This window comes from Polypterus senegalus, chromosome 10, assembly GCF_016835505.1.
Source record: "Polypterus senegalus isolate Bchr_013 chromosome 10, ASM1683550v1, whole genome shotgun sequence".
In the NCBI taxonomy this organism is placed as follows: domain Eukaryota; kingdom Metazoa; phylum Chordata; class Cladistia; order Polypteriformes; family Polypteridae; genus Polypterus; species Polypterus senegalus.
Genome location: NC_053163.1, coordinates 131,045,897 through 131,190,075, shown reverse-complemented (window position 1 = coordinate 131,190,075; position 144,179 = coordinate 131,045,897). Strand labels below are relative to the sequence as shown.

Below are 144,179 nucleotides of genomic sequence, written 5' to 3'. Positions count from 1 at the left end.
GAAACTGAAGGTATGCATGTATCAACTATGGGGATCATGGAAATGCTGATACAGAGAACTGGTGCATACTATTCTTCTTCCAGCGCGGACTTTACCCACCACATTGTGTAAAACTAATCTCATCTGAGTAGAGCTTAAAAATTGCAGATGTTCTCTGGTGTTCTTCTTCTTGTTCTTTTGGCTGCTCCCATTAGGGATCACCACAGAGGATCATGTTTTTCTCTATCTTCTTGTCCTCTGCATCTTGCTTCATTGCACCCACCACCTGCATGTCCTCTCTCACCACATGCATTCTCTTAGGCCTTCCTCTTTTCCTGCTACATGGCAGCTCCAGCCTTAGTAGCCTACTCCCAATATATCTGGCATCTCTCCTCTGCAGGTGTCCAAACCAAAGCAATCTCGCCTTTCTGACTTGTCTCCCAACTGTCCAAACCTGAGCTGACCCTCTAAATGTACTAATTTCTAATACTGTCCATCCTTGTCACACCTAATTCAAATCTTAACATCTTTAACTCTTCCACCTCTACTTTTGTCTTGAACCCATATAATATAGCTGGTCTTACTACCATCTTGAAGACCTTCCCTTTCACTCTTGCTGGTATCGATAGATAGATAGATAGATAGATAGATAGATAGATAGATAGATAGATAGATAGATAGATAGATAGATAGATAGATACTTTATTAATCCCAAGGGGGAAATTCACATAATCCAGCAGCAGCATACTGATACACAAAAAAAAAATACTAAATTAAAGAATAATAAAAATGCAGGTAAAAATAGACAATAACTTTGAATAGAGTTGGAGTGGAGTGGAGCAGGACAGTGACAGCAGTCTATCGCTGAAGCTGTTCCTCTGTCTGAGATAATCCTGTTCAGTGGATGCCGTGGATTCTCCATGATTAACAGGAGCCTGCTCAGCGCCCGTCACTCTGCCACGGATGTCAAACTGTCCAGCTTCATTCCTACAATAGAGCCTATCTGTCACAAATCACTCCTGACACTCTTCTTCACCCACTCCACCCTGTCTGCACTCTCTTCTTCACTTCTCGTTTACACTCCCTGTTACTCTGTACTGTTGATCCCAAATATTTAAACTCATCCACTTTGCCAACTCTACTCACTGCATCCTCTCCATTACTCTACCTCCCTCTCATTCACACACATGTATTCTGTCTTGTTCCTATTGACCTTCATTCCTCTCCTCTCTAGAGCATATCTCCACCTCTCCAGGGTCTCCTCAACCTGCTCTCTACTCTTGCTACAGAGAACCATGTGATCAGCAAACATCATAGTCCATGGGGACTCCTGTCTAATCTCATCAGTCAACCTGACCATCACCATTGCAAATAAGAAATGGCTCAGAACTGATCTCTGATGTCATCTCACCTCTACTTTGAATGCATCCGTCACTCCTACTGCAGATCACTGTGACACTTAACTCATACATATTCTGTACCCCTCTTACATACTACTCTGCCACTCCCGACTTCCTCATACAGTACCACAACTTCTCTCTAGGCACCCTTTCATATGTTTTCTCTAAGTCTACAAAGACACAATGCAACTCCTTTTGGCCTTCTCTATACTTCTCCGTCAATACCATCAGAGCAAACATTGCATCTGTAGGGCTCTTTCCTGGCATGAAACCATACTGTTGTTTACTTAATCTCCCTTCTTAACCTAACTTCCACTACTCTTTCTCATAACTTCATTCTGTGGCTCGTCAATTTTATCCCTCTGTAGTTACCACAGTTCTGCTCATTTCCCTTATTCTTAAAAATCAGTACCAGTACACTTCTCCACTCTTCAGGTATCCTCTCACTTTCCAAGATTTCATTAAACAGTCTGGTTAAAAACTCTGCTGCCATATCTCCTAAACATCTCCATGCTTCCCCAGGTACTGTATGTCATCTGGACCAACAGCCTTCACATTCTTCATCCTCTTCATAGCTATCCTTACCTCCTCGTTGCTAATCTGTTGCACTCCTGATTTGCCCCGTCATCCAACCTTCTCTCTCTCAGTCTCTTCTTTCATTAGCCTCTCAAAGTACTTTTTCTATCTGCTTCACACACTCTCCTGGCATGGGAGTATGTTTCCATCTTTTTCCTTTATCACCTGTTTCCGATAGGAGTCGCTAGCTCTCCCATAGTGATACAGCAGTAAAAATCACATAAGAGAAAATAACTCAGCTTTCTTTAATGACGATTTACGCGGTATAATAGACGAAACAAAGCCATGACAACACTTTGTGTAGTGTTTATCATTTTTCATCGTTGCGCTGAAAGGATTTTAAGGACGGATGGCGTAATCTTCCATCCGTCCATTGGCTTTGAAGTGTTTGGCTGTTGTCCAAGTCTTTTTATACTGTCTTCTCGACGTGCAGGCCCTTACTTTAGGTTCCAAACAAGGCCAGGAGAGGATTCAGTTTCATCTCTAACATAGTTCAATGCCCATTTTTGTAGTTCTACCTTTCTCTCTTCAAATGCTTGGCTAGCAGTTCTAAATGCTGAGAGCCCCTGTGTGCTAACTTTGGCCTGGCCTGTACATGTGAGTGGATTTTTGTACAGAGAACAGTGACATTAAACTAATTATTCTGATTACATCACCCTAACCTGCTGCACATCTTTTCTAGCTCGTCCCTCTGTCTAGCCAATTGGTACAAGTCCTTTTTCCCTCCTTAGTATCCAACCTCTTACAGAACTCATCATACGCCTTTTCTTTAGCCTTTGCCACCCCTCTCTTCACCTTATGCCTTATGTCCTTGTACTCCTGTCTACTTTCTGTATATCTCACTATCCTACTTCTTCTTTGCCAGCCTCTTCCTCTGTATATACTTTGCTGTACTTCCACCATTTGATCCTTGGCTCTGCCCTCACTCTCCTCTTCTTCTTGATATCCAACATCATCCTACAGACCACCATCCTATGCTGCCTAATTATGCTTTCCCTTGCCACCACTTTGCAGTCTCCAATCTCCTTCAGAGCCTACTGCATATGATATAATTTACCTGTGTGCATCTTCCTCCACTCTTATACATCATCCTGTCTTCCTCCCTGTTCTTAAAATATGTAAAATATGTATTCACCACAGCCATGTTTATCCTTATCACAAAATCTGCTACCATCTAACCTTCTGCATTCATCTTCTTGACACCATACCTACCCATCACCTCCTCATCTCCTCTGTTCTCTTCACCAACATGTCCATTGAAATCCACTCCAATCACCACTCTCTGTCCCTTGGGTACACTCTCCACCGCTTCATTTAACTCACCCCAGAAATCTTCTTTCTCCTCCATTGCACACCCAACCTGTGGGGCATATGCACTAACAACATTCATCATCACACCTTCAGTTTCCAGCTTCATAATCATCACTCTGTCCGGCACTCTTTTCACCTCCAAAACACTCTTGACATACTGTTCCTTCAGGATAAATCTACTTCATTTCTCCTCCTATCCACACCATGATAGAACAATTTGAACCCACCTAAAATAAACCTGGCCTCACTTCCCTTCCATTTAGTCTCCTGAATGCACAATATATCAACCTGCCTTCTTTCCATCATATCAGCCTTCTCCCCTTACCAGTTATATTGCCAACATTTAAAGTTCCTACCCTCAATTCATCTCTCTTTACCTTCTTCTTCTTTCTCTGCCTCCAAACACGCCTTCCCCCTCTTCTTCTCCTTCTTTGGCCAACAGTAGCCAATTTCTGCCAGAACCCTGTTGACTAATAGTACCAGGACTCAACTGATCCGGTATGGAAATCTGTATTGTTCATCAATAATTTTCTTGAGTGATCTAAAGCCCTATTGGGATGGAATCAGTTTTACACCAGGTGGAGTAAGGCAATTATTACAGAGGGAAAGTTCAGCTAATATCACCCATTAAGCTGTCTGTTCACAGTGTTCAGAAACAGTCTCTTCCTGGCTGACTGAAGGAGCTCTTCATATAGCTTATCTTGTAAGAAGATTACCTCTGAGCCAGATATTGTGGGTTCAGTGTCAGCCAACAGCAGTTATCTCAACACATAACTTCACACTAAAATGTTTTATGGCATGAGTGTAAGGCAATTCAGGTGTTATTACACAAAAAGTAATAAAATCAAACAGAGTCCTAATCAAAAAATGCATCAGAAAAGAGCAAAGAAAGGAATCAAGACCAAGGAACCAAAATGCTAAGTTAAATTTGTCAATCCAAATATAAACTTAGAACACCAGAAAACATTGGACCAAACCAGGAAATCACAAACCAATAATGAATGGAGGTCTATAGAAAAGCAAGACTAGAAATGCTCAAGCGAAGCTAATATAGTGGATTCCCTTTTTATCTCTCCTGCTCCTCCATCACACAAAGGGTGCATAGTAAAAATTGCCATGCAATAGATCCAGACAGGAAGGAAGGACAAAGGAGTGGAGCCTCAGTCCATTTCTAACATTGAAAAGTACCTATTTCCTAATTTCAAGTCATGACCATGACACCATGACCTCTTTGCTACCCTTCAGTGAGATCTTGACCCAGTCTAACTATGCTAAGAAGCAACACAGCCATGGAATTCCACCCTAGTGTCAATCAGTCCAAGACCAGGAATCAGATCCATGTCAGTGTTGGAGTGGATTAGTAAGAGCAGCATGCTTGAACTCTGCCTTATTGACCCAGGTGTCCATACAAAGAAGATAAACTGCTGTCCGTCCCCCATATGTTGTGACTTAGCTACTGGGTGGTACAGTTCTTGCCTCCTTTCAGGCCTTCCTAAACTCACCCTTGAATGTACAACCTGTACCATGCCATTTTACAAGATTTACAACTCCTTGGGAAACATGTCTTTCCATAATGATATGTATAATACTGGTTCACCTTTTCCTTTTGCCATTTCTGTACTCTCTCTCTCTCTCTCTCTCTCTCTCTCTCTCTCTCTCTCTCTTCTGGAGGTCTTGTGTGAGAATTTGCTTCTTGCATTTGTCCTTTGTTACCTTAGCAGTGTCTTTGTCAGTGTTTATGGCAATACTTGGTTCCTTGGGACCAACATCAGTTATGCAGTATTGTGTACAAAGGAAGAGCAATTCCTTGAATTGGGTTAGGGTAAGCTAGCTTCGTCTGGACATTTCCAGTTAACGTAAACTGCCCAGTCTTTGAGATCTGGTAGGGCAAGTGGTGTATTGGTGGAAAACCCATGCAGACATAAAATGAACGCAAAGCCTCCATGCAGGTAATGTGTGGGCTAAGATTAAATGTACAATTCAGACTCTGCTACAACTAACAGAACCCAATACTCTGTAAAGCTGACATTGTGAGCTGAAACCTGAAATCTTCATGTAATACTGTAAAAACAATCACGCTTAACAATGCAATGAGTTAATTTTCCTTAATTTTAAATTACCAGCTGGCTCTTTGCTGAACCCAGATCATTTAAGTGCCACAGGTATTACTCTGATAAACATCCTTTACTACATATGAGGCTAGCATCCAAGTGCTGACTGAACTCAGTGCTAACAATAACGTATTGTAAACATGACTGAGTATAATTATGAGGCCTTTGAGGATCTTCTTGGCAAGGAGTGCTGCATTCATTTCAACTAGAATATACTGATGAGGAGTTTGTCAGCTGGAGGCAGACAAATATACATGGAGTTAGAACTGATGTATTTGCCCTGAAGAAAATTGGCAAGAAATGTACCCAAACTACTCTGTCATTGCAATTAATTTCCATTAGACAGACAAAGGAAAATAGAGGAAAATCCTAGAAGAGATACAGACGTAAGAGTGAGCAGCAACAGGAAGCACAGTTTATTTGGCAATGTAGCACCTTTTGTGTTTATTACATATGTTGTCTAACGTTATATTTCATGTATGATTTTGTGTTAGCTGCTTGTTTGTATTCTGCTAGTGTCGCTACTCAGTGGGAGAGATGCATGTAATAATCTTATTTTATAACATACACATGGCAATACATTTAAACCTGAACTTGATTCCATGGCAAGGAGTAAAATGTTTTCAACCATTAGTGAAAACATTATGTAGGAAAATTAAACACTGTAAATTGCTGTTTTTACAATAATTAAGATAATGTATGCATGATGTTCTGTCTTTATTACCCTTTGTAAATTGTCAGTTCACACACAGCAGTATCATTAACCACATCTCTCCATGTAGGAGGTCATGTGAACTGTTAATTCCTGTTTAGAGTATTACAGCATCACTAGAGGACTGATTGCCATGGATTTTCACAAATAATGCATGAGGAATTGTAATTTTTTACCTTTCTTAAGTGAAATACTTAAGCAATTCTCCCGTAATTAGACCACAATAAGAAACATATTCATCCAACAGTGAAGTCAGAATGTCTTTCTAGGCAAAGTAATTAAAATGAAGCAGACATTTCAACTGATCCAAAGAACTTAAAGTATACTTATAGTATATAATATGTGTGAAAACATAAGAACATGAGACATTTGAGCATTCAGTCTATCAGGCTCGTTTATCTGATAATAGCTAAAGTGTCCCAATATCTCATCCAAATTCTCCTTAAAGGCAGTGGCGTAGCTAGGGGGGCAAGGGGGGACATCTGTCCCCGGGCGCAGCATCCAGGGGGCGCCAAATTGATGTTACGAAATTTTAGAATGAAATGTTTTCCATTCTTAAATGCACTAAAAAGTAAATAAAAAACATTTGCATACTCAGTCCATCACTCCATCAGTATGAGGATATCTTTTTCCTATGTTTTTTGTCTCTTTCTGATTTCGAAGCATGTATTAGTTATATATACCCAACAGACAATAATTTATCCCCTCCACTACTCTAACAATCTTGACTCCCACCCAGAAACATTTTTGACGTTATTAAACAGGTCACGCGACTGACATGAGGCATTAGTGTATCATTGTCTGCCATTTCTGTGTGCCAAGTGATTTGTGTTTATGTGTTTGATAGAAAATTGATTGGGCTGTGGTGAAGTATTCTAGTAGATGGCTGCAAAAGTCTAGACGTTTCCCCATCATATTTTCGTACGAATAGATTGTAAGTGATGCAGTTTTTATACATATATAATTATTTTATTACATATATATTATATTATTATATATATTATTGTTTTTATTTAAGAAAAACAAATATTTTCTTACTAAACTAATGACGGATTTAGATTTTAAAGAACACGAGGCGGCGTCATCATTTTCGGAGACTTATATGAAATTTTTTTCTTTAAACACTATTATTTTAAATACATTTTTTAAAATTTTATTTCCCTTCCCCATTGCATTTTGGCAAACAGGAGGGGGTGCGAAATCTTCAGTTGTCCCCGGGCCCTGAAAACCCTAGCTATGCCTCTGCTTAAAGGATGTCAACATTTCTGTTTTACTATATAACTTGGTGGTTTGTTCCAGATTCCCAGAGGTCTTGTATAAAGAAGTGCTTCCTGACTTCAGTCCTAAATGCTCTTCTCCTTAATTTCCACTGATGTCCTCGAGTACATAATTCACTGTTAATTTGAAAGAACTCTGCTGGGTCTACTTTATCAAAGGCTTTGAGAATTTTGCAGATCTGGATTAGGCCCCTGCACAGTCTCCTCTTTTCAAGACTAAACAGGTTTAATTCTCAGAGTCTGTCAGAGTATGACATGTCCTTATGTCATGGGATGCAGTTGGTTGCCCTTCTCTGCACAGTGCTACAAAGTGCTGCTGTCTTTCTTATAGCAGAACTAGCAGAATACCTGCGCTTCGCAGCGGAGAAGTAGTGTGTTAAAGAAGTAATGAAAAAGAAAAGGAAACATTTTAATAATACCGTAACATGATTGACACACACACACATATATATATATATATATATATATATATATAAACCCGGAAGGAATTAGGAACTATGGATTGATGGGACAGAAACACCTCCGGGTCAGGGGCTATAAAAGGACGGTGCCTCAGTCCAGACACTGAGCTGAGTTGGGAGGCAGGGTGGCTAAGCGTCTGGGAGAGGAGGATTGTTTATTATTGTGGTTTATTGTTATTGGAGAATTGTGGAGAGGCGTGCTTTGTGCACATTATTGATATAATAAATATCATTATTGGACTTTTACCTAGTGTCTGACGTGGTGTCTGAGGGTGCAAGGGTGCGAGAACCCTTTATTCTATTACAATATATATATATATATATACACACACACACACACATAAACATATATATACATATACAGTACATCCACATATATATATATATATATATATTGTAATAGAATAAAGGGTTCTCGCACCCTTGCACCCTCAGACACCACGTCAGACACTAGGTAAAAGTCCAATAATGATATTTATTATATCAATAATGTGCACAAAGCACGCTCCTCTCCACAATTCTCCAATAACAATAAACCACAATAATAAACAATCCTCCTCTCCCAGACGCTTAGCCACCCTGCCTCCCAACTCAGCTCAGTGTCTGGACTGAGGCACCGTCCTTTTATAGCCCCTGACCCGGAGGTGTTTCTGTCCCATCAATCCATAGTTCCTAATTCCTTCCGGGTCAGGGTAAATAGTCCCTTTCTTCAATCCGGGAGCACGTCATTCCTTCCTGTCACATGACCGTGACGTAATCCCGGGTTATAGGGCACAAAAGAGACCATAAGCCCCCCCACAGCGACTCCTGGTGGCCCCCAAGGTATCCAGCAGGGCTGTGTATAAATACTACAAAGTCCATGAGACCCTGCTGGACCTCAGGGTACTATCCTGCTGTCGAAAGGGCTCCTCCTGGCGGCCTGGGGGTGAGGACCGGCATGAGAAGCCAGCAGTCCTCCACAATTCCCCCCCCTTAGCGACGACTTCTGGGGCGGAGCGTCCGGCCCCGCGAGGGATGTCCTCCTCCAGGAGGACGCGTCATCCGGGCTTTGACTGCATTGCCCCTGTCCTCGAGCGAACCTTGGGGGGACGGTGTACCTCCTGTCTCCCCGGGGAAATTGGCGCCACTCGTGACCTGGTCGCCGGCAATTGTAGCACTGACGAAGTCCTCCTGGTAGCCTCTCTTCCCGAGACCTGAAACATCTCGGGAACTCGGTCAGCTCCACCCTTTCCCCCGCCAAGGAGGGTTTTCTGGCCGCCTCGCTGCTCTCCGCCCTTTTTCCCACCTTGTCAGGAGACCCACGGTGTATTTCGGGGATCTCCTGCTTACTCTGGGGTCGGCGCACAGCTTGAGTCTCTCTATTGGGAAAAGAGAGCCTCTTTGCTGTTTGCACGCCCGTTGACTTTAAAGAAACCAGAGGCGGCATCTTCAGCACCGCATCGCTCCAAGAGACAGCACTTTTCAGCTGCTCTGGTACAATCGGTGCTTCCACCGCCCCTTCTGTCATCACCCCACATTCGTTTGTAGGGCTCGTAGTGACTTGGCACCCGCTACTAATTAACCGCGGTCCCGTGTCACTCTGTGTCCCCTTATTCTGTACGGTACCGGTAAAACTCACCTGTACCGCCAAATCAATCATAATGGGAGACTCCTGACCAAATCGCCGTAGGAATTCATCCACCCTCCTTAAAGGCGCTTCGGGTGCCGCTCCCAGATCCCCAGCGATCTTCTTTATTGTCTCCACCACCTGTAAAAATTTGTGCACGGGCTGAAGCAACTTTTCCAGCTCGTGCACGTCCAAAAAGTTACTTAATTCACCCGGAGGCATGCTCGAGCCATCATTAGCCTTACCCTCCGGGTGGGAGCCAATAAACACGGCCGCTCCTGGCACGTGCTCAGACAGGTCCCGCAAGGGAGCCTGGGATTTGGAGTTCTTTTCGGACGAGGACCGGGCCGCCATCTTTGGCTGACTGCGATCTGCCTGTATTAATTTGTCAGTAGATCGACCAGCCATTTCCCGGCCCTCCTTACCTTCTCGTGGTTTGAGCGGTGCTTCGCTCACCTCCCCTTTCCCCTTCGGAAAAATCAAGTCCGTCTTTTCCTGGGTGAAGCCACAAGCAGCTGAACACGGACCTTCTCCTTCCCATAATCTTCCGGGGTTGGTCACGTGTCCTTCGCCGGCACCCGTAATCGGAAGTCCTTAGGATTACTCGGCTGCCTGAGCGAGAGCGCGCATCGCCTTCAGGTTTGTCCTCTGCCTCCCGCAGAGCCTTCGGATGGACATCTGGGAGGTATGTACATGGGACATCATGTGTTACATTAAAAAGATTGTACAGTACATTCCCTGCACATACCTCGTCGGAGACGTCCTCTTCCGGAAATCTCTCCCGAAACGCGTAGCTGCTCCATGGCTCATCTTGAGCGTAGGCAATGCCGAGCTTTAGACCTCCGCTGTGGCTGGCGCTCTGCTTTGTCTTCTTCTTCCCCATTACGGACTTGAAAATAGGGTTAGTGGTGATTTTTCCTGTGTGTGTCGTGACGTTGTCTTCCCGGGGTATTCTGCCCACAATAAAAATTTTTTAAATACAGGTCCTCTGCCAAACTGACGGCCAGAGAATCCTGCCGAAGCTACGCCAGTTGTAATAGAATAAAGGGTTCTCGCACCCTTGCACCCTCAGACACCACGTCAGACACTAGGTAAAAGTCCAATAATGATATTTATTATATCAATAATGTGCACAAAGCACGCTCCTCTCCACAATTCTCCAATAACAATAAACCACAATAATAAACAATCCTCCTCTCCCAGACGCTTAGCCACCCTGCCTCCCAACTCAGCTCAGTGTCTGGACTGAGGCACCGTCCTTTTATAGCCCCTGACCCAGAGGTGTTTCTGTCCCATCAATCCATAGTTCCTAATTCCTTCCGGGTCAGGGTAAATAGTCCCTTTCTTCAACCTGGGAGCACGTCATTCCTTCCTGTCACATGACCGTGACGTACTCCCGGGTTATTTGGCACAAAAGAGCCCATAAGCCCCCCCACAGCGACTCCTGGTGGCCCCCAAGGCTATGTATAAATACTACAAAGTCCATGAGGCCCTGCTGGACCTCGTGGTACTATCCTGCTGTCGGAAGGGCTCCTCCTGGCGGCCTGGGGGTGAGGACCGGCATGAGAAGCCGTCAGTCCTCCACAATATATATATATATATATATATATATATATATATATATATATATATATATATATATATACAGTATATGTGCACAAAACCACGCTTTTATCAAGGCTTCCATCGGGTAGTCTTTTGAAATGAAATTTTCCTCCAATCAGTCGTAGCAAGGCGCTTCTTCCGACTGTTACATTTTTGTAGCTCTGATGTGTGCATCAATGTAATCGGTGTACCAGGAAATCATGCATTGCCAGAAGTTCCCTTTGCTTGGAATGCAAAGTGTGATTAAATGCGTTATTTTTTAACGCGTTATGGAGCACATGCATTGAAGCTTCTCAGCTGTGCTTGTGCTAAGAAAAGGAAACATTTTAAAAATAACGTAACACGATTGTCAATGTAACCTTCTGTAAGTAGAGCCTGGAGGATTCAGTGTGGAGAAACTGTAGAGACAGCGTGTGTATTAACTTGTGGATTTTTCTGTGAGTATTTGGTGGCAGCGTCACAAAGTCGCTTCCGTAACACTGAGTTAGCTGCGGAGCTCAGCTCAGAGCGAAATGAGGTGAATGGGAGGGGAGATGATGACGTGACTCCCCCCCGCCTTAACTGTCAATCCCCCCACAAACACAGTCTCTCGGAATTTGCATAAGCACACCCCTTCACCAGTAATTCTAACTTAGTTACAAAGTGATCAAAACTCTCGTTTATATCCTGCGTCCTCTCATTAAACTTGTATCCCGCATTACCCGTGGGCATGACAAACGCCAGCGGCAGCCTGTCTATGAACTTAATTTAAACGTTAGGTTTACACCGTGCTTTGTTTCCGAAGTAGCAGCACTCATGAATATGGTTGTATATGTAACTCGCTCGCTTATTATTGTTTCGCTGCCTTCTCAATTATATAATGCATGTTTTCTTCAGGGCTTTTTGGAGCTTTTCCTTGTTTTCTACGTAATGCGTTGACAGTCAGTTCACGTGATAACGTGGGAGACGTGATGATGTCACGCGAAACTCCGCCCCCACGGCTTTCGAGCTCAACTCCATTACAGTATATGGAGAAAAATAGCTTCCAATTATGACCATTACGCGTAGAATTTCAAAATGAAACCTGCCCAACTTTTGTAAGGAAGCTGTAAGGAATGAGCCTGCCAAATTTCAGCCTTCTACCTACACGGGAAGTTGGAGAATTAGTGATGAGTCAGTGAGTCAGTGAGTGAGTCAGTAAGTGAGTGAATGAGTGAGTCAGTGAGGGCTTTGCCTTTTATTAGTATAGATGAGCAGAACTGCACACACTACTCCAGATGTGGTTTCACTAGTTCATTATATAGACTAAGCAGAACCTTTATTTATATTCAAACATTTTTATGAAATGACATAAAATTTTGTTTGCCTTTTTATAAGCTTTTGTGCATTGTTTAGATGATGAGAGTATTGTGCTAATATAAATCCTTAAATCCTTTTCAGAGGTTGCTTCCTTTAGGCTACCATCTTGTAATTAAAATTGATGTTCCTTTTGTCCACGTATATCACTTTGCACTTTTTGCTGTGTGGTACATGGCCGACCGTACATCCCGGCCAATACCCCCAGGCTGCCAGGTGGAGCCCTCCCTGCAGCATGGAGGAGCCCTGAATACCAGCAGGGAATTATGGACAATTGAGTTTTTATCCACAGCCCTGCTGGATACCACGGGGGCCACTAGAAGGCGCTGCAGGGAGGAGTAGCGACTATTTGTCCTACACCCTGGAAGTACGTCCAAGTCACATGGACAAGAGGAATGACGTAGTTCCGGGTTGAAGAAAAGGACTTTTTATCTGACCTGGAAGTGATAAGGAATCATGGTCTGAAGGATGGGAAACACTTCCGGGTCAGGAAATATAAAAGGACTCTGGAAACTCCCAGACAACGAGCTGAGTTGGGAGGCAGGGTGGCTAAGCATCTGGGAGTGGAGGGTTGTGATTTGGATTATTGTGATTGGTTTATTGAGAATTGTGGAGAGGAGTGTGCTTTGTGCACTTTATAATTATAATAAATAATAATTATTGGACTTTTACCTGGTGTCTGACGAGTGGTCTGAGGGTTCAAGGGAGCGAGAGAACCCCCTAATCTGTCACAGCTGTTACACTGCATTCATGTTGGCCCAGTTATGGGGCTTGTCCACGTCTTCCTGAATTGATTTTGCTGCCTGCTCATTCAGTGTCTGCAGTTCCTCAAATTTTAGTATCACCTGTGAATTTAAAAAGTTTACATGCAATACTGAAATCTATAAATCAGATAAACTAACAATCTCAGGACAGACCCCTGAGGGACTCCACTAATGACCTAGTCAGTAAGGTAAAGGGTGAAATAACAGTACTAAAATTCTTAATAAAGTCAATATAGTAATTAGCTACTTTTGTGGATAGGGAGTTCCAGAGATGGCAAAAGGGTGTGAGGCCTCCAAATGCTTCACAAAAGGCTTCAGTGACCAAGCCTCCTTTGCATGCCTGAAAAAGGGGATCACCCTAATAGGGTTAATCTCAGCTCCAGTGGTCTGCCTTAGGCATCGCTTCAAATATAAAGGTAAATGTTTTAAAATTAGGCAAAAAACCCCACAAGGAGAAGGATGACCATAAACCTTTCAGCTTGTATGAACAGGGCAAACAAAGTATCTTTATAAATAAATGACTTATTTTTCAAAAATATAAATGTACAATGCAAAGCTCCTCACAGCAAAAAGAGGCACAAAAGTTTTTAGCAAGCAAGTTGAAATATGAAAGCCAAAAAGAAATCAAATAACAAAACAGAAAACGGCTAAGGTAAAAAAACAGAAAATCCAGAGAAAAGCTAATACTGACAGTAAAACTCCAAACTACTACAATACTTTACTGCTGGGTCCCACTTTTGACTGGAATAAACTGGCAGAAGGAGGAATCAGCAGTCATTACATCAGGGTGGCCCTGCCTCCTTGGGCTCCAGCCGCAAAAAGCAGAGAATGGAGACATATTTTACACAAATAATAAATGTTGATAAACTAGCAGAAATAACCTATAAACATGAAATATAACTCAAAATTCACAAAAACGGCAATAAAACCTAAAAACACCTAATCGAAATGGATACATAGCACCAGACTGTAATGCAGCAAGTCATTCTCCTGGCAGTGTGTATCCATAGAATTTAATGAAGACCCATAGAGACAGATTGACTAAAGTTGAATGTATTCTCAAACCCTCTTTGTTAGATATGTGTTGTTAAGTAACAGCTGGCAAAACAGACAAGTTCCAAAGGTTTAAGAAGTTTAATAAAGCAAAGACCAGGAGAGAAAAATGCATTATAGGGGAAAAATTAGAGGACAGTCAATAAAAAGGGTAGTATGTACTTAACTATCAAAAAGCACTAAAAAAACAAAAAAACAAAAACCATGAAAAAGTGCTGCCAAAAGGCTCAACAGTAGATAAGTATAATTTCCATTATTAATGCCTAAGTCTAAAGTAGATTTCAAAAATTTTTAACAAATTTAAATGCCTGCATGTCCAATGTTGTATCCCACCATCTTAAATAGGTGCTTCACTGCTACTCTGACAGTAGGGACTCCTGATCATTATCTAAGTAAAATACCTTAACAACAAGTAAATTAAAAGAAAGAAGATACCAACATCTCTAATAAACAGTTATGGTGTAGTCGAAAGACGTGACCACCTAATTAGAACCAAATGAACTATGATCTATGAAAATCATAAGCATAAAATAAATAAAATAAGAAAGAATCCAAATCATAACAGAGCCCGCATCCTTCAGCGTTATCTCTGGAAGTGTCCATCAGGCATGCCCTGAAATTGGGCCTGAAAACAAAAAAAAACAAACGAGGGGCATGGAAGTCACTACAACATGCCCAGGATGCTGTCATCAGGACAACAACCGTGTCAATCAACTAAATATTCAACATGTGATCTACGCCATTGACATTCCAAAATACACTGACACTCAAATCTTTCATCATCAACCTGAAAATGTAGGGGAATACAGGGAGTGGTAGGAGACCTGGGTGCTGGGTATATGAAAAGACTATAAAGAATGAACTTCAACCTACAAACTTGAAATTTTGGATGAACTTTAAAATGAGCTGGAAGATCCAACTTAGAAGACACTTGACTGACTTGTTTCCTAATCACATAGGGACCAGTGAAATACAATGCCACTTTATAGGAAGGACCGCTCAGGAGAGCAACACCTTCTACCTGACTTGAAACTCAGGAACACATCTTTGTCTTCAGTCTCCAAACCGTCTGTCAGAGGTTTTCACTGTTATAAGCTAACACGATACATATAAACCTTGCAAAATACTCAATCACATGAATGGCTAACTAAGTAGCAGGATAGATCAATAGGATTCAAAAGAAGACATTCTCAATGCTGAATAAAAAAATGTTACAACAAAATTCAACAATGGCCAATACATGTTTCCAGTTCATTTCATCAATTCTCCATGTACCAAAGTTACCTTTCAAGATCCCAGTTGATAATTTCAGTCTGAAGATTGGATTCCGGATAACAACCACATGTAAGGTTTATGTCACAGCATATTCAATTACAAAAGGAAGGAATGAAAGTTTTGTAAATGTATTACTTCTTCAATAAAAACATGTTTTGGGAAATGTCTTAGAATGAAACGTATGCACTTACAAAATCTGTCTACAGATGTGTGGTACAATTGAGAAAAGGCAGTATATCTGTTATAAAATCCATAGATGTGACTAAGAGAGGGGTGGCTTGTAATAACCCTATAGGCAATGCTGGAGAATGTTTTGCTCTTCTGTAAGTTTCAGAAGCAAGAACACAGGCACTCACCACAGTGTACATGTACTTATATATTGGAATGCCTGACACATTATATTCCAAATCGTAACCTTAGATCTTCAAATGAGTGTCTCCTTATAATTCCAAAAGCTAAACTTAAAAGAAGTGGTGAGGCGGGCAGCCTTCTGCTGTTATGCACCTAAAATCTGGAATAGCTGACCGCTAGAAAGTAATCAGGCTAATACGGTGGAGAACTTTAAAACACTGCTGAAAACACATTACTTTAACATGGCCTTCTCATAACTTCACTTTAACTTAATCCTGATACTCTGTATGTTCAATTCATCACAATAACTATTCATAGTGGCTCTAAAATCCGTACTGACCCCAACTCTCTCTTCTGAAAGCCAGAAGTCTACCTGACCATCATCACATCAAGTTCTTCCGTGAGAACCCTAAATACAAAGAGGACTGTTTGACTTATGTTAGGTAGATTGCCCAGAGGGGACTGGGCGGTCTCGTGGTCTGGAACCCCTACAGATTTTATTTTTTCTCCAGCATTTGGAGTTTTTTTTTGTTTTTTCTGTCCACCCTGGCCATCGGACCTTACTTATTCTATGTTAATTAATGTTGACTTATGTTTATTGTGTCTTCTATTTTTCCATTCATTTTGTAAAGCACTTTGAGCTACATTTTTTTGTATGAATATGTGCTATATAAATAAATGTTGATTGATTGATTGGTTGATGTGTTCATCAAAAGTATTGTCACGCATGTACGTCGGTGGATCACCCACCAGGCTCATCTGAGGTATGTAATACCACTCTGGGATGAGAGGAGGTGCTGGTGTTAATCATGTCCTCTTCTGTTCCCTCCACAGGGCAGATTAACATTTAGTTATTTGGCTGATGTCTTTATCTAAAGTGACCTACAACTTTTGAAACTGGAAACATTTCTTTTTCCAATTGGAGCGCAGGTGGGTGAAGTGACTTACTTAAGGTCACATGGTGTGAGTGACAGGATTTGAAGTCCAAAGCCTTTTACCACTGCACCACACTGCCTGTCTAATTAAATGGGGATGACTGGGTTGATGTTCCAGCATTTGTTTCTTGGACTTGTCTTTCTTCCCTCAACTGCAGTATCTGTTTAGAACTTCTAAGGTTTGAGTTATCCTGGGATGCCTGATCATAGTAGTTGAATGACTCCCTCACCAAAACTTTCCTACTTCATTAAAGGAGGGATGTAGAATTTGCCAGATGGCACTTTACTTTTGGAGTAGAGCCTATGTTTGAACCAATTTGATTGTGTCAATGTCCTTATCTTGTTGCTCGTAAAAATCTTTGGAATAGATAGATAGATGTCACCACTCTTCCAATGTCAGTTCATGATTACCTATATCATAATTGTGCTTCACTTGTGTTTTAATTTCCTGGGGAGGTGCACACAATGATGGATGGTGCCAGTATCCACGAATTTCTGGGATAATATGTATACTGGATGCATTCACTTGGACTATAAACTGAAAAGAAATATCTACATTCCTAAAACTGAAGCTGTTGTAAAGAATGACTTGAAGTGTTTCAGTACCTTCTGAGGCTCTGAATTCTTCATAAACCTTTTTTTTGATTTCCTAGTCAGTGAGTTAAATGGTGAAATAACAGCCATTAAATTCTTAATAAAGTGATGGTTATTAGTTAATAAATCTTATGAATCGTCCTTCGAATCTCTGAACTCCTTTTACAATTTTGTTGCATTTCTAATTGACAATTTCTGAGACTGTGGATTGGTCTATTGCTAATCATTTACGTGATATCTCATATCCAAGAAATAAAACTCTGTCTTGGTGAAATTCACATTTCACAATAGGCAATTGTGCCTTAACCACAAAAGATTCCAGATTCCTGTGAAAGATTCATATATTGTCTATACTGTATATACTAACAGTTGTACAGTATTCCTAAATTTCCCTGAAAATGCAATTCACTAGTGACTGAATAACCGTGGAGTGCTGACTAATCCATATGGCCTTACACAATATTCATACTGATCACTGATGGCATTGAATGCAGTTTTCCAGTCATCTCCAACTTTAATTTGTAGTAAACTGCACGCACTACTTGGATCCAGCTTGGTGAATGTTGTGGATCCCGTGACTTGATTTAGAATTGATGAGATACAGTGAAATGGGTAATTATTCTTTAAAGTAACTTTATTCAGTTCCTGGTACTCTATGTAGAGTCTCAGCCTACCATCCTTCTTCTCCACGTTAAAGAAGCCAACACCAGCTGGACTGACAAGGCAGTGTTATGAATCCATTCTGCAAAACCTCTTTTATGTAAATCTCCATGGCCTCAACTATCAGGTTCTGATAAAGCATTCATTTTCTGCTTTTAAAGAGGAGCTCCAGGCAACATGCATATTGTGCAATTCTGTTATTTATCTATGTTGAGCTAATTCCATAGACTTCTGTGTAAACATATTAGAGAACTCGATTTAATCACTAGGTAGAACATCTGTTGAATTATACAGATAAGCTATGGGGAACATTTTTTAAACAATTACTTTTGCTTAAACACACTTCTTCTATCAATAGTTTTTAGTTAATTATGTTGCAGCCAAGAGTAGCATAGGGTTAATTGAGGGACAGGGGATTTTTCAATGACTAAACTGCAGGAGTCCAGTGTGCCCCTTAACCGGCATTGTGATATGCTCTGAAACTACCAAACCTGTTGGTTTTCCGTCAATCAGTTTAATCTTTGACTAACACTTTAGTGGTGTTTGGGGCACATAAGTTCCTTTATCAGCTCGGAATTACTAGTGCTGTAATGTTAGCATTGTTCACTGCAGTAAACATTTGCAGTAAATGTATAAAGAGGGTCTGACTACAAGTGCAAAGCCTACCAACACTCACACAGAATCGTCACTTCAGTGTTCCTCAGGTTTCAGGCTGTTTGCTACCACATGTATCACCTAAATAAACAACCACAATTTTACTTTTATTTTTCCTTGCCTTTCTTGAAGCCTTAAGCCTTAATTACATACAGCACTATAGGCTCTACCACAGTTTTAGTCTCCGGTGGTCAGAAAAAAAAATCGGAGGCTTCTTCTTTTATGCAGCTGGGCCAGTCCCCAGCTGCAACTTCAGGTGGCCGTGCTTTCTTAAAGACTCATTGAGGAGACAGGGTGGATAACTTAAACTTAAAATAAAACATCAAATATTAACAAAACAAAAAATGGCAAATAATTAATAAATACAATCTGAATAAAAACATATGACATAAAACCATAATTAAAAACAAAATATACAAAATGTTCAAAAGACAAGTAACATATTAAATAGACAAAACAGCACACTTGAGCCCCAGATGAGCCCCTGGTGAGAACATGCTGGTGGCTCTTCATCTTAGTAAAGTTGGTTGATCTCTGATCCTGAATGGTCTCTGATGGATGGAAAGATAGAGAGACTCTTGGTCTCTGATCATGTAGTCTTTGAATGGGTCGAATGACAGAGACTGGCTTCTTTATTAGCCTGAAATGATGCCCGTCTTGTGCTGCCCTGATATACCTCTTGGGCCAATTGGGGTCACCGTGCGATTAGCAGTCCCACCTCTTCACTGGGATAGGTCACACTTGTTTTTTGTCCTTGCATATTTCCAACTTGTATGACGAGGTCTGTTTATACTGATTCTGATGTGGTATTGTTGGAGTGGATCAAGCATCATCTGTCTGACCTGGTATGTGATAAGTGCAGCAGGTCTCTCCTGGTCCCTTGGCTGTTTGTTCAAATCTAATGAACAATAAACGAAAGTATGCATACTGTCAGATGGCTGCTTCCTTCTTTGACCAGTCAATTCAAATCCATCTTTTAAAGGAATACACCACTCAAGAACGATATTCTGTATATATTGCTTACTCCATGTCTTTTGAAGATATGACTAAAATATGTGTAATCTCAACTTTTGGAGAACAAAGATAAAAATTAATACAAGCTAATGGTAACCAATGCTGCAGCATGGCAAACAATTTGAAAAGTGTTTATAAAAAAATAAGAAAAACCCTCATGTTACCCATATTGCAGTTTTCAAGCTGATGATCTGCCTCTCGCCCTCATTCAGTCCTCTCTTTAACTGACAAACTCAGTCCCCAGTGACTTGTATTTCCTGTCTATGGTATGGGATGATTTTTCTGGAATAATTTATTTAACATCCATCCATCCATCCATTTTCCAGCCCGCTGAATATCACACACACAGGGTCACGGGGGTCTGCTGGAGCCAATCCCAGCCAACACAGGGCACAAGGCAGGAACCAATCCCGGGCAGGGTGCCAACCCACCGCAGGTTATTTAACAGTATTTTTGTAAAAAATGTATGTTGTGAACAAACGACTGGATAATTGAAATTTTGATTAAGCGATGCCAGTAACATGAGATTTTTAGCAGGGTAGCAGCCAAATCCTCTCCAGGAGGAGCTTTTCTGCTCTGAGTTAAGTGCAAAAGGTACTCTCCTCCCACACAACAGTTTTGGTCCATTTCTGTTTTGGTTTAAAGTTCTTACAAGCTTTTATTGAGCCTGAAGACTCGTGGATGTCAAGTTCTATCAGTCCTGGCCCCGAGGCTGCAACAGCTTCATAATCAGTCAGATATTCAAACGATCTTGTAGTTTTATTGGTTGTTGTTGTTTTCTTTTACTGTATTCAGGAAAATATAGTAGAGCAAAATTTTAATTCAGAGGTCAAGTCAAGTCAAGTTGGGGAGCATGCACTAGTACAGCACGTTGCTGCACCCACCATACGACGAAACAGCTCAGAATTCTGGTTGGCAGTAGGGCAACAATGAGGATCCTGTGAGCCGGATCACCCCCGGGGAATCGTGCCACATGGCAGTAGTGCCGTAACTGACGCTACCTCACAATGCAGGTAATGCACCTCATTTGTGGATCACCAAACATTTTTTTTATGAACATTTTTATATTGTTTGCTTATTGTACAGCATTGTCTTCCTCCCACCAGTCAAGTGTTTGCCATCTACTCCTCTCCTGACTCAACAATCCCTGGAGGTCTAATTGAGTCCCGTCTTTAAGGCCCCTCTTGGGTTCTACTTCTGGAGTGAGAGGCAACTCCATACTTGCTCCAGGACACCTTCTAATGTCCCCTGAAGTCTGTGTGTTCCTGAGTAATCTGTTAGCTTTGCAGGGCTGGTTCTCCTTGGGAGTAAGTTCTCTGCTTGTTCTTTCAGTGGTGCTGCACGGTCCTCTGCCTGCCACCTTGATGTCCTCTCTTAACTGTAGCTTTTAAATCTACCGTGGCACATTACATGCATTCTGGACATACTGCCCTAGGCCACATCCATGTTGTCACCCTGGCACGACTGCTTGCACTGCCATTACCATGGCCTGTCTGTGACTTGCTCCATTTCCTGCTGGCAATTCCAGCCTTATTTGGGTGCCTCACTACAGTTTAATCAGAGTCTTGTTAGCAGATATTCGGGATAACAAACCATGTGGTCAGTTGAGAACTGAGGGGGGGAACATAAATGCTCCTGGTAACAGCAATCCTAGAGAAATGAAGGAAAGCCACAGTTCTTCTGACCTACAACACCTGGCCACTCTCTATGAAGCCATGAAGCAACACATAGTTGCTTTCATCTCCAACCTTAGGGGTTTTACCTGTTTAACAACCACCATGTGCTGCCATATTCTGGACCAATAAAGCATTTTCTCCTGTGGTTTCAGGCTCATTTCTTACTCATGTAATCTATTGTAAATGGCAGGTTTTCATTAAAATTGGAGTGCTACATCTGTGGGCAGTGCGACAGGCATGGATGGAGTGGCATCCTGCCTGGGTTTCGTGGTGTTTCCTTGCTTGGATGGGAGATCATTATAACAGATGATCAGTGGGAGGCTGCCTCATATTCCTCCAGTACCCTGGGTGGTAGCATTCCTCTCATGGTGCTCCCATTTGGACACTCACAGGGCTGCTGGGGAACTGTAATTTCAGTGGGTGACCCTGCTGGGCTCCTTTGATGCTGTCGATGAGGCTCCCCTGTTCTTAGACCAAGAAGTGCTTCTCAGGTGCAATGCAGTGATATAAAAGGTTCAGGGACAGAGTCAAGAGTGGAGTAGGGTGATGCTCACCTGGAGTGAAGGCAAAGGAACTGTTTGTTAGAAGAAAAACCTGTGAAAAGGTATTTTTCTTAACCACAGTCCATCTTCACATTTTTAATTCTTAGATACAGGTGGACATTATCAGATGAAACATCCTAGCAATATCTTAATCCTCATGGCCCAGGAAACAAGATCCATGCTGGAAACAGCCCGGTATGCAGAGAAGAAGAAGGCTGTGAATGTGTGAAAAGCACATATGGACATACGAGTCAATACTTTGTGCATCCCACCACTGCTTATCATAGGTGACATGACCCCCTCACACACATTTGACAATGTATAGATTTGTTGCTGCTTTCAGAGACATATTTTGAATGAGAACAAAGGGAGCTGATTGACAGGTACAGTAAAACAACCTTCTTTCCCACTGACCTGTTATGCTGTATGCCTGTCATGACCTACTCTTCTATTGTTTTACTTAAAAAAAAATTGTAAATTAAAAAAGGTCAGGCTCCTTCAGAACATTATTACTCCTATTGAGAACACATTTCATCTCTGTTTCACTAAAGTGTCCTTGGCGTGAAATGAAAACATCACCCAAAGTTAAACCAGATGCTCTCATGTGGGAGAGCCTCATAGAAAGTGGAAAACAAGAGAGGAATTTAAATGCAGGAAAGTGAGTCACCAGCATACCACCCTGCACCTCGCCCCCCAAGGCCATGGCTCGCTTTTTTTAATGTTGAGCTTGCTGCCTGACTTTAACACAGATAAGGCGCACACACACACACACACACACACGCATGTGCACACACACACCTGCTAGTGTGTCCAAGGTCTGTAGCAGGGTAGCAGCCAAATCCTCTCCAGGAGGAGCTTTTCTGCTCTGAGTTAAGTGCAAAAGGTACTCTCCTCCCACACAACAGTTTTGGTCCATTTCTGTTTTGGTTTAAAGTTCTTACAAGCTTTTATTGAGCCTGAAGACTCGTGGATGTCAAGTTCTATCAGTCCTGGCCCCGAGGCTGCAACAGCTTCATAATCAGTCAGATATTCAAACGATCTTGTAGTTTTATTGGTTGCTGTTTTTTTCTTTTACTGTATTCAGGAAAATATAATAGAGCAAAATTTTAATTCATAGGTCAAGTCAAGTCAAGTTGGGGAGCATGCACTAGTACAGCACGTTGCTGCACCCACCATACGACGAAACAGCTCACGATTCTGGTTGGCAACAGAGGCAGGTAGACATGCGGTCCAGTCCCACCCTCCAGAAATGACCCTCTATCTGCCACAGCCAGGTGTTACCTGGGCGACCCCTTGGCCTGGTCCAGACGCTTGGGTCTCCAACAATGAGGATCCTGTGAGTCGGATCACCCCCGGGGAATCGTGCCACATGGCAGTAGTGCCGTAACTGACACTCCCTCACAATGCAGGTAATGCGTCTCATTCGGGACTCCATGAGCAACCTCTCATTCGACACAAAGTCAAACCAACGGTACCCAAGGATTCTCTGAACCGAAGGAGTCCAGTCTTCATCTCAGGTCAATGGGTAGCGTTTATTTCTTTCAACCATTTAGCAAGACAGGAAGCACCAGGACTCTAAAGACTTCGACCTTAGTCCTTTTGCATAGATATCAAGAGCACCACACACCCCTTTCCAGCGACCTCATGACCCCCCCTATGCTCTCCCAATCCGTCTACTGACTTCATAGGAAGACATGAACGTCACTGCCAAGGTAAGTAAACCTCTCGACGAGGTCGACATTCTCTCTGCAGTCAGACACACTGCTGATGGCTGTGCCCAAGAGGTCATTAAAGGCCTGGACCTTAGTTTTTATCCAGGACACTTGCAAGCCCAGACACTCAGACTCCTCACTCAGTCTCTCGAGAGCCCTGATCAGAGCCTCCACTGATTCTGTGAAGATCACAGCATCGTCAGCAAAGTCCAGATCAGTGAGTCTTTCTTCACCAACAGATGCCCCAGCTGCTGGACCCCATGACCTTGTCCATACAAGCAGTGAACAGAGTAGGAGCAAAAACACACCGCTGACGAACTCCATAATCAACTGGGAAAAATACAGTTATTCATAAATAATATATAAATACTGGTATGCAAATACTTACAATTAATGCCTTTTTTGTCATTTTTGTTTTTAATTAAATTCTGTAAAATTCTGATGTTTAACAAAGAGCAGAGCAGAGAAAGATGAACGCAAAAATGGAGCAGTAATGATATTTTCCCCTTTGTGCTCATTAGTAAGTCATACCTTAAATGACCACAACTTTTAAAACTGGGGGGAGAATCTAAAAAAGTCAAATGAAAAAAATTAATCAAGTGTGTTTATTTCTTTTGCTAGAGACACCACTACAACACACATATTGTCATACAGATCTGAAGCAAGTTCAGTCATTTGTTCCTTTAAATCTTTTACTTCCCCCTGCGATTCCCTTATGTCCCCAAAACAACGGTCCCTTCTTGGGGTCAGTCATCCTGAGATCCGAGATTTTGCATGGACAGGAAAGGCTACTCAGTAAAAAATTGTATGAGGAAAGATCAGGAATATAAACATGGTCCAAAACAAGACAAAGGTCGACACCAGGAAACAAAAGGCCAGAAACACTAACCCAAAATCAAAGTCGACAAATCGAAGCTGAACTTAATGCCAGGAGTTACAAAAAGAAATGCACGGAATCGCTAAACTTTTAACAAATTTTGGATAAGCTAAGAATGCATACAGTGACCTTTATGCAGTCGCAAAGATTATGTCATCAGCCCCACGTTCCTGGTGAAATGTGGGATGCTTTGTCATGGCCACAACCACACAAAAAATGCCAAAATGGCGGTGTCCAATGCAAAACAAAATTGCAACAAAAATAACATGAAAAAGTTGACATCTTTTTGTGTTTCTCAGCACAAAATAAATTGCAGAACCAAATTCCTTGGGTCAGAAAACAGACCCCCCCCCCAATCATTAGCACTTAAAGGAAGCTCATAAAAAAATTAACTAAACAGTGATTGACTGTTTTTATGAATACCTATTTATTCCTTGCCACTATTTTAGGCTGCCCAGGACACTTGCTTCTTTTAGCTTTTTAATGTTTTAATAGGGTGGCGCAGTGGGTAGTGCTGCTGCCTCGCAGTAAGGAGACCCGGGTTCGCTTCCCAGGTCCTCCCTGCATGGAGTTTGCATGTTCTCCCTGTGTCTGCGTGGGTTTCCTCCAGTTTCTGTCCACAGACATGCAAGTTAGGTGCATTGGCGATTCTAAATTGTCCCTAGAGTGTGCTTGGTGTGTGTGTGTGCCCTGCGGTGGGCTGGCACCCTGCCCGGGGTTTGTTTCCTGCCTTGCACCCTGTGTTGGCTGGGATTGGCTCCAGTAGACCCCCGTGACCCTGTAGTTAGGATCTAGCGGGATGGATCTTTTAATATTAGCCACTTTTATATACATACTAGCCATGTGCTCCAACTACGTTGCGCTTGTTAAAGTTGTCTGTGAAGAGCTCCCTGTTTAAATGTGGCTACCAGTCGTGAACTGGGCCCTTCGTCGCACAGCATTATGATTTTTTATAAGGGAAACAAAATTACAAAAGAAAACCCTTGGATATTGATTTGATAGGAACGGCCTACTCAGAATCACTGTCCGAATAGTAATTATGTGGTAGTGTTGGAGCATTTCTGCTTCTGTCCGTTCACAGTCTGTCTCGTTTTCACGACGCTGTCGTTTCCTCTCATGATGTCTTCTCAACCTTTCTCTAATCTCGCAGGTTGCTTTGTGGCAATCCAAAGAGTAAGGCAATATACACGGAGCAATGGTTTTAAAAGGGGGGGACATAGGTATCCAGGCTCTTTAAAGCATAAACAGGGATCACTTCACTGACATGTGAGCAAGCCACGGTACAACTGTGAGACGCGCAGCACTCGCCGGCTACAACGTAACAATAATAATTTCCAGAACGTGCTGTTACGTTGTCATTCATTTTATCCACTGTCTTTCTTTCATTCATATGTTACAGGGTTACGTACCTTTTATCTTCGCCAATCTCATTCTCTAACCAGGCCTCAGGAGCTAACCAGCGTAACACTGTCCACCACCCCTTTCGTTATTCCGGCACATTGTTGATATCCGTGAGTAACAACAACGTACTAAACTGGAAGGTGGTCTACGCATGTGTGGAATTCGCGGACAAACAAAGATCAAGATCTAAATGAAGATCTCTTTAGTTAATTTAAAGCACAACAATTTGTTTAGTTTGAATGTCTGTGTTTTGAGGTGTGACTGCCGTACTACAATCGTCAGTAGTATCAGCCTGGAGGAGATTCTTAATACAATGCCTATGTTTTAGCTGTCGCTCTACTGCCATCTAGTGCTTCTTCTTCTAATTCATTCGCGGACAAACAAAGATCAAGATCCAAATGAAGATTATATATATAGAGATTTTAATCCTGAAATTTGTTTCATGTTTGGAATTGAATTTACTAAGTACATTTTTACAACTGTCTTGTTTTTATTTATTTCTATAGCACCTTGAATCTAGTCATGTGATCATTGTGCTGTTGACATCATAAATGACAATATAGATATGGTGACAGTCACACAATGCCTTATCCCTTGATGAATACAAATCTCTTTGACCTTCTGAGCAATATTATATCTGCCTTTAAAGAGGGCTATCCTATTCCTTGCTTGAATAATGGTGGTGACTGGTAAACAAAATGCCAAAAAATACTATCAAAAGATTGTTACTATCTGTCCTGTCTTTTGCCAAAACCTAATAATAATTACCCAAAAATCAACGTCAAAGCCTACACAACAGTCTCACAGTCTCTCAGAGATTCTTTTGATGTGTCTGGGTGTGCACGGTGCTGACCTTTAATCCCATCTGGCTGATGATGTCAGTGGTGTGCACCCCCAAATGATGTTGCCTAGCAACAATGTGGCAATCTCTTACGTTAAACTCAAGATAGCAACAGAAAGAGATGCAAGAAAATTGTGATTGCCTGAAGACTATACTCCAGCAGTGGCATCAGTTGGGGGGCTTCCAGTGCTTTAACCCCTGATCTCAGGTGTTTAATCCTGGTATTTGAGAGACCTTCTCCTCTACCCCGTCCCATGTACTTAGGCGGCCAGCCTTGATCTTCAAAAGCCCAGTCCACCTTACCCCGTGTCATGTTCTGACATGTATGGATGACTGCGCAAAGACTTTACAGAGACCCCCCGCTGCTCCGACCCACTAATAAATCTAACATTAATGTATGGCTAACAGTATTAAAAGAAGCGGTGGGTGTTTGCCACTAAAGAGTGCTAAAGCTAGGGACACCCCTGTACTCCAGAAAGAAAATAATAACAGAATTGAAATCTGTGAATTGTGAGGGACGGCTGGCGTTTCAGTCCAGTCGGGATGCCCCTCAACAGAAGAAAGCAGCCTTTTCAGGGCACTACATCCCCTGGAACGCTAGATGGCAGCTCCCCTGGATGGAAATGGTTCCTCTGATTCTCACAGGGCAGCATGGGACAAGGAGTCCGTCTCTTCAGCCCTGTTGGGTGCTGAGGATACTGCCAGGGGGAGCTCACCAAGAAGCTGGGCATTATTACGATTACGCCAACCCAGAAGTACTTCGGGGTCACGAAGATGGAAGCCAGCAGTACTTCCAGGACACTTGATGAAGGACAATGTGGTGTTGACCCAGAGAAGAAATACTTGCGGGTCATGGACTTTAAAAAGGACGATGTGAAACCCAGCAGATCAAGCCGGAGTTGGGTGGTAGAGGAACGGAGCTGCTGGGAGTGGAGGATTGTGATTATTGTTATTGATTTATTGAGAATTGTGGAAACGTGCGGTGCTTTGTGCACTTTATAGAAGAAAAACAATTAAAGAATCTTCTTGGTGTTTTAAACGTGTGTCTTGGACGTCTGTCTGGTGGGTTCAACGGGGCAACAGCGCCTCTAGCATCCACAGAATATAAAAAGCTACATGTACACATAAAAAGAGAAACATACGCTTGATGAAAATACTATATATACAAAATAAACAGTAAGCACCAATCATAACAAGTGGTAATTAGCTTAAAACCAAGTAGGCCCTAATGGTTGGATTTTCTGTTCCAGTAATCACTTTTCTATTTTGACTTCCTTTTGGTTTCTATCTAATCAGTTTTGGCTAATTTGGCTTGAGCGGCATTCTGACCTTTGTTTGTCTTGACAGACTTTTATTCTGTGTTAGTTAGTGTTCCCTAATTCTATTTTCTTATTTATTTTGTCTTTTTTCTCTTTCTTCATCATGTAAAGCACTTTGAGCTACGTCATTTGTATGAAAATGTACTATAGAAATAAATGTTGTTTGCTGCTTAATCATCTGCCAGTTTTTCGGTGCTCATAATAATCCATAACAGATATTTACCTGTTTGTTGTACTTCATTTGCACTGTAAAGTGTCAGTCAAGTTGAGCCATTCTTCTGAAGTCCAGAATAGTTTTTTATCTGCCCATCTTCTAACCCTACTTATCCAGAGGACGGTCGCAGGGAAGCTGGAGCGTATCCCAACAAGCATCAGGCTCAGGGTAGAAACCAACCACGGACCAGCCAGTCCATCAAAGTTAACTTACAACATCTGTATTGACACACAAAAGCCAACATTTTAAAGAGAAGCACAAGTAATTTTAACAAATACTAAAATAATAACCTGTCCCACTGCTTTAAATAACCCAACCCTGCCACATTCAAAATTGAAAACTACAACAAAGAAAATAATGGAGCCCATGAAGGTCCAATACACTTATATTTATGTTCTTCATGAAAATCTAATTTTCTTTGATTAAATAAGTAGCATGCAACAATTTCTCTGCGGGTGCATACTTCTTATCTGAATAATGACAAGTCCCGAAGCCAGCCGTTGACTATGATGTCACCATGTTCTTCTTGAGACAACATCAGGTCAGCAGGGCTTCTAGCAACAGAACAGGGGGCAACCAAACAACAAAAGTATAGGAGTATTTTCAGGACCATATGGAAAAAATAAGATGAAAATAAAACATGAACCAGAATTCCTGTTGTTAATGTAAATATGGTGGGGCAAAGTCAAGCATGTCTTCACTCAGCTAGTCTGCTTTATGTGCAAAGTGGTAAAAATCAAGTTTTCAAAGTCATTTGAGTTTAACATGCCCCTTTGTCCACCTAAATAATCAGACTGCAATTCAGAACTAAGAATGTAATAATATATAAACCATAAAAGCCATTCCTGTTTTGGGGGTCGTCTCATTGTTGCCCCTCAGTTGTTTAATTTCATTAACACCAAAGCAGCTGAAACTGATTAAGAAACCCCTCTGCTACTTAACTGACCAGATCAACAGCCCAGAAGTTTCATTGACTTGATGCTATACTCTCATTAAAAAGTGTTCCTTTAATTTTTTTTGAGTAGTATATATATTATACAGTATATACTACTAGAATATATTACTATACATTATATATATACAGTATATATAGTATATAATATACTATATACAGTGGTGTGAAAAACTATTTGCCCCCTTCCTGATTTCTTATTCTTTTGCATGTTTGTCACACAAAATGTTTCTGATCATCAAACACATTTAACCATTAGTCAAATATAACACAAGTAAACACAAAATGCAGTTTTAAATGATGGTTTTATTATTTAGGAGAAAAAAATCCAAACCTACATGGCCCTGTGTGAAAAAGTAATTGCCCCCTGAACCTAATAACTGGTTGGGCCACCCTTAGCAGCAATAACTGCAATCAAGCGTTTGCGATAACTTGCAATGAGTCTTTTACAGCGCTCTGGAGGAATTTTGGCCCACTCATCTTTGCAGAATTGTTGTAATTCAGCTTTATTTGAGGGTTTTCTAGCATGAACCGCCTTTTTAAGGTCATGCCATAGCATCTCAATTGGATTCAGGTCAGGATTTTGACTAGGCCACCCCAAAGTCTTCATTTTGGTTTTCTTCAGCCATTCAGAGGTGGATTTGCTGGTGTGTTTTGGGTCATTGTCCTGTTGCAGCACCCAAGATTGCTTCAGCTTGAGTTGACGAACAGATGGCCGTACAGTCTCCTTCAGGATTTTTTGGTAGACAGTAGAATTCATGGTTCCATCTATCACAGCAAGCCTTCCAGGTCCTGAAGCAGCAAAACAACCCCAGACCATCACACTACCACCACCATATTTTACTGTTGGTATGATGTTCTTTTTCTGAAATGCTGTGTTCCTTTTACGCCAGATGTAACGGGACATTTGCCTTCCAAAAGTTCAACTTTTGTCTCATCAGTCCACAAGGTATTTTCCCAAAAGTCTTGGCAATCATTGAGATGTTTCTTAGCAAAATTGAGACGAGCCCTAATGTTCTTTTTGCTTAACAGTGGTTTGCGTCTTGGAAATCTGCCATGCAGGCCGTTTTTGCCCAGTCTTTCTTATGGTGGAGTCATGAACACTGACCTTAATTGAGGCAAGTGAGGCCTGCAGTTCTTTAGACGTTGTCCTGGGGTCTTTTGTGACCTCTCGGACGAGTCGCCTCTGCGCTCTTGGGGTAATTTTGGTCGGCCGGCCACTCCTGGGAAGGTTCACCACTGTTCCATGTTTTTGCCATTTGTGGATAATGGCTCTCACTGTGGTTCGCTGGAGTCCCAAAGCTTTAGAAATGGCTTTATAACCTTTACCAGACTGATAGATCTCAATTACTTCTGTTCTCATTTGTTCCTGAATTTCTTTGGATCTTGGCATGATGTCTAGCTTTTGAGGTGCTTTTGGTCTACTTCTCTGTGTCAGGCAGCTCCTATTTAAGTGATTTCTTGATTGAAACAGGTGTGGCAGTAATCAGGCCTGGGGTGGCTACGGAAATTGAACTCAGGTGTGATACACCACAGTTAGGTGATTTTTTAACAAGGGGGCAATTACTTTTTCACACAGGGCCATGTAGGTTTGGATTTTTTTTCTCCCTAAATAATAAAAACCATCTTTTAAAAACTGCATTTTGTGTTTACTTGTGTTATATTTGACTAATGGTTAAATGTGTTTGATGATCAGAAACATTTTGTGTGACAAACATGCAAAAGAATAAGAAATCAGGAAGGGGGCAAATAGTTTTTCACACCACTGTATATATTACATACAGCATATAATATACTTCGCTCGCCAACCCCCAGGCCTGCACTACACACTAGCTTTTTTGTGGTTCTGTTCCTTGCGTATGGAGATGCGGACGTACAATTTAAACAGACTTTTATCTTCATGGGAATTGTTGCATATGTATCAATGCAACATATTACTGCCCGTGATTGAATTTCATTTCTTTCTCTCTATTACATAAAACGACTTTGAATGTTTGGCTCTGAGATTTGTGAATTGTCTTTGCAAAAGCTATTCTAACTGGAAACTGTTAACGTTTTAATGGGAATGGCATATGAAGATCTCCTTTGTTGTTTAATGTTATCCGCAGAAGATGTATTACATTGCCTTTCTTTGATACATCCTTCTTTCTACAGTAATTTGTGCGTTGTAAGACCGGATGCTGTTAACGGTTGTAGATATTCTTTGGGATATTGTAAGTTGTTGTTTCAGCATAGTCTATTGATACACATTTTACCAATGTGCCATGTAACCGATCGACATTTTTGGCGTTAATTCATTTGGCTTCCTCGTTTCTCGGTGCTAGGATTGTGCGTGTGTCCATTTTTTATGTTGATAACCTTTCATGATGAAATTCTTCAATAAGATTTGGACATAATAGGTTTTCTTTTATTGGGAACTTAGTGAGGAAAATGTTAAGATGTATAAGAGCTGAGAGCGCAGGATATGTGTCTGACAAAAGCATTCACATGAATGAGAGGTGAGAGGACCATGGTCTTGTTTGAAAAATGTTTGAGAGGAGGGCGGGACTTGAAAAAATTTCAAGGCAAAAGTCATCTTGTTTCCAAAAAGTCTTGTCACGTCGAAGGATTTTTTATATACTGTAATAGAGAGATATTCTAGCCGAACAAACTTTAAAAATCAATAAACAAACAGGTATCACTAGCTAAGCGGAGGCAAGGTACACTCCAAAACGTGGCAAGAGGTACATCAACTCAAACAGAAACTGGCGCACAAGTGAGGAGGACCTCGCCCAGCTCCCCACTCCTGATGTCACACTTCCTCCTCCCCTCAGCCCGCAGCCTCTGTCTCAGATTAGCACGAATTAATTGCTCCCGCAAACAAACTGTGATACTTAGCGTGATGAGAGAGGTCGCAAAATCAACTGGAATGTCCAAGCACATTATAGAAAAAAATCCCGATCTAAATCTGTTAAGCAGTTCTCTCTGAAAGCGGACAAACATACAGACAGATGTTGGATTTTACTGTATATATATAGAGAGATATATACAGTATACATGCACACTATCATCTGAACAAACACCAGAATGAATTTAAAGAAAGAAAACATATGCAGGCATATTCCTTTTGGTATAATGGACCCCCAATTGCATTTCTTCACACACTTCTGTTGAATTACTTCTTGGCAAAAGGTCCTTAGTGTTAGTGTGTCAGAGAAAGAATGTTGTTCATAATAACACTCAGTTTTAATTCTCACCTTCACTATGACCTCCACTTGGCCCAGAGTCTGCCCTCTTGTATCTTGTTAATTCTAGGGGCCTCTCTTAATGCTGTTGTTACCAGCCCAGTACACCACAGTGTTCAAAATTGCACTGGTCATCACAGAGCTGTAGACAATGTGAAGGATGTCACTTCCTACATTAAAGGAACACAGTCTCCTAAGGAAAAACAGCCTGCTCTGCACTTTATTATATAGTTCCTCTACATTTCTTGACCCGTCCGACCAGTCATTACTATGGACCCCCAAGTACTTGTAGGAGTGAGCCACCTCTACATCCACTCCCTGAAAGTTAATAACTAATTCCTTGGTTTTACTGACATTCAGATGCAGACAAATTCTCTTTACACCAAGAAACAAACATTTCCACCCGACTCCTGTACTCTTTTCTCATCCCGTTTATCAATACACCCCATAAGAGCAGAATTCACCTGAGAATTTCTGAATAACATGACCTGGTGTTATATTTATAGTCTGAGGTGTACACAATCAAGAGAAAAGGAGACAGGCCTGTTCCTTGTGGTGCTCCAGTGTTGCTCACACAGTCCTTGAGCGTCACAAACTGTGGTCTGCCTGACAGATAGTCCTTTATCAGGACACCATAGACTCACCCATCTGCACATTTACCCCTAACAGAGATGGTATTGAAGGCAGAGAAGAAATCAAAAAACACAGTCCTCTAAAGTGTAGCTTTGTCCAGGTGAGAACAAGCCTTTTGGAGCAGACAGATAATTGCATCCTCCACTCCAGTGTTTGTCCAGTAGTCCGACTGTCTCAAAATGCGTATTAATTGGTATTATTTATTACCACTGTTATGCTTAATGAGTTTTTTCTGTACTGTATACTGCACTGTTGTTAATCTAACTTTACTGTAAAGTATAAATATATCCAAAACTTCTTAATTCAATTCAGCACAGAACATAATGCATTAATGAGCACTGCACAGCATTCTAGTCCCACACATACTCGTACACATCCACGCTCACTAGGGGGCAAAATGGATTCACCAATACACCTTTGGGGGTGTCAGAAGAAAACTGAAGTGCCCGGAGAAAAACACAAGAAAAGGATTTTGATTGATTACAATTAGGCATTGAAGATGTTGCTTCCTAAACATTATTGGATATATCTTATGGATTTTGGGCCGCTGATCTATCACGTACCGCTTTATTACAATCACAGATTTTCGTCTTTTCCTCTTGTACTGTATGTGGTGATCTAAAAGTAGTGACACTACTATACTAGGACTGAAGTTCGGACACGTCAATTCCTGTGAATTGAACAGCCAAGCTAAACAGTCTCATTAAATTAAAGAACTGGCCACTCCATAAGCATGTGGGTCCAGGGCAGAAAAGTGTGGCACAGAAACCACTTGTCAGCCCAACAAAGGTATTTAACTTCCTATAATTTATTTTTTTTTTTGTGAATACAATGAACAAGGAAGGTGAAGAATTTCAATACTTGAGATGCTTCCTAGAATAACTGATGCCAAGATTAAAGAAGGCATTTTTGTTGGTCCACAAAGCAGACATGTCATCAATAATAAGCAGATAGAAGATCTTTCTAGTGGGGCCATTGGAAACTGCAAGGAAGAAATTCAAGGATGTTGCTGAGAATTTTCTTGTCAACTACAGAATACCAGACTATGCTCAGACGGATAATAATATGCCTCAAGCAAACCAAACCATGTAGGGACATGTCATTAAAGATTCAATTTCTGTATTCACACTTGGACTTTTTTCCTGCTAATTAAATTAGATTAGATCAACTTTATTAATTCCATTGGGGAATTCAGACGCATACAGCAGGAGAGCATAACAAACATGGGTACATATTCACTGAACAAATAATACAATCAATCAAGCAGATATTTCAAAATGAACTGGTGGGCTGAGCTGGTGGCTAAAGGTGCTCTTAAAGAGTGCTTCCTGGAGGGGATGGAGGGGATTTTTCATGATGGCATCCAGTTTTGCCATCATCCTGTTTACCACAGCAGCTTTTAGTGTGTCCAGGGTTAGCCTTGTGGTGCAGCAGCCTTTCCTGCTCAGTTTCTTCAAGCATTGTCCTACTTTTGAGCTCAGGTTGCTTCCCCAGGAGACTGGCCAGCACAATATAAACTGGACTAACATTGCCTTTACCATCACAATGAAATGACATACTGTATGCACTACAGGCACATCATTCACAATAAAAAAAAACTGCTGAAAACCTCTACAAAAAAAGTAATTAATATTCATCAGCTTATAAAATGATGTAAACCCATAGGAATTAGAACCACAATCAGACCCACAATATTCTCAAAACCTTCCATGAAGTTACAAACAAACCTTAAATAATATCTTCTGATCTGCAGTGCTCTTTTGCCTTAGCTGAGACCAGTATTCATGACTGTGCTGAGCCACCATGTTGTCAGACCAGTCCAGTTTGTTTGTTCATGTGGACCCTCAGCTCTGCACCATTTCCACGTCCTTCTGCTGGATGGTTGGTGCAGTGATGAACATTATGAAAGGTTTCACAGGGACATTGCAATGATGGAAAAGTGGTGTCAGAGCAAGTGGAATCCATCACTGTCTGGACATGAAAACGAGAAGCATCAGGTTCCAAGTAGAAATAAAAATCATCAGGGAAAGATTCAATCTGTGAATTTTGCAATCGAGCTCCAGCCTCACAGGGCCACAACATTTTGGACAAAAATCTTTGCATACCCATCTGACAGTCTCGGTGTCACAATCACTTCGAACCCATCAACAGCCGTGTTTGGTGGACTCCTAGATGGACTTAAAGTGGAGAAAGACAAACAAACTGTAGTCGTCTTTACTACACTACTAACATGCAGACCGATCCTGCTCAGCTGGAAGAATCCCACCCCACCACTTTTATGTCAGCGTGTAACTCACTTTTAATACTATTTGGAAAAAATCTAATTCTCACTTAGAGGATCTGTTCAAAACATTTTTAAAATATGGCAGGATCTAATCAATAACATTTTAGAATCAGCTTCCATTTCGGGGTAAAGGATATTCGTCCCTTCTTGTCTCTTTTATAGAGTAACTTTGGTTGCTGACACTCCTCTTTTCGTCTGGGGGGGGGGTTGAATTTTGCTTTGACTTGATTGTATGGAATGTTACCTCCTTCTAATTAAAATCAATAAAAGAAATTTAATAAAATAAAAATCATCTGTAAAACGTTTTATCTCAGTTGAAATAATATAATATGTCAGCAGCATTAAGTGGTTAAACACTCTAAATCCTATACAAGTTCATTTCATGTTTTTCAAAATTCTTTTCTGATGCAGCCAATCTGAAATTTTAAACATTTTACAGGATTACAAGATTAAATCCTCCACTTTTTTCTTTTACTTACAGCTCAGGTTGTCCTCAAAACATGCAGCATGTCTCTCTCTATCATCCCCTGTCTTATCTCGTTCTTTTTTCAATTTTGTTTCAACAACATTCTTTCAATGAAACCTGTCTCAGCTTTCTATGCAGCAGTAAAAAGTCTCTCGCTATTTCAGTTGAGTGTGATTTAGATCTGCACCCTCCGTCTCCCTTGATTCAATCTTTCAAAAAATCAAAAACTGCTCGACAAGTTGGAATCACCAGTTTATTTAATGTAACATTGTCTGTAGGATGCGTAATGAGTTTAGCCGCTGACCCAATTTGTAATTTATACTCTCTTAAACTGCCTGGTTTCTTTTATAATATATTTTATTCTTGTCAAATCTTTGTGGACCTCCATCTCCACCTCTCTTTGGTTTGCTTTGGAAGTTTTTAATTTCTTGTTCTTCAGAGCTTCTTACATCTCGATTTTTTAATTTCAATCCTTTTCATCCATTAATAAAAAAAATGGATTTCAGTGAGTTCTTTAGCTGCTATGATCCTCCAACCATCTTGTTGAAAAAAACAAAGTCAAAGTCTAATAAATACCTGGAGGAACTTATTTTATAACTAATTTAGAACTTTCAGCTGCTCATATTCATTTCTCTTTTCCATCCACTATGTCATCTTTAAAAAAGCGGAATTGCACTTATTAAAAATCACTACTTTTGCTCTCATTGGGACATGTAGAGCAAGCCACTAGAACAGCATTTTTTTCAAACATTTCCGAAAGGTGGGCTGGGAAGTTTATTCTCTTTTTGATGTTGCACTTTTCTTATCTGGTTCTTACCCATTTTTTGCTCTTTAAAACTAATAAAAAATTGTTTACCTCAAGAAAGTGACTCACTCAAGGTTGGAGAGTGAGTCATGTGTGAGGACAGCATCGGCAGCCTTCATGGCTACAGCCTCAACGTCACATTGCCTGCTCAAGAATTATTAATAGTATTGTACTGGCATGACATGTCATTTTCTACAGATCAGGGTCATGTTGGGGTCTTTGGTGCTATGAGAGCTGGTACAGGACACAAGGAAGAAGCAAATCTGGTATCAATTTTATTAATACTTGTCTTAATTTCCATTGTTTTCTGTAAAGTGTTTGTCTTCTAATCAGTTCATTTAACTTATTTGTTTTAGTATTTACGTAATTTTTATTCTTTGTTTGTTTACTGATTTATTATTGATATTTTTTGATTTTATTGCATAGCATATTGGTTTACACTTACAGTGTTTTAAAATTGTGCTTTATAAATACATTTTGATTTGATTTGATTTGTATTTGAAATCCTGGGCATGGCGCCGGTGTATTATAGGGAAGAAAATCAAACGCCAGGGCCAATTAAGTGTCACCGATTCACCTGCATGTCTTTGCACTATGGGGGTAACCCACGCAGACACAGGGAGAACATGCAAACTCACACAAACCCTGGCCTCCTTACTTCAAAGCAGCAGTGCTACCACTGTGTCACCAAGCCATCCAGTGTAGCACCGTAAGGAGAAAAAAAGTCTTTTACAAAAAAATGAAATACAGGAATAGCTGCTCTAACATGCACAGTATGAGAAAAAACGATAAGCTCTTCAGCGCCATTTGAGCATTAAGAGAGATGGAGACAGAGTTAAAATGAGAGCTATGCAGTGCAAGATCTGAAAAATTCAATGACAGTTCACACACGGCTGTGTAACGAAATATGGTAAAACAGAAAGGATTGATTTGTGCAACTTCTTTAAAAGGCAGCTTTCACTCCTAATATACATTGCAATATAATATAATATATTGTGGCAGTAGGGGGCACTAGCGCTCCCTTGAACCCCCAGGTACAACTCCAGACTCTTTATTATTTTGCACAGTGCACCAAGCACCTTCCACACTACTCATAAACTCGCTACTATAAACACAATAATCTCTTAATCAATCCTCCAACTCCCAGACACTTAGCCACCCTTCCTCCCAGCTCAGCTCAGTGTCTGGACTGAGGCATTGTCCTTTTATAGCCCCTGACCCGGAGGTGTTCCTGTCCCAGCAGTCCACAGTTCCCTATTCCTTCCGGGTCATGGCAATCAGTTCTTTACTTTAACCCGGGAGCACAACATTTCTTCCCGTCACGTGACCGTGACGTACTCCCGGGTCATACGGCATCACAGAGCCCATAAGCCCCCCCACAGCGACTCCTGGTGGTCCCCAAGGTATCCAGCAGGGCTGTGTATAAACACTACAAAGTCCATAAAGCCCTGCTGGACATCGGGGCACAATCCTGCTGTCGGGAGAGCTCCTTCTGGCAGCCTGGGGGTGAGGACCGGCACGGGAAGCCAGCAGTCCTCCACAATATACATACAGCCAAAAAGAAGCCATTGAAGCATACAATCATCTTACAGCCCATTTTATGAGGCATTTCCCTTGGTACAGTGTTGACGTCACATCTCGGCCAAAGGGGCTTCTGGCTCTTTGAAACTCCGACAGACTTTATTATCCACACTTTCCTCTTCCTTCTGTATGGATCAGTACATCAGTGCCTCTTTTTAGGCCAATTGCACCTTCTTCTCTCAGATTGGAACAGTGCACGTCTTCCAATCACTAACCTTAGTTTGCAGTCCTTAGATCATTACCGCTGCCACACTTAAATAATTTGTTTGCTTTCTTTAGTTAGCAAAAATATGAATATATGCTAAACAAAAATCACACTCACAAATCACAGTATCACATAAGTATTTTCAACTCTGGTTGCTTTTGAACCCTCAGCCCCTTCTGATATTTAGTGAGCAGTTCTACGAATGTTAGATTTCAATCTGGGTTGCTCCCCTGGCTACCCTGGTCCAACTGCCATTTATATGTCTGCTTTGTTCATTTTTTCATATCTTTTCTTATTTTAATACTGTTGGCCATTTAGTTTCTGCATATCTGTTGTCATATGCATACGCAAAGGGGGCATCTTAAGGGCTCTGGTGATGATAATTCCCCGTCGCTCCAGGGGTAGGCGCTCTGCGCTAACAGCTTTTGTTTTTCTCTCTCTGCAGACTGGACGATTGACGGCTTTACCAACACTGATGTCACTTCCGGGGTCCGCCCACCTGGACATGCCTCTTCCTGCTGGAAATACCTAAAGCCAGAATGAGTTGCCATTTTTTTTTTAAATCTATATATATAATTCACTAAGGCAAGACAACCATGGAAAGCATGCCGGAAGGGGCGTGGATTCACTAAGCCGCCAACAAGTGAGACACCTATGGCGCACGCAGGATGGAGCCACGCCCACCAACTCCAAGACCATTGGATACGACGACAACTCACAGAGCCACGCCCACCAACTCGGACGCGACGACACAGAAAAACCGTCATCATTTATATTCGTCTGTCATAGAGGTCACATGCAGCTCCGACCCACGTTGACTGTTCATAGAGGCATGTTTCTCGCGGAGGTGAATCGCCATATGCAGCGTGTAAAACTGTTTGCAAGGGGTATCCCATGGGATCCTTAAAACAATCCTTTACAACTGAGGTTAAAACACAATGAAGTGAGCAGTCTTTAAAAAATGAGTTTTCGGTTACGACGCACAATCGCGTGCACCATAGCAAACTGTTTTACACGCTACATACAGCAATTCGCATCCGCGACAAACATGCGTCTTCTTAGATACTCCTGCACTTTGTACACACCCCCCTCCCACCTCGTTACTACCATGGTCAGGTGTCTTGGTGGATTATATTTAGAAAGGCAGCCAAAACCGCACAGAGCAATGAAAAGTCTACGTGAGTCACAGGTGCATCTGGACTGTGCAAAGACGACAACGACTCGAGTGACAAGTTGGAGGTGGGCACATGAGCAGGCAGTGTATACTGAACAAGAAATCAGCAGACTAGCATGACGGAGGGAGCGGAGTGGACGTCCTTCTCCTCTCCTTCCGTTCCTCCCTGAGCGCCGCACGGACGATTGTGTGTTGGTTCGTTCCGTGCATTGGTTAAAACCCAATGAAGGAGGCAGTCTTTAAAAACAAATAGGCCCTGTGCCTCTGTTTCATTACCGTCTCACCTGCTTCACCAATGCAGGCCCCGCAACAGGCGATCCGCCGGGCAGCCAACCGGGTAACCAGTCTTTGGGTTCAGGGGGGATTATGGTTACAAAGCTGAAACTTAAAGGAATTGACGGAAGGGCAGCACCAGGTGTGGAGCCTTTCGCTTCATTTGACTCAACACAGGAAACCTCACCCGGCCCGGACACGGACAGGATTGACAGATTGATGGCTCTTTCTCGATTCTGTCGGTGGTGGTGCATGGCAGTTCTTAGTTGGTGGAGCGATTTGGCTGGTTATTTCCGAAAACGAACGAGACTCCCACCTACTAAATAGTTACACGACCCAACAGCGGTCGGTGTCCAAATTCTTAGAGGGACAAGTGGCTTTCAGCCACGTGAGATTGAGCATTAACAGGTCTGTGATGCACTTGTATGTCCGGTACTGCACGCGCGCTACACTAAATGGATCAACGTGTGTCTACTCGGCGAGGGGAGGCGTGGGTAAGCCGTTGAACCCCATTCGTGATGGAGACCGTGGCTTCCAAATGTTCCCCACGAACGAGAAATTCCCAGTGCGTGCGGGTCATACGCTCGCACTGATTACGTCCCTGCCCTTTGTAAAGCCTCCCATGGTCGGGTGACTTGGTGGATTATATATAAAAAAAAGTAGCCGGAACCACAAAGAACAATGAAAAATCAACGTGGAAACCGACTGAGGCGGTGTTTGGAAAATTAACAGTCAACGTGACTTACAGGTGCGTGTGGACTGTACACAGACGAAAGCGACTCAGGTAGGGAGTTGGGGGCGGGCACATAAGCGGGCAGTGCGTACTAAACGAGCGCCGTTCAACCCCTTCCTTCACTTTGGAAGGAGAAAGCGCGACAGCGCGATGGCGCTCCTCCGCTTTTCAGTCACGGACAATTGTGTGTTGGTTCGTAGCGTGCATTGTTGCAATGTTACTTTTCTTGGTGGTTTATTAAATTACGGATTTTTCAAATGTTTATTTTTTCCTCTGAGCTTAAAAATTATTTAAAAAGCGGCCTGATTATGCGGCATATGCTACGCTGCGGGTTGGCTAGTTTATTTTAATTAGTAACATTGCATACAGTCAAGTTCAACTTATAGAACACATTACTTACTAGTCATTTGTTGCGTAAGAAAAAATTAACATAACATATCAGAATTCAATTCCTACCCAAGAGAAAGAGGGGGCCGCCAACAACACGGGCAAAACTAGTAAGGAAAACGAAAAAAAAAAGAAAGATGCCATTTTTTAGTCAGTCATGACTAGACTTTCGTCTGAGAAGACGTATTTAACGCTTGCTGTAAAACACTTTTTTTTTTCTTTTTTCAAGCAGTTATATGGGGTTTGCCTTTGGGTGCCCCAACACTTTATGCTATTCTTGTCTTGTTTCTTACACTGTGTATCTTGTTTAATGTTCTTCGTGCTTTGTGGGTGGTCCCCCAAGAGGCCACTCTATAAAGGTGGTGATACCCCACAGTCCCTTGCAGTTCATGGTGAATGTGCTCTTCGTGTGGTGAGTTCTCTTGAGTTTATTTTGTGCTTTTTGTGATTTCTGAATATTTAAAAATCTGTGATTTTTTTTCTTGACTTTGCCCCTTGGATTTTGGCTTTGAACTTTGCTTGCTTCTGGGGCTGCCTTTAGTTGGCATTGCCTTAATGCCTTTGTACTCTTTGGGCCTTATTTTTTTCCACAGAGTATTTCTGTGAAAATAAATATTAATATTTTATGAAGATTCTACTTGGCCCTGTTTGTTACTAGCTGGGGTTTGACGGTAATTTCTCTCTCTAGTTGGTTCTTGTTTGTGACCTTTGTTTTTTGAAACTCTTTAGTTCTCAACAGAGGAGTCTGTCTACAAAGCAGAAGGCCCTCAGTCCCCTTCTCCTAATATTACATTTATCACTTTATCTACCTTAAGACACATCGTTTTCAAACGTGAAATACCTGACATTTTTTATATTTCTTAATTTCCCTATAGGATGCTCCATTGCACTCAGATTTATAAGTTTAGCACAAATGTTATTGCGCACAGTCAATTCTCTCTTACCCTTGAGCCCCTCTTTTAACAATTTAAACTCATTGTGGTGGCTTCTCTCTGGATTCCTTGTCCCAACCCAGTGGTTTATAAACAGAGTCATCCTTACTTGTGACATTCTTCGTGGCTCTGTAGATTTCTCTGAAGCAGCTTGTGTATTTAGTGTTTAGAGGCAGGAAATGTGTCAGAGGACAGCGGAACGGTCTGATTACAGTACAGACAGATGAGACGCGCTGGACGCGCTGAACATAAACACATATGGTGACTTTGTAAATCAGCACAGGAACAGTTCACCTTGCACAACCTGGACAATAGTCTACCAGGAGAGACTTTGCACCCAAGAGCGGTCATCTTCTTTTCAGTCTCAATGGGCATTTCAAACTCTGTCGCTTTCAAGTCTACAAACACTGATGTCTGCACAACTGCTGTATTTCATGTGCCTTGTGGTTTGCTTTGAGTGCTACTAGCTGGGATGGCAATTTCTTTCATAATAAATATATCATAATTCTCCCACGCGGGGTCAGCTAATTTCTCTTCACCAGTTATTGTATATCATCATGGATGTGTTGGAAATCAAAAGCATAATCACAGCCATTTATTGAACGACTAGAAGGCATTTAAAGTCAAATCAGCTGAAGTTTCTTTTCTAATGAAATAACACTGGGCTGGAGAGGTTTGAAATCCCACTAAATTCAGTGGCAAAATCTGCTATGCTAATAAATTTGAAAGGGACAAAAGGGTAGAACAAGTACATAAAATAAAATAAAACTTACATGTAACTGCAGTCATATATATATATACTGTGAAGGACAGCCGGGTCCCATGCCTGGCAGGGATGCCCCTGCTACTTATGTTCCGGGGGAGCCGCCATGGGCAGTCCAATACCTCCCCCGGGACGCTTGGTGGCAGCCTCCCTGGCCGACGGTGACTCCCCAACCGCCCGCAGGGCTCCATGGGAGATGGAGTCCTCCACAGCTTAGTTGGGGTCCGGCGTGGCCGCTAGGGGGAGCTGCCTGCTTCCCACAGCCCGGATAGACGAGCTTTCAGCCCCGCCCGGAAGTTCAATTAGGACCAGGTGGTTAATCACCTGGAACGCTTCCGGGTGGGCTATAAAAGGGCCCAACAACCACCACTCGGGGAGCCAGGGTTGGGAGGAGGAGGACTAAGCTTGCAGAGGAGTGGTGGAAGAGAAGGTGAAGGAGAATTGTGGTTTTGTTTGGTGCTTTGGATTGTGTTTGGGCTGTGTGGCACGGGGAAGACGTGTCACACAACTGAAGAAAAATAAAAGCCTGTGTGTTTTGTACACGTTGCCTCTGCGTGGTCTGTGCCGGGTCGGGCGCTATATAGCGCTTGTTTACAATACGATATAATACCGAATACAATTTACTGGCATTGTACATCCTCAGTTGCCCTAAGTTTTCTTAACCATAACCTGTTGAAGAGCACTGCATAAACCACCTTAAGAAACTTTCACATCGTATCCTGTGTTCGCTCATTCCTCTCCTTTTTCAATGCTGAGAAACTTGTCCATGTTTTTAAGAGCCTCTGTTCCCATTTTCTTATGAAACATTGTAAAATATGATACAACAACAACAACATTTATTTCTATAGCACATTTTCGTACAAATAATGTATCTCAAAGTGCTTTACATGATGAAGAAAGAGAAAAGAGACAAAGTAAGAATTAAAATTAGGGAACACTAATTAACATAGAGGGCAGCACGGTGGCACAGTGGTAGCGCTGCTGCCTCGCAGTTAGGAGACCCGGCATGGAGTTTGCATGTTCTCCCAGTGTCTGCGTGAGTTTCCTCCCACAGTCCAAAGACAAGTAGGTTAGGTGGATTGCCGATTCTAAATTGGCCCTAGTGTGTGGTTGTATTTGTGTGTGTCCTGCGGTGGGTTGGCACCCTGCCTGGGATTGGTTCCTGCCTTGTGCCCTGTGTGGGCTGGGATTGGCTCCAGCAGACCCCCGTGACCCTGTGTTCGGATTCAGTGGGTTGGATAATTAACATAAAATAAAAGTAAGGTCCGATGGCCAGGGGGGACAGAAAAAAACAAAAAAAAACTCCAGACGGCTGGAGAGAAAAAATAAAATCTGCAGGGGTTCTGAGGCCACGAGACCACCCAGTCCCCTCTAGGCATTCTACCTAACATAGATGATCAGCCCTCATTGTATTCAGGGTTCTCATGGAAGGACTTGATGAGGATGGTCACATGGACTTCTGACCTTTAATCTATTAATGTAGGGACATCACGGTGCTTTGAACGGGTGGTGGTGGTGCAGATCACCACCACAGAAACCGGAAAAAGAACAGAAGAGAGAGTAAGGTCTAGTATGGAACTTGGAGCCACCAGGAATAGTACTGATAATTAATTAAACATACTGAGCATCAGGATGAGAAAGCCATGTTAAAGTAATGTGTTTTCAGCAGTGTTTTAAAGTGCTCCACTGTATCAGCCTGGCGAATTCCTATTGGCAGGCTATTCCAGATTTTAGGTGCATAACAGCAGAGGGCCGCCTCACCATTTCTTTTAAGTTTAGCTCTTGGAATTCTAAGTAGACACTCGTTTGAAGATCTAAGGTTACGATTTGGAATATAAGGTGTCAGACACTCCGAGCGAGATTATTTAAGGCTTTGTAATCCATAAGCAGTATTTTAAAATCGATTCTGAATGACGCAGGTAACCAGTGTAGTGACATCAAAACTGGAGACATGAGTTACACATACAAAAGAATGGAATACTATACCCATTGTAAGAAACAGCCCGGCCACAGACAGACACGACAACGCAGTGTCCACAACACAAACATTTTTTTACAATAATATTTACATGTATTTACATAGTCCAGTCCTTGGTTCTCCTGGCCGCCTCCACCCCTGTCTTGCAAGCTCCGTCCTTCTTCCACCCGACTGCAGCTCCTTGATTGGATTGGACTTCCGGCAGCACTCCCCAGTGTGGCAGAAGTGCTGCCCTTGCACCCGGAAGCACTCTGGGCATAAACCATCCCTGGTATGTCAGAACTTCCTGGTGTTCCGGAAGTGTTGTCCCCCAGGGATCAAGGACCGGCCGGGTACCCAGGGAAAAGAAGTGCCACTCTCCTGGATTCTCCTTCCTCCAGGCATCCCGGCGGGGCAGGTGTTTCTGGCCGTCTATCACACCATCAGTGATATTTGTATACGTTACTTACCCCATATAGTTTAAAGGGACAGCTGAGAGACATTTTTATCTCATGTGTTCATGCAGAATGGAGAGAAAAAAGTTTATGATATAATAGAAGCTAATAGTGAGTAATGCTGTACAATAGCAAATGAAGTTTAAAAACCATCCATGAAAAAAGAATGAAAAAATATTTCAGGTTACTCCTCTTACATAATCCACATGTCATTTATCCAGTCATTTGCTCAATGAGTGCAAGACGCATGCTTTTTCTAAATTTCTGTTGTCAAATAGCACACATCACATCATAATCATGAAACTAAAGCCTCATGGGACTGACGATTTGAACTGAAGACCCACCTCTTCCCTCATTTGTTGGGCAAGATTTCAAAAGGCACTGAAACAATGCAATTGTCTTGCAGTTCTTTAGTGGGGTCTTCAGTTATTGTACACCCATATTCTGAGGAGTTTGGAGATATTTCTCTCGGCACATCACAATGTCAACATCACATCTGGGTACTTACTTATGTATACTTCCCTTAATTATGTATTTACTCTCTATCAGTGTGCATTTTTAATTTTTGGTATACTATTTATTCCTTCTTATTCTTATTTTAATTGAATCACTTTTTCTTGGCATGTAGCTACTTCTTTGAAATGTAAAGCACTTTGAGCTCCAACCTTTGCATGAAAATGTGCTATAAAAATAAATGTTGTTGTTGTGTCGCTGAAGCCTCTCGCTCTTGAAAACACTGACAGATTTTTATACCGGCATTTCCACTGACCAGTATTATGTATGGACTTGTACCAGTTTAACACATTTGGTGAGCTATTTGCAGGTTCTACTGACCAATGCTATTCATGGCTTATCCTTCTTTTGTAGGCCATTCAGCCACTTTTTGTCAGATTGGAAGAGTGCACCTCTTCCAATCACTTTTGCATTTATTTGCTTAAGCAGATGCTTTTATCCAAGGTGACTTACAAAGGAGATCAACATAATCGAGCAAACATCAGACGGTGGACTGTTTGGGATGCAAGTATAACAGGACAAGGGCACAAAATTGATCACCACAAGCGAAGAGCTCAGAACAGAAATACAAGCAAGTTACAGTTCCTAGATTATAAAACCCAACAACTGCTAGACAGAAATTCATCAAACCAACAAGTCTTCAGACACTTTTTGAACACATTAAGAGAGTCAGCAGTTAAAATGGAGGTGGGCAAGTCATTCCACCAACCAGGAGCTACACATAAAAAGAATCTGGACTGAGGTTTGATTCCACACAGAGGTGACGTCACCAGACACCACTCAGCAGTTGACCTATGTGTTTGAGAAGAAGCTTGAGACCTGATAAGTGTCTCCATATACTGTATATAGGTGCAGACCCAGTGACTACTCTGTAGGCAAACATCAAGAACTGGAACTTAGCACGTGCCACTCAGTGGCTTTATTAGGGTGTAAAGCTTCTGGGGCTTTAGCTCCTGATTTCAGACATGCATGCCCAATATCTCTGAGAGTTCTCCCCCTACCTGTTCAGTACATGTATGCCTATAGCCTCAGATCTTCTAGAGGGCAGCCCTGGTTTCTCCCATTTACTGGTCAGCAACAGTGTGAAAACTCCAAGGGGTAAGGATGTCAAGGAAGCTGTGGCTAAGCTCCTAATAAGTGCTGAAGCTAGAGACGCCACAGCAGAGCCAGGCGTGTCAAGACCAAAGCCTGGAATGGAGTTGTTCTGCATATTCTGTTGTCTGATCTTGCAGATATTCTACAGAGTAAATCTGCAAGACCGGGAAACCATAACAACCATGGTCCATGAAGGATAGCTGGTCATTAATCACCACCCCAAGGTTCTGTACCAACCTGGTGGGCAATAGTTAGCCAAACTGATTTGAGGTGAGATGCCGAATAGACAGACAAGATGGGATAACAAGAATGATCCATTTTGCCACATTGAGCTGGAGATGGTGTTCCTTCATCCATTTTACAACACCAGTAAGACATGCAGAGATTCTAGCTGATACCATGTGGACCTCTGGAGGGAACAACAGGTACCGCTATATATAATCAGCATAGCACTGATAAGAGAAACATGGGACCTGATTAGAGGGGCAATTGAGGAGGTGTATAGAGAGAAATGGAGAGGGTCCAACACCATTCTTTGGGGCACCCCAGTGCTTGCCTGGTGTACCCTTGAAATCGCTCACATGTTCAAGTGTTCAAACCACCTAAGGGGGTCCCGGTGATGCCAGGGTCGGAGAGGGTGGCAAGAAGGAGCTGGTAGTTGACTGTGTCAAAGGCAGAGGAGAGTAACCTTCACGTACATTTCTTACATTGAAACAGCTGCATGAAAATATTTTGTACCTGCTTGAGATAACAAAAGTATGGAGGTTCTGGAAGCCGGACCGGACGCAGACAGGCGGACATGTTAATGTCACCCAACACACGTTTATTCATATTTATTTACAAGTTTAAGTGCACACAAACCCCAAAAGTCCCCAAAGTCCTGGCCAACAACAATGCCTCTTTCCTTCTTCAGGCCGCTTCTTGCCTCCTCCAGAGGACTCGTCCACTACACTCCCGACTCTCGCCATCGTATGAAGGGAGGCGGCCCCATTTATACACACTTGCGCCCCCGTGTGACGGAAGTGCCAGCTGTGTACCCCGAAGCACTCCGGGTGTCCCCAGTCTTCTTCCCCCCGGCCCTTCCGGGTGTGGCGGAAGTGCCGAGGTCCAGGGCTTCAAAGGCACTGGGGCGCCCCTTGGCGGTGACCACGGGCCCTTACAGAGTTGAGCTTCTAAGCTCTGTACCCGTGGCCCCCAAAGGAACCAGGGCGGTCGCCCCCACATGGTCTGGGGAAGGCGTAAGCCCTCCTCCGGTCTTCCTAGGCATCCTGGCTGGGTCGCCTCCCCAGCCATCTTCGACAACGTATACTTAAAATAAGTGTTTTAAACAAAAATCATACTCAGAAATCACAGTACTGCATAGTTATCTTTCATCTCTGGTTACAAGCTGCTTATCAGGGATTTGACATAGTGATGAGGATACATCAGAACATCTCAAGTGTCTTCTAGATTTGTATGATAGACAGTTTGATGGGTTGGCAGAGGAAACAACATCTCAGTGTCATCAGCATTTTCAAGAATAATGGGGTCTTTGTGTTTGGTCTGAATCAGCATGCTCACATTTGGCATAGAGACAGGGAGGAACATGTTATCATCCTCATTTGGCCTCAGCATTCACTGTTTAATCATGTCAAGTGGTACCAGTGAAAGGTTGTTTTTCTTTTTTCTCCATTACTGGCTTCTCTAAAAGAACATAAATAACTTGAACTAAAGGAGTGTCTTCATTAGGTATTTGTGAAACCTGAAGTTCAGACAGGGACTACCGATGGCAAATAAATAATTAAAAATGGGAGAAGAAGACATGCATTTTGATTTGGTTTCTTTTCCTTTTCTAGAGTGGTGGCTCTGAATCTAGGGGTCTGTGTCTGCAATCGCAAGGCTGCCAGTTCAAATCCCATAAAACCCAGAAGTGATTCCATTCCATTGGGCCCTTGAGCAAGGTCCTTAGCAAGCAATATCTCCATTCTGGGTATGACGTTAGCCTGCATCCAGCAATGCATGCAGGTCCTCCAACTTACCGGGAAAATTTGGGGGTTGGTGGCAGGGTTGGCACTCCAGCCACTGTAAAAAAACGTCACAGTTTCATTCGAACTAGCGTGGTGCTGAGGTGCACAGCTGCACTCTGGTCTTAATTGGGATCCTGCGGTGGTCCGTCATGTGGAGGGTGCGACAATATGCTGTATTAGTACAAGCTCCCAATCTCTATCTCCTCTGTTTTTCCTAATGAAGTCTGTGAGATCAGATCATACATAACGAATCACTACCTTCCACATGTCCTGAAGATCTATAGAAACAGGCTTCATGCAGAAAGCGGACAGTCAGTGCACTGCAATACTATAAGTGCTACCCTGCAGGTGCCAACAGGTCATGTATCAGTCAGCAGACCAGGAAAGCTTTGTGATTCACCTGTTAACCTGACTTATATTGCCAACACATCATGTAAAAGCGGGAAATGATTTCCTGCAATGTGTCACACTGAGCGACAGAAGCACCGTCTGTCTGTCTCTCTTTTTCTGTGACACCTCAGCGTCTTGTCTTCATGCTAAGTTTATATGTGTAGTCATGGAGAGGTCTGCCCTGAAGGTATGGTCGCAACCTGGCTAGGATTCCCATTTATGGATGGGAGTGTCACAGAACCATAATAGGCAGTCAAGTAGCTGAAAGAAATTAATCTGTGCTGGAAAAAGTTGGTCATGTTTGTGATACTGATGTGTCTGAGTGTAGGGTAGGCCTGGTCACTGATGTCTGACAGGACAGCAATATGCTAGCCTGATGGTGTGCTGCTTGAATGTAATATCAGTGCACAGAGAGCCCGAGTTCTTTCATATATCAGAATAACAAAGTACTCAGCACCTTTGGCAACTACAGTGGATTCAGACGGTGTTCAGACTCCTTTGGTTTATGCACACTTTATTGTGTTGACTTAATTTTAAATGGATACATTTGCCAATTTTGTCTATCAATCCACTCTCATTAACCCATAATAATAAACCGACATGTTTTCAGAAAGGTTTGCAAATTTATTCAAAATCATAAACTGGAACCTCAGTTATATAAGTATTCACACCCTTAATTCAGTACTTTGCAGAAGCCCCTGTGGTACCAAATATGGCTTTTGGGTCAGTTTATTTCATTCTTCCTGGCAGATCCTCTCAAGCACTCTTCTGTTGGATAAGCGGTGGTGGTGTACTGCAATTTTCAGGCCTTTCCAGAAATGTTCTATAGGGTTTAAGTCTGGGCCCTGACTGGGCCACCAGAAGGACAGTTAGAGACCTGTCCTGAAGCCACTCCAGCATTGTCTTGGATGTTTGCTTTGGGTCATTGTCATGTCTCAAAGGTGCTCTGAGGTCATTTGTACTCTAGAGAAGGACCTATCTGTATTTGACTGCATTCATCCTTTCCTCAATGATGACCAGTCTACCTGTGCACCCCATAATATGACACTGCCACCACCATTCTCCACTGTATGGATGGTATTAGGAAGGTGATGAGCAGTGCCTGGTGTTTGGAAGACATAGTATTTGGAGTCTTGGCCAGGAAGTTCAGTTTTTGGCTCATCAGACCAAAAGAATTTTTGACTTTGTGCTCAGTTCTTTAAAGTATCATATCGGTTTTACTCAAGAGTGACTTGAATCTTGCCACTCTGCCATAAACACCTAATTGATGAAGTGCTGGCTGTACTTCCAACAGGCTCTCCAATCTCAGCAGACGACTTGTGAAGCTGTGTTAGAGTAACCTTTGCAATCTTGGTCACCTCCCTAACCAAGGATCCTCTTGCCCATAAAAGTCTACATTTTCATATTTATACAGACATACCAGTTTCTGTACACTATTCTCACACATTAAACTCCTTTGTAGAAACAGGTTAGCTTGAAATCAGGAATGAATGGAGTAAAGATGTCTTTTTCCAGAGTGTATAGATCCCTACTGAATAGTTGGGATGGGCAGTCTAACTGGAGTTTCTCTTTGCTTTTTGATGGGAGCTGGGGTTCAGACACATGACATGGCTAAGTAGTGTTCTAAGTGGATGACCCCTGAGAAAAATATCAACTCCAGAAGTGATTGATCAGGAGGGGTAGGACAAGCACCTTCCTGGCAAATGAAAAAAGAGGTGTTAGATAAGGAACAGGAGGTAACACAAAGCAATGTGGTTTGATAATTTTGCTGGGCAATTGCTTTAGACACCCCACCTCCCAGACGTGGTACCCTAGCCTGTATGCAGTGTTTATCAAACACTCTTAATTATAGCTCAAGTGTCACTTCTCTCTCCACAAGATCTCTTTGAGTGCAGTTTCAGGGTCTCTTGTCTGATTAGACTGGTCAGTCACAAGTAAAATTACATCTAGAGATGTCTCCATGAAGCACCATCTAAACACTTGGTCTGTGATGATAACTCAATAGTTGGTAACTTTGATGGACAAAACTTTGTACCAACTGTCATTCAAAAGATTGGACTTATGTGCACCCAGAAAACCAATGGCAAAATGGCAACTCCTTCATTTATAGCCCGTTCCAAGTACCAGATCTATACTCTCTATATGCTCTCCCTGATCGTGGCCTGGCCAAAACTCTACTCCATATTGCCTAGGAAGCAATCTCTTTTACTCCGATGGACAACCTTGTGCTGGACTATAAGAGTGGAAGACTTTCTGTAAAGGAGTTGGACAAGGGGGCCACAAGTTCTAAGCTTGCATAAAGTAAAGTAGGGTGTCTGAGCAAGAGATAGGAGTGGTCTGGTCACCGACTACCTGATTAGATGTAGATTGTATACAGTGTGAGAATCCTCAGAGAAACCACACTCAACCAGAAGCTGTGACTAAGGTGAAGAAGAAGAAGAGCTCCTCAGCAAAGAAAAAAAAAGCATGCTGAACATCTTCCATGTCTGCCAGAGAAAGTCGACCCAGAAGGATTGGAACTTAGCTGAAGGCAACAGCAGCCAAATCATATGCACACCAGCTTTGATTCTGAGGACTATTGATTGTACCTTAGCAGTTAGGATAAAGCCAGCTAATGTATTCTGGTCACTGGTATTAGTGTAACTGAAAACGAATTGCCTTTGTGATGGATGTACTTTTAGCTGTTATATGTTTCTCTTCCTAAATTCAGTAGGAAAGATCAGCTCAGCTTCACACACATACAGGACTAGCCACACACACACACACACACACACACACACACATACATATAATAAACAGAGGAGACTAACTTCGTGCAAATCAACACCACCATCATGGTGCACACCCTGGAAATGCAATAAGTAGCTAAAGAACTTATCTATCTTGACCACATTAATTGAAAGATCAGAATTCAAAAATTAAGTTCTGTAATAGAGAAGAAGTTCAACTAAGCTAGCGTAAACGTATATTTTGTGCTGTTTGTTGTTGTTCTTTGTTTAAATTTCCAAGCTTGGGTCACAGAGTTGCACGACGTAGAGGAGGGTGAGAGCAGGTTTCCAATGACTTCCAATGACAAACTTTAATGAACATCTGGGTCATATGGTAATAGCTTGAAACAGTGAGGCTCACTTGCAGCAACACCCTCTGGTGGCACCCAGACACCCCAACAGGGCTGCCCTTCTGAACTACACATCCCAGACTGTCATATCTCAGCCAGGTTTCCTTCACTGGTTGGGATTCAATTTCATGCTTAATGTCTCTTTTGTTCATTTTAGATTTAATTGATGTACTTAATGTTAATTCTTTATTTTTGGTTTTGTCTATATTTCTGTGTAGACTGTGTTATGTAGCATGTGCTTTAGGGGTGGTTCCCCAAGAGGCGGGCCACTTGCCAATAACGACCAGGAACTGCCGACCACCCTATAAATTGGAGGGCCTTCCATTGATCTTGGCAGTTTATTTTGAATGCTCTAGGAAGAGGAGTTCTTACTTGTATTGTGCTGTGCTTATTTGTGATTTCCCAGATTTCGGAACCTCTGCTCTGTTTTTGATGTTGCCTTGGAATTCTGTGTTTGCTGTCGATTGCCTGCCTTCTTAAGCAATTCATTTTGTGCTCCTAGGAGCTTCCTGTACTTCAAAGCATTTTTCTTAAAAATAAATCTTTTATTTTATAAAGATCCATCAAGACCCCGTTTGTTTCTAGTCAGAGTTTTAGCGTTAATCCCCCCTGAAGGGCATGTTTTGGAAGTTTTAATGTGACTTATGTGCTTTTGGGACTCCCTGTTTATGCCACCACAGGAACACTGCCATCTCTCATATTGGAGGCTATATTGTCCTTTTTAAGTATTTGCATCCATTAACTTTGCACTGCAGTTGGAATAAGAAGCTCCATTCATATGATCCTTCCATTATGGCAAATCAACCTCCATCCAAGTCAGGATACTACTTTTTCTGTTATAAATTTCACACTGCCTATCTATCTATCTATCTATCTATCTATCTATCTATCTATCTATCTATCTATCTATCTATCTATCTATCTATCTATCTATCTATCTATCTATCTGTCTACTTCAGTATATTATGTTCTCCCACAGCACTTTTTTGTTTTCGTATGGGCTCCACCATTTTGAGACACTTTGTATATATAATTTCTATGACATTGCTAGGAGAAGACAGCCGAAATGTGCTGCGCATGGCATCATCAGATCAAAGCTATAAAGGTACACTTGCTGCTCATCACAATTTGTGAATATAACTTAAAAAACTGAGTGTTATGTTCTTTCAATCTAAAACTAATTCCCGGTGACAGACTCCTTTACGTTGTTTTGATGATGATCTTCAATGATCTTATTTTTTAAATTAGTTTGCATCAGAATATCTGGATTTGACTTTCTTGTTTTGAATTTTGTCCATAAGCATTATTTCACATTCTGAGCTTTACTTGAATCTTGCTCTCCCGGTTTTGACCTTAGCTCATTTTATATACTGATGACTGTCTTCTGATTCCTTTTCTCTTTCCCTAGGCAGCCAGTTTAGTTTTCATCCATTTTCTTGATCTGAATTTTAAGCCTGTGACTGAAGGAGGTGATGAAATTTTTCATAAAGTGAGATAATAAATGGAACTATAATTCTGAAACTGCACTTTTCAATAATAAGACATCAGTTCTTTAATGCTCTGTGAATTTCAAAATACATTTTTTATTTTAATGAATGAATTTATTTTCTGAAGTTTATTCCTGCTTTTTTCAATGTGTATTGAAAAAACAACAAAATTTATTAATAAACTGTACTGCACATTCAGTCTGTTAGAGAGCAATCCAGCATAATATTGTTTAAAACATTGTCAAAGATAATATTTTATTAAATGTAATAAAGTACAAAAATAGAACATAAACTGATACACATACAAAATTAGTCTCACAGAGGTAAACAATAGTATTTACAAGTAAGTACAATGTTTTAGCGTATGATACTCTTTAATATTTCATTCATATTCAATATAAAGGCAAACTTATTTTTTCTTTATTGATTGTCAACAGAAGTTTATTCTCAATGTATTTCACTTCTTACTCTAATACATGGTTGTTAACCTTTTATTTGTAAATTCAGTTGTCAGGTATGGGAATTTAGCTACACCCAAAACAAAAAGCTTTAGCTATATATATATATATATATATATATATATATATACTGGGGCTCCCCTGCTCACTTCGCCCACCCCTGTGTTTGGTTTACTGAATATACAGTTTAAAGAGATTGTTATTTTCATGGGAATTGTTACATATGCATTATTTTCACTTTTACTTTAAAACATTTGTAAAAACAATACTTGTTCTTTATTTACGGCCCAGGGCGTGGTTACATCACTTTCTCGCAGGACGTATAACACTGCTCGCGTTGTGAAGGGGGTGCAGCTGAATGCACGCTAAGGAGATGCCGTCGGATCATCTGCTGTCTTTCTGCTGTTGGCAAGTTGCCTGTTCTGCTTATCTCGCTGCCCGATCATTTCAAAGCCTGTATAGCAGATGTCCTTTTCCCACTTTGTGTCTCTGCTGCTCACGTTGTAAGGGCAGGGGAGGGGACGGAGGGGAGGGTTTGGTTAGGTGGCTGAAAGCACACTAAGGAGAAGTGGTTGGATCATCTGCTGGCTTTCTGCTGCCGGTGAGCTGCGTTTTTTGCTTGTCGCTTGTCGTTGTTTTAAGAGCTGGGAGCACATGGTGTGTGTCTGCCAACAGCAATCCAACAACTGCTAGGTTAAATGTCCGCGGACATGTTTTAAATGATGGCTCACTGTCTTGTCTCGCATTACATTGTAAAAACATTACTTGTCCTTTATTCTGGCTCCAGGCATGGTTAAATCTGTTTTTCACAGGACGTATAACGCTGCTCACGTTGTGAAGGGGTGGGGGAGGTTGGCAGCTGAACGCACGCTAAGAAGATGCTGTTGGATCATCTGCTGTTTTTCTGTTGCTGCTGCTGCTGTCGCTCTGTCTGTCGATCATTTTAAAGCTTGGACAGCTTCTGTCCTTTTTGCAACTTTGTGTCTCTGCTACTCGAATTGAGAAGAGGGGGGTTAGGGTGGCTGAACGCACGCAAGGAGAACCGGTCGGATCATCTGCTGGCTTTCTACTGCTGGCGAGCTGCATGTTTTGCTTGTTGCTTGTCAATGTTTTAAGAGTTGGGAGCAAGTTAAAGTGTCTCTCGCTGGACTTCAAATTGTCTTCCGAGAAGATCACGTCTCGTTTCCCTAGTCTGCCTCCCCAAGATTTTTTTTTATAACAGAGAGATATTACATGGGGAAATCAGTTTACATATCAATTAGCTTAGCCAATGTGACATCTAAAATAGGAACTCTGTAATTAAATGATTGTTCCAAATGAGAAGCAAAGCTTTATTATCAATCATCCATCCATCCATCCATCCATCCACCCCTTTTCTAAACCCATTATCCATTTTAGGGTCTCACCTGTCCAGCACATATTCCTGCAGCTCAAGGCACAACGCCAGACCGTCACAGAGCCCTCAGTCTCTCTCACACCAGGCCAGGCCAGTTTAAAGTTTCCATTAAAGTAATGCACACATCTTTAGCATATGGGCAGAGAGCCATGGAGGCACAAGGAGAACTCAAACATTCCACTCAAGGTTTGAGCAGGCTGTGATTTAAGCTGAAGACACTGAGCTGGGAGGCAGCCATGCAACTGCACCACTCTGGCTACCTTTTACTAATAAACGCTGTCATTTTTATTATAAATGTATCCTTTTTGGCCTTTTAATAGTGCTATTCTATGAATGTTACCATATAAATCAAAGATTATTTGAGAAACTACTTTAATATTCATTCTCAATTTTAAAATGACATTGCTGATTTGTTTTAATCGATTTTTGTGTTTCCACAATATTTTGCAACATTTAATGTCACTATGGTTCAAATCCAATGACAACATTGAGTTTACAGTAGTTTCACTGTATGGGAGATCCAAAAATCTCCAAAAATCGTTTTTAGATTGCTATTAACTTTCAATAAAAAGCATCAAAACACTTTTGACAAAACTCTACAAAACTATTAACTAACAAATTTTAAACTGCTGAGCAAAATATGTTTACAAAATATAATATAATGGAACCTAAAATAACATTGTTAATATTTTTCAGCTGCAAATCCCTCAAATTCCAAGGAATATCAGGATGTAATCTTGTATTTATTGCAGTGCTAGTGGCGTGTAACAGACGATCATACAGTCTAATTTGATTCAGTTTTGAAGAGTAAGGGATTACATTTTTTTTGTTTTTGTGTGGCATGAAAATCGGCTAACTATAAAATACAGCAAGATGTTCTAGCCAGGACAGTTTAAGGAATGAGATGCCAGGTAGTAGGCATTAGCATTACCTCATGGCATGCATCGACCTTCACAATATTTCTTTCATTCTTCTCACCTGATTTTATACTCATGTAGCACTCCTGGTTTAAAATTGCATGTATATGGGATACAGCAGTAACTAATATTACCAATGTGACACCTCATATAAATTAAACATTAGGTAATTGATTAAACTAATAATTTTGAGACTTAAAACTCCCTAGTTTGTATGTGTTTTTTCAACACAAAGTAAACTCATATGAAATAGTGATTTAAAACAGGGTTTTCCAGTCTGTCCACCTAGATGTATAATCTACATTGTCCTAAAGTCTTCTTAAGAATTTTCTCCACTTCTTTTCTTTCCCTTACCATCTCATGCCAGCCCTTCTGATTCTCGCTCATTGAACTCATTATGTTAAAGACGTGAGACCTGTCCTCTGTCACACATGTGTGTCAGAGGGTCACCAGCCGGGTATGAGAGGGGGCACTGCCACTAACTGTGCTGCCTTCTTTTGACTCCTCAGTGCTGAGAAACTGCCCATTGAGGGCAACTGACTCCGCCTCTTCCTGTCCCAGGACCTTTAAAGCCCAGCCACCTGGACAGAAGTGTCAGTTGTTGACCAGAAAACAGAAGAGATGGAGCTCCTGCTAGCCAAGAGAAAGCCTCTAAAGAAGCCTTGATAGGTAGTGACCTTGTATGTTAGAACACCACAGGGAAACATTGTACTCACACCTTTGAGCGATGTTTATTTTCCAGTTTTTCAAGTTAAAGGGAAATGCCAGGCTGGTGCCCCAACATTTATGTTGTCTTTTGAGCAAGCACACCTCACTATTTCTGAACTAAACTTAGAATGGTTAGAATGTGTGCCTCAGGACATTTATCCTACCAAAGGGATTTACTTAGGCTTGTTGTGACCCTGTTTCAATGTTTTCAGCCTCAAATAAGCAGGTTTATTAGGCAAGATTGTGGACACAGCTTTAAAATTGGACTTTCCATAATGTAAAAATTGACAGGGACAACTACAATAAAAATTATTCAATTTTCACTAAATCTCTCACTGATAAAATTGTCCATGATTATTATCCTCTTAATCATCCTTCAGTTACCCCCATTATCTTTGGGGCCATTTTTTGATTGATAGTTCAGCAGACCAATTCATTTACTTTTAGCCCTACTTTGGCTCCTAAGCCATTTCATCCACTACCTAATTATTTTTTTATTATAAAAAGAAGAATTAAACCGTCTGAGCTTTGCTGTAAATTATCAAGTGAGGGACAAAATCTTGAAGAATTTCCCATTTTCTATTGGGAAAGACTCCAGAAATAGTTGAGAGCCTTGGAATCCAAGAATGAATCCAAAGATGAAAGGATTTTGTTTCAATTGCACTGCATAGCACACATTTTATAATATAATATAATATAATATAATATAATGTAATATAATATAATATAATATAATATAATATAATATAATATAATATAATATAATATAATATAATATAATATAATATAATATAATATAATATAATATAATATAATACAATGCAAGCAGCCATGCTATATGCATTTCAGAACAGGTAATCCACCTGAAGCTAAGCATGTTTGGTCCTGGTCAGTACTTGGATGGGAGACCAACCAATAAAATCTTGCAGGGCTGCTGGGAGAAGTGTTGGCAAGGCCACCTGGGGGATCCCAGTGCAGTGACAGACACACAGTGCTATAAAAACTGGCGCTTTGGTCCTTTGGATGTCCTGACTCTCTGCAGTTATAAAAGATCTCTGTACATCTTTTGAAAAGAGTAAGGTGTTTCCCAATGTCCTGAATAAATTGCACACTGCTTTGAGTAGGTTAGGTTAGAAAGGTACTACATGAATGTCATTAATTATTATTATATACAGTATAATCCTGCAAAATGCTCAGGAGTTGATGGGGGGCCAATTGGCATGGCTCAGTAGTTGGTAATTTTTTTCCAACCCAATTTCTTAAGGAGAACTCGATTATGTTTATTGTTTAAACAGAATTTTTTGCTTCATTTTAGTTGTCTTCTGTATTAAGATTCCCTGTCTTAATTGATTATTTTAGTCAGCTACTTTTGCTGTTATGATGGCTCCTTATTAGCAGTAAAATACAAATGACAAAGGGACCAGTAGTCTAAATTGTTTCCATTTACTCCTGTGTGTATTCATCATAAACTAACTGATTAAAAAAATATTTGGAGGGAAACTGACAACAAAAAAAGTAAAGGCCCGAGGATTACTAATCTGCTTTGGGCTACAAATCATGTGGATGATATTTTTGGAAAGGAAAAAAATCTACACTGTAAGAATGACCTGTCATGGCAGGCTGACAACACAAACAAACCATAAATTTAAATAAGACCTGTTGTTGGCAAGGAGTGGTTTCTGATTAGGCAATCAGATTGGAACAAAAACCGCTAGGACCATCCCAGACCAACTTTGTACACATCTGCCTTACATCATCAGATCTGTGACTGTGCCTGACTTTGTCGATGCTCACATTACAAGCCTCCTTGTTCAGTTGTGATTTTTTGCTCAGATCGCATTTAACTGTAATGTGAATGCACTTGTCCTCCGAAACAAAATGCAGTTGTGTGTGAGTCATTTGTGTCACCAACAACAAAAAAAGTCATATGTGAGACGACTCATGCATGATATTGTACGTTAGTAGCCAGTGTATGCATCGATCTGAACACAGTAAATGGCTAGACTGTTACATTAAAATGAGCTCATCAAGAACACAGTTGGAAACCCGTTAAGGGTAAATTAAGCACAAACATTAAGAAGTGTTTCTTCACACCGAGAAACACAGACACATGGACTAGCTACTAAGTAGTATGATAAACAGTAGGACTTTAGGGACTTTCAGAACTAGACTTGATGTTATTTTGGAGGATTTAAATAGGACTGGCGAGTTTTGGTGGGCTGAATGGCCTGTTCTCATCTCGATTGTAGTAATCTTCTTTTACTGTCTCCATAGCTATTGCATCAAGAGATGTACGGATACGAGAAAGGAGTCATTAATGGTTGTACAATTGTAGCTCTCCTCCATTGTTGTTTTGCAGCACTCAGCCCATGAAAATATGGGGAAAGAAACACATGAATTCTGATGTGACTGTTCTCATTCATGTCGCATGGCCACAAATCGCATATGTATCCCATGTAGGAGCACATCTGAAAGTGACTCAAACCTGATTTGAAAAGTTCAGATTTCTATTTCTGAGAACATCAGATTTGTGTCACATTAAGGCCAAACAAATCGGACTTGAGTCACTTTAGCCTGGTAATGTGACCATAGCCTTTGTCTTTAACTTTCTTTGATTTAACTGACCATGAATGCCCCCAAGAGGTTTGTTTTCTCCAGGTATTTGGCTGACTGGAGTTTTTGCTTTACTCTCTCTGTTGCCAACTGGCCATACCTCAATGATTATACTAATGGACTAATATAAGAATCTTTTTATGTTAATCAATTTGAAATTACTTGTTTTACTGAGTAATCTAATCTTAATGTGTTTATTTACTAATGTGTCAAATTTTTAAAATCATACTCAAGTTAGTGACGAGTGTGATGAAAAGATAAACTGAATTGAATTAAATTGAAAAAGGCTTTAAACTCGTGAAGTAAGTCTTGAAAATGCTGTAAACGCTAACACTTTACCAGTGTGACATTCTGTCATTTTATCTACTATTACTGTGGTCCCATTCTTGGGGTGGAAATTTCAGTGCCACAAAAGGTGAAGGACAGGGTTATCTGACTTCCCTTTCTCTATTTTCCTTGAAAGCAGATCACCATCCATCAATGTGGTACATCAGAGATCTCAAGTGGGTATCTTAGGTGTTGGTTATTTTATTATGTGGCCTCACCTTTTCACAACATTTGCAGGTTTACAATCCTTGACAGGTTTTGCCAAAATTCCTTTGCATTTTTGGTGAAAATCAACACAACAAATGGTAAACTGAGTGAAAAGTGTGATTGAGGTGGGGAGGATTTTCTTTGTAGTTTTGTTGGACATGATGGATACAACAGATTTAGCAAAATCTCTGTAAAATTTCAAAAAGCCCCACTGCACTTTTTATAAAACCAAACCCATATGAACATCACACCCACTTTGACTTTAAAGGTGTTGAAGAGTCCCTCGCCTGTACAACAATATTGTACATTGTCAAAGTATATTCTAAAAATAAGGGCCAACATATAAAAATCAGAACAATCGAAGATTCTGAACCATAGCAAATATTTTGTTCCAGCGTGTGCTAACCCTGCTGCATTCTTAGTGACGTGTTGTCTTGAAATGTGGTAAAAAGCAACTGAGAGCACTCAGATGATAACTTCTGGGGGAATGTGGGCACCTTATTCAGGTGTACAGCATCATTTAGAATATATTTAACATTTCTGGCAGTCTACTAAACATTTCTATAGTAATGTTATACATGACAGAAGGAAAAACAGCAACAGAAAAGAAATGAAGTTGTCAAAAAACACTATATAATAAATACATCTCTGAAGGTAGTGGGTCGTTTTTGCTTGAATGAAAAACAAAAAATAATATATATATATATATATATATAAACAAAGCATTTTCCCCTTTCCTTATTAGCTTTGGTTCCAATAAATATTCGGGTTGTTTAATTTTATTTACAATATTCACATAGCAAGCCCTCCCTTTCCCCCTACTTGCTAGAGAGTATGGATTGCCTCAGATTCAGTGATACTAAAACATGAATGCATGGCCTTTGGTGAGAATTATCTGAGACACTTACGTTACTCACCCTCACAGTGACAGCGAACAAGTTCAACCATCGTTTATCACAGATGCTAAGTTGTAGTTCACCAAAGTGTGATAGTCTGCCACCTGCAGGGCAATGAATGTCAAACAGCAGTCTGACTGTGTTCATGGTCTGCTGCCCTCTTCTTACCGACTTCTTGCCTTTGGATTAGATGTTTTTAGAAAACAGGGAGAGTGATATGGAATGGAGGTGAGGAGAATATTTAAAGAAAGAGGAAATAAATAGATGTAAAAGTAACTGGCAGCGCACACTACGGTGGGGCTTTGTTTCTGAGTTGGTCATCTTGTTTTTCTGCTCGGACTGAAGCTAAGGTTCCTTTGGCTGAGGTGATAGAAGAAGAACAAATACCCTTTGGTCTACAAGGCATTCTCTTCACTCTCCTCTTTTTCGACTGCATGCTTGAGAACATCTGAAAAGACAAAAAGGGTCAAGTAAGTTCTAACCAAGCTCTTTTCTTTGTGAGGTGGACTGACTCAAATCTACATGGTAGAAAGAGTACTGCCTCACACAGTACCCTGCATCTGCCATACACTGCAAGGACCCATCGGTGTACTATCTACTGTCTCCTATGAAGATTTTATTTGTAACAATGTCACAGTATCCAAAAAAGATTATTATATTTCATGGAGTTTCAAAATTGGAATATCCATATGTCCCTGGGATCAAGATCCTCTGAACAGCAGGTATGGAATTCAGGAGCTTCTACATAATAGAGTTAAGTTTGAGAGCTTTGTCAAAATTGTAGAAGGGGTCAAATGACCTCCCAACAGACAGACCGACAGAAGAATCAAGGGGTTAAGAAACTGAGGGCAGATTCTAGCACGTTATACAAAACAGCAGAACACTTGGCCATTCAGCTCAACAGACTTGACAACGCTTTAGCAATGTTATTAGATGTACATGAGATTTAGCTTTTTTTAATTTGATATACAAATATGACTTCCAAAGCACATTTGAGATTTGATGTCTGCTATAAAAGTGTTTCAGACAAACCATTTATAGAAAAGAGTGCCCCATGCAGAGTGGGTATATGATCCAGTGCCACCAACACAACAGGAACTGAAGCGAGTTCCTCCTAATAATATACAGGATAGCTATGACTTTCATTACATCCTACATGCCATTGATGAGCTGCAGGGTTTCCTAAATTACAAAATGGACTTATGTCCTTTCTACTAAACATATATAAAGTAGGATTTGGTGTCTTTTGCAAAGGGAATGAGTGCATTCTAAGAATCTTTATTTGGCAGATTATGGGCACCATGAGGAAAAAGGATAAGTCCTCCTCTGCTTCCTTATGTGCATCTTAACTATTACAGAATCGAACTCTAGGCACATATTAGGTACTCCGAGGATTCTCTGAAAAAACTGAAGTTCATCTAAAACCCTCTCGACACCAAACATACCAATGTCTCCTATGAGTCAAGGATGAAATTAAGTGCCACTTCCTAAACAGGCTTGTTCTTCTCTGTCTCCTACATAGCAGGCATAGAATTCAGTGGATTCTACTAGCTGGTATGGAAGGCAATGTTCCTAAGGGAGAAATCTTGAAATTTGGAACTTTTTACACAGGAGATACAGAATCTACAAGATAATGTGGATTCTTGTGGTCCAGCGTCCTGTGCTGAAAAGACTGAAAATACTTTTTCTTTATTATTTTCTGATCTCAGCTGTCAATCTCCCATCATACTATATGAGTTTTGCACGGATTTTCAGTTATAGTCTTCATTTTCATAAGTTTAGAGGGCAGTCATGGCACACTCCATGAACATCACCAGAGACTTAGTCCTACTGCTATGTGACTCGCCCTAACATGGCTTAATCTGTGGAGGAGGACTGACAACAAATGAGCATTCAGCCAGAAGAAAAATGAATGCAACGTGGCCACAAGAAACAAAGAAAAGCAGGTTTTTTGGACTCAAAAACAGAAGACAGACTTGTCTGTCTGATGTTTCAAATTTGCCAAGACTGCGGCTGAACTTGTCATATCTGGAAAGTATCTGAACAGTTAAGTTAATTGGCTATCAAAATGTGGTGATAACTTGAAACTGTGCTGAAAAATCATCATGAAGTCATGTAATTTGAAATCCTTAAGCCAATGAGATCCAGCAAACTGCAGCTATTCAGTATAACATGCTGTCCGACTATAAGTAATAAGTATTATTAGTTATAAAGGGACAAACTTTACTTTATAAACACTTTCGATAATGTGCATAATCTCCAGATACTTAGAGGTATAGCATGATTGTTTGCATGTATATTTGAATGCTGGGTGGTTATTTGACCAGGCCAGGGTCATAAAAGGAATCAAAATGGCAACTTAACTGGCAACTTTATGGTTTCATTTTCAGTGCCTTACTCTATAAGCCATGCTACACATCTGCCTCAATAAAATTACTCTGTCCTGCCGTCAAATCAAGAAAACTGTGAAACAACCATACAGTTCCACCTCCAAAATGGAAGAAGAGAAATACTGCAAGCATGTAACACTTAGTAAGCATATGATTTAATAACACGTTACCATTCTCTGGTTCCTAGTGCTTATCAGACAAAAATGGACGTGAGAACTTGCACGACTTACTAACCAGTAAAGAGTACCTGGGTACACAATTAGCATCCCTCTGATAAATCCTAATTACTCATCTAAACACACAATTCCTCTTACATGCACAGTTTCCAGAATGACGGACACCAATGGAACGTCCCAGGAAGCAAGTCGCTCTCCGTAGGTGACAGGCAGTGGGATAGGTGATGTTGTTGTTGCCACAAATAGACTGCTCGGATGAGGTAGGTGTGGGGCATGGAGCAGAACGACATATGACACAGTGGGCACTCTCAGTCTGGTCAATCACACAGGTGTGGGTCCCTGGGCAAACGACATTTGTGCAGGACTCTGCAGGAGAAAAAAATAAGAAGCATGGCAGGTTGAGAGAGCCGGACACTTGAATGGAACCAGATGTCCTCTTCCTTGTGATTTAGGCTCTTTGGGATAACTTATGCTTGCACATCATTATTTGATTTTGACTTTATAACAGAGACAACAAAAAAAGGAGAAGGATGGTGCAGTCACACTGCGCTCATCACATCATGCAAACTCACTTTTACATTCTCCTTGGTACATGACCTCCAGGTCAGGATGGCCCTTGCACCTGGCCATAAGAAGGGCACATTCATCCTTGTAAGTGTTCCCATCTGCACCACACACTGGTTGCCTACGGGTGATGTTGGAGCAGTCTGGTGCGCAGGCACAGTAAGGGCGGCCCTGCTTCATCCGACACACTTTGCCAAACCCACAGTCAACACCGTCACATGATTCTGCAAGAAGGAAAGAAAAATGAAACGGTCAATGCGATCAGCATTCTCTGCACCAGAATGGCTAGACTGGCACCCCTCCATCCGGGTGGCAGCGGACTCCTTTCGATACCTCTTATCAAGAGATACAAAGAGAAAAGTCTCTTTATGTTCACATAATGAAGCGATTGTGCGAGAACAGAATTCATCTCATTCCCTGAAACCTGGACTGCAGCTTAGTGCTCAGCAGCGACAACAATCTCTTAATACCTTCATATGCGACTTGGCTTGGAGGCCTTGCCTCAGCTGACCTCTTTATACTGCGCTTTTGTGTGTGTGTGTGTGTATGTGTGTGCCCACTGCTCTACTGTTCATCCGCTCTACTTTTCCTTTATTTTCAGATTATAGCCAACAAAAAAATTAATCATTTTGTTTAGTAAACAGTTCAGCTCTTTTAAGACTGCTTTTGTGTTCATTTCATAAAAGTATACATCATGTAGCTAAAGCAGATGGTGAAGATGGATGCTAAAAAAAAACTGAAGCACTGCCTTCTGTAAGCCAAATATGGATTCTTAGTTTTCATGACAAAGTTGACTAATTCTTATCAGATATGTGCCAACCATATACCGCATAACACCTGACAAAATGTTGAATTGTGCCCTAAACAGACATACAGCTACAGGAATCTATCTGATTTTCCAAGCGACAACTTCAAGAGTTTAACTATAGGGATTAATAGCCTGCCTAGCCACCTTAATAAAAGGACCAGTGTCTGTGTGAGTGTCTGTGTATCTGTGTCTCCGTCCAGTTGTTAGGGTTAGGAAGAAAATTTTTAAAATAGGCAAACATGTAGAAGAGGGGTCAACAAAATCAAAAATGATAAAAAAAATACCATATAATACAAATAAAAAAATGAGTCTTGCTGGCCTATTCTGTTGTCCAGCGTTTTAGGCCAGAAACAACAGCATGGTAGCAACTTACTTACACCCGCTTGGGACGCATGGACAAGGTTTATAGCTGTAATGCTAGTTAGCGTGGTGGGCAGTGGATGAGTGAAAATTACAATAAATCAACATGCATGTCGAGAAACCAAAGCCCCAACACGGCTAGGCTAGAGTCACTAAATAAGGCCATTATAGTAATCACCACCATTGCATTTTCTCAGCAAAACAGTTTGACTGTAAAAGTGGCTGATGCCAAGAGGATGCAGCAAAAACGGGAGCCTCTTTCCAAAGAGGAAAAGGCCATCACGAGGTAAAAGAACCAGATGTATATTATTATGCCAGACCAAATGAAAAATCCATATTATAATAAAAAAACTTGGGGCATGACTTTTTTCCTGCGATGAGATGTGTTCTTTTGAAGAGAGACACTTTCACGTCCCGCTAAACGGACATGTCACATCATACTTACAACCTTTGTAAGCAAGTCCCGTGATACATATGCAGAGCAGGTTAGAGATAATAGAAGTAGAAAATTCGAAAGTCTCAAAAAAATGACAGTTAAGATCACATTAGCACAAACGAACGGATAATATTACTCGGTGAAATAACGGAACAGTGACAAGAGATTGCATAGTGTTTGAGGATGTCTGGGAGAAAACAGAGACAAGACAGTGACTTTAAAATGTTCGAAGAGCACGAAATGCAGATCACGCGGCACGGGAGCAGCAAACCAGCAGCTGATCAAGCAAAGAGGAGGTAAAAATAACCAACTGTCATTTGACTCCCATTGTATCACTGTTAAAGAGGGGTTTCAGAGGAGTTGACTGTGTCTCCATGGGGTCCGTTCAGCCCCTCTCTTCACAACGGTGCGTAGCGCTTGGTGGGGGTTTGGTGAGCAAAGCAAGCAGGGGGTGAAGCCCCCTAGTATCAAATAAAAAATGACATCTACTTTGATTACTTAGATTTCAAAGTGTCTTAGATGGGTGGCGCAGCTAGTATTTTATATTATATTTAACATTCATGACAGAATTCAGAGTAAATGGAATTCACTAGCAATTCCTAACCTGTGTGTTCATCATTTTAGTTGAAATGGATTCGTAACAACTACAAAGTGTACAGAAGTGATTATAAAAACTAGTAGGACTTTGACTTTTGGCATGGTATGTGAAATACAGAACAACAGAGTCCATTCTTAAGACATATAATGCATGTATGTGGCCTCATTTTAATGAGATCAGTTTATTTTATTGTCATTATGTATTCCTGTACTATGAAAAGTATTTGATCCTGGTCCCACTGGAGCAAGAAAATGAAACTTCTGTGAGAATACAACATTAACATTAATCGGTTGCAGTTGGTTCAGAAGGCAGCATCAAAACTCTTACTATTAATGGTACAGTATATAAAGCTGTAAATAATCTTGTTTCTTCCTATATTTTGCAGTGCATGTCCCCCTACATTTCCATTTGAATCCTTAGATCTTCTAATATTGGTTTCATTTGTACGCCAAGAGCTAAGCATAAAACAAGTAGTGAGGCGGCCTTTTGCTGTCATGCACAAAAAATCTGGGATACTTTACCAACAGAGTTATGACAGACTAATACTATAGAATATTCTCAAAATGTTTTAAAAACCCACTTTTTTAGATTTGGCCTTTTTGTGTATATTAATTCTCCATGGGAAACTGTCTTTTCACATAACCTTTGGGGTTTTTACAACTGCATTTTAGTTCTATTTCTAATAGATTACACATGAGTATCATATTCTATATCATTGAATATTATAAATCAACAGAATTTTCTTCGGGCGGCACGATGGTGCAGTGGTAGTGCTGCTGCCTCGCAGTTAGGAGACCTGGGTTTGCATGTTCTCCTCGTGTCTGTGTGGGTTTCCTCCCACAGTCCAAAGACATGCAGGTTAGGTGGATTGGCAATCCTAAATTGTGCTTGGTGTGTGGGTATGTGTGTGCCCTGCCCAGGATTTGTTTCCTCCCGTGCGCCCTGTGTTGGCTGGGATTGGCTCCAGGTGACCCTGTAATTAGGATATAGTGGGTTGGATGATGGATGGATAATTTTCTTCATAAGCTTTATTAATTTTGTACTTTTCTCTGCTTTCTTTTCTGGTTTCTCTGTAGTGACACTTTGTGCCACCACCACCTGATCAAAGTCCTGTGCAGCTGCCAGTGATGTTGAAACATGAGCAGATACCGAATCTCCTAGGATGAAGCTTAAAAAACAAAAAGTAGCAACTTAAGTAAACTATCCTCAACATTGTTGAGTTTAACTTTTGTGATTTCAGTCATTCATGCTATTTTATTTGTACCCTCATTTTCACTTTCTCGTTGGCTACAGCGCATATTTGCCGGATTTGCAGCGATGTGCAGTAGAGAAAAAATTGAGAGGAATGATGTGCACAAGTTTGGGGAGCAGCTAGTATCCTACCATTGTGAAGTAAAGAGCTCCCCATATATTTTTTGCATATTTTCTTTGTTTTGTTTAAAGAAATCAAGTTTAGAGTTGCAATTATGTCCCCAAAGTGTAGTGCAAGTCTTTCAGGCTCTAAGCCCAAGCATGCAAAGTCAGTGATGCGGCTCAGTGAGAAAACAGAAGTGTTAGATAAACTTTATGCCAAAATGTCAGCAACTGTTGAGTGCGACTAGCTGGCCAGAGACATCAGGGCTGCTGATCCCATTATTGATCATAGCCTCATGGTTAAACATCAACTCGCCTTTGCTATGCTCCCATACTCTGAGACCCTTAAGGATCTCAAGTGGCACATGAAGCAGACGTCACTGATGGATCATTTCAAGACGATGCGTCCTTCATAATCTCCAATGTCATCACCAGCTGTGAAGCACAGAGTGTCAAGAGTGATGTCGCGACCTCACCAGTCTTGGTGGCTTCCGAGAAAAATATGTATTTTTATTCAGATGTTAGCACGAAAGGTCAGAGTATTGTAGGAAATCATTAACAAGAAAAAATGTTTTTGTTTGGTTTTGTTATTTCTTGGTTACTGTGTTATGAAAGTGCATATTACCAAAAATAATATTTTGTTATGAAGAATTCCATGCTGAAAAGTGTATTTTGTTTAACCTGTAGCAAAAGATTACAGTTGTGGTAGAGGTGGGAACTTAACCCCCTAGTTTCAAGAGGTTCAATGCATTAACACTGACGTCTTCGACTTTCGCATCATTTTCTAACAACGTCACATTCGCAAAATTTGTGGATTGACTGTACATGTATTTTCAGTAGATTGACCAGTGGGAACTGGGTGGTCTTTTGGCCATGCTGTCCCTGCAGATTTAGTTTTTTTTTTTATCAGCATCTAAACCTCTGAGCGTTTTCTTTTTCTGTCTTTCCCAGTCATCTGATCATTAGAAACGCAAAAACACATCTAGATAGAAAGACGTTTTCTATTACCACTGTACTTCTTTGCTATGTAAATGCGTATTGATTTAGTCTTATCTGCTATTTTTGGTATGTCATTTTTTCTTTCTTAATGTCATCTTGCCATAATTTGTTTTTTCTTTTCTTGTCATTTTTATTTTCTCATCTTGTAAAGCTCTTTGAGCTACATCCTGTGCATAAATAAATACATGCTATTGTTGTTATAAATGGCACAATGACAGTGTGGCAGACACAAATCATTAAACAAAGCAATGACAAGAAGTACATTGGGCTGCACCAAACAATCGATACACTTTATAGATTCAGGTGTTGAATCCATTTTTGAGATTTGAATTTCTCAACTACAAACCATTTCCATGAGATATCGGAATTAGTGAAAATTGCCATATTGAAAGAAAGTAGTTTTTTTTTTTAATAGTAATCTTCCTTTGTTTTAAGACATGTTTTTTTTTTCATGCACAGAATATTATTTGAGCTGCAAATTGCACTCTTCCTCATTCTTAACAGTAGTTGAAACAGAAACAACACAGAATCAATAATTTGTTACACATTTTTGCTCTCAATGAGTATTTTTTTTTCTTCTTATATTCCTTCAAAAGAGCCAGGAGTTTATATTTAGAAGTTTAGAAAGATGCCTTTTTATTGTTCAGAGAAGAGAAAGTAGACAGCAAAAATATTATTTGTCCTCACTTTGCTTAAGTCTGGGTTTGATCAAACAATTAGTGAAAGCAATGAAGAGAGACGGAGAAGGAGTCAAATATCTCAAGCAGGAGATTCCTCCATTAGCAAAGTAGAAATAAAAAGAAAATTCAGGAACTTTTCAAAAGCACAAAATTGAAATCCAAGTTACTGTTGGAGATGGCTGGGGTGGCAACCCAGCTGGGACACCCAGGAGGACCATAGGAGGGCTTGCGCCTTGCCCAGACCATGTGGGGGCGACCGCCCTGGTTGCTTTGGGGACTATGGGTAGAGAGCTTGGAAGCTCAACCCTGTAGGGGCCCGTGGTCACTGCCAAGGGGCGCCCCAATGCCTAGAGAGCCCTGGACCTCAGCACTTCCGCCACACCCGGAGTGCTTCCGGGTACACAGCCGGTGCTTCCGCCACACAGGGGAGTGTCGGCGGAGGCTTATCAGGATGCACCTGGAGCTCGTCCGGGTGTGGTTAAAAGGGGCCGCCTCCCTCCATTGGATGGCTGGAGTCGGATGGAAGAAGGACAAAGTCTTGGAGGAGAGGTGTGGAGGCGGACAGAAGAGAAAGGCATTGTGAGAAGGCCTGGACTTGAGGGGTGATTGGTGCTGCAGCACTGGGTTTCATGCACTTTATTGTATATAAATAGTGTAAATAAACATGTGTGGTGCTAAAACATCATGTCTACCTGTCTGTGTCCGGGCTGTACCACACACTGTGCAAAGACCTTGGGAGGCATTTAAAAGTGGATGCTACAATTCTCCTGGGGGATACAAAGCTGGAAAACTGCAAGGAAGTAGCTAGCTAGCTAGCTAGCTAGATAGATAGATAGATAGATAGATAGATAGATAGATTATTAATCCCAAGGGGAAATTCACATAATCCAGCAGCAGTATACTGATACAAAAAACAATATTAAATTAAAGAGTAATAAAAATGCATGTAAAAGCAGACAATAACTTTAAATAATGTTAGCATTTACTCCCCCGGGTGGAATTGAAGAGTCGCATAGTGTAGGGGAGGAACGATCTCCTCAGTCTGTCAGTGGAGCTACTCCTCTGCCTGCAGATGACACTGTTCAGTGGATGCAGTGGATTCTTCATGATTGACAGGAGTTTGCTTAGTGCCCGTCGCTCTGCCACAGATGTTAAACTGTCCAACTTTACTCCTACAATAGAGCCTGCCTTCTTAACAAGTTTGTCCAGGCGTGAGGCGTCTTTCATCTTTATGCTGTCACCCCAGCACACCACCGCGTACAAGAGGGCACTCTCCACAACTGTCTGATAGAACATCTGCAGAATCTTACTGCAGATGTTGAAGGATGCCAACCTTCTCAGAAAGTATAGTCTGCTCTGACCTTTCTTACATAGAGCATCAGTATTGGAGGCGGAGGTTTTCTCTTCCTACCTAGCATTTGGGTGCAACACGTCTTTCAAAATCCATTTCCTACTCACTCCTTTGAGAGTGGCCCCACAAGGACATCACTGTAATGGAGGGATGTTATAGAAAGTGGAGTGAGTCAATATTAGCATACATTTGGAGGTCAAACACCTTCAGAGGATTAGACGAGGAAAAAACAACTAAGTAACTACTTTTTGCAAAGTAGTATAATATTTTAAACATTTATTGGTGGTGGTGCAGTGGTAACGTTGTTGCCTTGCAGTAAGGAGACTAGGGTCAAGTCCTGGGTCCTTGCTGGGTGGAGTTTGAATGGATCTCTTTGAGCTTCATCGAACAGGTCAAACACATGCAATTTAGGTAGATTGGTGATGCTAAACTGTGCATGCGTGTCTGTCTGTGTGTGTGTGCGTGTGTGTGCGTGTGTGTGTGTGTGTGTGCGTGTTCACACAGTGATGGACTGGCACCCTGCCCAGGGTTTTGTTCCCACCTATGCTGGCTGGGATAGGCTTCTGCGATGCTTCTCAGGATTAAGTGAGCTTTGAAAATGGCATGGTACAATTGTTTATGTAATTTTTAATTTTTTCAAGTCCAAATAATTTATTTTAAAAATGTATTTCTTTCTATTATAAAAGGAAATCCTGGGACGAGACTTTCTCTGAGATAATTTCAAGTCCCGTGAGAGATAATTTCAGGTCCTGCGAGACGAGACTTTTTACCGAGAGATTTTGACAAGTTTTACCCTCCTCTCGAACATTTACCTCCACGCCCACAATCAAATCACTTCTCATTCGTGTGAATGCTATTGATGGACACAGTTGCTGTGCTCTCAGCTCCAAGCGTGATCAGAAATAAAAGACAAAGAGTAGAAGACAAAGTAGAACGTGGTAAAGTTGTTCAAAAACGTTGGCACGATAGAGTAGGTTAGAGATTATGAAAGTACTAAAATTCAAAAGTCTCAAAAAACTGATAGTTAAAAACGCATTAGCGCTAAGAAACAGAAATTATTACTCGGTGAAATAAAAGAATAGCAAAAAGAGGTCGAATATATGGACATAGATGATATGGCAGAAGTAGATAGATATTGTTCGGCTTTAAAGTTTAAGTCGGAGACTTGTAGATTGTCTAATTTGTGTTTTTTCCCAATGAAGAGGCCTATCCACGATAATTAAAAGATTTGTTGTTTGGTGAAAGTGAAATCCAAATATGCGAGTGACAGAGATGCAAAGTTGCTGGTGTGTAGTGCAGGCAGGGGGGTTGGGGAGCAAAGCCCCCTAGTTTTCTCTAAAATTATAGTTTGTGTTTCCTCAAAAACTGGGTGTGATAGAGCAACTATATTGCCAGGCTAGGATTCAGCACTATGAAATCTATAAAGAACACCTTAAAATTTTGATAGGAGACAAAAATTTTTTTTTTTTCAGAACAATGATATTTATAAATATGCTTTAACATCAAATTACAGTTATAATCATTGGGAATAAATATGTAATTGTATTTACCACGAACAAATAACAACCCAAATAACTGAACTGCAAAATGATAAGTACCAGTAAATCAGCAGTACAGTACAGTGGACTGCTGCCATAACGCAGAAAGTCAGTGTGCTCTCCACTGTACACCTGTAGAAGTTAGAAGGGATCATAAGAGAAAGATTAACTTTCTCAAAAGCTTCCATTACTGTTTAGTCTTCTTGACAAGATAAGTCGTGGTGATGTACAACCAGAGATTCTGCATCTGGCATATCGTGCAATGTTGGTCTCCACATTACAAAAAGGCCATCATGACAATAGATGAAGTCGAGAGAAGAATTACTAGGCTTATTCCATTACTTCAGGGTTTGAGATATGAGGAGAGATCTGTTTGTATTTAAAGTGAATAAAGATGAATGTGTAACATAACAGAATCATTCAAAAATACAAAGACAGTTGGTATGGTGGATGCCAGTAGATACAAACTGATTAGTGTTAAATTTTCCCCAAATGTTAGAATGCTATTCTTCATGCAGAGAACTAAAGATTCCAGTAATAATTTATCAAGTAGTGTCAAAGATATTGATACCTTTGGGACCTTCACATCTTGTTTAGATTTTATTATGCAAACATTATGTAAAAAGAAACTGAAGATCTATATTAGCCTAAATGGCTTATTCTTGCCACATTTTCACAAGAACATAACAATACAAGTATATTGTTATACTTTTATGTAAGTCTAAACTGTGGCACTATGCAGTATACCATATGGCTAAGGAAGCAGACTTTAATCTACATGAACACTGACTCTTTGTGTGAAGCTCACCAAGGTATCAGCTCTTGCTGTTTTCCAGTTGGTCATCCATTTTCAACCTTCTTAATCCAGTTCATGGTCACAATGAACATTCCGATTATATCCATTCCAAACAATCCTTTAAACCTGCCTTATTCAAGCCAGGTTTGTGGGGGGCTGAAACCTATCCTGGCAGCTTAAGGTACAAGGCAGGAACCAAAGCAGGATGGAGTGCTGCCACTGCTTGTGCCCACGCGTGAACAATTTAGAGCCTTCAATTAACCTAAAATGATCTGTCAGGATGAAAATCCACACACGCTTGAGATTAACATAGATATTGAAAATGTGCAGAACTCAAACTGATCCATGAGGCAGTAGTGCTAACCACAGTGCCACCATGTCACCGTCAACTGTGGGTTTGGAAAACAGATGGACAGATGGATATGTAGGGATGAGCAAAACCATTCACAGTAAGGCGAGGTGCTCAATTGATTCCACATGTGTCTGCCTGTCATTTAGCATTTAAATAAAAATCTCTAGTGTGGAAAAAAAACTAAAAGTGCCAGAAGTGTGCAAATCCTCAGTTAGGATGAGTCGGTTGAAAGGTAACAGTGAGGACAGTGTGGGGCAGGTGGCAGCGAGTTTTAGTGTGCTGAGTTTTCCTGTGGAAAAAAACACAGTTATGTGCACAATGATGTGTTTTAGTGTGTCTTCATGTGGGAAATATGCAGCGTGTCACTGCACTCCTCTATGGTGCTGTGAATGAGAGGCATACATAGAACTGATATTATCATCGTGGTACAGATGATATGCTTTACACAGCTGTAGAAAAGAGCACAGATAAGCATGCAGGTGGGAACGAGGCTCAAGGATGCAGTATTGCTTGTCTTCCACCAAAAAAACTTTAAAACCACAAAGCAATCTTTAATAACTGCTTACAAAATGAAGCTTGCCTGTTTCAATTTTTGCTATATATATCTAAACAACTAAAATATGGACCAGTAATTAAAATCTGAATGAACTTCAATAGAGAAGAAGCATTATCTATCTATCTATCTATCTATCTATCTATCTATCTATCTATCTATCTATCTATCTATCTATCTATCTATAAATAGTCTATCTATCTATCTATCTATCTATCTATCTATCTATCTATCTATCTATCTATCTATCCGTCTAATTAATCTGTTCCAGACCATACGAGCTGTATGTAAATATATATTTTTTAAAGATTTTTAAGCACAAAAATAGTTAATTATACCATAGAATGCACAGTGTAATAGTAAACTAAATGTAAAAATATTCAATAACACTGAGAAACCTTGAACAGAGAAAACTAACATTGCAGGAGTTCACGCTATAGCCTTATGAACCAATCACTGTAAACACTTTTTTTTATGAGTTTTAAACACAGGAAAAAAACAAACATTTGAAAAATCCTTAATTTATACAAAAACTAACCATAAACAACCAAGAAAACTAACCTTGCCTGAGTCGAGTTCTGGCATGAAGGAAGTGAGGAGGAACTGGTTGGAGAGGAGATTACAGTTTTGAGGTAAAGTCCCTCTGCGCGATGCATGGCTGACCGAGAACAATGTACTATACAGGGAGAGACTGAACACGTGTGTAAATCACTGGCACATACGAACTGGAAAGGAAACTGGCTTGTTCATCACCTGAGTGTGTGGTTGTGAACAGATGCAAAAGTTTGGCAAACTTTTTGGTCGTAACCCGATTTGTACTTATTCTGAGACATTCGTGACCAGAGGTTCCACTCTATCTATCTATCTATCTATCTATCTATCTATCTATCTATCTATCTATCTATCTATCTATCTATCTATCTATCTATCTATCATATAGTGCCTTTCATATCTATCTATCTATCTATCTATCTATCTATCTATCTATCTATCTATCTATCTATCTATCTATCTATCTATCTATCATATAGTGCCTTTCATATCTATCTATCTATCTATCTATCTATCTATCTATCTATCTATCTATCTATCTATCTATCTATCTATCTATCTATTATATAGTGCCTTTCATATCTAAGCTGCCCACAGGAGTGTGTCTAAGGCAAAGCTTTTTGAGTGCAGGACTGGCAGTTTGGGGGGTTATAGGGCAAGCATAATCTAGATAAATGATTTCTGAGATTAGTTTAACACTTTTTTAAAGTGGCATATGAGATCACTACATACTTTTCTTTTGCTTCTACAGTGACGCTCACAAGCATTTAGTGTTATGAGTGTATCCAGAGATCCAGGCGGTTGCTCCAGCACCTCACACTCGCTTACATGTTCTTTGCAAGGCTGTGAGGGTCTGTGAGTTGTCGTTTGTGTTACTGGGCAGTACTGATGTGCTTTGTTCTTGACCCACTTACAGTCTCTGAACCTGTTAAACTTGTTTGCCTACTATACATTTGCCTATAAAAAGTTTTCACGTTATTGTTTTACAACATTGAATCGTAGTGGATTTAATTTGGCTTTTTTGACATGGATGAATAAAAAAAGACTTTAATGAAAATGTGAATGCCAAACTTTATGAAGTGATCTAAATTAATTGAAATAATAAATCATAATATAATTCACTGCATAAGTATTCACCCCTTATAAGTCAGTATCTATTGCTGCTTTCCATTTACCTTAGAAGTCAGATGTCGGAGCTGGTAGTGATGTCAGGCTCAAGTTGACTGTGTTCCAGTTAAACATTTGTAGTGACAAGTCAAGTAAAATGACGCCAAAAGTTAGTTCGCCAATAAAAGGTGTCATTTTACTTGACTTGTCACTTAATTCATAATGGCTAACACGGTACAACACCCTAGTACTACAGTTAAACATTTGGAAAAGCAACATGGACACCTCCGGGAGACCTTTGATTACATTTGGCATGTAACAACATTTCTTATACAGTTGGTTATATTTCTTCTAGTTTTCCAATTGGAGCACAAGCAGGTCAGGAGATTTGCTCATGGACTCACAGTGTTAGTAGTGGTACTTGAACTCATAACTTCAGGAGTTAAAGTCCAAAGCCTTAACCGTTACACCACACTTGTTCTTTCAGAATGCTGACAGCTACTGAACAACACATTTCATGGTATTTTGCACATCCAAGCAGCGTAGCAACATGTCCACAGATATAAGTTGGACAGTACTGCGTGTACGCCTGATTTAATGAGACCCAAATAGACAGAAATGCTAATATGCAGTATAATGCTACAGCTTCCACTAAAGTTTGTGGTGAACATCGCCATTTTGGATTGACATCATAATCTAAAGTTGGATAAACTCAGACTTGACAGATCAGCCCCGAGTTTCCAAACTGGAAATCTAACTTGTGAGGGTGTTCCGGTTGAAAATCCCAACTAGGACCTCGGAAATTCTGACTTACCAGTTCAAATAAAATGCAGCAAACGTAGATGCAGCATTGACAGCCATGACAGCCTTGAGTCTTTGGCCACAGGTCTTTATCTGCTTTGTAAATCTGCACACTATTATTATTATCACTCAATATTATATTATAGTAAAATGTGAAAACTTTTAAGGGGGTGAATATTTTATAGGCACTATATACGTATATGAATAGGGCATTCCCTTTTTGTGCCAGTCAAACACAAGACAGTTGGTCAAATGAATGGAGCAAATGTCAAAAGTTATTATTTTCATTCCTATTATCAAAGATATGATTAGATGGTGTAAGTAAAGCAATAAAAATGAAAAATAATCACAAAATGACAACAAAACAAGCACAATATAAACTTTTGTTGCCCATTGGGGTCTAATACAACAGAGTTAACCTCAGGCTAATTATGTGAGGTGACATGTTCACGTGATCAGTACAACGTTACATTTAAAGCACCTCCATTTGGCTTTCCCTCTCTAATGTCTCACTTCTGCTTGTGTTCACACCTCAGGTTTCAAACTCGATTTGCTTTGGCATTCAGTGACCATTTAGAGCATATAATGATAGTGGGTCACAGTGAGTCATGGAGGGTCACCACTCAGACACTCTCATTCAATTCCTGCCCTAATCTGATGACTGCATTCGATTCACCAAGTGGGACCCTTTGTCTTCAGCAGGATCGTGAAGACATTTTCATGGGACTAAGTAGGTCATGATACCAAAAATGTTGAAAAACACTGAATTAAAGCATATCTTAGTCTTCACTTCTAAGGAAAACTGTTGCAGTACTTCTAGGGTACACGTTGATGACATGTCCTACAAAGTCCTAGGAACATGGTTTTGTCGCAGCTGAACTACTGCAACCCTCTGCTGGCAGGAACACCAAGCTGCTATAGATGGATACAAAATGCAGCAACTTGTCTGTTGTTCAATCAGCCGAGGTGGAAACATGTCACTCCTCTCTGTAAATCACTACATTGGCTTCATGTAGTGACATTTATTAAGTTCAAATCCTTGATGCTTGATTACAGAGTAGTCAATAGGTCTGCACCAATGTGTGTGGAGACAATTGTGAGGTCCTCTGCTCCATTTAGACCACTCAGGTCTGCTGATGAATGACGTCTGGTGATGCCATCTTTGTGTGGTATCAAATCTCAGTCCAGACTCTTTTCATGTGTGGCTTCTGGCTGGTGAAATGAGCTTCCCACCTCCATTCAAAACTCAGTCTCCCTTAATATGTTCAGGAAGCATTTAAAGACTGTTGTTTGGTGAATTCCTGTCTATGTTATATTAGCTCTTTTGTAAATTTGGGAATTGTAACTCACTTTTTATTTTTTCATTGTGGAGATCTATTTTGTACCCTTGTCCAGTAACACTTGTTCCCTAACAGCCCCTCAGACTAATGTCACATCTTTTTTTAAGTTGCTTTGGATAAAAGTGTCTGATCAGCAAAGAAATGTAACTGTTGTCACACATGTGCATTGGGTGTCATTTTCCAATCTCATCAGAGGTAAGCACTACCACTCTGCAACACAAGGAAAACAGTCGCTGACTGTATTATCTCTTTTTCTACCCACAGTTCAGACAATGTGGACAACTGACTCTGCTCCTCCCGGTCAAGCAACTATAAAACCGAAATGCTCCAGATAAGGGTTGTCTCATTTCAGTAAGAGCAGACCGCCAGGCAGGGCTTCAACCTGACATTTTGACAGCTATACAGAGCATTGTATTGTTTCATGCCAAGAAAGAGCACCACAGATGTGATGTTTGCTCTGAGGATGTTGATAGAGAAGTATAGAGAAGGCCAGAAGGATTTGCATTGCGTATTTTCCAGACAGAGAAATATTTAAGAGTTGTACAGGATATGTACAAGGGAAGTGTGACAGTGGTGAGGTCTGCAGTAGGAGTGACGGATGCATTCAACGTGGATGTGGGATTACATTAGCGATTGCCTCTGAGCCCTTTCTTATTTGCAATGGTGATGGACAAGTTGACAGACGAGATTAGACAGGAGTCTCCGTGGACTATGATGTTTGCTGATGACACTGTGATCTGTTGCAAAAGTAGGGAGCAGATTGAGGAGACGATGGAGAGGTGGAGAGATGCTCTAGAGAGGAGAGGAATGAATGTCCTTGGAACAAGACAGAATGTGTGTATGTGTCATCCATTCAGTCGTTTCCGACCTTCGCCGATTCTATAAGCTAGCTATCTCCATGCTTTTCGATCTTACACAGCTTCTTTGAGCTGTGTTACGCTCATGCCCGTGTGTGTTTTGATGGTGTTAAGCCAACGAGTCCGAGGCCGGGTCTTCTTTTGCCGCTTACCATCCCTAGCATGACCGATTTTTCTAGCGAATCTGATCGCATTATATGGCCGAAATAGGTCAGTTTGAGTCTAGTGATTTTCCTGTCTAATGAGATATTCGGCTTTATGCACTCTAGCACTTCTTTGTTTGTTACCCTCGCTATCCATGGAATGCGGAGTAGCTTTCTCCAGCACCAAAGTTCAAAACTGTTGATCTTCCTTCTGTCGGCTTTTTTCAGGGTCCAACTTTCACATCCATACATGGTTATTGGAAAAACAATTGCACAGACTAACCTGCATTTAGTGGCGAGGCTGATATCTTTGCTTTTCCAAATTTTTTCCATGTTTAGCATTGTACTTCGGCCAAGTGCTATCCTTCTCTTTACCTCTGAGCAAAGTTCTCTGCCCCGGTCAATGTTTGAGCCTAGGAAAGTAAATTCCTGAACACATTCTATTTCCTCATCGCCGATTTTTATTTTGATGTTGTTGACTGCGGTCGTCATTATTTCCATCATTTTTAAGTTCAATTGCAAACCCATTTTTTCGCTTTCGTGCTTGATTTTCATTATCAAATCCTCAAGTCCCTTTTTCGTTTCAGCCAACAAAGTAGTGCCGTCAGCGTATCGGAGATTATTGATGTTTTTTCCACCGATTTTTACTCCGATTTCTGACTCCACCAGTCCTGCCTTCCGCGTGATGACTTCTGCATACAGATTAAACAGAATGGGGGAGAGGATGCAACAGTGGAACCATTCAGTGTTTCCGCATTGTGTCCGAACTGTGGCTTCCTGCTCCGAATATAATGATATGATCAGCTTAACCAGATGCGGTGGTACACCCAACTCTTCTAAGGCTTTCCACAGTTTCATATGGTCAACGCAATCAAATGCCTTCATGTAGTCTATGAAGCACAGGTAGATCTTCTTTTGATATTCCCGACATTTTTCAATGATCCAATGCAGATTTGCGATGTGGTCGCAAGTGCCGCGTCCCCGCCTGAAACCTGCTTGTACATCGGGCAATTCTGTCTCGATTGTTGACCTCAGCCCCTCCTGTATGATCTTTAGGAGCACTTTGCTCGCATGTGGGATCAGAGCTATTATGCGATAATTCGAGCAATCTCAGGTGTCACCTTTTTTCGGTAATGGGATAAATATGGATCTTTTCCAGTCTATTGGCCATTTGCCGGATTCGCAAAACTTTGGCACAGGGTCGTGATGACTGCCGATGGTACAGGGCGCAATAATTCCATTGGGATGTTATCTATGCCTGAAGCTTTGTTCTTAGCAAGCTGCTTAATGGCCCATGCAACTTCCGCTTCCAAGATCGGTGGTTCTAATTCCAGCGCATCATCGTTCTGCGAAGTCCCGGGTTCATTTTCGGATGCGTACAGCTCTTCAGTGTATTCTTTCCACCTGTGCCTTATACCTTGCTGGTCATATGCTTCGGTTCTGTCCTTGTTTTTGATTGTTCCTTTATGAGCGGAGAAAGGCATTCGGATTTTCTTCACCTGAGCGAATAGATGCCTCGTGTGATCTTTCAAGCAATTCTCCTCGAGCTTTTTGCAGTGCTCATTCCAGTACACTTCCTTATCTTTCCTGGCTGCTCTTTGAAATTCTACGTTCAGCCTCCTCACCTTATCTCTGTCTCCTGCAGCTTTGGCCATTCTCCTTTCATGGGCAATCCTGAGAGTTTACTCCGTTAACCATTTGCTTTTCTGGCTTCTTATTTGGAACGTACCTCTTCGCTATTTCTGTGATTGTTGATTTGATATCGTCCCATAATTCTTCTGGTGGTTTCTCCAACGCATCAAGTAATTCAAAGCGATTTTTTACCTCGATGGCGTATGATACTGGTATTGGTACTGGTGCGTGTTTTTTGATGCCACAAAGTCTCACCCGGATTTTCGCGACTAGCAGTTCATGGCCAGAGCTGCAGTGTGCTCCAGGGAAAGTTTTCACGGCAACTATGGAGCTTCGTCAACGCTGACTGCAAAGGACATAATCAATTTGGTTTCGATGCAATCCGTTAGGTGATGTCCATGTGTATAGCCGATGTTTTGGCTGCATGAACCATGTGTTTGTGATTCTTAATCGGTTTTCCTGGCAGAACTGAGGATGCAGGGAGCAACGCTGGTGAAGGTGGATGAGTTTAAATACTTGGGATCAACAGAGTGTCAGGAGTAATTTGTGACAGACGGGTATCAGGAAGAGTGGAAGGTCTACAGGACAGTAGTGAGACTAGCTGTGTTATATGGGTTGGAGACGGTGGCACTGACCAAAAAACAGGAAACAAAGCTGGAGGTGGCAGAGTTAATGAAGTTAAGATTTGCATTGGGTGTGACGAGGATAGATAGGATTAGAGGGTCAGCTCAGGTTGGACGGTTTGGAGACAAAGTCAGAGAGGCAAGATTGTGTTGGTTTGGACATGTGCAGAGGAGAGATGCTGGGTATATTGGGAGAAGGATGCTAAGGATAGAGCTGCCAGGGAAGAGGAAAAGAGGAAGGCCTAACAGAAGTTTTATGGCTGTGGTGAGAAAGAAGATGAAGGTGATGGTATAACAGAGCAAGATGCAGAGGACAGGAAGATATGGAAAAAGATGATCTGCTGTGGGAACCCCTAATTGGAGCAGCCGAAAGAAGAAGAAGAAGAAGACAAAGTTGTTTGGGCCTTGAGTGCCTAATTTTTTTGTGTTATTTGTAAGATTTTGAGAAGAGAGACCTAGCTGGTGCCCCAACATTTTCTCGGTGGACATGTGTCTTCCCTCGGTCGACAGCATGGTAAATGTAAAACATTCTATTAGGTGCTCAATAGTCCAAACTCATGAGCTTTTAATTTGACTTAAAGAGCCCAACACCTATTAATTATCCAGCTGTGCATAAAGCTGAGAATCAGGATTAACCTTTGGAGACTCCTTGGTGCTGTGTAGCAGCCTGGTGTCCTACTGTCACCTAGCGACTGCTTTCTGGGGTACCTAATGCATTTTGAACAAAATACCTTTCCTTCTGTAGCTCTGGAGTACCTGCACTGACTTCAGGCAGGGGGGTATTTTCACATGTGGTTCATGTCCATATCTTCTTTCTCTTCAACTTAATGTCCATTATATTCCTGGTATGCTTTGCCTGGAAAACACCTTGCAATATATAGCTACATATGTCTTAATTTACCTTTTATTGGCAAATTTTAGATATATTGTTTTATGAAGCTTTGTTGTACAACTCATGCAGCAAGAATGCTTTGAACTACAGCAGTCCCACATCACACATGTAAAGTATTACCATTCATTACCTGTGAGGTCTGATAAATCTTTAGTTTATGTGGATAAGGCAGAAGTGTTATGAAAAAAGAAAGAGTTGGGGGGACCGCCCTCAAACTTTCTGCATTCACTTTGCAAAAAGTGGAAACGGAGCTAATTTGGGTTGTTTTGATTGTGAACAGCTGACATGTGAATCACATTTAAGAAAAAATCTTGAAGAAATGGGCATGTCTGGTGTCCTTGTGTGTGTGGCACATGTTTCTGCAGAACGGTCACAGTATCGGACGTGACTTTCATCACGCACACTTTAGCAAAAGACCTACCAGATCATAATTAATGCCTCACTCGACTGATTGATTTTTGCTGTATATATTTGTCTGGTTTGTCAAATGGACAGCCAAGTCTTACAAAATAATCATAAGAATAAGAAGAATAATTACAATCTTTTATTCTTGCTGATTAACTAATTTAATAAAATATAATTGCAGCTTAACCTCTGTAAAATGTTTACATTTGATTTACATAAACGTCATTATGAGGTCTACACAATAATCTACAACAAACATAACTATAACTACAAAAAAATAAGTAGTTATAAACAAAAAACTCACAAGAGGAGGATGATTAGAGACACTCAAGGCCTCAGATGAAACAGCAGACAAAACAAAGCTTAACCGCCCATTTGACCCTTACTAGACAGGATAAAGACTCCATCAGTCTATTAAGGTTTTTGTTGATTTGACAATCTATTCATACCAAAAGCAAATGAAAGATTAACTCTTGATTTCTTTGTCATGATAAAAAGTAAACAAAAGGTATTCAGCATTAAGCATCACTCCAAATACAACACCACAATTCTGGCAGACCTTAATATTGTTTATTCAGGGATCTTGCCATATGGTGTAGCAGGCAGGATCCACAATCTAAGCTGTGTGGTGAGACACTTCAAAACTAAACCAAGGAAGATGTAGGTGGAACCATGGCAAGGTGGTGTTAGACTTTGCAGCTGTTTTGGAAAAGGAAAGAAGAAAGAAATGCCAACCCAGTGCCAAAACATTAGGCACCATTACCTTTGTCAAAGAACGAGTTATAGTCTTACAATCCCTAGCTCTGTGAGGTACAACCTACTGCAGTCAGCCAAGGAATGGGACCTAAGAAAGGACTTCCATGAACCAGCACAGTTGACCAGGATGAGACCAGATGTAGTCATTTGGGCTGCTGAGAAAAAGAAGATGATCTTAATGGAGTCGACAATACTTTGGGAGGAAAGTTGTGAGGAGACAGTGGAGAGGATGTGCCGCAAGTACTGACAACTGGTGCAAAGGTATAATGATAAAGGCCGGTATGCATGGCTATTCACAGTGGAAGTGTGGTGCAGAGCATTCTCTGCCCAGTCAGTGTGAAATCTTCTCTCAGCAATAGGACTGAGGAGAGTGAAAAGAAGAACAGCTGCCTGGATGCTGGTGAAGGCAGAAGGAAGGGCCTCTTGTTGGCTACAGTTTAGGAGGGAGAAGCCATGCTGGAAACCAGGAACTGATGGGCTGTGTTTTGGCTAGCACTGCCAGCCTGCTGTTGAGGATTGAAGCACCTGAGGATAGCTGTGTACTGCCTGATGACATCAGCTTCTAGCCAAGATGGAAGTCATCAAAAGGTGGCTGTGGTTGAGTGCCCCAGATGTGTATTGGAAAGATATTATTTTGTATATAGAAATGAGATTCAGAGGTCAAAGTTACATTATAATTCACTAAAACCAAGTAAATCTCTGAATTCTCCCACCGAAGATGCTACTTGGATGTATATTCACACAAAATTTCCAGAATTTAGTAAATCCAATAATGTTACTACTTTTGTTTTTATTTTTGCTTATTTTGGCTTTCTTTTCAGTGAGTCATGATCATCACCATTTTATTAGATTAGTCATTATGATGGTGCATGTTGCTAGGTTATGTGTTTTGGACTCTCCTGAATTAAGACCATTTTCGGGTAAAATGTTGGCTTATTTCTCAGATACTCTCAGACTTACAATTACTCCAAATCCTTTAATTGTATTGCATGGAGTAACACCAGATGGGATAAGAATGTGTAATGATAAATTCATTGTTATTTCCAACATTACATTATTTGTATTGACTTATTTTGCACAACTGGAAAGACCTCCATAATACAGTGGTATTACAGTGGTAGAAAGACATATTACTGTCTAATACAAGAACAAATCATATTATCTTTGAAAGGAATTGTGCACATTATTTTTCAGAACTTATTAATGTTATTCTAAAATAAGCATGCTGGATCTCTAGAGGGCAGCATGGTGGCGCAGTGATAGCGCTACTGCCTCGCAGTTAGGAGACCCGGGTTTGCTTCCCGGGTCCTCCCTGCGTGGAGTTTGCATGTTCTACCCCTTGTCTGCGTGGGTTTCCTCCCACAATCCAAAGACATGCAGGTTAGGTGGATTGGCGATTCTAAATTGGCCCTAGTGTGTGCTGGGTGTGTTTGTGTGTGTACTGTGGTGGGCTGGCACTCTGCCCAGGATTGGTTCCTGCCTTGTGCCCTGTGTTGGCTGGGATTGGCTCCAGCAGACCCCTGTGACCCTGTTTTTGGATTCAGCGGGTTGGAAAATGATAGTTGTTAAGGAAAGCACCTGAGCAGAGTTAGCACAGGACAGGCAGATCAAGATCCAGAAAAAAAGGAAGGAAAGTCAAGTGTGAGAAGAAGAGAGTGAGAGGGCCAGAACTGGAAGATCGAGACAATGAAGAGAAGAGGAGGCGAGACAGTCAGGTTGTCCTGTGCAGGAGCAATAGTAATGGTGCTCCAGGGGCAGGCCTCTCAAGTTCAGCATTAAGAACAAGAGCAGGGGAAAACTCTCAGGGTCATCCTCTGGATGCTGAAGGATGATGGTAGGATGAGGGGACCATGCTTTGAGTGCCCTGTTGGACGGTGACATAAGTGCTTAGGGTGATAGTCACCTGTTGTATTTTAGGCAGGGCTCCGGCCTGACTGGGTTTTACATTTTTTGCACATGTTTGATTTGTTTAATGTTTATTTTATGCATTATTTGCTTTATTCCTTTTGCTTGTATTATGTGCCTATGGTTTTATAGGTGGGTCCACCTTTCCATCAGTTTTTTGGTTTGTGATTTTTCTGTGCTTATTGTGAGTTTACTTCAATTTTGACCTTTGCATTTCAACCATTCTTTGGATTTGTGATTTGGACTTGTTTTCCTTGGAATGCCTTTACTAATTCAGGTTTCCCTTTTGTGCTCCACGGAGCTTGCTTTTGTTCAGAGCATTTCTTAAATATAAATCTTTATTTTGTAAAAATCCTGTGTTTGCTCTTATTACTTGCCAAGATCTGATTCCCACCAGTAGGTATTTTTTGGAAGCTTCTCAGAGTTAACTACTTGGGAACTCTATAGGTCATAACATCACCTGTTTGCGTTCCAAGTGGGAAAACAAATGAATTTTGTAAGTCACTTTTGGATAAAGGTGTCAAACAAGTAATAATTTACATTTTACCGCAATTCCATTTCGTCTTTTCTCTCTCATTTTGTGGATCCTGTTGCTGTGATGCATCTTCTGGTTGCTGAGGATGTTTTCACAGAGGTCGTAAGCCTGACCTCATTAGGTCAAGGGTTAACGACAGGCTCAAGCAGTAATATTATAGTCAAGTTTGACAGATATCCCTATAATTGCTACATTACAAGAATTATATTTTAACTAGTAGCGGCGTACTGCACGATAACGTGCAGTGGATTCACTTGACTTAAGCATTCCTAGTTTTCATCCTCTTTCTCTGTATGTTTAGCATTTGTTTGCTCAGAGGTTGATGCGCTTGCTGCTTCCTGAGCAGCACTTCTTATCTCCATCCTAGCAACCCTCTTCTCTGCTTTCGTCGGCATGTTTTCACGTTAAAACTGATTAAATCGGTGTTTCTGTTGCAATTACTTAGTACATTTTATTTAATTTTTCACTTAAGCTGGTACTTAAGTCTTCAATCTGCCTCAAAAATGATTTAAGATTTGAAGAGGTAGGGGAAGTGATGTCGAAGGTGGTAGGGAATGAGAACGGCACCCGTACCATGCACCACACTGCCACCCTGTTGGCCGCTGCCAAGAGTTGATTCTACAATAAAATAAAATAAAAATAAAAAGAGGAATAACCTTGTAGGTCAATCATCACCCCAAAAGTGGATAGTAGACGTCACATAGTATATGTGTATCAAATTTCAGGTTAATTTAAAATTTTAAAATCCTGGACAGACAAACAGACAGCCACGGTAGCATATTATATAAGAAGGTCATCCTGGCTACAAAATCTCTACTCTTGTTTATTAACCCTTATTGTCTGACTGTGTTTTGGTTTTAACGAAAGATCGCTTATGATTTCCTTGGTCTGTTTTTTAAATTTTGGTTCTCCCAGTCATTTTAATATTTTTTGCAACTGTTTCCTGTGAGCCAGTACAATACGGTCACTCTAAATATGATGCGTGCAACGCATTTCAAAAAAGATGTGACAGGAGTGACATTTGCCACTGTGTTACACAAGCTTTCCTTTTTAATCAATATTTACCAATGGTTTGGGAGCTGAAGACACTAATTGTTGTAATGTTGAAAATGATACGTTTCCCTTTCTTGCTTGATAGAGGACTTCAGCCTGGTCTCTGTTGATGTATAACAATGTTACTAATGTTCATAATGTTCCATAAGTATTCAATGGAAGGCATATCTGGACTGCAAGTAGGCCAGTTTAACACCTACTCAACTCATTTACCGATAAATCTTTCTGTTGTAGTACACACGCTGAATGTGGCTTAGTGTTGTTTTGCTGAAATAAACAAGAACATCCTTGAAACAGAGTCTAGATGACAGTGTATAGTGCCTCACCCCATAAGATGACAGAAGGTGGGTTTTGAATTTGGCATTGAGAAATGAAAAGAAATTACTTTAGTCCACATTGTTTGAAAAATGTGGTTGTCTACTGTATGAAAAGTGTTTTTTAAAACCCCTACTCCTCTTGTAATGGTAAATTATTTTAAAAAACAGAGTGGTGATCTGTTATGGAATAAACCCATTGAAGAAGATTACAGTTATTGCCCAGTCCTCTTTGTTGACTGTGAAGGGGCCTCCAAAATGTAGGTTTGCCACTGAATATTGGTCAAGGGGAATATACAAATTTATATTCTATCCCATAACCTATTGCAATGCCTGTCTAGTTGAGTTTATCAGGTCCAGCTACAGTAATTGTCATAAACCTGTTATCTATAGTTATAAGTATTTTCCACCTGTCACCTTTACCTTATTATAGGAAGTGCTTGTAACAATAATCTATATATTTTAGGTTGATGGAAATAGCTAGAGTAGGCTGTCTGAATTCACCATAGAATTCCACAGGTATCTGTCTTTCAAAACTTCTCTGAAGCAGTTACCAGTCTAATTACTTATCAATCTGTCTATCCGAAGATGTCACAGAATGCTACAAATATACATGAAATAACAACAGGCAACTCTCAACAGACAATTGCCTTTTACTATTTTTAAATATTATTAAAATTCATGGTAACGGTACTGTGATGCATGAGAAGAAAAAATTACCTTAGTAACTAAACGTTGGTAACAATTTCTTTCTAAAGTTGGTGGATTCAATCAGATATTCCCATAATTTCCATTGGAGTAACTCATTTGTTAGATAAAATATAATCTTGTTCAGGATCAGATCATGACGACTCTTCTAGCTGGTCATACCTGGTACACTTCTTGTGGGACTCATTAAGATTACATCTTTGGTACATGCCCAACCACTTTAGTTCAACTGTAAGGTCCATCCATATTGTTATTGTTAAGATCTTCATAGAGAGTAAGCTCAGAAACCTCTTCACGACTGCTTGTAACCACACTCTTGTTTGCTCAGTTCCTATCAAGTTACTTGTTTGCAATGGTGCTATCTAGAGCTAGTAACTATGGATAAGGATATAAATTTAGATTTGTACAACTAGCTCAAAGTCTTTGTGGTAGGAGTTATTTAGCATTTTAACATCAAAGTCCTACATGAAAACTGTGTCATTACAGTGATTCAACAGTCTATCTCAGAGCTTTAACCGTCATTTGTGAAAAAGCCCCTGAGGTAGTTGAACCTTTACTGAGAATAGCTTTTGATCACTCCCATGCACACTGGATATTATATTCTAATGAGCCCAAGGGGACAACATCATTCAGAAATAACAGAGAATCAAACCAGGTCACCACCTACATACTCTCTAAGCTTCGGCTGGACCTTCGTATTTTGTCTGTAAAAACTGTCATGCATGCTTGACAAAGTGATATGCCCAAAGTAAACGGATTCAGCATAATTTTAGGTATGCAAAGACACATCTTGTAATGAAAGTATAAGAACTTAACAGCATACTGCAACAGTCCTGGAGAGATATGACTTTTTATGCATCTTCCACAAGTTACCAGTAGTCACATGGACATAAGTTTGTTTCAAGTCCACAAAACAACATGTAGATAGGGTTGACCGAACTGTCATAATGCCACAGATATCTATGTAAGGAAAAGACCTAACTCACTGTTTCACTGCCAGGATGGAATTCAGATAACTTGTCATCAAGTCACAATACAACTACTCTAGCATAGGCTTTCACAGGGAAACTGAGGCGCATTAACAACTGAATTAAACCATTTTGTTCCTTTTTTTTCTTTAAATGAGAACATTAGAAATTTGACAAATTAGAAAAGACCATTCAGTACATCAATGTCATTCATTTAGCTAATAGCTAAACTGTCCCAATATCGCACTCAGATATTTCTTAAAAGTTCTCAAGGCTTCTGCTTTAACTCCATGACTTGGTAGTTTGTTCCAGATTCCAAAAACTCTTTGAGTAAAGAAGTGCTTCCTGACTTCAATATTAAATACACGTGACCTGGGTAGATTTTGGGAAAAATTTCTGAAAATTGGGTTGTTTTTATAAAGCTAATTCAATAACACAAAATATGACTGGTAGAAGAGTAATAAACCTAAACAGTGTAGGGTGCGTAAAGCCAACCTTGATATCCACTAGTGTCTTCTGACTGGTCTTTCCACAGGCTGTGTAGGATAGTTATAGGTACAGAACAGGAGGAATTAAAAAAGAGCGAGAGAGAAGAGACAGGTAAAAAATAAGCGTGAAGGAGAGAGAGAGAGAGGCAATGATCCTGACGTAATGAGAAAAAGCTCTAGAAGAACACTGAAATGAAAAGAACTAGAAAGGAAAACAAAACTTTATCAGAACACTAAAAACAACAAAGAAAGGAGAAAGAGAAAGCTATATCAAAATGCTGAAAAGACAGGGATTGGGAAAGCCCCAGCAAAATGTTGAAGCGCCACGAATAAAACCTGATAGCAGGGTAGCAAAAGAGAAGGGGTGATTAGGAAAAGAAAGTGAGAAACAACCAGCAGGTTGACTGACAAGGTGTTTTAACGAAGGGAGTAAGAACTGAGAGAGGAGAAGTAACAACACACGAAGGTGAATGGAACATTTCAGTGAGCCAAAGACACAGGAGACAGGGAGGACATGAGTCCGGCAAACCACTGCCGAGTAGGTGTTTTTCCTGATGGGATGAGATGTGATGTCAATAAAAGTTACACAAGTGGTGAAAGGGAGAAGTTAATTCAACAAGGATGTGTAATTTTTTTTGTTATTAATTTGCTTGGTGTAAAATCTCAAGTGAAGAGGCCATTTCTGGTTTTGTTTGTTTGGCCACAAGGACTCAAGCTATGGTTTGGGGCCCCCAACGGAGATTGAATAATTATTAGTGAACTGTATAATCAATAGGAGGTGAGCTCACCAGTAGTAAATGGGGGGGATATTATTACTGTAAGTAGTTTTTTTGATATTGGGTTGTATTACATGCCGTATTTAATTGTACTAGCCGACCCGCGGTGTAGCATACGTCACATATAATTATTTATTGATGAGTGAACACTTCCCGAAAGACACAGTTGTCCAAATGGGGAGGGTTTGAGGATACAACTGTCAGGGAATGAAAAGATGGAACTCTGGAGAGAGCAACATACAATTGTCCGTGAGTGAAAACAGGTTTTGGCAGATACAGTTTGTCCTTATGCCTTATTAATAGTCATTGCAAATGCCAATCTAACAGGAAATTGTCTACGTGTAAAAGTAAAAGGCAAATTAGAATCTGATGGGGTCAGAGAAATCCGGGGAATAAGGGCAGTTTGTGAGGTAGCAGATGTGATAGTCTTACACTCCAGTACATTGCAGTGAATGCTGGTAACAGAAAGTCTAGTGCCATTACAGAGACATTTTGCTGGCATGAGGTTCCTGAGAAGCATGATGACTGAACCAATTTTAATTTTGAGTTTATGCGGAGGCATGCCAGTGGGAGTAAGACTAAGAAATTCTTCGGGGAATGCAAGTTGATCTGCAGGATCGTCTGTGACGATGGAGTCAACACTGGTGAAAGTTACTTCATCGTTAGAGATAAGTTTCAGCACTTGTTCATTAAGGTGTAGTGAGTCTTCGTTGGTGACGCTTAATATAGCTCGCGTACTGAGTTGTTCCAGAGTGACAGTTGAGAAGTCGATGTCGCCATATCATTGGAAGCCTGCGGAGGGTGAGAGTTGGCGTGCGTGGCTTTGTCATGCGTGGCTCTGTCGTGCGTATCCCATGACACGGTAGGAGGGTTAGAGTTGGCGGGCGGGGCTCTGTCGAGCATATCCCATGGTCTTAGAGTTGGCGGGCGGGGCTCTGTGAGTTGGCGGGCGGGGCTCTCTGTCTTGCTTGCGCTCACTGTCTTGTGTGCCCTTAGTGAATTATATATATAGATTATTTGTGTATCCATCACTGTTATTTTGAGTACTTAAGTACGGATGAAGGTTTTTTTGTAAATTTGGAGTAAATTGTGAATTTGTTATGCTTTAATAGATTAAATGATTTAAAGTAGATAAGAAGGGGAAAGTAAATGTTACATATGTTATAAATGTGAATATTGGAGGTGGTGACACCATATTAAAGAATTCAGGGCCATGCAGACTGATTAAAAGAAAGGGGAGGTGGTGCAGGAGTTACGTACACGTCCCATTGTGTTGTGTACTGATGTTCATGTGTACGTATTTAGCCAAAGAGTTCAGGTGAATTGACTTTATTGATGCCTTTGAAAATTTGAAGAGATGAATTAGGTTTCCAGACAGTTTCCTCTATGCAAGACAGAACAGGTTTAATTCTGTAAGCCAGTCAGAATAGGACATGTCTTGGGATACCCCTTGGCTGCTCGCCTCTTTGGAGTGGGGACTACAAATCCACTTTACCAATGTACATGACACTGAAGGGGAGCTTTAATCAAAGTAGTATCTCAAGATCCAGTTCTTTCAAGATTTCCTCCCAGACCTCATCCACCCCTTCAGCCTTGTCACCACTGAGCTTCTCCACCACCACCACCATTATGACTTCAGGCACAGAGATGATCATGTACTCCACATTTTGGTGTTCCTTTTAATGTTCCTTGCATCTCTTAACATTGTCCCTATTCCACATTTTCACTCTTACTGAAGACAGCTTGGTCATCATCCTGTATACCCTTTCTGATTTTTCCTCACTGAGGCTGCCCAAAAGTCTTTTGCAATGGCCTCTTTGAACTGCTTCAGTGAAAATGCATTAGCTCCTGCTTTAAGCTATTTGTCCCCCACATACATCATGATTTGACTTTGTGACCCCATAATTGGAAGTTCAAGGAAAAACTCTTTCTTTATTTTGACTGATTTTCTCAGAATTGCTGTCCACCTTATGACTCCTGCTGCATGGTGGAGGTTGTATATGTGCTTTGGTGGCATCTAGAGCTTTGTTAATAGGAGATTTATACTCTTGTTAAGATTATCTTTATTAAACTAGCCTAACGTGAGGGGTCAGACAAAGAATGATCCAAAATTTGGTGGCTCTAACAAATACATACAAAGAGAAGAGGATACTGGGACCCACTCTTGGGGACAAGGAGGTGGCGGGTGGGGTAAGTGAGCATCTGGTGAATAATGTATTTTGTCTGAGCTCAGCTCAAAGTAGCAACATGGAGCCGACATTTAGGACATAGGAGTGAAACATACAGTATATGGGATAGTTCCCAGAACCCTAATTATTAATACTTTTTCCAAAATTTGCATTTGTAATTTGCTTGATCCATTCTAAAAGTTAATTAGATTATTTTGTAACAAATCAGCTTTTGCAATTTTATATATAATAATCAGGTATTATTTTTCTTACGTGACTCACTTACAAAATATTTGCATTAGAGATAGCATTCAAAACAAAAAACTCGATCTTGTGTGTCAGTTTTGTGCACATTTCATGTGGTGCCCGCTATCTGCACACAGCTGTAATAGAAAACCTCTAAATACTTCCATAAAGTAAAATGTTCTTGGCTTTTAAAATGTACCCTTTGGCTGACTGTGTGTCAAACTAATTTAAGTGCCGAGCAGCTGGGCTTGAATTTATTTTATGTGATGCTGGGCTTATCCTGGCCGCAAGTGCCAAGGAGCTTGAACAACACCTGATCTGATGTGGAGGCTCTTGACCTTTTTATACTTGTAGACATGTCGCCTCTGACTTGCCTCCTTTATAGAATAGAGTGTACTTTTTAGATATTACTCAATCGTTGCCTATATTTTCCTTGGAAGTAGTATAAAAACAGCTCACTGTTAATTTTTCTCAAGGGACAAAAACCAAAATTGTTAGTGACGCTGACCTGTGACAGGATTTTATTTTTTTGTATTATATGCAGTTTGAACAAATACGTCCTTAAATGACTCTGGATTACCTGGCTGAAGTCTGACACTGTGGTGTTCTCAACTATAAGCAGCTGTGGAGATTTGGAACAGAATTCTGGATTCAATCCAAGCTGGGAAACAGTGGTGCAGAATAACACAAAACCTTGTTGTGTCTGCTGCTGCCTGGCAAATAAGCACCTCTGGGCATTAGTCGGTGTGGAGCCAGCTGGCCTACAACACCATCGTTGTTGTACTACTTTCATTCATTCATTTCAGTTATTTCTTTTCTTCTGTGTTAGCACAGTGGCAGAGAGGTTAGCATTGCTGCTTCATAGAATTAGTTTGAATGCACACCTGGCTTGTGTGCAGTTAGCGCTGTCTCTTCATGTCTGCGCAGTGTAAAGTTAGCCTGGTTGTGACAGCTATAACATATCCATCCATCCATTATCAAACCTGCTATATCCTAACTACAGGGTCACGGGGGTCAGCTTGAGCCAATCCCAACCAACACAGGGCGCAAGGCAGGAAACAAACCCCGGGCAGGGCGCCAGCCCACTGCAGAGCTATAACACACACACATCTGCAAATGGGAAACAACCTAAGAACTGTAATTCCACCCCTGACTGAGGGTTGGCGATGTTGCCTAATGTCTGTCCTTTTTTACTTTCTTGTATATGGGGAAAGTATTGTAGTCTTCCAAAAATTCAATTTCAAGATTTTGATGAATCTTGATGTTTTAGACCTCCCTGAGTCAGAAAATACCATTTTTGGAATTATGTCTGTATGTCTGTCTGTGTGTGTGTGTGTGTAAACATGATAACTGAGTATGCTTTCATTTAGATTAACAAAATTTTGCGTACAAGCATTAGGTATAAAACATGGATTTCTATCAGCCTTTGGTACTTTAACTTTTATTTCAATTGCCCATCTGATGATTGACAGCGCAATGAATCATGACATCACTTCTGGTTTCTCATCACTTGAACCTGCCTTTTCCTCTCCACCAGCCTTTTAACTGGCTCCATCTCCATCTGTAGTCAGTCTATGACTAGACTCGCATCTGGAAATGTGTTTTCCGCTAATGAAAGTTAAATGTTTTGTTACTTTTTCATCAGTTATCCGGGGTTTGCCTACGGGTATCCCAAATCTTTATGCTCTTTCTGTCTTTTTTGTTACAACCATGGGTGGCTCTGTTTTGGGTGGGACTCCTCTCCAAACACATCATAGCAGGGGGTCTAGTATTATGAATATGAGAAGGATCCCTGGTAATAATTCTTACCGGGATAATATACAGGAAGGACAGTCTAGAAAGGTAGAAGTCCCCTTAACTAATAGGAGGTGTGTGATACTATATGCAGAGCCCCTACTGCACTTTTTAGTAACCTGGGTTGTCAAGGCCTTATAATACTAAGAGGGTTCAGGACTTCAGTTCTATGGGGCATTCTTGACTCTTTCAGTGATTCAAGGCTCAACAGGATGTTTAAAAGTTCCTTCCAGCCCCCAAACCAATGCTCTTGGAGTTGGTGGAGGAGTGAGAAGTCAGGGCTCGCCTGCAGGGAGGAAGAGAGGTCAGGCTAATCTGAAAGAGAAAATCGTGGAGATAAGAAGAAGTCTAATGTGTTGATCTTGGTGTAAGAAAGTGGACCAGTCACTGATGTATTAGGAAGTCTAAAATGGCATAGACTTCTGTTTTTTTGCTATTATTATGAATTTTATACAATATGCACTCATGTATTTATTTATCTTAAATACATCATTGCAGTAGAAGAAACAGTAAAGATATGGTTAATTTAATTATCAGGGACTTTCATAATAGATTTGATTCATTTTACTATCAGTTATTCATAAGCTATTTTTCTGAAATCCATTGGGAGTATGTTTTTGTTCATTATTGCAAAGTGTTGCTTATATTCGCGCTTATTTTAAGGTAATTCTGGCGAGGATTTAGGACAGTTGCATGGCACTAACAGGTTTGTTCATTTTTTTCTGCAGGCGTGAGGAGCTCTACTAAGCCCACCTACATCTCCCTGCCAGCCGCTGTCCTTCTGATCTCCAGGCATCTGCAGCAATTAATACAACCCAGCAAAATGTCTGGCATGCCCTGCAACTGGAAATGCACATTGGTGTGGCAAGAACAGGAGCACTGGCAATTGCACTAGCGAGTACAGTGTTTTTTAGTTCTTTTCCTGCCTTTTCTATTCAGCAATTAAATAGGGTATTGTATTTTATATGTTGTGCACTTTTTCACAATGTATATGTAAAATATATTCATTTTTGTTTATACTAAAAGAAGAGGTGGGGGCTGTGAATAGATGTACCACAAAAAGACAAGAAACAACCCGGCACAGGGCTTACCCTTGATTTCTCACATTTCCAAAACCTTGAGTTAAGATCCAAAAGCGTTCTCAGTGAGAGTGCATTTTAGATGTTTTCACCCACATGCTAAAGAGTTACATGTTAGGTAAAGTGGCTTCTCTATGTTTAGCCAGTTTGAGTGGATCTGAGTTTGGCTCCTGAATTGCAACCGATGCTGCTTGTATCGACTCTAGGATCCTTAATGCCATATTGGAAGAAGAAGGTTTAATAGCACTGGACAACCAAGATTTTGTCACAGAACAACTTAGGGGTGTACTTTTTCAGGCTGATTTCATAAATGTACTCCGAATATTTATATTACTCCTAGCTTTTGAGTTATGTTTCTTTAGACTGTATATCTACTCTCTCTATAAAAAATCCTAAGCCTAAAAGTGCAACAATTTTGTGCAACGATTTTATGTGACGTTTATTGTCACGCTTTAAATAGGGCTTATTTTAAAACCTACATATTTATGTTTGATATCTTTCTTTTTTGAATTTATTGAACTTTAATGTGATGTTGTTAGATTTTCAGATTCTTATTCTTTTTTAAATTATAACCTAAAAAATATCAAGAACTCGCGTCCCGCGAGATGAGACTTTGTGCCAAGTGATTTAACCATGCCCAGTGGCCAGAAATTAAAGACAAAGAGTAGATGATAAGGACAGCTGCTGCACAGGCTTTTAACTGTTCTAAGTGCCGTGCAAGATGCAGATCACGTGGCACTGCAGCAGCAGCAATCCAACAGCTGATCGAGCAAAGAGGAGGTAAAACAAAAACTGTATTTGTTTCCCATTGTATTACCATTTAAGAGGGGTTTTGGAGGAGTGACTGCATCTCTTTGGGGTGCATTCAGCCCCGCTCTTCACAACACGAGTGGCAGAGATGTGACGTGGCTGGTGCGTAGCACAGAAAAGGGGGGTTGGCAAGTGAAGCAAGTAGGGGGTAACCCCATAGTTTAGTATATAATCCCTTATTAAGGTGGAATTGTTTGTTTTTTTTTAAGTTATATTCAGAGTTAAAACAATTTTACTGCTGCTTGTGTACATTTTATTATTTTCCAGAAAGACATCAAATAAGTCTGTTATGCCAGAGCTTGCAGCACATTTGGACACAAGTGGTGAGGCGGCCTTCTGCTGCTATACACCTAAAATCTGGAATAGCCTGCCAATAGGAATTCGCCAGGCAAATACAGTGGAGCACTTTAAAACACTGCTGAAAACACATTACTTTAATATGGCCTTTTTATAACTTCACTTTAACTTAATACTGATACTCTGTATGTTCAATTCATCAAAATAACTATTCATAGTGGCTCCAAAATCCGTACTGACCCCAACTCTCTCTTGTGTTTCTTTTTCCGGTTTCTTTGTGGTGGCGGCCTGCGCCACCACCACCTACTCAAAGCATCATGATGCACCAACATTGATGGACTGAAAGCCAGAAGTCTACGTGACCATCATCATCAGGTCTTTCCACGAGAACCCTAAATACAAAGAGGACTGTTTGACTTATGTTAGGTAGATTGCCCAGAGGGGACTGGACGGTCTCGTGGTCTGGAACCCCTACAGATTTTATTTTTTTTCTCCAGCTTTTGGAGTTTTTTTTTGTTTTTTCTGTCCACCCTGACCATCGGACCTTACTCTTATTCTATGTTAATTAATGTTGACTTATGTTTATTTTTTATTGTGTCTTCTATTTTTCTATTCATTTTGTAAAGCACTTTGAGCTACATTTTTTTGTATGAATATGTGCTATATAAATAAATGTTGATTGATTGATTGAAGGAGCCTGCTCCCTGTCTGAGGCACAGCTCCATGTCAGTTGGTGCTCAGATGCCAAAGTGTAAACACCCAAAGTGTTCATTTCTTTAAAAAAATCATTTATAGGATTGTCATCTGGACTTTCCAGATGGATGACCATGGCAAACGGTTTCATCAGGACATGTCTGAAATGGAAAGGCAATCCTGATGCAAGTGGAGTTTCAGCATGCTTGCTGACAACTGCTGGATCCTTAACAAGGCCATTCCTGAGCCTGCATGTACAGCAGACATTTGTACACTTCCACCTTTTAGGTGAGACTTGTATAAATAGTGTAAATATATGTTTACCACTAACGATAAAGTGCAGTGAATACACTTGTCTTGATCATTTATGGTTTTCAGCCTTTCTCTGTTCGTTTAGCATTCATTTGCTCAGAGGTTGATGGGCTTGCTGCTTCCTATGCATCTCTTCTTATCTCCACCCTAGCAACCCGTTTCTTCTCTTCTTTCGTCTCAATCTTTTCACGTTAAAACTGATTAAGTCAGTGTTTGTGTTGCCATTGCTTAGTACTTTTCTTTAATTTTCACTTAAGCTGGCACTTAAGTCTTCAATCTGCCTCAAGAATGATTTAAGAAATGAAGAGGTAGAGGGCTACCTAGAGTTGATTCTACAATAAATTAAAATAAAAATAAAAACAGGAATAACTTTGGAGGTCAATTATCAACCCGAAAGTGGATAGTAGATGTCACATAGTATATGTGTACCAAATTTCATGTCAATAAGTCAAGCGGTTTGCGAGCTACAGGTGATTTAAAATCCTGGACAGACAAACGAACAGCCACGGTAATTTATTATACTGTATATAAAGATTGTAAATTTTAATCATGTGTTACTTAAAATCACCGCATGATGTGAGAAAGTCTGATTAAATTTTTAAACTCAGCATGAACTTTACTGTAATATTAACTTATATTGATTCATGTGATAAAAAAAAGTTTCATTTCTGTTACCCAGTGTAATTGACAGATGAAAGGAAAATATATACGGTATAAAGGAAAAATAATATTCTTGCCAGTGCAATTCTACCATATCCATGTTAATCCTTCACTTTCATACTTACAAGACTTGAGACCCAGCAGCATCTTTACTGTTATCTGTCCCAGATAAAATATACAGAACAAAAAATAACAAAATGTTGAACTGATTAAATAATTTCATTTCAACTTACAAGGTCATTTTCAGACAGGGACACATTTTGGGGGTTTTCAAAGTATGTGAGAAGGTATGAGGCTCTCTTGGGTTTATTGGGTGGCTTAAATTCACTTTTCTAAGGTAAAAATATTTAGTATATTCAGGAACAGCTTCTTTTTAGTCAACTAATGAGCCTCTGTGTCATAAAGGGTGAATTTACCCAGGAGCATAACATGCATGCTAAGATCCCATTCATATACTTATTAAGTAACCTTGACTCCCAATTTCTGCCAACAGCCAGCTCCACCAAACTCAGCTTCCAATCCCCCTACCTGTCTGTAGGACTTATTTTCCTTGTTTATCTTAAAATAAAATGTCTTCCTTACCTTTGCAGGGTTTGCATGTCACCAGCCCGAGGAATCCCATCAAACTGATTTTGCTAATTGGAAGAGTGTAGCTTGACCAAGCTGTGTCCAGGCTACCATTTCTACAGCACTCTTCACGTGTCACTCCTGTCATCAGCATCATTGCACACTTGGGCTCTTTTCCTTGCTGCAACCAACACATTCCAGCTACAATGAACCACAAAAAATGCATAAAGATGAATGGGTCTTCTTGAAGGATACCAGAGTTTTGCTCTTGTCATAAGGATGGTGTAATAACATTATGATCAAAAATATGTACTTAGGAAAAAAATAACTTTAGAAACCCATCATTGTATTTACTACAAGTTATAGCTAGTATAGATAAAATCTCAGAAACTGACTGGTCACCTAGTCTGGGGGAATACAGGTGTGCTGAGATGAAGGCCATTAACAAATTGGCAAAGGCTGTAATTGAAGAGACAGTAGAAAGGAAGAAAGTGTGGACTGGAAGACATGTTTCAGAAGACAGTTTACGACCTAATTACCTGCATATCCTTTGTTTCTTGTTTGTTTGAAACTATATTTATGCATTATTTGAAACTGGAAAAAATTCTGACAAGAACAAACCAGCTAAACTGGTAACTGAATCATGAGATTCTATCTATCTATCTATTTTCTTAATAAAATGCTTGGGTCTAATCTCTTACACTAGTCAGCACTCTAAGATTTAGTTGTCCGAGTGTATTGTCGTACAGATCTGTTGCTTCTCTGTGGATTGCTGTGAGTTTCTCCTTTGAAGTGCTCATTATGAAATGCAAATTAGATTTATGCCTATGGCAGCATTGCATGGCTTCAGTATTTATGGTTGTTTGACCAAACACCTCTACCATTGCAAAGCTCAGAGGAAACATAAGCTACCTGACATTGTTTAGTAAAATAGATAACAAGAATTAGCAATGAGTACGTTAGAGGGTCAGCTCAAGTTGGAAGGATGGAAGACAAAGTCAGAGAGGTGAGATGATATTGGTTTGGACATGTGCAGAGGAGAGATGCTAAGTATATTGGGAAAAGGATGTTAAGGATAGAGCTGCCAGGTAAGAGGAAAAGAGGGAGGCCTTAGAGGAGGTTTGTGGATGTGATGAGAGAGGACATGTTTTTGGACTTCTCTAGCGCCTTCAACACCATCCAACCTCTGCTCCTTAGGGACAAGCTGACTGAGATTGGAGTAGACTCACACCTGGTGGCATGGATCGTGGACTATCTTACAGACAGATTAATAAAGTATCTATCTATCTATCTATCTATCTATCTATCTATCTATCTATCTATCTATCTATCTATCTATCTATCTATCTGTCCTTATCTCTTTTTCTCTCTTTCTGTCATTTTTCATCCTAGGCAGAGGCCATCTTTGTTACCCTATGCAGATGGCATGCTGGATCAAGGCCCATGCAAGACCACGTTGCATCAGACACTAAGCAAGACATTAAGGCAGGGAGCCTAGTAGCCTATGATCAGGTTGTATTATTTTGGTGACATTTGTACTCTGATTGCTTATATTTTGAGCATATTATCTATGATACAGGAATGACGCTTAGCTTTCTTTCCTTTCTGTTTTAGAGCTCTAGGTTGTTGACTGAGGTCAAAAATATAAAAGGTAGTGTAACATATAAGTGCTATAGTATGAATCTGAGGCCTTTGGGGTCTATGTAATAGAGAGTATGAAGAGGAGAACAGGGTCACTGAAGGACCATTCCACAACAAAACAACTGTCAACTCAAATTTGAGGTGGAATTTACTGACATAAAAAGCCTGGCTAAAGACAACATTCAGGAAGCTGACATGAGAGCGTATGTATATTTTGATGGAATGACATGGTGGAGCAGTCCAATCACTGTCTGTGTGGGGTTATTGAGTGCGGATTTTTAATGTCCAGGGATGTGCCCTGCCTTACACCTGAAAATGCCAGCATAAACTCCAGCTGATGCTATCATTAGGATGAAGTGCGTTCAGTATATGGTGTAATGGTTTTTTGGCATTCAAACAATGAAAGGAATAAAAAAAGGAGTTCAAAATAGGGTGGTACAATGCAGAGGTGCACCTAAGATTTACACCTGGAAAAAAGATCAAAGCATCTGATTAATGAACTGTTCATTTTGGAGGCGTTTTCTCATCTGTGTGTAATCTTTACAATTTTAAGTGAAAGCCTACCAGGCAGCTCCTTTAGGTTTGGCAGTGTGAGTCAGCATGCGTTTTTAGAGTCTGTGGTGGCGTGTAGACGAGATGGGAATTATGAATATCAATTTGAAAATAAATGGAATAGTTATTAAATGATATTCTTTTAAATACGAATATTTATTTTTACATATGTGAAATATTTTAGTTTATTTTTATCATATAATTTACTTTTTAAAAAGAATTACCCTGTAAAATGTTTAGAAGTTGTTTTGGTTGACCGTGAACTCTTTTAAACGCCTCAGTCAATCAATGGAACAACTCAGTTACTATTTAATTTATGTACTGTGGCTCCCTTCATGAAATGCACTGTTACAAGATGTTCTACAAAGCAAACACAAATGCAAAATAATAAAGTTGAAGTTAAAGTTAAAAGTAATGTGGCAATGTTGAAAGGTAAACATATTCAAAGTTATAATGCTAAATATACTGAACAAGTATTAAGGCAGTCTGGTGAGTTCCATAGGCCCCATCTGTGGAATGGGGGCATAGTGGCAACTGCCCCCCCAATCCTAAAGTTGGATCATAGATCCTACAGCAATGATAGACAAAAGACACAATGGTAAAAATCAGCTGGTAAACCCATAGTGGCTGCTTTTGACTTTATACCTTGCTAAAAGCTTACTGAGGCTACATTCAGACTGCAGTTAAAAGTGACTCAGTTCTGAGTTTTGGCTTAAATCTGACTTTTTTGTATTTGATGGGTTCAAATTAATTTTGCAATGAGTTAAATCTAATACAACTGTGTACCAATATCTATCCTGAATGAGCAAAATTAACAAAAGTTCATTCATCAGACAAATGCTATCATGGATACCAGCTACTGTACATACAGACTGCTGACATACTGACTTCAAATTGTTAATACTGCAGAAGATTTGCAAATTTATCAGCTCATGATGAATGAAATCATCACTGCCAGATCTGTATATAAAATCCTGTGGATATTAGAGAGGAGTCATTCTGCAAGACTGTCTTAATAATGCATAGATTGAGTCTTAAATGGAAAAAAATCCCCATACAGCAAAAATATAAGCAAAATGAAAGGGTTGTTTTCTATTAGTTCCATAAACCATAAACATGTACATTAAATTTAGGTTTCTGAAATAAACTGGCTAACCTAAATTAATCGTACAATTTAATCAAATCAAAGAATAATGACTATATTTGAACATGTGCCCATGATTCATGCTTACTGTACACTCACAAATGTACACAAAGAATGCAATATCACCATCCAATCAAAGCACAATGTCAAACTGTGTTTCTGAAGAAAGACTGACTATGTAGAACTTTTTCAGTGTGCCAGGAGTAAATGTCTATTTTGCTCTTAGTTTATGTTAGCATTGTTCATTATTTAGTTTATTTACAGTATGTTCAAGCACCTTTTATTATATGCCATTTATTTTGTGGGTGGTCTCCAGAGAGGCAGCATCATCTGCCCATCACCATGAAGTGACAGTCCTCAGCCCTATAAAGACTGGGATAACCTACAGTCCTTTGAGGTTCATTGTGAATACACTTTGGAGTTGGTGAGTTTTGTTAATTACTGTGCTTTTTTATGACTTACTGGAATTTGTGACCTTTTGCTCTGTTTTTGACTTTATCTTGGATTTCGTAGTGGGACTTAGTTTGCCTCAAATTGGTTTTATTCTTCAAGACAACACAATTTTCCTTTGTGTGCTCCTCACCTCAGAGCACAAAAAGACTCTGTTCAAGAGTATTTTTGTGAAAATAAATATTTTATTTATAACGATTCAATGTTGCCCTTTGTGTAACTAGCCAAGCTTTTGATGGTATTTTCCCCTTTAGTGGGCATTTTGAGTATTTTTGTGAGTTTGTGTGCTTAGGAGCTTTCAGATTCATAATTGTGACAAGTGGTGTTAAACAATGAAGGGTGATATTTGCAGAGTTTAAACACAAGTTTTAATGTTAGTCCATCTGAAAAATGGTTTGAAATAAATCAGGCTTTAACAATACATTAAAATCTCAGTCCCATAGTGGGGATGATCATTTAATTTAATTTTGCCATGTCTATATCTCCTATCTTATGCCAGTTTAAGGATTTTTTTAAATTGTTGTTTTTATTGTTGTTGTGGTTATTATTGATTATTTTTGTTGTAAACTATAATTTACAGATGATCCTTTGTTTTCTAATGGAGAAAAGTTCATGTGAACTTGTATTCACCATTTATGTTTAAACTAGCAGAATACCCGCGCTTCGCAGCGGAGAAGTAGTGTGTTAAAGAAGTTATGAACAAGAAAAGGAAAAATTTTAAAAATAACATAACATGGTTGTTAATGTAATTGTTTTGTCATTGATATGAGTGTTGTTGTCATATCTATATATCTATATCTATATATATATATCTATATACATCTACATCTATATATATCTCTATATATATATCTATAAATATATATATATATATATATATATATCTCTATCTATCTATCTATCTATCTATCTATCTATCTATCTATCTATCTATCTATCTATCTATATCTCCTTTGGGGTGTGAGCAGCTGTTGCTGGGGGTGCCACAATCCATTGAGGAAGAAAAATGAAAAAAAAACGGATGACTCTTGCTCTTATGTGCACTTACTGTAGTGCTGCATGGGTATTATGAAGTATCGTATCTGTTCAAGTTCTATTTAAATTTTAAATATAAGTAATTTTTATTTAGTTGACAGAAATATGTTTGGTAGTAATGAAAAGTAAATTTAGTCAGCAATGCATACATTTTTCTTCACCATAGAAATTTAAAGAGTAAATTCAACTTACATTCCTACCAAAGATATTTCTATCGACTAAATAGAACCTACTTATATCCAAATTCGAGCTTATATCCAGCTATTGAGCTGTCGCCTGCCTGACTGGATATGTCACCCTTGCTTCGCTCTTACTTTTTTACCATTCATGTAATCATGGCTAGTTGCGAAAAAATTAGAACATGGAAAGAGGATCACACTGAGTATGGCTTTACCAAAATAATTATTGATGGCGAATAAAGTATCTATTATTCATAAAGCTTCAATTGGTGATCTTTTTTTCTGCGTTAACCTCATATTTTTTCATACTTCTTCTCAAACCAAGGGGGTGCGAGGGTAAAATGAATCGGGAAGCGCTGATTTATATATATTGAATATACTGAAATAGTTTTACTGTCAAATAATGCAAACAATACGCGGCACATGTTTCGCCCTAATTCAGGCGTACACACTCACTGCACTCCGTCTCAGGAATCGAACCTTGGACGTCAACTGTAGAGGCGAAGCCTCTCGTGTTGCATCACGGTGTGTGTTTCGTTTATTTGACAGTATGTAGATCGGGGTGTATATATATATATATATATATATATATATATATATATATATATATATATATATATATATATATATATATATATATATATATACTCAGCAATAAAAGAAACGTTCCTTTTTCCAGGACTGTGTATTTCAACAATAATGTTTTAAAAATCCAAATAACTCTACAGATCTTCATGGTAAAGGGTTTAAACAATGTTTTCCATGCATGTTCAATTAACCATAATCAATTAATTAACATGCACCTGTGGAATGGTCGTTAAGACCTTAACAGCTTACAGAAAGTAGGCATTTAAGGTCACAGTTCTAAAAACGCAGGACACTAAAGAGACTTGTCTACCGACTGTGAAAAACACCCAAAGAAAGATGCCCAGGGTCCCTGCTCATCTGCGTGAACGTGCATTAGGCATGCTGCAGGGAGGCATGAGGACTGCTGATGTGGCCAGGGCAATAAATTACCATGTCCGCACTGTGAGACGCCTAAGACAGTGCTACAGGGAGACAGGAAGGACAGCTGATCATCCTCGCAGTGGAAGAGCCCGGATCTCAATCCCATTGAGCACGTCTGGGACCTGTTGGATCGCAGGGTGAGGGCTAGGGCCATTCCCCCCAGAAATGTCCAGGAACTTGCAGGTGCCTTGGTGGAAGAGTGGGGTAACATCTCACAGCAAGAACTGACAAATCTGGTCCAGTCCATGAGGAGGAGATGCACTGCAGTACTTCAAGCAGCTGGTGGCCACACCAGATACTGACTGGTACTTTTGAATTTGAGCCTCCCTTCATTCAGGGACACATTATGAAACATTTTTAGTTTATGTCTTATGGTGTTGACTCTTTTAGTGTTCATACAAATATTTACACATTAAGTTTACTGAAAGTAAAAACAGTTGAAAGTCAGAGGACGCTTCTTTTTTTGCTGAGTATATATATACAGTATATACACTCACCTAAAGGATTATTAGGAGCACCATACTAATACGGTGTTTGACCCCCTTTTGCCTTCAGAACTGCCTTAATTCTACGTGGCATTGATTCAACAAGGTGCTGAAAGCATTCTTTAGAAATGTTGGCCCATATTGATACGATAGCATCTTGCAGTTGATGTAGATTTGTGGGATGCACATCCAGGGCACGAAGCTCCCTTTCCACCACATCCCAAAGATGCTCTATTGGGTTGAGATCTGGTGACTGTGGGGGCCATTTTAGTACAGTGAACTCATTGTCATGTTCAAGAAACCAATTTGAAATGATTCAAGCTTTGTGACATGGTGCATTATCCTGCTGGAAGTAGCCATCAGAGGATGGGTACATGGTGATCATGAAGGGATGGACATGGTCAGAAACAATGCTCAGGTAGCCCGTGGCATTTAAACGATGCCCAATTGGCACTAAGGGGCCTAAAGTGTGCCAAGAAAACATCCCCCACACCATTACACCACCACCACCAGCCTGCACAGTGGTAACAAGGCATGATGGATCCATGTTCTCATTCTGTTTACACCAAATTCTGACTCTGCCATTTGAATGTCTCAACAGAAATCGAGACTCATCAGACCAGGCAACATTTTTCCAGTCTTCAACTGTCCAATTTTGGTGAGCTTGTGCAAATTGTAACCTCTTTTTCCTATTTGTAGTGGAGATGAGTGGTACCCGGTGGGGTTTTCTGCTGTTGTAGCCCATCCGCCTCAAGGTTGTGTGTGTTGTGGCTTCACAAATGCTTTGCTGCATACCTCGGTTGTAACGAGTGGTTATTTCAGTCAAAGTTGCTCTTCTATCAGCTTGAATCAGTCGGCCCATTCTCCTCTGACCTCTAGCATCAACAAGGCATTTTTGCCCACAGGACTGCCGCATACTGGATGTTTTTCCCTTTTCACACCATTCTTTGTAAACCCTAGAAATGGTTGTGCGTGAAAATCCCAGTAACTGAGCAGATTGTGAAATACTCTGACCGGCCCGTCTGGCACCAACAACCATGCCACGCTCACAATTGCTTAAATCACCTTTCTTTCCCTTTCTGACATTCAGTTTGGAGTTCAGGAGATTGTCTTGACCAGGACCACACCCCTAAATGCATTGAAGCAACTGCCATGTGTTTGGTTGATTAGATAATTGAATTAATGAGAAATTGAACAGCTGTTCCTAATAATCCTTTAGGTGAGTGTGTATATATATATATATATATATATATATATATATATATATATATATATATATATATATATATATATATATATATACTCCTGTAGTCACAATAAATGCCTTTATTTTATAGACAAACCAGGGATGAACAACTTCATTTTTACTGCAGCCACAGCCGCGACACACATAAAAAACATCAATAATAACTCATAAACGTGCAATATCATTTAGGAAAATCGCAACTTTTTACTCACCAAAAATTCAGATTATTTGTAAACAAAATCCATCGTCCTCTCTTTCCTCAAAAACAGTTCAATTACTCTGTCGTACAGATTATCGGAGCGCTTCAGTTCCATCAAAACCTCACTTTCTATCCCCATCGAAGCTAATGGTGAAAGGCGAACCCGCCATATGGTATTCCTGGCATAAGTTTGAATTCACTTTAGGGCTGAAAATGTCCGCTCGACAGAAGCAGTGTACACGGGAATGCTCACCGCCAAATATACCAATGTGAACAGCCGCCCATGCTCTCATTCAGATTTTTCTGATGAAGGAAGTCAAGGAGATCAGTGGGAGATTTTCCTGCAAAATCATCCATAGCATACATACAGTCAGTTCCATTTTTAGCCAAGACCGATCCAAAAGTGCTCCGCGGCTGTTGTGTAGAAGGGTGCATGCGTGAATTTTTTCTTGTATTCCCGAAAGTTTTGGGGCTCAAGGAGCAAGATAAACATCAGGTTTTCATGGTCTTGAAATCTGGTCTGGGTCTGGCAAATAATATTGTCCAGAATCTTGCCATGGAGTTGTCCGTAGTACACGCGACGATCTTTCGCTCGGAGCGTTTATGGTGCGTTCAATGGCATCGTAGACTTCCTCATATCTGCTTCTATCCAATCAATGGGTCTGAATACAGTGACGAAGCCCTACTGACACCAACTCAGAATCTGATTGGTTGAAGTCCGTCCTTCTCCTTGCTTTATGGTTCTCTACTGTTTTATTATTCGTTTATTACGATTGTTATAGTTATTGTGTAGCTATTTTAGACGTAGTTTACTTTTCAGATACCCATTTCCTTTATTTAATCTGCAGGCTCTCCTCTATTTTTTTGTTCCTTTATTACGATTATAGTTATTTATTGATTCCCTTCTTTGGCTGACTGCCTGCCCATATAAGGCGCTCCCCTGTTTTTTGTGAAGCAGCCTTTACACAGCTTCTCCACTGTTTTATAAACAAACGCCATATAAGGCCGTCGTTTTTCCTTGCTTTGCCAACTAAGCAGCCTTTTTATTTAATCCACGGGTTCTCTGCTGTTTTATTGTTGGGAGCTCTTCCTTCTTTTCTACATACTGCGGTCACAGTCAGTTCACGTGATTACGTGGGAGGCGTGATGATGTCACACACAGCTCCGCCCCCCACGGCCATCGGGCTAATGTCCATTACAGTATATGGAGAAAAATAGGTTGCAGTTATGACCATTACGCGAAGAATTTCGAAATGAAACCTGCCCAACTTTTGTAAGTAAGCTGTAAGGAATGAGCCTGCCAAATTTCAGCCTTCTACCCACACGGGAACTTGGAGAATTAGTGATGAGTGAGTCAGTGAGTCAGTGAGTGAGTGAGTGAGTGAGTGAGTCAGTGAGGGCTTTGCCTTTTATTAGTATAGATTATTGTTATTTTGTGCTAAAGTTTGGGCTTTATCATTGTTGACATCTTTTGTATGACAATGACAGCCCTTTTGGTTTAGACAGCTTGTATATGCTGATCAGCTGCATATGGTTTACCAGCTGTTAGTTAAATTGTTTGTTTTATTATGCGCAGTAAACTCAGTTTTAAAGGAAACATTAACACATCTGCCAATGTTGTCAAATTTTCTACATGCTGCAAGCTTGAATTATGACCCCCATAAAGCTCCATATCAGAGAATCGATTGCATATTTAAAAATGAGCATGGGTTGACGTTCCTCTTTGGAGAATGCACATTCAATATATTCAATGAGTATTCCCCTTGGAGCTTTAGGTGCACATAAATGTACTAATTTCAACAATGGTGTCCCCTTTATGATCTCTGTACTTGGGCACTTAGCAAGTTTCTCCTGGACAGGTTAAAGGGGACAAGGAAGACTCGATCACTGCATTGAGCTGGCAGGACACACTTATGCCTGATGAAAAGGCACCCAAGCTGCCACTGGTATGCTGTATGTTTAAGCTGCTATTGTAAAATAATATGCAGCCACAGGAAGCCTGAAAATGTTTACTTCCATATGCAGTGTCACACACGTGCGAGAAGGGGTCACCTAAAGGACCCGACGTGTGGCGTGAACCTGCAAAACAGCGGAAAAAGCCAATACACTATCTCATCTCTCTGCTCTCTCACAGGAAGGACGATCCACAAAAGAACCTGGGGCCCTGACTTTACTCCCCGTGCTACAACATGACGATTGGACTCCTTCCGCATCGCATAAAGTCACGTGTCGTCCCTCCCCGATGACATCACCTTGCTCCCAGGATTCCCCATTGTTCCCGACATCCTTTTCACTGTCTCCATCTCTACAAATATGCCATCTTGCCACCAACATGTTGTCTGTGCTGATGTATGCAGCTAGGGTGTTTGTACTGACCTAAAAGAGAAAGAGTGATACTATACGGGGACGGTCTCCCCAACCCTTAATATTATTTCTGTTTGCTTCCTTTTATAGCAGGTGCAATTAAAATATTCTGTAGTGTTTAGATATAAACATGCAGTACATATCTTGATAATGATGTAAGATCAGACCAAGCTAAATCTCTTACTTGTTTGCTTTAAAATTGACTCTTGACTTCTGCACCATAATAATGCAGTATAACATCTGAGACAATCGTTTTACACATCAAGCTACTTTCTTTGCACGTTCAGACAAATTTTAGTGTCAAGCGATCAGTCTCTCTAAACTAACTATCCACTATGAAATATTAAAAGTTAAAATAACAGAATACAATAACACAGCCCGTCTTGAGAGGCGCTGCTATTTCTCTAAGATTATAAATAACAATGCTAGTAATCCCAGAGTCTTATTCTCTGTGATTGATCATCTACTAAATCCAGGTAACTCAAAGGAATGCCTCCTAAGTACTTCAGTAAAACCTGTGAGGCTATTGCTGTATTTTTCAATCAAAAAATTAATGATATTAGAAATAACATAGTATATCTCCCCAACACTAAGGATCCTCCAAAACCCCAGTACTCCATTATAAACACATTAAACTATTTCTCTAGGATAGATTTACCTGATTTACATAAAATAATTTCTCAACTGAAACCCTCCACCTGCGTCCTTGACCGAATACCAACAAATTTTTTCTAAGATGTATTTATAATATGTAATTGATAATATTCTTGATATAGTAAATTTGTCATTAGATACGGGAGTCTTCCCAGACTGTCTTAAGACTGCTGTAGTTACACCCCTACTTAAGAAAAATAATCTTGACCCCTCTGCTTTTGAAAATTTTAGACCCATCTCTAACCTGCCTTTCTTAAGTAAAATTCTAGAGAAGGCAGTCATTATGCAGTTAAATGATCACCTAAATAAACTTGCTATTCTTGATAAATTTCAGTCAGGTTTTAGAACAAATCACATCACAGAAACTGCACTCGTTAAAGTAGTAAATGACTTGCGGGTAAATGCAGACAGAGGCCATTTATCTGTTCTCGTCCTCTTAGATCTGAGTGCTGCATTTGACACCATTGATCACAACATTCTTAGAAATCGCCTTAGTCAATGGGTGGGCCTCTCTGGTAGTGTCTTAAATTGGTTTGAGTCCTACTTGGCAGGGAGAAAAGTTTTTGTTAGTTGTGGTAATTACATCTCAAAGACACATGATATCCAATATGGTGTTCCACAAGGCTCTATCCTGGGTCCGCTGCTCTTCTCAATCTACATGCTTCCGTTAGGTCAGATTATCTCGGGGCATAACATGAGTTACCACAGCTATGCTGATGACACACAGCTGTACTTATCAATAACACCTGATGACCCCGATTCTCTTGATTCACTAGCACAATGTCTGACTAGTATCTCAGAATGGATGAATAGTAATTTTCTTAAGCTAAATAAAAAACTGCTGAAAACACATTATTTTAAGATGGCCTTCTCATAACTTCACTGTAATTTAATCCTGATACTCTGTATATCCAATTCATTATAATAACTATTCATGGTGGCTCTAAAATCTGTACTAACCCCTACTCTCTCTTCTGTTTCTTTTTCTGGTGTCTTTTTGGTGGTGGCTTGCGCCAGCACCATCTACTCAAAGCATCATGATGTTCCAACAGTGATGGATTAAAAGCCAGAAGTCTGCATGACCATCATCATGAAGAGCATCTGTGAGAACCCTAAATACAAAGAGGACTATTTCATTTACGTTAGGTAGAATGCCCAGAGGGGACTGGGCGGTCTCGTGGCCTGGAACCCCTGCAGATTTTATTTATTTCTCCAGACGTCTGGAGTTTTTTTTGTTTTTTCTGTCCTCCCTGGCCATCGGACCTTACTCTTTTTCTATGTTAACTACTGTTGTTTTATTTTAATTTCTTATTTTGTCTTTTTATTTTTCTTCACTATGTAAAGCACTTTGAGATACTTTATTGTATGAAAATGTGCTAAATAAATAAATGTTGTTGTTGTTGTTTACTTTTTTCTTATGTGATGTAGGAGAAAGTAACACAACAGGACAGAAATTTCAATCTCCTGATGGATTTGTAATTTTCATGCCCCGCAAATGATTGTCCCTAGTGTGTGTGTGTGTGTGTGTGTGCCCTGTGGTGAGCTGGCACCCTGTCTAGGGTTTGTTTCCTGCCTTGTGCCCCTTGTTGGCTGGGATTGGCTTCAGCAGACCCCCGTGACCCTGTAGTTAGGATAGAGCAGGTTGGATAATGGATGGATGGATGCTCCCTAAATGCAATTTTTCCATTTATGATGTGGTTTCTTTGAGAGTGACAGTGTGTGGCATACATAATTTCAGAATGTATCAGCCATCACAATCAAATTTGTCCTGCTTATTACAATCCTAATAGTAACAGTATCCTTTTCATAAATATAATTTTAACTCAAACTTGTAAGAAATTGAACCATTTATAGATTTATTTCAAAGCATTTAGATACTTTTGGTTTGCTATCATTCCATCTTCAATACAGGATAGAATTGGTTAAGTATAACAAATGAATTTTTACAAAAATCCATCCATCCATCCATTTTCCAACCCGCTGAATCCGAACACAGGGTCACGGGGGTCTGCTGGAGCCAATCCCAGCCAACACAGGGCACAAGGCAGGAACCAATCCCGGGCAGGGTGCCAACCCACCACAGGACACACACACACAAACACACCCAGCACACACTAGGGCCAGTTTAGAATCGCCAATCCACCTAACCGGCATGTCTTTGGACTGTGGGAGGAAACTGGAGCACCCGGAGGAAACCCACGCAGACACGGGGAGAACATGAAAACTCCACGCAGGGAGGACCCGGGAAGCAAACCTAGGATCTCCTAACTGCGAGGCAGCAGCGCTACCACTAATTAAAAGAGGCTAATAATGAAAAATTTATATTTTCTGTTTGAATTTTTATTTCTTTGAAATTATCACACATTTCTGTGCAACTGAAGAAAACATCAAATTAATGGAGATAAGACCTGACATGTTCTTTCAAAATTTCTCAGTCCTTCTTCAGTTTCCTCACTTAATCAATAATTATTACACGGGTACTTCTGTCAGGTGAGCTCTGATTGTTTCTTTTATTTTTAAATTCGTACCATAAAGCAAGAATGGGTGACCAACGAGAGTGATCAGAGTATAGAGACATCAGCATGACCCCAAAGGGCAAGACTCTCCCTTCTGTCATCTTCAAGAACAAAGTCAGGCCAAAAGTGATATGAACGGTCATTTGAATGTTCTCCAAAAAAAGCTTAAACAATGGGAGAGTATCTTGTTGTCAGAGCAATTCTAACTTACCTTACTTGGAAGACCCAATTTAGAGCCCACTGTCATCACTTCCCAAAACACTCTTGCACTGGAAGTCACATGGAACAACATTTCAAAAATTCAGAGAACAGCAAAGACATCATCGAAATTGTACCGCTGAAGTCATTCATGAAGAACAAAATAGAGTCAATGGTTGCTTTATACAGACAGAAGGTCTGGAGCTTCTTTATACAGTGTGCAAGATAGAATTTAACATTGAATGAGTTTTAATGGAAAACTGTACAATAGCTTAAATTTATTAAACTTTATCTTTTTGTATAAACTGTAGGTCTAAAAGTCACTAGACTATCATATGTTTTGCTTATAAATGCTTCAACACCATATGTTAAAAACAGTGTTGTATAAAGTACCTGACAGCCATATTTGAATAAAAGTAGAGATATCTTTAAAGAAGACTGCCCATGAGAAAACTACTCAGGCAGAAGTTTTAAAGTACCTCATATTAAGTGTACTTACTGTAAGTAACAAAAGTACTGGGCTATTCAAAATGAAAGAGCAGAATTCAAAAATTTATTTCAAACAAACTGTATAAGACAGAAACACATTCCACAAAGAGGAAAGTTCAAAGTTTAAAAGAACACCTAAAAATACAAGTGAATGCCACCGAGGGGTGTTTCTTGTTTTTAGTAAAATGGCGATAGCACCACAAGAGAAATCATTTTGTGTGCTGCAATTTGCAAAGTGTGAGTCCATTATTCAAGTGCAATTGGATTGGAAGAGGTGGACAACAAGATCTTGCTCATCGTTTATGGCCTCCCAGGTCTCCAGACTTTAACCCTTCGATTTTTATCCATGGGGGTACATTAAAGAAAAGGTGCTTGTTCCACCTATACCCGCTAATCTTCAAGATTTGTGACATCAAATTGAGGAAGCTGTGAATTCAGTAACTAGGGACCAGCTGACTCGTGTGTGGCAAGAAATGGTCTACCATTTTGATGTCTGTCACGCTACACATGGTGCTTAATGTTGAGTGCATGCAACCTCAAGGACCATAGGACTAAACTTTGAACTTTCCTCTATCCAGTGATGTACGGAATGTGTTTCTGTCTTATACAGTTTGTTTGAAATACATTTTTGAAATCTGCTCTTTCATTTTGACTAGCCCTGTATAAGAAATGTAGGATCTCTCTCTATTTTATATAAAGTTAAAAACAGTTCCTACATACCTAAAATAATGCAGTCTACCTCATTTTTGCTTGAGTCATCACTCACCGAGGTCTGAGTAAAGTAACTGCAACGTGAAGAAGTGACATTCAGTGTGAGTGGACATCTTAATGATTGTATCTTAATTCAGTGAAGTAGGTGCTAATAGGACAGCTGTCTTCCTCACTTCAACAACAAGTTAGTATGTTCATGAAAACTTCTTTGTAAGGTGACCTTTATTAGTGCCAGCAATTAATTAGAATTAATTTAAATGGAAAGCCTTTTCTAAGTTTTCCCTGGTCCACAAAATGACCCATGTTTTTGCTCATATAACGCTGAACTACATGAATATTGACAGAGTTGTTTTAATAGTAACTTAGTCATCAAAACCAACTCTAATAAGGCATTTCCCGTTATTAAATAATTTAACAAAGTGCTTTACCTACAAGTTATGACTTCCAGTTTCACATTCAAAGAAAGGGCATTTTGGTTTTATATTGAGTTTTTCTGTATGGTTCACAATCTGTTTTGAAGCTGTGGTGCCCAGGATAACATGAAAAGACATGTTAGCAACACACTGACGATGCGAGTGAAGCAGAACACAGCACATGAACACAGAAGTGCACTTCACGGCTTCCTGCAAAACTAGCCCCGTCTGCCAGTCTGGCCATGAGGACAGCTGCCACATTTACATGCTCCTTGATGACAAGGTTATTCACAGAAACCTGATTATTTGCCTCTGAGAAACCTTATTAAGAGATATAGAATTCTTCACAAATAATCAGATTGTGTTGTCATGTTACCGTTAAGGATTTTGTAGTTTGTACTTGTCCGATACACTTTGTCAGCCTGTGTATGTCTTCGCTTTTCAGCAATCCTTGTCACAGGTAGAAGAGTCCACAAAACACATTTCCAGTAGCTAATGTTGAGGCGATCGCATTATTCCTGCAGCTTGCTGAAATTATCTGTATCAGTACTTTAGAAATCACTAAATGTATGTTCATGAGTTGAACATACAGGGCTAAACTCATTAAAGAAGCACTGGGTGTAAATCAAGAAGCACACGTACCAGATCGGTCCATTACAAGGCTTAATCCCACAGCCAATAAAAAAAGAGTGTGATACAGTAACAGGGATATTTATAAAATACATGAAAATGATCACAGACATCATGCTTTGTGGTGGAAGGCCGGGGCCCTTGCCCGGCTGGGACGTCCCTGTGATGGAAGGACCAGGGGAGAGGACATATTCACAGCAATACCTCCCCCCATAACACGAGAGGGAAACCCCCCTGGATTACATCGAGGTCACAGGTTTGGAGCTTAGAAGCTCAACCCTGCTGGGGCCCGTAGTCACCACAAGGGGGCGCCTGGTCAGTTCACGTGGAAGGGGATCAGAAATCACCTGGAGCACTTCTGGGTGACTATTAAAGAGGCTGCCTCACTCTGTTCGAGGAGTCAGAGTTGGGAGGCGGAGGACAAAGCTTGCTGGGAGAGGAGTGGAGGCGGCAGAGAACAGAAAGAGAGAGAGAGAAAGAAAGAAGAAAAAGAGAAGTGACTAAGCAGTGTTGTGCTGGGAATTGTGTACTGTGCTCTGAAGTGAGGAGAGGAAAATAGAGCTGCCCCAAAAAGAAAAACTGTGTGGTGTTTTGCACTTGTGTGACTTTGTGCCTGTTTGTGTCCAGGTTTGGGGAGCAGTACATCCCAGTGGCTTTCACAGCTTATTTATGTATTCATTGTGGCCAATAATGATATTTAACTCTTTTTCACACAGTTTAATGATGTTGAAGCATTTTTACAAAGGAAAACTTTAGAGGATTACTAGTGCATGTAATCGTACAATTTTAAGAAACCAGGTTTCTGCCTTAACCAGGTTTATTCATCTTAAATTAATTATATGTGTGCATATAAACACACTCACTGTCTGAATGCAGCAGTATCAGCTGTGGTGATAACTGAGACTATGATGGAGAGTCACCAATGTCCAGCCTTGCCCCAAACATTCATTTTTTTATTTATAAGGCACTATACATTAGTAGTAAAGGGATAAATAATAGATAATAATAAAATAATAGATAATAATAAAACATCCAGCTCCACCCCAAACATCCTGGTCCACCCACATGCTGCAGCGAAGTATATTCGGAATAATTGCATGGATGACCAAGTGTTAGTGTCAGGGGCACACATTTGAAAAGAGGGGGAAGTCTCTACTTTACATAATCAACTGAGCAAGACATTTTGTGTTTTTGTTTTCTGCTTTAATATTAAAGTAATGAATGATCCTAGCAAAATATATCAGAGTAAAAGTAGCTGTTTCTGCTTGAAAATGTAGGGAAGGAAAAGTGGAAGTAGACAGAAAATGCAATACTCAAGGAAAGCAGAAATATTCTCAAAACTAACTCAAGTACAGTAACCAAGCATTTCTACTTTGTTACAATACTACACTGGTTAGAACAGAATATACGTTTAATTTGTGAAGTTCATGTTTGCCAGTGGGCAAATGTTTTTCTGTTTTGCTCTTAGTCTCTGAATTTAAAATTTACTAGAGATTTTGCCAGAATGTGCCTTTAAAATTTTCCACAGGCACAACTCAGTCCCACAAACACAAAAGCACACAGTACTTATAATTCTTCTCTTTTACTCCTCCACTCCTCCTCAGCAAGCTTCGTCCACCTTCCACCCGACTCTAGCTCAAGAGTACTGTCCACTGGCCCCTAATATAAGGCACACAGAAGTGCTTCAGGTGCTCGTTGCCCTACTTCCGGCCCACACGGGCTCAGGAACATCTACAGTGCCCCCTGGTGGTGCCCCAGATCCCAACAGGGCTATATCGGACTCCATCTCCCATGAAACCTTACAGGAGTCTGAGGTACGGCTGCCACCCCGGAGGGCAACCATCTAGTGTTTCGGGGGCGGTAGTGTTCTGTCCACACTGGCTCCCACGGTCCTTCCATAGTAGAGGTGTCCCGGCTGGGCAATGGCCCCAGCGATCTTTGACACCCCACCTCTGATAGGCACGTCTATTGCAGTCCTTTCCCTCTTCCCCACAGTACACTATCCTTTCTCAAGCAATGCTTTTTGTTCTGTTGGACACACGATTTTTGTTTTCACAAGGTATAATCTTACTATGGCTGTGTACTCATTTTGAAACAATAATGTCTGCAGAGATATTCTCCAGCATTTTATTATATTTTTTTATTATTCTTTTCCTAAACTGACAGGTATTTGATGTTGAGTCTCAGCTTTAAGTGAAGTGGAAAATCCAACCTTCTCTGCAGGACTCATTACAGGCAGCCTCATTTTTAGAGAATGAACGTGTCAAATTTATATCACTTTTTAGAACATCAGTGCAACACACACAATTAAAAAGACAGAGTTCTTGAATAGAACTAGGATTTATGAAATACCTTTGAAATCCTAAGTGTAATTGTATGCTAATGGGATATTCTCAGTCTGAATTTAGAAACATGGAAATAATACATCTTAAACAGGAGCTCAAAAATGTATTAATTACCTTGTGACAGTGAGACTAGCTATGCTGTAATCCTGCACTTACTGTAGGCATCCATTTAATGGGCAGTATTAAAGTGCTTAAAGGGAATGAGTTCCAAAACCCTTGTCAAATAAGAGATGTAATAAAGTTAAATTGCCAATCAATAGGAATACACAAATTAAGGTCAGTGATGTGAGTCAGAAATCAGAATGCCAAGACCAAAACGAAACCAGAAATCGGAATTCAAAGCAGGCCAAGTTCGATTCCCTAAAAAAGTTAATTGAACTTATAAAGTCTTTTCTTTAAAAAAGTCTGGATGCCAGATTATGTGTGCCACCATCTTTTACAGGGGCAGCACAAATCATGAGACTAGCAATGTGCCTGCCACAAACACTAGTCATGCAAACCAGCTCACAAAATGGCAGCACTTGCGGAAACTGCTGATGTGACCAAAACATTAAAAGAAATCAGATGCACTAAATGATTAATTTTGTATGAAAATTATGTTAAATAAATCAAAAATAGCCATAATGAATTTCTGCCAACTAGGAGCATAGTTATTAAAAGTGCATGAAATATGCCGGCCTTCTGTATTTATAATACATAATAATATAGGGGACTGGGGGTCTCTTGGTCTGGAACCCCAACAGATTTTATTTTTTTCTCCAGCCTTTGGAGTTTTTTTTTGTTTTTTCTGTCCACCTTGGCCATCAGACCTTACTCTTATTCTATGTTAATTAATGTTGACTTATGTTTATCTTTTATTGTGTCTTCTATTTTTCTATTCATTTTGTAAAGCACTTTGAGCTACATTTTTTTGTATGAATATGTGCTATATAAATAAATGTTGATTGATTGATAATTAATTTGCCTGCATGTAATTATAGTATATTTTTTTTAGTGTTTGGACTTTCTTGCATAATATTAACTAATGTATGTATATATATTTCATGCTAAACAATATTATAAATCAAATGCATTGAAACCAATATCAGGCCAGGTTGGGGACCACGCACTGGTATAGAGCGTTGCCGCACTCACCATACAACGAAACAGCTCAGGAATCCCAGTTGGCAACCCCCCCAAGGGAGACACCCAGTCCAGTCCCACCCTTCAGAAATGACCTTCTATCTGCTGCAGTCAGATGTTACATGGGCTTCCCCTTGGCCTGGTCCAGCCAGTCGGCTACGAGCCGGATCACCCTCAGGGAATTCGCGCCACATGGCTGTAATGCTGTAACTGTCACAATGCAGGTAATGTGTCTCATTCAGGACTCTGTGAGCAACAGCTCACTCAACACAAAGTCAAGCCAGTGGTACCCAATGATTCTCCGTAGAGACACAAATACTGAAGGAGTCCAGTCTTTGTCTCAGGTCACTGGAGAGCGCCCATGTCTCACAACCATACAGCAATACAGGAAGCACCAGGACTCTATAGACTTGACATATTATACAGTATATCTTTCAACTCTCTTGATGACTAGACCCTCTAGAGTTAAACCCCTTTCATTTTTAGGACATTTTTGGACCATATTTAGTGCAGGAAATTACACCCTTATCATAATGTTTAAGGTTCTTCAGCAAAAATGATTAGAAGGATTCATCCCCTCATGAGATATGAGGAGTCAAAGTTAATCATTTTCACAAAACTTTGAAAATATGGTGATTGGGAATATAGTCATGTGGAGTGTTGTTTTGCTTTAATGCTTCTTCAAGGTTGCTGATCACCAGTATGATAATATTTTTTATATTTTATTCTTTTTCAGAGGCCCTAGCCCTCTCACAGTCACTCCAAGAAGGGTAAAAATGACAAATTTAAAACAGAAGCAGTGGGGTATTGTTTTAGAGAATTTCAAGGTCAGTGGTTATAAATATGACATTATTTTTTATTTTTGATCCTTTACTAGGGATCAAGCCCTGGTGAATGCCATGCTGGACCATTTCCCGGCAGCGCATACTGTCATGGACAGAAAGTATGGAAGGAGGCATAACCCAGTCAGGATGGGGCTGAATCTACATCCCATGCAAAAGGATAAATTAGAGTACAGTAGGGAGGAACTGGGATATCAAGAACAGTTCTTCCTCCAGTATAATACTAGATGGCAGTGCTGTGTTGGCATGGACCCAGTAAAGATGCCCACAGGGGTTTATGAGAATCATAGCCTTGAGGGACATCTTTGTCAGGGTCTTTGGGTGCCACCAGAGGGCACTGCAGGGAGAAGGACTCCCTGTTTCAGGAGGCTCCTGCTTTACCTGGAAGGACTTCTGTCAGGTTAAGACCTGCTACTGGAAGTACGTCCGGGTCTGACATAAAAGCGAGCCGTCCTGCCTCCTCTGGGGAGTCAGAGTCAGGAGGCAGAAGGCAAAGCTCACTTGGAGGAGGAAAAGGAGGAGTAGTTATTGGGAGGCTGTGGAATTCATCTGTAAAGGTATTTTGTGTAAAATAAAACCTTTATTTTGTACCTAGGACTGTTTAATGTGGTATGTCTGGGGTTTTGAGGCTCAGTGCTGCCTCCTGTCTTTTACACCCTCTATAGACCTCGATGAGAGGGTTAAAAGTAATAAATTTCTATTACAGTTGAGAAAATTTGAGATTAGATGTTAAAATTGCTGCGGTGGGCTGGCATCCTGCCCGGGGTTTGTTTCCTGCTTGCACCCTGTGTTGGCTGGGATTGGCTTCAGCAGACCCCCATGACCTTGTAATAAGGATATAGCGGGTCGGATAATGGATGGATGGATGTTTAAATTGAAGAACATGTTTTAATATTTCAAATATCTGATGGAACTATTCTGGTGTATTCTGTACTTAGGGTGGCTTATGCTAATTCAACTTTCTATTTCTCAAATATATATATTTTTTTTAATATCCAAAGAGTGTTAACATCCCAAATAGCCTCAGGAGTCTCAAAGCACTAAAGAGTTCCAACAATACTTCCAAAAATGGCAACTAAAGGGGGGAATGATGTCAAAAACACGATCTAGATACAAAAATAAAAGATTTATTATCACAAAAATGCTCTGCAAGTAGATAAGCTCTGTGGAGTATACAAGGGAAAAAAAGATTACCAGCAAAGGAAATCAAAGGTGAACAAGTCCCAATACATAACTCAGGGGAGAAGTAAAAAAAAAGAAAGCAAAATGGTCAAATATTCAGTTAATCAAAATAACAAAAGCACGGCAAAAACATGAGTAACACTCACTAACTCTCTAGCACATAAGAAATGAACCACCAGAAACTGTGGAAGACCCTCAAGATTTATAGGGCAGAGGACAGTTGCTGGCTTTGAATGTCAGGTTTTCTCGTCTCTTGGGGGAGAGGCATAGAAAATAAAGCAGACAATAAATAAAAATAATATTAGCATACCTCAGCTACTCAAACAAAAAAAAAAACAGGAAATGACTTTAAACCCCAACTAGGAGAGAAACCCTGGCTTTGATATAACACCAGCTTCGTGGAAGTTTGGAGTTCTCTGTCTCTAACAAGCTGTATAAATTTAGCATGACTTTACTTTTCACACGATTGTCCCGTCACTTCGTCTCTTAGGCACTCATAACAAATAGGGCATCCTCCAGTACCCCAGCCATCATTATCTTGTGTTTTGCTTTATTTACAGTCAAAACAACCCAAAATCAAATATTTGCTACATATTTTTTGCTCTCAATCAGTATTATTTTCTCTCTTCTTACTCCTTCATAATAGCCAAGAATATATATTTAGAAGTTAGAAAGATGTCCTTTTACTGTCCAAAAGAGAGAGAGTTGTTATTTAAACAAACATATGTGAGTTACAGAAAGCTGTGGTTTTTACAGAAATATGCAAAGTCAAATTGATCCATCCATTGTCTCGACCAAATAACAAGTAAGCAAAAGCTAGATTGCACAGCCCTCCTTTATTGAGAAAACAAAAGTTACTCGTTTTCCAAATTTCAATAGGGATAAATAGAATATAAAAGGAAGCCCACTAGTTAAGTAAACCCTGCCTTTCACCCCTGAGGTTCAGTAAAACCTCAGCAGTCTGATAGTGAAGGTTGTGTTGTCATTAAAGTCACATTTTTGTGGAAGTGAAATATGCAGCATGCTTACATGAGCAAACCGGACAATTTTTGTTACATTTGTGAGGAATTCACCTTGGTAGCTCAGCAGTGCTTGCGGCACTGGGAATAAACAATTGCAGCACTGGGGCAAATGTGTTTTGTTTTTTTTCTAAAATGTGTTTTTTTTTATTGTAAACTCTCCTCACTCAGGAACTTGACTGTGATAGAGCGATTCTGATAACAGATTTGGATTTAGCATCCTCAAGTCAATAAAGAACACCTTCACTTTTTGGCAGGAGTCGTAAGTGTAATAGTAGTAATTTGGGCAGATCTCAGCTTTGGAAGCAAAGTTCCACGTACGATAACACTTATCCCGATTGGTAAAAAGCAGTGCACATATACGGCAGATGTGCCAGGTTTGAATGCTCTAGGCATAATTAGCTTTCATCTTTATTACTGGGTGACAGATATACAAGCCATAAGGACCTGGAAATCAACACAAATTGATAAATATCCACAAGCTTTGTCTGCAATACAATATAAAATCTGGAGTACTTCTTTATATTCAATGCTCTGTGCCACAGTAAATAGAAATTATTGCCAGTACACTAATAATCCAATTGCCCTTCATACTCTCAGAATATGGAAGCAAAGTAGGAAGCACTTTAAGACAGAGAAGCTTTTATCTGTTCCACCTCTGCATGACAACCACCTTCCTCCACTTTCTCAAACATAAACAGTATTTAAAGTTTGGAAAATGTTCAGGATTAAAACACTTAGAGATTTGTACAAAGATAACGTATTTGCATCCTATGAACAATTAAGCTTCAAATTGAACTTCTCATCAACACAATTTTTCCACTACTTTCAAATCAGAAAAGCTAAACAGAACTTGCCCAATTTTCCTCACCTCCCACGTAGTTCTAGAAGAAGTCTGAATGCACCCTGTGCAAGACCTTAGTAGTACAAATACCTGTTTGGTGGTCGGTGACTGTCATTGTTACAACTGTAGAACCTAATGATGTATGCAGATTTTAAAAGAATGTAATAAACTGAAGAAAGAACTCCCATATAATATCATCAAGAAGGTCTGTGGATTTTACTGAGAGGTACCAGCAAGCCAAAGCAATGTCTTCTGCTACAGTGGGGAGAGTTTGGTGCTATTGTGAAGAAAGGCTTTTGGCAAAACTGGAGGAAGTTCTGGCAAACCTTTCTACAAATACGAGAGAAGACAGGACACCACCTGGGGTATTTAAAACAAGTGTGGGAAAACATTGGCCTTGAATGGAAATGAGGTTGAGTCGGGGAAGGAGAACCTTGAAGAGTGTGGTGGACATGCACCTCCTTTCATGAATATATTATTTATTATGATAGTGCTGTTAACATGCAGAGAAACAGAGGACAAGCTGTGTACGTGGTTCCAAGAACATGTCTTCCAGTTACTGAAAGATCACAATCTTTAGTCTCCCTAATGAAGCCTATATTAGAGTAACTAAGCAAAGACTCCATCCCATGTGTAACTTAAGATTCACAGGGAACAATGCAGATCCCACCCTAGCAGCAGAACAACAAAGAAAGTTTTTGTCCTTGCAAAGATATCAGAGAGGTCATGGGAATTTGCAAGTCCTGCCTATGTGTGTATTTTAAGTTTTGACAAAGGTTTATGACAGGGGCCAGTTGTGCAAAATTGGGTCCTCTTATTTGCCAGAGTTTTTCTCTCATATTGGTATTATGATCTATTATTTTCTATTTAGGCTGAGTGGGATACTCTGCCAAGAGTGCATCTTGTCTTTTACCTCTTCATGATTTCCATGGATAGAATATTAAGGTGCAGATGAGGCCTGAAAAGTATTTAGTCTGGAAAGATAAAGAGTGACTCTCTCTACTGTGTCTCTCTACTCTTCAAAGAATCCTTGGGTACCGCTGTTTTGATTTTGTGTTGAGTGAGTGGTTACTCATGGAGTCCCAATTGAGGCGCATTACCTGCATTGTTAGGGACCGTTAGTTATGGCACTACAACCGTGTGGTGCGATTCCCTTAAGGTGATCCAGCTCACAGGACCCTCATTGTCGAGGACCTGTGTGGCTGAACCAAGTCAAGGGGATGCCCACATAACACCTGGCTGTGGCAGATAGAGGGCCATTTCCAGGTGGTGGGACTGGACTGTGTGTCTGCCTGGGGAGTTACCAACCAGGATCCAGAGCTGCTTTATCATGGGGTTGGTGAGACAATTCGCTATACCAGTGCGTGCTCCCCAACCTGACCTGAGGCCTGAAAAGTATTTAGTCTGGAAAGATAAAGAGTGACTCTCCTCTTGGTCTCGTCAAACCGGGATCTGTGGCTTCATTAAAACTGTTCACATCTGACTGTGTTGTGGTTAGTATGAGGATTAGCACCTGCAAACCTGAGGTTTTAGTCCCTTCTGGAAAAAGAATAACTTGTTTCCTGCAGCTAAGAGCTAAAGAGCTGCAGAAAGTTGAGGAGCTCAAGTACCTCAGATTCTTGTTCAGAAGCATTGGTAGAGGGGATTGTGAAAATTAACCAAAGAGTTGTTGCATCAGTGGCACTTTTCAAAACATTTTACTGTGCTGAGGGGAATCACATTCCTCTGAGTTCTTGGGAAAGCTTAGACAAGGTAATGGACCAGAAAATGCATCTGACAGATGAAAGAGCACTGTGGATTTCATTCTAGCCATAGGAAAGTGGACCACCTCATTGTCTTTGAAGAGATATATCAAGGTTCACAGGAGTTTTCCAATCCTGGCTACGTGCAATTTGCAAACTAGAAGGTGTTCTGTGTGCTTTTCATTCCCTGCATTTGTGGGGTCTGAGCTGTTGTTGCATGTTTGCTGTTAAGTCAACTTTGTTCAACGTGGGTGTTAGACATTGTTAATGTGTGTCTTCTCTTTTCTTCTCTCCTTTTCATGATTTTCATTGGCATAATACCAAGATACAGACAAAGTTTGGAAAGTAGATTGGGAACTTAAAGGTTACATATCAGCGGTTTGCAGATAGTGTTTGTCTGTTGACCTCATCAGACTGTGATCTCTGATGTACAGGATAGCAGCTGACTGTGATGTGGCAGAGATGAGAATTAACACCTCAGATCACAGTCTTCTCTCAGAAATAAATACTCTTGTTTCCTGCAGTTAAGAATTTGAGCAGCTGTCCCAAGAGAAGGAGTTCAACTACGTTAGTTAGGCTCTTGATCACAAGTGAGGGTAGAGGTGAGCATGAGATTGATCAATTAGTCAACATAGTGGCAGTATTTATATGAGCATTGCACCACAATGTGGTGGTGAAGCAGGGGTTATTACTATGTTTTTGAACTAAACTTAGACTATGTTTTTGAACTACCTGTCATTCTGCATCCACATCTAACTTTTGGTTACTACTACTACTAGTGACCAAAATAAAGTCATTATGTTTATGAGTGACTAAAATGAATCCACAGTGTGGGGTTTTGAGCTTATTCTTCATGATAGGGTGAAGATCTCAGCAATGCTTGAGGACTTCATGGTAGAGCCTCTGATTGAGAGGAGCCACTCACCTCAAAAGGTATACCAGGCATAACTCATTCAAGGCAGAACTGAGGAATGGTCCAGGACACATTGGAGATATAAAATTTCTCAACTGGCTTTGGATAGTCTGTTAATTTCTCATGAGACGTTGGAAGAAATTAAAAGAGACTGGGTAATCAGTAAAGTCCAGCTCAGTGAGATTCCACTGTGACCCTCAAAACAAATTGATGGAAAATTGCTAGGGAGGTGTCTGTGCTGACATCAGTTTTTCTATATTTCTATGATTGATTCACAATTGTTATATTCCTGTCATCATTTCCAGAAATTCATTTTGATTTCAATTAATCAATCATTTACTGTACTTCACTGCACCTTTGAACATTCTCAACATTAGTATCATTCATCATCTATCACAGTGTCACACCCCGGTGTCCCTACCAACTCCTACCAATTGTTTTTCCTCTGTCTCATTTGCCACCTCTGCCTCCTTCCCTGCATTCCAGGTCTCACTAATTGCCTTCTTGGGTGGTGTCATGTTAGTTCTGCGTCAAACTAGATATTATTTTTGGCCCTCAAAAAAAAAAAAGAAAACCTTACTGCCCACTGACTGATCCCACCTCTCCCACCATTGTGTTACACCCCGGTGTCCCTACCTTATTTTCCCACTGACTCTCAGTCCCGATACTTCAACTCCCCAAATTCCTGCTAGAGTCTAACGTAGGGACACCAAGCTGTGACACACTGTGAAACTGGAAATCCAACCTTATATCTACAGAAGTAACTACTAGAAACAGTGAACAAAGAAATGATGAGACTAATGGGTCTTCTGTTGTTAGAATTCTAACTTCAATGTAACGTTAGTCATTTGAAATAAAGAATACAGAGGTTTCTAAGGTAAAGTAGAAATACTCATTGATCATGGCACCAGAAAGTAGCAATGTTGATTAGCACATGCACCAGTGTACTCTGTAAATGGGACTATAATAACCCTATGAACCTATATTTGGATCCTATTTTTTCAGTATATGGCGGCAAGGGTGCCAGGGCCTATCTTGCCCACTTCAGGAACAAGGAAGGGGCCATCCCTACAGGAAGACAGACCAGTAGGACACACTAATGCACTTACCCATACTTTGTCAGTTTAGAAATGCAGGGTAATCTAACATGTACTAATTACTGTGCCACTCTGCTGCCCCATTACAATAAGAGTGAATGAGAACAATGTGTTTAATACATGCAGCTCCTGGTATGGTAATTAAAAATTAAGTCATAGATTAATATCTTAACAAGGTCATTTGGTATGTAATGATTCATTCATCATTTCCTAATTCAGGGTTTGTTGCTGCCAGTCTGCTACAGCGTTAATGATCAAAATAGCTAAAACAAACGAACCAGAAGCAATAGTTCAGACAGATCATTGCGCTCTGTGTTGGCTTGATTCCACACACACACACACCCAGCAGTTGACAGAAGAATGAACTCGATTACTCCAAACAAGCAAGGCCAGGTGCAAAACGAAATAATCCCCGGAACATATTTGTTTTGCTAATTCCGCAGCAAGTTCAAACGAAGATGCGCCCCCCAGACGTCAACACACCTATTAGACTGTCTGCTGGGTTTCTGCGTGGGAGAGAGCCGTGTGTGGACAGGCGCTCCATTCAAACACAAGATTAGCCGAGGCGTGGGCTGTGGGGGTCCAGTTGGGTGACCGTCAAGCAACAATGGGACAAGACCAGCTTGTTAGTACATACACCTTCAACTCGCCAGTGAAATTCTGGAGCCCTTTTTATTTAAAGAGAGCGTCCTTAACGCTGTCGTGCTGCTTCATGATTAGTGAATTCACTTGGCAGGCATATTTTCACTTCTCTCCTTTACACCCGATGCGCTGAAGTAATTTAAACTCTCTCTGCTCCACTGCCACTATTAATAAAACAACAACTTAACTAGAGCGTGAATCATATAGTAAGCGAAAAGAATATGTTCAGGTTCAGATACTTTGGATACGGTCAATGCAGAAGCTTTCAGACACCATTGCCTTCATATCATGCATAGCAGATTTAAACTTGATTTATTTTGCCACTTTAGGGATAAAAGATAATTCAAATAGTTGGAGTCCCATTCACATTTGGTTAATGTCATATAAGCTCTGGTGCATTGAATACCCAAATAGCACATCTATCTATCTATCTATCTATCTATCTATCTATCTATCTATCTATCTATCTATCTATCTATCTATCTATCTATCATATAGTGCCTTTCACTCTATCTATCTATCTATCTATCTATCTATCTATCTATCTATCATATAGTGCCTTTCACTCTATCTATCTATCTATCTATCTATCTATCTATCTATCTATCTATCTATCTATCTATCATATAGTGCCTTTCACTCTATCTATCTATCTATCTATCTATCTATCTATCTATCTATCTATCATATAGTGCCTTTCACTCTATCTATCTATCTATCTATCTATCTATCTATCTATCTATCTATCTATCTATCTATCTATCTATCTAAGCTTTCACGTTAGTGAGAACTTGAAGTTGGAAAGTGCCTGGTTGTTAAGGAGACCTAGTGCTACCCACAGTCATGCACTTATAATTGGCCAGAGTGGTTCTTCAAAGCCATTTTGGTTCCCTAAAGTGCCATCCACATGAAGGTTCCAGAAAATGCCATTAATATTTATATAGATCATTAACCACAAACAGATAATAACAGGTTTATGAAATATCAATAGTTCCTTAATACATTCTAATTCAGATTTTCTTGATCTGTCATATCTTGCTAGGTAGCCAACTACTGTATATGTTTAAAAAATGCTGTTTTGTCCACATATTATGAACTTTTCCAAAGCCCAAAGAACCAAAGTAATCTGCAAACAGCCCATACTGAAATGGTTCTTAATCCTGCATTGGCTCTATCACCCAATAAAGTGTTATTATAGAATCATACATTTGTTATAGGAATGATTATGTATTGGTAGTAGGTGATAAAATACTACAACATTGTGCTATTTTGATTAAGTTTGAAATAAATTAATGAATATTGTAATAAATAAACTTAAATTTAGGGAGTGGGCAGTGACACAATGGTTAGTGGTGCTGCACCCTTTAAAAATACTGGTTATTTAATAGCATTTTATAGTTCATTATTGGGTTGGGCGGCACGGTGGCGCCGTGGTAGCGCTGCTGTCTCGCAGGTTCGCTTCCCGGGTCCTCCCTGCGTGGAGTTTGCATGTTCTCCCCATGTCTGTGTGGGTTTCCTCCCTCAGTTCAAAGACATGCCGGTTAGGTGGATTGGCGATTCTAAATTGGCCCTAGTGTGTGGGTGTGTTTGTGTGTGTCCTGCGGTGGGTTGGACCCTGCCTGGGATTGGTTCCTGCCTTGTGCCCTGGGATTGGCTCCAGCAGACCCCGGTGACCCTGTGTTCGGATTCAGCGGGTTGGAAAATGGATGGATTATTGGGTTGTGTGGTTCTTCTTAGAATTACTGCTTCACAAAGCAATATTTCATTTTGGGAAGGGTTTATTGCATATAAAGTTGGTGTTTGTGCTTTGAAACTTCCTAATATATATAAAATAACTGAAATTTTTAATGTATGGTAGACTACCTGACATGACACTAACAGATTAGGAAAACATGGACAGCCTGCATTAGTTTATATATGCAGCAAAAGTGCTTTTAAAATTATGACCGACTGGTGTTTCTAAAATCTGTAACCATCTTTTCATGGTAATTTACAGTATGGAGCATGTTATGGAGCTAAATAAATAAAAGGTCTTTCTGGAACCTTCACATGGATGGTTGTTTTGGGAACCAAATATGGTTTTCCCTATGGCATCACTCTAAAGAACATCTTTGGTACCTTTATTTTTAAGAGTGTATTTTAGTTTCCTCCCACATCCCTATAAGAGAAGGATATGTTCATTAGAGGCAGTAAGTCAGTCCTTTTATGAGTGCCTGAGTGGGCCGTAATATGCTGGGAAAGGCTCTGTCCCCCAAGCTAGCCTGAACTGGAATAAGAAGGGTTGCGGGTGCTATGTGTTATGTTATGTAATTGCAATTGAATGACAGGCAGAGTTAGGAGGCTCTGTCCGGTTGTAGGGACAGTGAATCCAAAATACTTTGATGTGCACCCAGTGGTAATATACTGCCAAAAAGCAAAATATTTTAAAGTGCATATTTCACAAAGAATAATCATAACAGAAAAAGGCAGACTGCTTTAAACTGCGTATTGCATTAAGAACACTGCACTACAGACCTCACACACACATTTCTTCTGCATAAACAATACGCTTACTTCAAACATGTTCAATGCAAACAGCATAAAAACCTATTTATTGACACAAGCTCCCCGTGGAAGTGACGCATTCATGACTCACATAAATTCTGTTCTTTTTAATCATTGATACTGTTATATAACACCAGCATCACCTTTATCATCTTAAAGCTTTCATGTAATGTTCAAACTCGCTTCAGCTGACGTCCATCTGACTGACAGATCCCCGAGCATTAGTTTTTATTTACAGTACAGCGATATCGCCCTGTCCAGATTAAAATTCGTAATTTAGTGCATTATTTAGATATAAACACCTTACCTCACAGTATAGGTCTGCTCCTGCCGATGCATGATCTGCGTGGAGATTACGAGTTGTCCCTGAATATGCGTGTGTTCTCATTATTATAAAGACTACGGGTTATTAGCTTGATTGTAGAGGGTCCCGTTGTGATTGACTGGCGTCCCGTCCTGGGTGGTTTCAGCCTCGTGCCCGGTGCGGTAGAGCTGGGCTCCCGAGCACGTGACTCATCAACGGAATAAGTGAGTAAGAACTTGCAAGAATGTGTGTGTGTGTGTGTTTTTGTCATAAAATTTAAACACATCAAAGTATTCCAAAAGTCGTAACAAACGTGTTCTTTACTCATCACGGACTGATTTTAACACAATCTTCGCAATTTAAATTAATCGTTGTTATTATGAATGAGACATTTCTTTCGATCACTGGCACGCCCTTCGGGCAACTGGCGGATGCGGTGTGGAGACGCCGTTTTTCTTTTGATTTTGTCTCACAGCTTTAAGTGACCTGAGTGCAGTTTCACCTCGGTCAAAGTTTATGTGAAGTTCTCAACTTTTTCAAAAGTTAGCTTTTATTTTTATGCATACTGTTTTTTTCTTTCTTTCTTTGCAAAAAAAAAAATAAATATATATATATATATATCTATATATATATATATATATATATATATATATATATATATATTATAAGTTTAGAAGTTACATTTGCGAATATGGCAGGGTGGCATAGCGGTTACTGATGCTGTCTCTTAACATTAGGAAATAGTCTCACTTGCGAGGAGTTTCCAATTTTATTCTTTTGCGAATGGGTTGCCTATGGTTTTTGGGTGGAACAGACTTCTGAACAGCATGTGCCGTTTGTGGACCCAGCAAGCAGGACCTGCTTTGTTCAAATCTTAGTGCCATTAAATGTAAACCTGGGGTACATCTGGACAAGTCTTACTATCTTATTGCGACTTACAAGCCTGTTATTAACAGTTTATTATCCAAACCAGAGGTTCTGTTTTTCGGGGATTATTGTTTATATATACGTATGTATATATAAACAATAATCCCCAAAAAACATGTATGTATATATATAACATTTCCGGAGGAGCTCTAGAGCTTCTGTAAACTTCAATTTCACCAGGGGGGGAAATAACGTGCATCTAAATCTAATCAATCATCTCAGGCACTTGGATGTTACAATATCTGCCGACCTTAAATTTACAGAGATTAACTGAATATGGACTTGAGCAAACGTGTGCCTTGTGATGGACTGGCGTCCCATCCCGGTTTAGTTATTGTGCTGTGCCAATGATGTTCATGGTCTGAGACACTCTTTTGGGGAGACTCGGATTGTCATATTTTAGAAAAAAAAAAAACACATTAATTGTTATGTTTTAGATATAAAAAAATCTTCTTAAAAAAAGAAGCAATTGCTCAGTTTTCTAGTTTTGCAAGTCTCATAAACGCACGAAATAAGACAGACTCCATTTTTAACGGTTCTATTTAATCCTACAGTTAGTCTGAGCAGTGCCTTGCATGGGCACTCCGTTTAATATTACACAGAAAAAGTCAAATCTCATTTTAATCAAGTAAGTCATGTCGAAACAAATCATCTCCGAAGGCATTAATATTAAAAATAGTTTGCCGACTCACCGCTCACGGAATGTTGTCCTGCGATGGACAGTAAGGCGCCCACGAGGATGCTGATGGTCACTAAGAAGCCCATAACGTAGTCGCTGTGAGGCTGGTGTCTCAGAAGTCAGGGAAGCTGTGTGGCGGCGCTAGCTCAGTCCCGTCGGTTCGTACAGTTCCTGCAGAAGAGCAGCCCCAGTCCCAGTCAATGAGCGCGTGAGTCGCTCTCCGCCTCTATATAAATATTTTGGCTAGCCTGAATTACGCGTCTGGGATGGGCGATGGTCTAACTCCTAGCCAGTGGTAACAGAGGGAAGGGCAAACTCCCATTTTTCTTGTGCGTTAAAAAAACGGATTTTCTCCCCCGGGAAAGATTTAGTTCACTTAATGGGTAGCAGCAGTTTTTGCTCCTCGTTTGTAGTATTTTTAATAACTGGATCGTGAAAACCGCACACCTGCAACAAAGAGAATGATGAGAAAATGAAAAACTATTAATAACAATTGAATATTTGCATTTGTTATACGTTCTAGAGCTTTCTCTTTAATATTCATCCAGCCATTTTTATAACCCTCTTATCCAGGGCAGGGCAGGGCAGCTGGAGCCTATCCCAGCAATCATCTGGAACAAGGCAGGAACAACAGCCGGACATGGCACAGTCCATCAAATGTGAACCCACTTGGGCCATTTTAGAAACTCCAGTTCAGCTAACCTGCTTGTCTTTGGTGTGTGTAAGGAATCCAGAGCAAACCAGAGTAGACACATGCAGACTCCATACAGGGACCACCCAGAATGTGAGCTCCAGCCTCCTTGGTGCAAGGCAGCAGCACTACCACTGCACCACCATGATGCACCACCATGAACTTTCAATTTTGCTGGCTCTACTGTAGTAGTGATATCATTAACAAGTAAGTGAAGTTCTTACAAAGGTGACTTCGAAACCATTTTCACTTATGAAATGTGTGCACAACATGACTCTTCTTAACAAAATTGACCAGTTGGATAAATACATGGCATGGCATGGTGGGGCACTGTTTAGCTTTGCTGCCTCACACTTCCCAAGTTCTGGGTGACATGGCATTGATTGTTTGGAGTTTGCAAATGGTTTCTGTGTCTGTGAGGGTTTTCCTTCCATATTCCAAAGACAGAGCGATGTTAACTGATATACCAGATGTTCATGTGTTGATTCTTCTCAGAAGCTCATTTTGTTCTCCTCTTTAGTGTTTGATAAATGTGCTGCTTGATATTTCATTTAATTCTAGAAAAAAAAGTGATCACAGCATATTTTGCCCTACTTTTTTTCTTAAAATACAGATCAGTAAAGTCTTGTGACTATTAACATTTACTTATTTGGCTGACATCTTTATCCAAATGAAACTTACAACATGTGAGATACATTTGGTTACATTTCTTTTGCTTTTCCAATTGAAACTCAGACTCTTTCATGGTCACACCGTGTCGGCAGTGAGATTTGAACCTATAACCTCAGGGTACGATGTCTACAGTCTCAACCACAATGGCAACAATCAACAGCTTTCATGGGCATTTATCTTTTTCTCTTTCCTCTCTCTTAAACTAATGTTGAGTAACAACACAATCAAAAATGAACATGTCTGAAAGTGTACCCACCACTCTGGGTTCAAAGAGACGCACCCCACCCCTTGTTATTAATGGGCTGCCTTGAAGTCAGTAGCCACAATGATGTAAGCATGTTCAATTTGGTGTTTACCTGAGGCGAGGAGGCTATGAATGAAGGCTATGGATGATTTCTTGGCAAATGCATGTGCAGCAACACTGTTTGAAATATGCAGCAGATAAGCATATAAATTGACAGTGGTAAATGGTAGGTATCTCAGCCAAGCCTTACGTTACAGCAGACGGTTTTCTGTAAACATGCCTGCTAGCAGTAACGTGTGGGTACCTTGCTCTCTTCATGAAGCCCTAATCTTTTCTCAATGAAAAGCCACTCCTTCCTCACTCTTATCACTCTTTGTAACCCCTGTGCCTGTGAGTTGAGGGGCCAATTGTATCTTCCTATGAGTGTTTCTCTAGCTATCCTTCAATGTGGCCACTTCTCTCTTCCTCTTCTTGAGAGACACATCTCTCAGTCTTTCACCGATGCCACATCTCTCTTGGCTTTTCAGGAAAGGCCTCGTTTGATGTGTATTTAAGTGAACCCCTCTGTCTGCCTGTTGATATGGCCTAATCTCTATCTTTTGACAAATATTCCTTTAGTGTCTTTCAGTTTGGCTTCATCTGTCAGACTTTTCCTGAAGCTCCATCTTTCTTACTTTTTCAGTGTAGTCATATATCTCTGCCTTTTGATGTTTCAGTCCATCTGTCTCTTAAGTGAGGCCCAATCACTTTGCCTTAGATTCAGGGCTCATCTCTGTCCCTCTCTTTCTCTCTCTCTCTATTTCAATTCAGATCTATGAGTTCATTTGTTATTATGCCCCCATTTCTGACTCTTAGCAAGGCACAATCTCTGTCTGTTAGTGTGACTCCATCTCACTTGGTCTGTAAGTGAGGCCCGTCTGTCAGTGTTTAGTGAAACCTGATCTCTCCATCTCTAAGGGACGTCCCAACTATCTTTCTGACAGTGAGGCCCCATTTCTCTCTCTTTCAGTGAGAAATGATCTGTCTTTTTTTCATCTGTCAGTCCTATCCTGAGGTCTCTTCTCTCTTGGTCTTTCTGGGAGGCCCCATCTGTCTATTTTTTAGTGTGGGCTCCATCTCTTGTTTTGTCAGTGAGGTTCCGTTCCTCTTTTTTGTGAGCATGGCCCCATTTCTCCAAGGTACTGTGCCAAATTACATTTTTTGTTTAAGATTCTGTGATTTACTCCCATCTATGAAGCCCCATCTGTCCGCCTGACATTGAGGCTCCAACTCCTGGTGTTGACGCTTCCGCTGTTTGTCAGTGCCTCTTGCTCTCTGTCTCTCAGTCATTGTTCTGGAAATTTTCTTCCTCTGTGTGTCAATGAAGTCTCATCCATCTCCCTCTGCATACAGCTTTAAATGGCCACACATACCCTTTTGAGCATAGACGTTTCATCTCTTTTAATGAGGCATACTCCAATTTTCTGTCTGTGCTAGTCCATGCCCCAATTCCAGCACATCTATTCAAAACGACTCACGTGTAAGTCTCTCAGCGATAGCTCATCTTTATATTTTTTGTAACATTCCTTTTTGGGCATTTTCCGTCAATCTTCACTGAGGCCTAACCTACCAGTTATTGAGATTTTACTTGTTACTGGTATACATGTACAAATGTATAAATATACATATTATATTTACTATATACTGTGTATGCAGGAGACTGTCCGTAATATCAGGTTAATATATATATATATATATATATATATATATATATATATATATATATATATATATATATATATATATATATATATATATATATATATATAGTTAAATACAGAGCTTCATTAGTGTCAAAGGAAGTCATTGACATCACTTCTTGACTTCGCCTCTTCCGCCTCAGCCTCCTTAAAAGAAGATCTCCATGGAAGTACACCTCCATACTCCATACTAAAATACTGCACTCCCAACACAGAAAACTCAAACAAATGGGAAAACTGTGTAATATACATAAATATATTGAGCCCTTCAGGGAAAGCAACTGCAAATACTATCCATCCATCCATTATCCAACCCCCTATATCCTAACTACAGGGTCACAGGGGTCTGCTTGAGCCAATCCCAGCCAACACAAGGCGCAAGGCAGGAAACAAACCCCGGGCAGGGTGCCAGCCCACCGTAGTCCAAATACTATTAAACAGTAAAAACATATGTTAACATTACAAGATATAATAGGTGAAGAGCCTTTATCACTAGGGAAAGGGGTACCTAAAAGAGCTCTATTATTTTTAGTCTCTCATTCTTTTACTGTTAGTCACTCCACTTTTTAGTGTATTGTATTTCACAGGATTAATCTATATTTTTATAATTTAATAGTATCCTTGCCCTTTTGCATGTGATAGCAGCACTCAACCCCTCTTTAGTTGAGACTTAAGTTACTTTGTATATTTCTTCAAGTTCAGAGGTTTTTCCTGGCTGAGCTGGCAGTAACCCCAGCTCTGTTATGTTTCTTTCTTACAGTGTGCGTATATATATCAAATATTTTATATATATATATATATATATATATATATATATATATATATATATATATATATATATATATATATAATGTAATAGATAACATGGGTTGGCTAGCATCCCATCTAGGATGGATGGTTCCTTACCTAACCAGAGGGCCTTTTTAACAGGAGGATGTGGGTGGACGGGCAACTCAACTAGTTTTGGTTGGTGGTACCTTTCCTGGTTGGTGGAAGACTATTGTAAAAGATGGACAGGGGGAGACTGCTTCCTAGAGTCAGGTGCTTCCCCAGTACACTGGGTGGTGACATCCCTCTGGTGTGCATCCCATTTGGACACCAGCAGGGCTGCATGGGAGTTGTAGTTTTTGTGGGGAGCTCCGTTTGGGTCGCTAGGAGTAGCGGCTGGAGGCAGGCTCTACTATCACAGGGAGGTTCCTCCTGATATAGAAGTGCTTCCTTGATGCAGCTGCTCCACTCCACATGGGGGGTTCAGAGTCGAAAAGAGGTGGACAAGGTTACTCAGAAGAGAGTGGAGGTGGAAATGGAAAGAAAATGAATTGTGACTGATTTACCAGGTAATAAAAACCTGTAAAAAGTATTTTGCTTAATAAAAATATCTTTCCTTGTACCCTTGACAGTGTGGTTTAGTTGTGTCTGTGTGTTTGCGCCCTACAGGTCACAATATGCATATGTGTGCTACCCGCTGTAAAAACCTCACACTGTTCCAGTGTGGTGCTGTGGTGTCACCCGCTGCCTCAGGTCCTAATCCAGGTGGTTCATCATGTGGTGGGTGTGGCAATGTGCTACCAGTGTATGCTGCCAGTAGAAATCTAAATAATCAATGTAGACCTCAACGTTAACGTTTGCAGTGAATCATCTATTAGAATGTATTTTGTAATTGCAGTAATAAAATGCACTTCATCTGTTATTCCAACAGATGCAAAATCACAAACATTTACAATAATAAAATGCATTGCTACGTTTGTAATGTACTGTTTGTTGGAATGACAAATGCAATGCACATGTCTCTGTTATATGTTATGTGGTATGAGATTCGTAAAAGCAGTGTTCAGGTTAGGTTAACTGGTTATTCCAAATTTGCCCTTGTTTGAGTGTGTATGTGAGTGGACTCCACAACAGACTGGGACCCTTTTCAGGGATGTTTACTGCCTTAAGCCAAGTACAGCTGAGGTAATGACAATGAATTGGTTCAGGAGGTGTGAGAATAGTATGGATAAATGTATACAGTGTAACATTGCTGCCTCATAGGTTCAGCATCCTGGGTTTGAACTCCATATCCAGTCACTAAACGTGTGAAGTCTGCATGTTCTCCTTATATTTGTCTTTTTGGTATTCTTCTATGCAGATTAGGTCACCTCTATATTGGGGGCATCAGTGTGTGAGTAAGCAGGCCCTGCAAAGGACTAGATTAAAAGAAAAATGTTATTTTATAAACACACACCTTGTGTCCCTAAACCCATCAGCCACACTTCCCACAATTGCTCCAGGTTGGTAACACAGTTTATTTTTTCACAAATATGTGCCACAGGGTTTCCCTTACAGTCAGATCTGTACAAAACAAAGCAAATGTTTTCCTTCTCATTTTTCTTCCTTTGTTTTTCTCTTTTTCTTGCTTCACTTCTTTTTCACTCCACTTTTCCTCAGGCTTGTCCACCAGCTCCAGCCAAAGCTTCAAGTGAAGATGAGTGACCCCCTTTATGCCAGACTTGGGGACCACTTCTGGAGGCTGACCACCCACTGAGAATGTGCCCCCAGGTCTGGCAGACCCCATTCAAGGTAGGGACACTTATTCCAAGCACACCCTCTTGCAGCACCCACTTGCAGCACCCATGGCATCCAGCAGGGTTGTGCTTCAGAGACTACAATATCCATGTTGCTTACTGGTATGCACATGGGTGTTCCAGTCCTAGGACGCTGCCACCAGGTAGCTTGTGGGGAGTGGGGTGTGCGGTTCTGGTAGCCATTCTCCCTTGTCCATTCATTCTATGGGAGCTTAAAGTGGAAATGAAATTCACCAACCTGGGTGGAATACTAATATGTATGTTGCAACAGCTAAGGGGACATTTGGTGAATCAAAGCACCAGTGTAATTTCATTACTTTATGTCCAGTTTGCAGAGTGACTGAGTCTCATACAGCCTTTGCCTCGCAGTTAGATCCGGTGCGCCTTGGGTACCTGGAGTAGAACTTCCTCTGCCCATCTGACCTAAACAAAATAGATGATGGTACACTTCTGGTGTCCAACTGAAAAGAAAGATAAATAACCTCTGGAGCACTATGAGTTATCAGTCCTTCTTCTAGTTGTTCTTCCTTTAAATACCATTTAAAATAAGGAGGTGGAGTGAACTAGGACTCTCTGTCGAGAGAAATAGAGTCTTCTTTTGTAATAAAAGAATAATATCCTAACAAAGGTGAAATAGTAAGAAAATAAGGAAGTAGCAACTGTTCACCTAAAAACAGAACATTTCATTTTCTACCATTTTAAATGATGAAGCTCAGTTGCATAATATTGGTGGAAGATGAAGTGGCACAGATTATAGAGAAAGTGGGATTCTCTCCTGGAATGTACAAAATTAGTAAAGAGATAGTCAAGAAGTGCTAGTCAGATGAGTATGTGGTGTTTGCAAATGTATTTGTAGTGTGGTGGCTAAAGCTTTGCCTTCAAACCCTGAGACTGTCAGTTCAAATACCACTACTGATAGTGTGTGACCCTGAGCAAGTCACTTCACCTGCCTGTGCTCCAACTAGAAAACCTAAAGAAATGTGACCAATTGTATCATAAATGTTGCAAGTCACCTTGGATAAAGGGGTCAGACAAATAAGTATGTATTTGTATCTGATTAGCATGCTTCTGAAATAAAACACTACTGTATACCAAGCCTATAAATTAACTGAACAGCCATGAATCTTTTAAATTGGATCTATGAATGGACAAAAGACATTTTGCTGCCCATGCCTAGCACAGTTGCCTTCTCTTTCCTAAGAGACTACTCACAATTGGCAGAGCTATCATGCTAGGTACAATACTGTTTGATGGGCTCCTTTCAGATGTTTTTACTTTGGAGTGGAAGTCTGCAGTAAAAGGAAACTGTGTGCATCTTTTCTTTAGTGCCATATTTTTGTTGTAATAGCTCCATCATAGCCACTGAGGAAGTGATGGTAAAGTTTCAGTGGGGCTGCTGTCCGTGAACAGCACATTACAGAGGAGTGTACATCCCCTGCTGGATATAATCCCTTTGTCAGTCACTGAGTCCCACTTCCATCAGTAGGAGAGTCTCTGTGTCTTTTTGTGGTATTCAGGGCTTCAACACACATTTGTAGTGGTATTTCATCTTTGTTTCTGCAGTCACTTCTCTTTAAAGGCTCATAGTACTGATTTCTGTGAAGGCCCCTCTCCTTGTTAGCATAAAATGCTTTATTGATCTGTCACAGAAATCAAGAGAGTCAAAGTAAGAGAGATGACTGGTATTCTATACATGCTTCTCCTTAAATTTCAGTCATGTCTCCTTTAAGCCTCATTCTTCTACTAGTAAGGCCCCATCTTTCTTATTACTGGAAACCCTAAATTATTTTTTTCATTGAACCCAGCATTTTCCATGAATATTTTCCTCTATGGCAATGTCATAAATAATAGCCAAAATAGTTTCTACAGGCAAAATAGCTTTACACAATCTAGCAAAACCTTCTGAAAACCAAATAGTGTCAAACAAAATGGCTACATCTTCTGTAGTGTAAATAGTTTCACATAACAGATACAAGATATTACACTTAAAAAACTAGTTATGGAAACAGGTAGAACATTTTGGCTTTATAAACAGGAAAGAATAGTATAGTAATAGTAATGAAAATCAACAAAATAAAACAAAGCTCTCAGATCAAAAATGTACAGTATATAGAATACAGTAAATAATAATTTGATTTAGAATTTCCGCTTCTTCAAATCATGCATGTCAAAATTACCCTGCTTTCTTCCTTCTATTTACAGCGGTAGAATGCTTTCAGTCTCCATATTACAAAAGACATAGCAACGCTACAGAAAGTCCAGAGGAGAGCGACCAGGCTGGTCCCAGGATTAAGAGGTATGAGCTAAAAGAAGAGATTGCAGAGTTGAACTTTTGAAGTTAAGCAAATGGAGGTTAAGAGGTGACCTGGCTTAAGTGCTGAACATGATGAAGGGAATTAGTAAAGCAGATCCTTTCTGTTACTTTAAAACAAATTCTTCAAAAAAACATGGGGACAACGCTTGAGTTGTTTTTAAGGGCAAATTTTGCACAAATAATAGAATATGTTTCTTCAAGAAAAAAAACAGACACATGAAATAAATTACCAATTATTATAGTGTGCTAGACAATAGGATTTTATGCACCTTCACATCTCAATGTAGGGTGACTTTGGAGAATCTAGGTGAATAGATTTGGCAAGCTTATTGGACTGAATGGCCTGCTCTCGTTAAAATTGTTTTACATTTCTAATATTTATTTGCATTTATTATGTGTTGCAGACATGAAACTATCTGAATTAATTTGAGTGGCATGGCTTCTGTTTGTGGTATTAAAGCAATGCCAATTTACAATGCAGTATTTCAACGTCAAGATCAAATGATGAAACCTTGTTGTAAATCAAGCTGATGAAATGACTGAACCAATATTTGCCATTCTTGATGTTGGCTTGTGTACTTCAACAGATGCACAAGCCTCACTTCCCAGTTAATTAGGGCTGTGGACCACCCATTTGCACTGAACCTGTTTTTAATACACTCTTGTCTACCAACATTAATTTTAGCCAATCCACTTGACCTTAAATAGTACAGATCAGGATATAATGAAAATAAGTCATCACATTTACCCTTCTTCTTGTTTATTTTAAACAAGTATATGCAGTCATTAGGGAACACTAAGAAATAACCATCACTTAGAACTGACGATGACGAGATGCTGGAGAATAAAGCTGCAAAATATTAAACATGAATCGGTTCTAAAGAAAGGAGCTTCAAAATGTTGAAAGTATACAAAATCAATTTCCCCAGTGGAAAAGTGTAGGATATTGAGATTGAGCAGAATGAGCCTTCAAGAGTAAAGCTGCAGGATATTTAAAATGGACAGATACAATATCAAGCAAATAAAGCAAAATAATATTGAAAGCAGAATCAGCCTTCAAAGAGAATAACTGTCAAATACTGCAACTGAATGAAATCAGTTTCCACAGAGTAAAACTGCAAGATGTTGGACAGGGTCAGTCTCCAGGAATTAAGGATTTTTGATATTGATGATCATACACTTTCAATGAGGTAAAACTGCATTATGTTAAGACTGGACAGGAGCTGGCTAAGGACAAACTTTTTTTTAAGAAAGCACAGGATCAGACTAGAGAGAATTGTATTCAGAGAAATAAAATGGAAGAAGTTTGAGATAAAATGAATATACTTCCAAAACTTAAATATGCATATATGTAAATCAAATATAATAAATCCCCAAGTAATAAATATTGAGATTGGACATAATTGGTATTCATTGAAATCAAACAGTTGCCAACAAATAATGGCTCAAGATGCTTAGATTAAATTCAATTTGTCTTCAACCAGTAAAAACATGACAATGTAAAATTACAAGAGATCAGTCTCAAAGATATTAAGATGTAAAATGTTGAGATTTCTCAGAAAAATCCTCCAAGGAGCAAAACCTTAGATATTAATACAGGAAAAGGTAGTTTCCATGGTATGAAGCAGGATTTTGAGATCAGTCCCGAAGCACTAAATCTGTAAAATCTGGAGACTGAACAAGGTCTAATTCCTCTAGAGAGTAAAACAGCAGGATGCTGACACTCAAAGCAGCCCAATTCAAGGTTCTGTGGGGAGAGTGACTTGATTATAAGATGTGAAGGCATCAGATACAAATCAGATACAAAGTGTTAAAGGTACAGTTTACAGAAACATGACCATGTCAAGCTAAAAAAAATAAAGATATAGAATACAAGCCGGACAAGATACTCCTCCCATTGACAAAGCTACAAAATATTGATGGTTAAGGGGTACAATTGCCAGGGAGCAAAGGAAAAGAGTATTGAGGTATTACAGCATCATCCTGAAAATCAGGTAAATATTGCAAAAATTAAGAGATCAAATGGCATACAAGTTAAGCTATAATATAGATAAACAAAGGGAATTTACCTTAAATTTACAAAGGAAATATTTGCCTGACAGCCGAACAAATTATAATATTCAAACCAGAAAAACATTTAAAAACTTACAGAATTTATACTGGAAGGAGTTAAACCCATAAGTATCCTAAAATGACCCAGTAAGCCACACGTTTAACTGTATTCATATTTAATAGATTTCTGCTGTTGGGTACACAGATTACTTGAATGAATTATTTCTTTGAATTGATATTATCATTGCATTATGATGACACATAACCAGAAATTAAAAAAGAAAAAATCAAATCATATTGCCCTCCAGCTTGGTTTTTATAATTTCCTAGAACAATATGTTTGGAAACCTGCAATTTGAAATACTGTGTTTAGATTTTGGGAATTTAATACAAGATCGCCCTCTTGTGTTGCAAAGTAGAAATCAACGTCCAATGTGAATGCTGCAATAGCTTGGGCTACTGGGTTGCGTCTGTCGCCCTTCAAAACAACCTGGAGGTTAGACATTTGAGGTTACTGCAACTGATAAGAGATCTTGTTTTATCATTTAGTACTTTCACTTGTATTAGAATTTTCACAATGTTTGTTTACAGGATGCAGCAACAGTGATCTTGAAACTGATGGTAACTAAGGATAGGCAGAGGAGTTCTATATGTTCCCACAGTGACTTATTAGAGTAGAATCAATGCCTGTATATACAAAACAAAAAGCACAACATTCTTTATTCTGCATTTTCATTTCTTGACTATTACAATGGTAAAAGAAATACTTCACCCTAATTTATTTATATAATATACATAAACTGCTCAAAAAAATTAAAGGAACACTTTGAAAACACATCTGATTTCAATGGGGAAAAAATCTTGCTGGATATCTCTACTGATATGGACTGGGTAATGTGTTAGAAATGAAAGGATGCCTCATTGTTTGATCAAAATTAAAAATGATCAACCTACAGAGGGCTGAATTTAAAGACACCCTGAAAATCAAAGTGAAAAAATGATGTAGCAGGCTAGTCAATTTTGTTGAAATTTAATTGCAGCAACTTCAAATCTTACTCAGTAGTTTATATGGCCCCCATTTGCTTGTATGCATGCCTGACAATGCCAGAGGGGGATGCTCCTAATGAGACGACGGATGGTGCCCTGGGCGATCTCCTGCCATATCTGGACCAGGGCATTACTGAGCTCCTGGACAGTCTGACGTGCAAACTTGGCAGCACCAGATGGACCGAAACATAATGTTCCAGAGGTGTTCTATTGGATTTAGGTCAGGCGAGAGTGGGGGCCAGTCAATGGTATCAATTCCTTCATCCTCCAGGAACAGCCTGCAAACTCTCATCACATGAGGCTGGGTATCGTCGTGTACCAGGAGGAACCCAGGACCCTTTGCACCAGCATAGAGTCTGACAATGGGTCCAAGGATTTCATCTCGATACCTAATGGCAGTCAAGGTGCCGTTGTCTAGCCTGTAGAGAGAGGTCTGTGTGTCCCTTCATGGATATGCCTCCACAGGCCATCACTGACTCACCACCAAACCGGTCATGCTGAACAATGTTACAGGCAGCATAACATTCTCCACGGCTTCTTCAGACCCTTTCACGTCTGTCACATGTGCTCAGGGTGATCCTGATCTCATCTGTGGAAAGCACAGGGTGCCAGTGTTGGACCTGCCTTTTCTGGAATTCTATGCCAAATGCCAATCAAGCCCCATGGTGCCGGGGAGTGAGCACAGGGCCCACTACAGGATGTCGGGCCTTCAGGCCATCCTCATGAAGTCTGTTTCTTATTGTTTGGTCAGAGACATTCAAATCCAGTGGCCTGCTGGAGGTCATTTTGTAGGGCTCTGCCAGTGCTCATCCTGTTCCTCCTTGTCCAAAGCAGCAGATACCGGTCGTGCTGATGGGTTAAGGACCTTCTACGGCCCTGTCCAGCTCTCCCCTGGCAGTGGCACGTATTGATGTGTCATCCTGGAGAGGTTGGACTACCTGTGCACCCTCTATAGGGTCCAGGTATCGCCTCATGCTACCAGTAGTGACACTGAACGTAGCCAAAAGCAAAACTAGTGAGAAAACAGTCAAAAAATATTAGGAGGAAAAAATGTCAGTGGCCTTCACCTGTTAAACCATTCCTGTTTTGGGGGTTGTGTCCTTGTTGCCCCTCTAGTGCACCTGTTGTTAATTTCATTAACACCAAAGCAACTGAAACTGATTAACAACCCCCTCTGGTACTTAACTGACCAGATCAATAGCCCAGAAGTTTCATTGACTTGATGCTATACTCTGATTGAAAAGTGTTCCTTTTCCTTGGAGCAGTATATACATATATATATATATATATATATATATATATATATATATATATATATATATATATATATATATATATATATATATATATATATATAACTGCTCAAAAATTAAAGGAACACTTTGAAAACACATCAGATCTCAATGGGAAAAAGAAATCCTCCTGGATATCTATACTGATATAGACTGGGTAATGTGTTAGGAACGAAAGGATGTCACATCGTTTGATGGAAATGAAAATGATCAACCTACAGAGCCCTGAATTCAAAGACGCCCCAAAAATCAGAGTGAAAAAATGATGTGGCAGGCTAGTCCATTTTGCCAAAATTTAATTGCAGCAACTCAAAATTGTACGCAGCACTTTGTATGTTTGCCCCTGTGTTCTTGTATACATGCCTGACAACATCGGTGCATGCTTCTAATGAGATGACAGATGGTGTTGTGGGGGATCTCCTCCCAGATCTGGACCAGGGCATCACTGAGCTCCTGGACAGTCTGAGGTGCAACCTGGTGGCATTGGATGGACCAAAACATAATGTCCCAGAGGTGTTCTATTGGATTTACGTCAGGAAAGTGTGGTGGCCAGTCAATGGTATCAATTCCTTCATCCTCCAGGAACTGCCTGCATACTCTCACCACATGAGGCCAGGAATTGTCGTGCACCAAGAGCCACTGTGCCAGCATAGGGTCTGACAATGGGTCCAAGGATTTCATCCTGATACCTAATGGCAGCCAAGGTGCCTTTGTCAAGCCTGTAGCGGTCTGTGTGACCCTCCATGGATATGCCTCCCCAGACAATCATTAACCCACCACCAAACTGCTCATGCTGAATGATG

At 40.3% G+C, this 144,179-nt stretch overlaps 1 protein-coding gene across 1 annotated transcript; it reads right to left on the bottom strand.

Moving 5' to 3' along the window:
* Nucleotides 1-58,011: 58,011 nt before the first annotated feature.
* On the bottom strand, nt 58,012-130,968 carry fstl3 (follistatin-like 3 (secreted glycoprotein)). Its single transcript, XM_039766656.1, has 5 exons — nt 130,775-130,968; nt 98,661-98,846; nt 64,349-64,564; nt 63,915-64,142; nt 58,012-61,658 (listed from the first exon to the last, which is right to left on the bottom strand). Exons 1-5 carry the CDS (start codon nt 130,845-130,847, stop codon nt 61,606-61,608), a joined length of 756 nt encoding a protein of 251 aa, XP_039622590.1. The 5' UTR covers nt 130,848-130,968; the 3' UTR covers nt 58,012-61,605.
* Between the last annotated feature and the right edge of the window lie 13,211 nt (nt 130,969-144,179).

Coding starts and splice junctions, on each gene's coding strand:
- fstl3 (XM_039766656.1), bottom strand. CDS start 130,847: ATGGGCTTCTTAGTGACCATCAGCATCCTCGTGGGCGCCTTACTGTCC. Junction 98,847..130,774: donor AGGACAACATTCCGTGAGCG/GTGAGTCGGCAA, acceptor GGTTCATTGTAG/CTGGAATGTGTTGGTTGCAG. Junction 61,659..63,914: donor TCATTCTGGAAACTGTGCAT/GTAAGAGGAATT, acceptor TTGTCTTTTCAG/ATGTTCTCAAGCATGCAGTC.